The 144,179-nt window shown below is 38.4% G+C and overlaps 3 protein-coding genes, 1 non-coding gene and 2 pseudogenes across 6 annotated transcripts; 2 read left to right on the top strand and 4 right to left on the bottom strand.

Annotated features, from left to right (window-relative positions):
• Positions 1–1,322: 1,322 nt before the first annotated feature.
• On the bottom strand, positions 1,323–1,429 carry LOC123631072. Its single transcript, XR_006732949.1, has one exon. It is a non-coding gene; the product is annotated as a U6 spliceosomal RNA (small nuclear RNA).
• A 40,113-nt stretch (positions 1,430–41,542) lies between these two features.
• On the bottom strand, positions 41,543–92,751 carry EFHB (EF-hand domain family member B). Its single transcript, XM_045538138.1, has 13 exons — positions 91,875–92,751; positions 78,486–78,548; positions 77,562–77,705; positions 76,630–76,810; positions 74,188–74,298; positions 69,268–69,397; positions 65,062–65,145; positions 64,411–64,478; positions 60,967–61,121; positions 53,310–53,517; positions 49,796–50,008; positions 47,945–48,126; positions 41,543–41,882 (listed from the first exon to the last, which is right to left on the bottom strand). Exons 1-13 carry the CDS (start codon positions 92,715–92,717, stop codon positions 41,709–41,711), a joined length of 2,556 nt encoding a protein of 851 aa, XP_045394094.1. The 5' UTR covers positions 92,718–92,751; the 3' UTR covers positions 41,543–41,708.
• Positions 43,946–45,544, top strand: LOC123628407 (annotated as a pseudogene). The gene has a single exon (XR_006731630.1). The product of XR_006731630.1 is annotated as a keratin, type II cytoskeletal 8-like (transcript).
• On the bottom strand, positions 81,567–82,428 carry LOC123628418 (annotated as a pseudogene).
• A 5,216-nt stretch (positions 92,752–97,967) lies between the features above and the next one.
• RAB5A (RAB5A, member RAS oncogene family) lies at positions 97,968–127,653 on the top strand. Of its 2 annotated transcripts, XM_045538108.1 has the most exons (6): positions 97,968–98,389; positions 101,328–101,583; positions 120,949–121,100; positions 121,380–121,502; positions 122,988–123,081; positions 126,205–127,653. In XM_045538108.1, exons 2-6 carry the CDS (start codon positions 101,421–101,423, stop codon positions 126,318–126,320), a joined length of 648 nt encoding a protein of 215 aa, XP_045394064.1. In that variant the 5' UTR covers positions 97,968–98,389; positions 101,328–101,420; the 3' UTR covers positions 126,321–127,653. The 2 variants fall into 2 exon arrangements, with proteins under 2 accessions (XP_045394064.1, XP_045394057.1); XM_045538101.1 differs by lacking the exon at positions 126,205–127,653 and having other exon boundaries at positions 122,988–123,724.
• Positions 127,654–127,849: 196 nt separating this feature from the next.
• On the bottom strand, positions 127,850–140,442 carry PP2D1 (protein phosphatase 2C like domain containing 1). The gene is made up of 2 exons (XM_045559105.1): positions 139,248–140,442; positions 127,850–128,634 (listed from the first exon to the last, which is right to left on the bottom strand). The coding sequence occupies exons 1-2, from the start codon at positions 140,440–140,442 to the stop codon at positions 127,850–127,852; spliced, it is 1,980 nt and encodes a 659-aa protein (XP_045415061.1).
• Positions 140,443–144,179: the final 3,737 nt, after the last annotated feature.

Genomic DNA, 144,179 nt, shown 5'->3' with positions numbered 1-144,179 from the left:
TAAGAATATTTCCTGACTGTAGTTAGAGGGCGATGGGACCACAGGAAAATGGTGAGAGAGACACAACATCGCTGGCTTTGAAGATGGAGGGGAGGCCACAAGCAAAGGATACTAGTGACCTGTAAAAGCTGGAAAAAGGCAAGATTCTTTCCTAGAGCCTCCAGATTGAATGCATCCCTGCCAACACCTTGAGTTTTAGCTTGATGAGACCCACATCAGGCTTCTTACCAAAGGAATTGTAGGATAAGTTTGGGTTGTTTTAAGCCACTAAGTTGGTAGTAATTTGTTACAGCAGTAGCAGAAATGCAATAGGACCCATTAATGATAAAACTCTTACCAAACAAGGAAAAGAAATGAAATTTCTTAATTTCAGAATATCATAGGGATAAAAAAAAAAAAACTGCCTTTCCATACTCTGAAGTTTCAAGAATTTGAGTCTATAAAACAAACCAACAATAGACAGGTAAACAAGAAATAAGGCGTACATGTTTATAACATGTAGGCACACAGAAGTCACATAAAGTATGAAAACTCAAAGGGCCAGGTGTTTGAAGCTTAAATACTCTCTTCATTGGGGAGAGGGAAGAGGGGGGGTGTAGGTAATTTTAAAAGACGAGTAAATTATTTTTAGGGTAAATGAATGGGTCCAAAGAACAGACAATAGCCTGAGATAAAGTTATCTCCTCTCCGAGTTTGGTGACAGCTCTAGTTTTCCTTCCTACAATATGCGTCAGTTTCCACCAGTTGATGAGATATCTGGGGAAGAGATCCACAATAATTGAATATCTTTGGGGGGATCTTGGCTTTAGGTAGATAGGAAACTTCAGAGAAAGCTCTTCCCTGCATTTGCTCCTCCCCAGATGCTCTCGGTTTGAAATCCAAACTGCCACATTTTGAGGTATTGTTTTCTGAGCCCCAATGGTATCCACCAACAATTCATAACAAGCCACATATTTAATGATGAAATGTTGAAAGCTTTCATCCTTAGATTGGGAATGAGACGAGGGTGCCTACTAGAATTACTTCTAACCAACCCTGTATAGGAGTCCCCAGTCCAGACAAGGTAAGGAATAATAGCTTAGAATTAAAAACAAAGTACGAAAACCGATTTTTCATAGATGAAATAATCACGTGCACAGAAAATCCAAAATAATCTAGAGATGAATTACTAGGATTAATAAGTGAATACAAAAAACAAAAATTAAAAAAATTAAAAAATTAAAAAAAAAAGTGAATTCAAGGTAGAAAACACACAAACAATACACAAAGGGAGTTTCTAGGTTGCTAGAAATTTGTTATACTTTGTCTTTTTTTTTTTTTTTTAAAATATGGAATGCTTCACGAATTTGCGTGTCATCCTTGCGCAGGGGCCATGCTAATCTTCTCTGTATCGTTCCAATTTTAGTATATGTGCTGCCAAAGCGAGCAAAATTTGTTGTACTTTGAATTAGGTGTGGGTGCATTCATTTTGTGAAAATTCACCAAGCCATTCCATTGTGATTTTTGCAACTTTATATATGTATGTTCATACTTTAATAGAAAGATTATTGAGTTAAAAAAAAAGACATATAAGAAGCTGCCTTAAATAGTGATTTTGAGTGTGTACTTTGAATCTAGACTTCTTATCTCTGCCTCTCCTCACTATGTGACCTAATACAAGTTACTTAGCTTCTCAACACTTCCATCTGGCTAACTGTAGAACGAGGATGATAGCATCTAACTAATAGTTTGTTGGGAATATTGAGTGAACTAATGCATATAAAGTGCCATAATGAACACTCAATATATATTAACTATTGTATTCCATAGCCAAGAGATAATCCACCGACCTAAAAAATACAAATCACACTAGATGAACAGAGAAACCCGGAAGTGACTTTAAAATAAGTATAATTAAAAGTTTTCAGAGCATAAGAACAGAAATTTATTAAGAAAATGTAGATTTGTAAAAAATATATCAGTAAACTGTAAAAATCTTAAAATGATAAGTATAATCATTAAAATTAAAAATTTAGTAGACACATTAAATAGCAAGTTAATCACAGGTGAAAAAAGAATTAGTAAATTAAAATAATAAGCTGATAAAAACCCAAAATGAAACACAGAAAAATAATATATAGAAAATATGAACAAAAGTCATGGAGGCTAGATTTAGATTCTCCAAATTATATCAAATCAGAATGTCTGAGGGAGAGACTAGAGAAAATGGGAAAAGTGGCAACGGCTATTCCAATCTGCTGAGATTTTTGAAGAGCTGAAGAAAGACTTGGGTCCTTAGATTAAAAAGGGACACTGCATCCCAAGCAGTATAAATAAAAGTGAATCCACACTTAAACATTTTTTTTTTAAATGGCAGAACATCAATGGTAAAAGAAAGCCTTCCAAGCTACCAGGAAGAAAGAATATTGCCTAAAATAGCAATATAAACAGAATGACAAAGATTAATCATCAGCAGTAAACGCAGTGGCACACTGGAACAGCCTGCCGACTGTGAAATCTCCAGATATTTTGTGAACCAGTCATCACAATGTCAGGAGCTTGAAATCAGCCCTGGTGGGAGTATTTATAGCATAGAAATTGATAAATGCTATAAATCAGAGTTCTTCCCCCGGCCTTCCGGAAAACATTTACCAGCACATCACTGAATAAGTGCCAGGGATAATAAAAATCTCTAAAACTGATGAAAAATAGCTCTCAACCTAGTAGTATTCTATACCACGTCAAGCCATCATTTGGGACTGAGAGGGAAAATAAAAATATTTCCAGCCTGACTCAAACCAACTAAAATTTTTTTAGACGCAGGCCCATGCCAAAAGAAAAACTAAAATCCACTGTAGCACTATTCTCAAAGAAAGAAAGAAAGAAAGAAAGAAAGAAAGAAAGAAAGAAAGAAAGAAAGAAAGAAAGAAAGACTGAAAGCCATATATATACTTGGATAGGAAGAAAAATAAACCCAGAAGGAGTAAATAAATCAACACATTGTATTTTTAAATATAAATCATTATTAACTTCAAAAAGTATAAATAATTTAAATTTAAAAGCAATATGACTTTCTGCAACAAAAAAATTAAAAAATAAAAGCAATATGGAATCAAAATATTGACCATCAATAACATGGGAGAAAACAATAATAAGGGATGTTAGAGGATGCTTAATATGCTAAAACTTTTGTGTTAAGAAAGGGGATAAATAAATTGATTAATTTTTAAGTGTCATTATAAAAACATAGTTGAGTATGCATGAGGATGCATTGGAGGTTAACTAACACACAGCAGGACCTTAATATATATTTGTTACATCTGTCACCAAGGGAATTAAATCTTTCCTGTTTTTCATAAATTTGGAAAACTACTGCAGAAAATAATCTAGAATTGAACACATTATACTTTCTACAAGTACAAAATGACATTAAGTCTTTCTATTCATTATAGTCAAGAGAGATATGGACCCAATATTTAACATCATAGCCATCTGGAATGAAATCATGATAACATGCAATCATGATCATTTTTATTCAATTCCAAGTTGTTCTATTCTTCTGCCATGTCTATATCTCTATTATGGACTTATAGGTCCTATCATTCCTACATATCTCTCAAAGCAAAACAATTCCCAATTAACCTCATGAATCTGATTTTTTTCTTCACCAATCATATTTATTTTTTTTGTTTGTTTTCTGACACAGAGTCTCACTCTGTCTCCCAGTCTGGAGTACAGTGATGCAATCATAGCTCACTGCAGCCTCAAACTCTTGGGCTCAAGCGATCCTCCCACTTCAGCCTCCAGAGTAGCTGGGAACACAGGTGTACGCCACCATATCGAGCAAAATTTTAAATTTTTTATAGAGACAAGGGTCTCACTATGTTGCCCAGACTGGTCTTGAACTCCTGGCCTCAAGCAATCCTCCCACCTCAGCCTCCCAAAGAGCTGGGATTACAGGCGTGAGCCACAACACCTGGCCCAACCATATTTTAAGTGGTTCTGTGTGGGGTAGGAATTTTTGCCATTGCTGCTTCATTCACATTGTACCAGACTGACAACATGAGTTCCCCTGGTCTTACTCTCAATTATTCTCTCCTGGAATTGTACATTTGGTAATATAGAGATTGAAAGGGGATCTAGAGAGAGAAATAGTGAGGAGTACAGTGGGAGTGGGGGGTGCTTTCAAATGGATTTGATTAATTCCCTTGTAAGATTTTTTTAAACTCTCACACAGAAGATAAATTTGCCACAACATACATCATCGCCAACAAGGAAACACAGGGTAATAGAAGGCAGACTATATTGTCCTGCAGTTACTCTGAGTTCTGATTTCCTCTTGTGAGCTTTCTCCTCTGCTTTATGATACCTTTATTATAGAACATATTTAATATAAATAGACTCTGCGAAGTTTTCATTGAAGGCAACAGCTACTGCCTTGTCCTCACCCCCATCCAGCAGTTCCTTATGACCAGAGTGACCCAGTTTTCCTGGGACACTCCTGGCTTGTGCCTCTTATCTGACATAATTATCAATAGTACCTCCTTGCACACTCAAAAGTACCCTGGTTTAGACAATAAATCTATGGTCACCCTCCTTATGAGCACACAGTTATGCCTCTTCCAGATCAAATGTGGAGAGAAGGAGATTGATATTATTGAGTGCTTATTTTAACCAAGCACTAGGCTAGACACCATGTAAGTAACTTCAGTTACAGCTCAGCACAACCCTAGGAGGTAGGTAGTGTTTATTACCAACTAAAAATGAGGCAAGTAATGTTCACAGAGTATGAAGTGGGCCATACAGTTTATGAATGTCTAAGTAAGGATTATAATTCAGGTTTAAAGTTAAAACCAGTGCTCCTTCTTCTGCACCGCCTTCCCAATGAAAGGAAAATGAATCAGAGCATTGCCTTCTACCCCTGTGAGATCTGTTCCTTGCTCCCTACAATTTGGGTGGCCAACTGTGGGCAATTATCTGCAAAGATGACCACCCACAATTTCTGTGGCCCTGTGCCACACCTCCTACCTAGAAGTGGAGTCTTTTGCCTCTCTCTTGGATCTGGGCTGGCATAGTGACTACCTTTGACCAATGGAATATAGCAAAAGTGACACTGTGCCAAATCCAGGCCAACACCTTAAGAAGCCTGGCAACTTCCACTTTTGCTTTCTTACCACCCTGAGCCACCATATAAAGAACTCTAGGCTATCCTGATGGAAAGAGGGATCTCACAGAAAAAAAGGCCAGGTGGGCGCTGAGGCGGGAGGATCGCTTGAGGTCAAGAGTTCGAGACCAGCCTGAGCAAGAGCGAAATCCCGTCTCTACTAAAAATAGAAAGAAAGTAGCCGGACAACTAAAAATATATAGAAAAAATTAGCTGGGCATGGTGGCGCATGCCTGTAGCCCCAGCTACTCCGGAGGCTGAGGCAGGAGGATCGCTTGAGCCAGGAGTTTGAGGTTGCTGTGCACTAGGCTGATGCCATGGCACTCTACCCCAGGCAACAGAGTGAGACTGTGTCTCAAAAAAAAAAAAAAAAAAAGGCCAGGTGGAGAACTGAAGCAACCCAGAGGACAGGAAGCACCAAGACTGCAGCATGTGAGTGAGACTATCTTGGACATTACAGCCTCTCCTAGCCCTCAGATGAACAGTGCTACATGAGTGAGCTCAGCAAACAACATGTGTGGCAACGCCAGCTCTGCTGAGTCCTGCCCAGGTCTCCTGACCCAAAGAATTGTGAGCAATCAATGAGTGTTATTTGAAGGCATTGCATTTTGGAGAGATTTGTAATTCAGTGATAGATAAGTTATATACTCTCTTTCCTCACCCTCTTATCTCTATCACTCAACCACACCCCAGATCTCATCTGTCTGGATCTTTCATAAAGCCAGGGAATGTTACCCAGGTAGGAAAGACTGTCTTGGAGCCAAAGAGGGCCAGCAGGCCTGTTTCCTCCTTCTGTGGACCTGTCCCAAGCCAGCCTTGCCCCATTCCCACTTTGCTTTCCTCAGATGACATTCTAGGAATTTCCCCATTTCTGCATTATTTTATCCACACCTCTGTCTTATAATTCTAAAGCCACTACCATATCCAATTTAAATCTTTCCCCATAAATCCTAGCCCCACTATTTTTATATGGCTGTTTTTAAATATGAGGAAGATCATGTGTGTATATGTATCATTGTGTAAATACTTGCTTTTATTTATATTCTCTAGATTTCAACAAAGTCAAAATTATATTTAATTCTATATATGGTTGAGTCATACAACATATATGAATATCTAATCTCTTTATGTAAGTTTCCCAGTGCCAACTAATAATGTACCAATTTCCAACAAGAAGCCCCACTTAATTCTCTAAAAAGATTGTTTAATCCAATTTTATTCATTCTGTAGTCACAATATGAATATGCTACATTGACCTGAAGAGCTTATTCTGTGTTTTTAAGAGCCCTAAACTGTTTCCAATGGCAACCAGAGAATCAGCTTGACATCTCAGATGATAAAACCTTAGAGTTCATCCATATGACGAGCCCAGCAGAGAGCTGGGAGGTTTATGACATTTTAATCATTGATAATTTTGGTTGTGCTGATGAGAAGACTTTTTAATGTGAGGAACTTGGAGAGGGTTCCAAGAAGAGCTGCCAAGGTAATTTAAAAAGCCTTGTAAATTGGTTTGAAGAATATGCCAGGCTGTCAAAATACCCATCAGCTTATCTGACCTTCCCCTCCCCTGGCTACCCCCATCTATTCATCAGATGGTCTCAGCCTTAATTGAAATTGACAACATAATGATGACAAAATGTGCCATGGCTCAAGCAGCACATACTATTTCATAATCCTCTAGAGAATGCAACAATAAATAATGAGATAGATCACTTATACCCTGCTGATTTCCTGAAAGTGTTTTATGCAGCTTACATTAAAAATGCAGTAAGAATAATGCATAAAATTAACAAAAGGTAATAGCCAGGCTTCCTCATTTAAAAATGTGTAGGGGAGTTAGTGAAGGAGTGGAAATTATGCCAAAATAACCCTAAATGAGGAAATGTGGGATATATGGATCTAAATATACTCTTCACTGTATAGCGTAGAGGACCCATGGTAGGAGGGAGGGAAAAGCATACTCAGGGAAATACAGCGGGGGGATGAGAGAAAGCAAGCAGAGGGAGAGTACCAACACGTACTCGGTTCCAGCCTCCATAAAGTAACTGTTCTAGGGCTTTCAAGTGTCTCATTTAATCTTCACATTAATTGATCAGAAGATCAAGACTCAAAGCCTGAGTAACTGGCCCAAAGTCTCACAGCCAAAAGTGATGGAACAATGTGTCCAACCTAAAGCCATAAGTCTCTAAAGCCAATACTCTTTCTGCTCAAAAATTCTCAATCATCAAGGGATTTATTAAAGAGCGCTAAGCAATCGAATAAATTATTTTAATCATTTTATGCAAGGTAATCCTCTCACCCATAAAAGAGTGTCTGTTGGTCCATTTTCAGAAGATCAGTATTAGTATGTTGTCCCGGGAAGGCATTTGTATACAATGGTTAAGGACACAAGCTCTGCAGAGGAAAAGCAGATTTGAATCCCAGTTGCACCACTCCCTCGTTGTGTGACCTTTGGCAATTTACTGGACCTCTAGGAGCTTCAGTTTCGCCATCAGAAAAGTGAGAACAATTGTATCTAGCCCACTAGATGGTGAAAGGATGGCATAAAATAACACAATGCCAAGTGCTTAGCATAGAGTTCTGAACACAGTAGAACTTCATAAATGGAAGCTATAATAATATATTTTATTCTCATTTTCTATGTATACTTAATATGGCCATGGTTTTGCTGAAACAGTTACAGGTAAAATGACATACTATCCGATTTGCTTCAAAATATGGTAGCTTAAAAAGTGGGATGAGGTGGCCGGGCTCAGTGGCTCACGCCTGTAATCCTAGCCCTCTGGGAGGCCGAGGCAGGAGGATTGCTTGAGCTCAGGAGTTCGAGACCAGCCTGAGCACAAGCGAGACCCCACCTCTACTACAAATAGAAAGAAATTAGCCAAACAACTAAAAATAGAAAAAATTAGCCGGGCATGGTGGCACGTGCCTGTAGTCCCAGCTACCCGGGAGGCTGAGGCAGGAGGATCCCTTGAGCCCAGGAGTTTGAAGTTGCTGTGAGCTAGGCTGATGCCATGGCACTCTAGCCTGGGCAACAGAGTGAGACTCTGTCTCAAAAAAAATAAAAATAAATAAAAATAAAAAGTGGGGTGAGAAGAGGATTATGTGGGAATAGATGCAACAAGACTGACAAATGATGATTGTTGAAACTAGGTGAAGCTGGTACATAGGTTCATTAAGAAGTTCTCTCTACTTTTGTGTATATTTGAAATTTTCCACAATAAAAAGTTTTTTAAATGCTCATGGTTACAATACCCAAAGAACACATATATTGGTTGAAAAATGCCAGGACTAAAGACTGAGAATAAAACAAGACCAAATTCTATTCAGCCTGGTCTCTCCTCAGAAGGCCTCAGGGGTCTGCTGTAGGCCTGGAATGAGTACTCTCTTGAATTTACGCTGTGCATCATAAAATTTGAAAGAGGTGACCACGAACTTGTCCTTCAGAAGTTTGAAGATAAGAGTTACCAGACAATCTCTAGAACTAAAGCTAATTATTTTTCCAACACCATCACCTTGGTTTCCCTTATCCCCACTTCCATGCATTGGTGTAATCCACTGTGTTTATATTTTCAATATTACTATTCCTGCTATCAGCCCCTCTCCCCAACACACACAGCTTTCCTGTCCTTTGAACTTCCTCATGCTTCCCCAGGGATTTTAGCTGCAGTTTATACGGCTGGTCTTCTCTAAATAATCCCCTAAAGATTTCCTATTCAAGACTCTTTCTCCAAAGTCTTTTTTGGGGGCGGGAGGAGGACAAGTTCCTGCTCTGTCACCCCAGCTTGAGTGCAGTGGCACAATCATAGCTTACTATAACCTCAAACTCCTGGGCTTAAGCAATCCTTCCACCTCAGCCTCCCAAGTAGCTGAGACTACAGGCACATGTAACCATGCCTGGTTAAAGTTATTGATTTTTTTTTTTTTTTTAGAGAGACAGGATCTTGCTATGTTGCTCAAGCTGGTCACAAACTCCTGCACTCAAGTGATCCTCCTGCCTCGGCCTCCCAAAGTGCTGGGATTACAGGCGTGAACCACTGTGTCTGGCCTCTTTCCCCAAAGTCTTGAATGTCCCTTTTAGCAATTCATTTTTAAGTTAAGATAGCTTTGTTGTTATTATTAAAAGGCACATATACTTTTAAAAAGAAAAATACATTAAGTTACCTATTTGTGTAAATTAATGGAGCATAAGCTGAGCAGCATGAGATCCCAGAGTGTGGTGGCTGTGAAGAGGAGACGTGTTCAGAAAGGGGAGGTGGCACTCTAACAGAGGGCAAGGTCTGAAAAAGGGCGAGGAAATGCTTTACCAGTTGTCTCTTTAAAACCTCCCACACTTTTGGGGAATTAAAACCTGCCGTCCTTCCCAAGGCCAGTAATCAAAGGGGCAGAAAAATGTTCTTTACTGTTTGTTTTCTAGTATCTTAAACCACACGAGATGACTCAACAGAATTGTCCAGACAAGGGTCACAAGATCATCATCAGCAGAGATGAGCTTGACCAAAACCACCAATTATAGTTAAACAACAATAGCCCAAAGCCACAACACATGACATTGGTCACGTAGAAAACCAGCTGCAGAAAACCCTCTAAAAAAAAAGCACTGTTTTTCTGTTTAAAGGAAGGATGGTGGTCTTTTGAGATGCTAGTCTAAGGCCCTCCTCATTTGATGGCAAGTTAATAAACTTTTCCTTTTCCTCAAACCGCTTGTCCTCATTCTTCACTCTCACCAATTTGGCCTTGAGGACAAGCACAGCTTTTGGTAACAGCACTGAAAGGCAGAGTTTTGCCATTTTTCTCTGTTATGTTTTCCAAAGGATTGTCTCATGTCTATATCCCTTACTCCTTCTTAGCAAGACTTACCTGTCCTCTGTCACATACATGACAGTTCGCTCTGTTTTCTAAGCTAAATAATATGATCAACTTATCCTTAGTAAGATGAAAATGGCTAACACAGCATATGTCCCAATATGACTGCCTTCTAGGGAGACATTCATGGTACATAGGGGGGAAAAAAACATAGACCTTAAAATCAAAGAACCTAAGAGAAGATGGAAAACAAATGATTCTCTCTTTCACTCATAAGTGCCACACAATGTAATGCTAGAATTTTGTATGCTATTAAAAATCATCTGTGCATTTGTTTTCTGAAATTAAATTGGACTGTGAAGGCCCAACCTCTCACAAGCTAATTTTACCCCTTCATTCTACCATGTTAACTTTTCACTTTATAACCATCATGGGAATCTATTTTAACAATGGAATTTAATATACTGGTTCCCTTTAGCATTTTCTCAACAGCATGAGTGGTGATATAACCAGTATTTTAGGGCCTGTGTAGTGAGCTGCAGGTGATATAATAGTCTCATTGTTCTAATTATATCCAAATTCTGCAATTTATTCAATTATTTTCTCTAGCTCCTTGTGTAAGTTGGTTGGGGATCTTTATCTCCAGCTAAATTGTTACAAAACTTTAATTTACCTTCAGTATTGGTAATATACTTCTTTAAAAATTCCACAGCTAAATAACAACCACAAAAAAGTTTCAGCTAAACATCATCTTACTTATAGATATCAGCCACAAAAGGGTTTGCTGTATTTATTACCAACTCAACCTATGCCATCTCCTATCTCCTTTGTAGATAGATGCCATGTAAGGTCAACTCGAAGTACTTTACTAAGAACCAAGGTATTCTTCCCTCAAAATTCTACATCAAGCTGGTCATGGTGGCTCATGCCTGTAATCCCAGCACTTTGGGATGCCAAGGCAGGAGGATTGCTTGAGTTTAAGACCAGCCTGGGCAACAGAGCAAGACCCCATCTCTACAAAAATAAATTGTTAAAAAATATCAGCTAGGCATGGTGGCTCATGTCTGTAGTCCCATCTACTTGGGAAGGTGATGTGTGAGGATAACTTGAGCCCAGGAGTTTGAGGCTGCAGTGAGCTATGATCATGCCACTACACTGCAGCCCAAGCAACAAAGTGAGACCCCCATCCATTTAAAAAAATAATTCTATCTAAATTCTTTGGTCCCTTTTTTTTCCTTGCCAATAAAACTGAAATATAGGTATTTAGATCTATTCCCCTAGTCTGTGATTTCATGGCTTGCTTGTGATTGAAAACTTTCCAGAAGCCATTTGGGCCTCTGTGCATCACTCTAACAACCACACATTAACCTTAGTTAGAAATTAGACTGCAGCTTACATACCTCACACTTGTGTCTTCCTCACTACTAGTCTTTTCACAGCCACATCTTATTACTAAAGCAATTTAAAGAACTGTATATAGGGAAAAAAAAGTTTTCATATGTTATTTTTCACTTCAGCTGGATAGGGAATGCTTGCTTTGATCTCTCCTGACAAGGCTGATTGCCCCCTTGTGCTTTTTAAGTACTTACTCTATTGTTCCATTTATTAGCCTGCGGCTGCAGTTATTCACTGACCTGTCTATTGCTCCCCACAGATAGAATTTCTTTAAGGAAAGGATCATAGCTATGGGCTAAATTGTGTCCCCCAAAATTCATATGTTGAAGTCCTAAACCCCAATGTGATGGTATTTGAAGATGGAGCCTTTGGGAGGTAACTGAGGTTAGATGAGGTCATGAGGATGGGGCTCTCGTGATGGGTTTAGTGCTAGTGTAAGAGGAGACACCAGAGAGTTTGCACTTTCTCTCTCTCCCCTGATGAACAAAGAAGAGGTCTATGCTGTGAGTACACAGCTGCTAGAATTTTGATGGTTTCAGAATAGTGTCTACCCAAAAGCCAAGAGAAGAAGCCACAGAATGAAACCCACTTTGCCATTACCTTGATCTTGGACTTTCTAGCCTACAGAACCATGAGAAATAAATTTCTGTTGTTTAAGTCACCAGTCTATGGTATTTTGTTATGGCAGCCCCAAGCTGACTATGACAATCATCCCATATATGCCCCTAAATCCCTAACCATTTGACATAATGCCTGGCACACAGGAAATGCCTAAATATTTGTGTTGAATAAATGTATGGCCTATATTGCATATTGTCCAGTGAGTAAAACCATGTTTGACACAAAATATTTTTATACCATCTTTGTTATTCTTAACTTTTTAATTGCTAAATGTCTAAATATGGACTCAAATACATATTTATATTGCTCAGTGGGCCCTTTCCATCTGTCTTCTGTTCTGGGAAATTTCTTTTATTTCTTCAAGTATATGTTTCATTCCCTTTCTGATTCCACTGAAGTCTTTCTCACTGGCAGGGGGAACAAGTAAGGAAAAAGGTCTCTAAAGTTTTCTTGTTCTACCTATTCAAATAGGTAAATAAACTAAGGCCCACAGAATTCAAATGACTTGTGAAAGCTCCACTATCTTGACTAAATCTTAAAGGTTCTTTGAGAATTGGAAGAAATGGTAAGGAAACAGTGTGAGACCACAGGCCTCGGAAACACTTAAATCCTGTCTTAGAGCAGCTAATTCTTGCTACCAGAGTACTTTAGGAAAATATATTTACAGAGGACAACCAGTGATTTTTCTTAGGCTTTGGCCCCAATACCCAAAGCAGAACTATTTTGGCTTAGGCGGAAAGGTAGCCATAAGTCTAAAACCAAAGGTGTAAAAAAATAAAAAAAAAAAGATAGATGGGGCAGGGGCAATAAAATAAATAAATAAAAAATAAAAACAAAGGTGGCTAAGCTCATAGTCTCAAAATGTCTGCCCACAAGACACTTCCTAACTACAAAGGGAAAAATAGTAATTTTTCAGTGTAGAAACCTAACAGGCATAGCTTTAGCCAAAGTGATCAAAGTTAATGTCACAAAAATTAATCTGTTTGTGGCCATCCGCATTCTCTGTGTTACTCTGCAACCACCTAACTGCACTTCAAGACTCTCCCAAGCATATCCTCATTTGTGGATAGTTGATTTGATAATTGCTTTTACGTGAGAGTAGTGTCTGGGATCTCCTAAGCTGCCATCTTGCTCTTTTAAAACTATTTTTATAACATTCTTGTAAGTCTCAAATTAAAATCAAGCTACTTCCTAGAGGAAGCAAGAACAAGAGTGTCAGATTTTCTACTATGGCCCTGAGCTGCCCAGTAGAAGACCTACCCAGGTTGGAGCCTGCTTCATCTGACAATCTTGTACAAAGTGGCCCAAAAATGTATAGATCTTTATTACCGACATAAGAAATTACTTCAGGCTGGGCGCGGTGGCTCACACCTGTAATCCTAGCACTCTGGGAGGCCAAGGCGGGCAGATGGTTTGAGCTCAGGAGTTCGAGACCAGCCTGAGCAAGAGCAAGACCCCATCTCTACTTAAAAATAGAAAGAAATTATCTGGCCAACTAAAATATATATATAGAAAAAATTAGCTGGGCATGGTGGCGCATGCCTGTAGTCCCAGCTACTGGGGAGGCTGAGGCAGTAGGATCGCTTAAGCCCAGGAGTCTGAGGTTGCTATGAGCTAGGCTGACGCCAGGGCACTCTAGCCTGGGCAACAGAGTGAGACTCTGTCTCAAAAAAAAAAAAAATTTTAGGAGAAAATGTAGGAAAAACTCTTCTGGACATTGGCCTATGCAAAGAATGTGCGACTAAGACCCCCAAAGCAAATACAGCAACAATAAAAAATAAATGGGATTTAATTAAACTAAAAAGTTTCTGCATAGTAGCCAGGTGCAGTGGCTCACACCTGTAATCCTAGCACTCCTGGAAGCCAAGGCGGGCAGATCGTTTGAGCTCAGGAGTTCGAGACCAGCCTGAGCAAGAGCGAGACGCCGTCTCTACTAAAAAAATAGAAAGAAATTAGCTGGACAACTAAAAATATATAGAAAAAAAAATTAACCAGGCATGGTGGCGCATGCCTGTAGTCCCAGCTATTTTATAAAAATATTTTTTTAAAAATTAAAAAAATAAAAATAAAAAGTTTCTGCATAGCAAAAGGAATAATCAACAGAGTAGACAACCTACAGAATGGGAGAAAATATTTGCAAACTATACATCTGACAAAGGACTGATAGCCAGAATCCACACAGAACTCAAATCAGCAAGAAAAAATAAATAACCCCATCAAAAAGTGGACCAAAGACATGAACAGATTTTTTTCAAAGGAAGATAGAGAAATGGTCAACAAACTGTATGAAAAAATGCTCAACATCACTAATCATCAGGGAAATGAAAATTAAAACCACAATGAGATATCACCTTACCCCTGTCAGAATGGCCATTATTAATAAGTCAAAAAAACAATATTGTTGGTGTGGATGCAATGAAAAGGGAATGCTATACACTGTTGGTGAAAATGTAAATTAGTACAACCTCTATGGAGAACAGTATGGAGATTGCTCAAAGAACTAAAAGTAGATCTACCATTCAATCTGGCAATGCCACTACTGGGTATCTACCCAAAGGAAAAGTCATTATATCAAAAAGATACCTGCACTTGAATGTTTATCACAGCACAATTCACAATCACAAAGATATGGAGTCAATTTAAGTGCCCATCAACTAATGAGTGGATAAAGAAAATGTGGTCTATATATACCATGGAATACTAGTCAGCCATAAAAAGCAATGAAATTATGTCTTTTGCAGCAACTTGGATAGAACTGGAGACCATTATCCTAAGTATGTCAGGAATGGAAAAACAAACACTACATGTTCTCACCTATAAGTGGGAGCTAAACAATGGGTACACATGGTCATAAAGTAGTGTAGTGGACTTTGGAAACTAAGAAGTGGGGAAGGTGGGAGGGAGGTAAAGGATAAAAAATTACCTATTTAGGTACAATGTACACTATTCTGGTGAGGAGTACACTAAAAGCCCTGACTTCAGCAATATACAATTGATTCATGTAACAAAAAGCACTTGTACCTACCCCCATCTATTAAAATTTTAAAAAGACTCTTAAAAAAAGAAAAAGAAAAAAAAATAGCTAGTCCTCAGCCACTGTGGAAACTGGTAAAGCCATGCATGAATGTTAGCATGAAATAGGAGGGGGGAAAAGCATGAGCTTTGGAGTAAAGCTAACCAGGATTTCTATTTTAATCAGCCTAAATTATATTGTAGCTCTGTGGCTGAACAAATAGTTTTTCTATGAAATCTGTCATCTATAAATTTGAGATGATAAAAACTACCTGGAAGAATTGTTACACAGATCAGATATATGTATGAGAAACTAATAAGGTTGCTTAGCTCATAGTGAGCACTCCAATAAATGATTGCCCAGTTACATGAATCTTTCAACAAAATCAGTGTTCTGTAATTTAGAAAAAGACTGTAACTTTGGACTACTCTTCCACTTTTAACTGCTCATTCCAATTCTTAACTCCCACTCGAAGTCTGTTAAGGAATCTCCAGGTAATTACCTACTACTCAATGACATTTATTAAAACAACTAGAAGAATAAGGATGGATGGAAAAACCCAACACATCCGAAGTTTAGGAAATACATTAACAGATTTTCAAACGTTGACTTAAATTCACTGATAAAGTATCTTTATGTAAATACTTCAATTACGTTTACAAATTTGGATTACAGAAATAAGCATCACTAAGGACAGGTATATATAGATGTTTGAATATGCTGGGAATGTTTACGGTAGGCTGCGTAAGAAACCAGTCACCATGGCTGCCTCTAAGAAAAGAGACTGGCACAGGGATCAGGAGCAAGAAAGAGAAAAACTTTTCACTGAATTTTATACATGTGATTTTTTTAAAACCATGAATTACCTGTTCAAACACATTATTAAGTATATAATTTGAAAGAAAATAAAAATGTCTCCGTAAACATTAATGATACCATAAAGCAGGTAGGCAGGTGGAGAGCCATTGAAGAGTAGGAAGGGGGTCATTGTTTAATTCCCATGATCTTTAAGAAAAGAATTCCAGGCCGGTCGCGGTGGCTCACGCCTGTAATCCTAGCCCTCTGGGAGGCCGAGGCGGGTGGATCTCTCGAGGTCAGGAGTTCGAGACCAGCCTGAGCGAGACCCCGTCTCTACTAAAAATAGAAAGAAATTATCTGGCCAACTAAAAATATATATGGAAAAAATTAGCCGGGCATGGTGGCTCATGCCTGTAGTCCCAGCTACTCAGGAGACTGAGGCAGAAGGATTGCTTGAGCCCAGGAGTTTGAGGTTGCTGTGAGCTAGGCTGACGCCACGGCACTCTAGCCCGGGCAACAAAGTGAGACTCTGTCTCAAAAAAAAAAAAAAAAAAAAAGAAAAGAATTCCATTTCTTACATATATAAGTGCAACTACTGTTTAATCTCATCTGCTATAACATGTTGGCCAAACAAAACTTCCGGACTAGTACTCGGGATATGCTTCTACAACATCCTTTCTGCCATGGGTACACAAGATACCACCTTACAAACCAGCCACTGCAAGATACAAGAAGGGTCTGCTGTGCAAAGAGATGGGTACATTTCATTCAAATGCCGGTTTGTAAGAGGAAATACGTGAAAGCCACCATGATAATGCTACTAGAGGTGAAAACAGTAGAATAAAAATAGAAGATTGAGCACTGGAAATGGATTTCAGGAGTGGTAAAAAAAAGTTTTTGCTTTTGAGAGGCCATTAAGTGGGCAGTGGCTATCTGTGAGTTGTTCTGTCTGCAGCCTCTGTGGTCATGGCTCTTGTGAAGGTGGTGATTAAAGTCTAGATGAGATGGCTTATAAGGGTCATCACTGAGGCCATCAAGGGAGACTTTTCAAATGAACAGAAATGTCACGATTTCCAATAGAGAACTAATTCTGTGACGCCAGTGCCCTCTTCCCACCTGAGACACATCCTGTGAATCCCAGCCTCTCCAGCCTTACTGAGAAAAACTGTTGCAAAGGTCCCAGTTTCCTCTCCTCATCCCCTGTTGTTTATCAAGTGCTTGCTACAAATCATTTTGCATGGCCCTTAGTCCTACTTTAAGAATTAATCATATGCTCCAAATCTGGTATTGTAATCCAATGATCACTATTTTCTATGAATTAACATTTCAGATGAGATATATTCATAAAGAAAATTCAGGATGCAAACTGTCAAATAAATAAACAATAAAAATTGTCTAGTTACCCTGGGGAATTTGGAGCCTGAGACCTTATCCTCAGGGGTTGGCTATAATATTAATCACCCGTCACAATCTTCACTGACAAGGGAAACTTTTAAAGAGTTAAATTATAAGATACATAAAGTGTACAGATTTTAAATATACAAACTGATGATTTTTTTTACATATGTATCCACCTGCATAACCACTACGCAGGTAAATTTCTAACTTCTGTGGCCAAAGAATCCATGCTATATGATTCCATCTGAATGATGTAGAAGAACAGGCAAAATTAATAAATACAGTCATATAACCCTGACCCAGATCAAAATAGAGAACATTTTCAGCACCCTAGATAACTTCCTCTTGCCCCTTCCTACTCAATACTATCTCTCCCAGAGATACCTGTGATTCTAATAACATAGATTACTTTTTAATCTAAACATTTGTATGCCCTTAATATGCTGAAATTAAAAAAATTTAAGGCTGGGCGTAGTGGCTCACACCTATAATCCTAGAACTCTTGGAGGCGGAGGCAGGAGGATTGCTTGAGCTCAGGAGTTTGAGACCAGCCTGAGCAAGAGCGAAATCCTGTCTCTACTAAAAATAGAAAGAAATTAGCTGGACAACTAAAAATATATAGAAAAATTAGCCAGGCATGGTGGCGCATGCCTGTAGTCCCAGCTACTCAGGAGACTGAGGCAGAAGGATTGCTTGAGCCCAGGAGTTTGAGGTTGCTGTGAGCTAGGCTGATGCCACGGCACTCTAGCCCGGGCAACAGAGTGAGACTCTGTCTCAAAAAAAAAAAAAAAATTTAAAAAAAGATTACTCTTGCCTGTTATTGAAATTCATATAAATGGAATCATACACTGTAGACTCTTTGTGTCTATGAATTATCTATATTGTTGCATGCATCAGTAGTTCCCTTTATGTTATATAGAATTACACTACATGAATATGCTATACTTTGTTTATCTATTCTCCTATTGACAGACATTTATATTGTTTCAAGTTTTTAACAATTTTTTAAAAAACATCTATGACCATTCTTCTGTGCATCGTTTTGTAGTCATATGTACTAATTTTTCTCAGTTATATAGAACTGGAATGAGTGGGTCATAGGGTAGGCATTTGTTTAATTCTAGTAGATGTGACCAATGGAATGAAACCTTTTAAGAAAGTTTACAAAATTTAAAAGATGTATGAATTAGTCTTGCCTAAATGTTTAATATGAATATAATCCTGAAGAAACAATCAGATTAATCCAAATTCAGGGACACTGGCCTGGACTCTGAAAATGTGAAAAACAAAAAAGAGGGGTGTGAGATTAAGGAGCACAACAACTAAATGCACTACAATCCTTGATTTAAAGACAAAAATAGCCATAAAGTCCATATAGTTATTACTGGAGAAATTTGAATATGAACTTTATATTAGGGAATAATATCTAATTAATTTATCTAAATGACTTTATGTATGTGTGACAATTGTGTTGTGGTTATATAGGAATGTGATGCTGGGATGCTGAGGGGTGAAGTGTTATGCTATGTGAAACGGACTCGCATATATACATGTACATATGTAGAGATACACAGGGATAGACAGATGTTCAGACAAGCAGAAAGAAAGGAGAGAGCATACAAATATGGCAAAAAGTTAACTGATGATCTGGTGATACAGATTAAAAAACATAAGGTGTTTATTACAATGTTTTCTCAATTTTTCTGTAGGTTTGATATTTTTCAAAATTAAAAGTTGACGGGAAAAGAACAAAAGAATGGCAGTGTTTATTTTGATATTTGGGGAAGAAGAAGGCTGAGAAAGAATTTATAACAGTAGAAAATTTAGCAAGGAGGTTGTTAAGTATTTAGATCAAAAATACTCCACCTTCCAGGAGCTTTGCAAAGAAAAGCAATGCTGGGTCCCTTGTTTCTACTAAAGGTCCTTCTCTCTGTTCCAAGCAGGTGCTGACTCGTCAGGTGTGCAGAGCGCTCTACAAAACACTTCATCTACATTATGCCATTGGAAGCTGGCAACCAATCTACATAGGAGGCAGGACAAGCGCTATTGCATTCACCTTACAAATGAATAAGAACCTGAGAAAGGGAGGCTATGTTTGGCTCCAATATCATGGCTATTCATTCATTTTGCAGACTCGCATTTATCGTATACCAGCCATATGCTCGGTATTATAACATAAAGAGATGAATAGGATATCTGTTCAAAAATATTTATGGAGCATTTATTCATTCAATAAGTTCTTAGTAGGAATAAAAACAGTTATTATTCCTATGTGACAAGCATTGGGCTATGTGCTGGGGACACAGAAGTAAATGAGACCCTCTGAGGAAGCACAATCCTGAGAAAGACTAAAGCTTCCAAGGTGATGTGGGAAATGTCGTCATAGTGGAAATCACAAATACTCTAGTCACATGAAGGAGAAGCTCCCCTTTACCTCCCCTGCCATAGTGAAAATCACATTTTACTGGAATTACTTGTTTTAGCATGCAACTTCCCCGCTAGAGTATCTACCACTATATCCCCAGCCCCGAGCACAGCGCCAGAAACAGAGGAGGGGCAGAATAAATGTATGGAAAATAAGGGAAGGGAGGGAGGGAAGGGAGAAAAGGAGAAATAGTCCTTCCCCTGAAATCCAACCTGCCTTTTATGGTTTTAAGTTTGCATAGGTTAGGTTATATGTGATATCACCTCCTCTTCTTGCAATCCACAGCCCACTTGGTAACAACTGCCAACTGAAAATGGCCCCTATCTCAACACCTTTGGTGCTGTGTCTCCAGGGAAATAGGGTAAAGAGACACTGCATGGCCACAGGCTCAGCAAATCTCACCCACAAGGCAATAAAGCCCACAAATTCTCCTAAGGACAGAGCTTCACAAATTGCTATAGGGATATCCTTAGGATACCTCACAGAAGAACCCTGTCAGGCAGCCCCCCTAGCTGAGAGCTGGGCTTTTGTTAGTGCTTCTATGAATGGAATCGAAAAGAGTTGTATGGAGAGAATTAAGTCATCAGTGCAATGGGGTGTGTGTGTGTGTGTGCTCGCGCATGCGTGCATACGTGTATGTGCCTTCATCAATCACCTATATATTCAAAGTAGAAGTCCCAAATTTGGAGCTACTAAGTCCTACTACAGACATCTGACCTGTGCCAATTTTTAATGTTCCATAATTGTGGAGGAATGTGATCATAAAGTCGCCTCAATATTTTTCCAGCTCAGGACCCCCTTTGAGCTACCTTATGCTGCTCCATTATTAGAATCATCACTGTTCCTCTAAAGAGTATGTAATTAGAATGCACAAGTTGTCCCAGAGCTTTCTAAAGAATATATACCATAGCTTCCTTAGATACCCAAACATGTGGATATGAATTCATCAGATCAAGAGGTAAAAGCTTAGCAAAACTGTGGTAAAATCAAAACCCAGACTGAGGCTGTAATTTCCACATTCTTGCTTTCTACTTGCTGTAGATTAGAAGTTCCCAAGTTTCTCAGCTTGGCTAGAACTTGCTGTTGGCTACTCCTCAAATCTGAGTCCTCTGAAAGCAGAGTTTTCTCTTTTGTGTATTTCTACATTATGTATTCTTCAAAAAAGGAAAGGAAAATCCAGCTTCTTTCTCCCTGTTTCTCTGCTTTATTATACAACTAAGTATATTCAGATGTTTCACCAACTTCTTCAGATATCATGTAATAAATAAGGTAAGATTTATGTGTATATAAAAATCACTTAATACATAATAGATTTTCTCAAATTTTTTATTTCCAAAAGCATGGAATAAAATGAAAGCATGACGTTAGTTAATACTGTTAGTTAATTAAGTTAATTAAGAAGGACCTGACTCAATCAATGTTCTTTGCCTCTTAGGAACTAAAGATGAGAATTATTTTCTTTCAAGTAGCAAAAAAGCAAATGGATTTCCTAAAGCAGAGTTGCTGATCCAGAAATCATCTAGGATAATAATAATAGTTAATATTTGTTTAGGGTTTACTACATATGTTACTATTATCCTTTTTAACAAATGGGGAAACCATAGCGTGAGATCATTGATAATTGCCCCCAAGGTCATGACGAATGTAAAATTTGAACCCAGGTAATCAGATGCCTCCAGGGCAGGGCTGGATTTAAAAGCAGAAAATGATGACTGGTTTTCTCATTGAAATGAAAATATATTTCATTTAAATCTTGAAATAACTTATTTCTTACTAAATGTAGGTAATTGTGATATACCATAGAAGGATTTATCCCTAAGACACAGCTTCTAGCACCATTCAAATGCTGGAAAATTTGGTTATCAGTATTGATTAGTCAGAAATCATTTCCTTCACAGTTGAGACCATTTTAGATCTTCTGAAAGAAATAAACAGCCAATTCTAAAGTAAAGTCTCATTTGAATAGGGATTGTACACGTTTTCTTGCCATTTGTAGCTTTTTTTCTTGCATGCTTTACAATTTTTTATTGACCAGCACATAACAGACATTCATTAAGTATTTCATTGATTGGATGAATGAATGAATAAATCAACATAGTTGACACTCTTTCTTGGGAAACTGTTTTAGATCTATTTTGAGTGTTTTGATCTTTGGCTATATCAGTTACATTTAGTTGCCTAACAAGTTCTGAGAAACCATCGTGGCCCGGAGGAAACTAAGGAGACATGACAACTAAATGTAATGTGGTATTATGGATGGGATCCTGGGACAAAAAGATGACGTCAGGTAAAAATGAAGGGAGTTTGAATGATGTATGGACTTTAATTAATAATAATATATCAATATTCATTCATTAATTGCAACCAATGCACCTTACTAATATAAGAAGTTAATAACAGGGGAAACTGGGTGTGAGGGACTATTCACAATTTTTCTGTAAACCTAAAACTTTAATAAGTTTTCTGTTCTAAACTCATTAAGAGAAAGTGAATACTACGAAAAGAGAGAGAGAATGCATGTGCAAACAGCAAGGGTGTAAATAGTAAAAGATCTATTTAAACCAGGAGTACGAATTATTGTGAGCTCATCTACATAAAGCATAGTCTCAGAAATGCCAGAAAGTTTAAAGCCTTCAAGTGAGATCCCTAAATCAGCAGTATCATATAACCTGGAAGCTTTAGAAATTCATAATCTCGTAGGACAAATTAGGATGGAAAAAAATAACAATAATAATAAAAGAAATTCATAATCTCAGCCCCCACCCTAGATCTACTAAATCAGCATCTGCATTTTAACAAGATCTACAGGTGATTTACATGCACAGTAAAATTTAAAAGACACTAACTTAGAAGATAATCAAGTACAAATTGCCTGTTCATCTGTTGTCCTCCCCAGCTCCCACCTTCTCCCAGCAAAATTTTTCTATGTATAAATTTCCAGAATTCAGATAGACATATTTACTGCAATAGACTTGATGAATCTGCCCCTGACCAAAGATTCTAATCACAAAACTATTTCTTACAAGACAAACTATAGGCTGGATCTCTGGACAAAGACAGCATTCTTAATCTAGATTACTAGTTAACTACTCTCTAACAATTTAGAGTCTAGGTATAGGGAGTGGTTTTTTTTTAAAGATAAATGTATGAGTGTGTTGCACACCCTCTGGGGAATGGTCATGCTTGAAGGTGCAGACCCGGGGAGGTGGGTGGGGAGGGGATGGAGGTATGACTACATGATGAGTGCCAGGCGCACTGTCTGGAGAATGAGAACGGACGCGCTTGGGACTCTGACTCGGGGGGATGGGTGGGACATGGAAAATGTATATAACCTAAACTTATGTACCCCCATGATGAGCTGAAATAAAAAAAATAAAAAAATAAAAAAAAGATAAATGTATATTGATCAGTTCAAGGTATGGGTATACATGAGTTCTTTCCAAGAGAATGAAAAAGTCTCTTCCTCTGCCAGGTGAAGGTATGTTCGCCCCTATCTACAGAGTGAAAAATCAGGCAGAGTAATTACAGGTGGAATAAGAGCTATAAGCCCCAGATTACTCTCAGGAAACATTTCTTAGTCTAAACGCACTTTTTAATTAGCTCTTCCAATAGCATCGTGCTAATTGGCTAATTTGGGAATGATATGAGACCCTGTGTGCTTTAAAGAAAATCTGTTTGTTGATATATTTATTTGCAACTGAGACTATGTTATTGCTAGCAGGACAGATATTATTAAAACAGAATCACCTGCTTATTTTAACCAGGTTTTTTTTTTAATGAATACACATGAATTGGATTATCCCTAGGGTTTCAGGAGGATGTATTAACATTTTGAGTGATGGGAAATTGCCACTTAGCTGGGAAATAAATGAGCTTTAAATACATCCCATTATTTTTTACAAGGTTATTACTGTAAATGTTTTATAATAGAAGAAATGCCCTTCAAGTCTATCCTCATTGTTGGTTTATGATTGGGGTGTTAACCTCCAGCTAGCCCAGCTCTTCCCATCGAGCCACGAAGAGTTTTTATAAGTGGTTATTACATAAAATAAAATTACCCTTTATTGGCCAGCATAATGTTAATATTTTTAACAATTTCCACGGTTTGTTAGCTATGTTATAAACAAAATTATTAATTTTATTTGCCTGAGCTAGGAAATAGTGGCTTTTTAAAATTTTTATGGGTTCAGTATATTTCACTATTAACAAGACTGTCCTGAACACTATAGAAACATGATTTAGGTGAGAACACTATGACATATTTGGATATTTATTTATGTCTCACCTGAATGTTTCACATAGCTTTACTTCTTTCACTAAGAGATAACACTTTATGATGCAAACAAATCTCCCCTCTAGCTTACTATTACTACTTAAAATGTTCCTTTTCAGCTTAATCACTGCCACTAAATAATAAAAGAAGAAACTGCATGAATCATCCTGGATTTTGCAAATTGAGGCGTTAAACCGGCTCCTTCCTCCAGTTTATCATCCTCTTTTCGCCGAGGCTATTCTGCACTGTGGGCTAAGGCTCATCGCTAAGTTTGGAAATGCTAGGGTGCCCCCTACCGTTGAAAGTGGGGAAACACGTTTCTTTGCCGCTCCATTCAAAGAACAAGATTCTCTCAAAAAGGATATTTAGCCAAAGCACAGGTAAACAATGATCAGTCACATGGATAGATGGATGGATGGGTGAATGAGTGATAGAGGAAGATTGTAAACATACCCGAGGATAAATTTTAAATTTTGTAGTTAGAAGCTACTTTAATGTTCACCTGGTCTAGAGATCTATCCATGGGGGAGGGGGTATTGACTATTACATGGTCAAAAGTATATGTGTATATGCATTTTTCTAAAATGATATTGTCTGTATCTTTCATCATTATTTCAAAGGCATATATAACCTGGGACACTTTCTCTTTCTGCTACTTTGCTTGTCATCTTTTTGGTGATATCAGTGTCCATGTAGGTGATCCATCTACTTAACACCAGACTTCTCACTTCTTGAACTCCTGTCCTTCAGTGATCCTACTTCAATCATTGAGGCCTCTTTTCACATCCTAAACTTTGTGATTACCAACAACTCTCCCACTTCTAGAATCTCACTTGCTAGCATTCTACTCTATGGTCACCAACTCCTATTTTTTTCTAGTTCATTCTCCACAACGTTTTGACCCATGTGGTTACTCCAATCCATTGTCCCTGCCATTTTTTCAGTACCATCTCATTTCTGAATTTGGTCCTTACACATCTTGGTTTCCACTGCACATCACTGGAATTATTTCCCTGAATAAACTCAATTCTTTTTCCCTCTCTCCCACCATCTTATTCAGCAGGTGAAATTCCACCCCAAGCCACAGCCAAATCTCCATTTATTCCAGATCCAAAGTCTAGCAGTTGTATATGAAGAAAACTGACTGAAGAAAAACACAGAACCAAGTGATCAGTCTCATTTTAAGTTTATAATCACAAAATTCAAGAGAGCTGGCAATCCTACCATGTTTTCTAGTCAACTCACTGCCCTACTCTCTAAATCATTTCTCCTTTCTCACCTTTCCTCCAGCTCTCAACACACGCTCCCCACTCCTCACTCTCAGCTGATGCCCCTTTCCACACCTACAACTTGTTTCCTGTTGCCCTCCTATACAATGGATGGACATCCCAGGGAAACCTTTCCACTTCTACACTATGTCCAACTCCTTTCTCAACTCAAGAACTTTGCACCTGCAATTATTTCTTCATACTCCTGTATTACAACTTTATTCTCCTCAACTGTATAATTCCCATCAACACTAAATGTGCTATACTATCTCTCATGTTTTTAAAAAGTTTCATTTCTGTCCCCCTTTCTATTAATAACAAACTCCATTAAAGAGTTATCCATACTCACTTTCTTCACTACTTACCTCCTAATCTTTTATGAACCGATTTTCATGAAACTGTGACCCCACCACTGCCATCAGAAGAGCTTTTGTCAAGATTGCCAGTGACAACCAGATTGTCAGACTTCATGGTCAATTCTCAGGTTTCACCTTTATCTCCAAATAGCATTGACAGTTGATTTGTCCCTCTTTCTTAAAACATCTTCTCTTGGCTAAGTGCTCCATAAATGTCTGTTGAATGAATGACCTCAAAAATATTGAATGCAGAACTAACCCTAGATTCTCAATGTGCAAATGAAAAAATGGGGGATTTAACTTTTTCACCTAAGTTTTACACAAGTGATAGAGGGTTTAGTCAGGACTTGACATAGATGATCCAATCATTATTCTTCCAATACTCTTTGATTGATTGTATATTATTGTCACTGTTTAGTTGGTATATTTTTTCATTAGGTCCCCCAAAGACATATTGAGAAACTACTATATGCCAGGTAATAGGAATCCAGAGATTTATCCAATTTGGATTATATCCTCAGAAAAATTATACTATAAATTAAATAGAAGAGGCAAGTATATCGCTAATTATCAGATGAAATACAAAGCAATCATTGTCTTACAAAGGTACAGTGAGAACTAAGCAAGTTCACAAGAAAGACAGGTTATTTTTTTAGCTAGAGAATGACTCTGGAAAATGTGACAAAATTAGATTTTGAAATACTCCTTAAAGAATATGTAGAATTTAGATATGTAGAAGGTAGGGTAGGGAGCATGGGAAGATTTCCAGGAAAAGGATGAGCATGGTGGGTAGCAGTCACAGGAACACCGTGTAGTTCAGTTTTTCTAGAAACAAAGAATAAATCATAGAGTGGAATGAATCCAGGTCAAAAAGAAATATTAGAGGAAGAATGCGTAAGGTCTTAAAATGCTAGGCTAAGAAATGTACATTTTATCCTCTACAAAATAAGGAAACTATTGAAAGTTTTAAGATATAGTAGTGGCAAGATGGTACAGGATGGAATAGGAGAAGGGATTAGAAGTAGAAAAAATGATCCGAGAGATAGGTAAAGCACTGCCAAACAAAGAGAATGCCAGTGAATGGAGAGGTAGTGACACATTACAGAAATCCCAGAAATTGAATAGGTGCAGTGGAAGGCAGAAACAAGGAACTGGTGGCTTGAAGCTGGAGTTAGAGCTAAGCTTACTCTAGAATGAGGTGAGATCAGTTCTCCCCAAACTGATCTATAAATTTGACACAATCCCAACCAAAACCAAGCAAGATTTTCATGGAAATAAATAAGCTTGTTCTAAAATTGAAAAAAGAAAGTCAAACTAACTAGAACAAAAGAATTCTAAATAAAGAACAAAGTTAGAGGATTTGTACTAATTCGAAGACTTATTCTAAAACTATAGTAAAGCTACGGTAATCAAGACAGTGTGGTATTTTCTCTCTCTCTCTTTTTTACATAAATCTCGGATAAGGAAGAAGACAGCATGGTATTGGTAAAAGAATAAACATATAAACCAATAGAACAGAATATAAAGTCTACAAATAGACCCACAAAAGTGTAGCCAATTGATTTATGGTCTACATGCAAATGCAATTAATTCAATGTAAGAATAGTTTTTTTGAAAAAATAATGCTGAAACAATTCAACATCCATAGAAAATCTTTGAGATTTTTTAATTAGGCTAATTGCACTAGGTATGGTAGCACACACCTGTAATCCCAGCACTTTGGGAAGCCAAAGCAGGAGGATCACTTGAGGCCAGGAGTTTGAGACCAGCCTGGGCAACATGGTGAAATTAATCTCTAAGACAAATTTTTTTAATTAAAAAATAATAATAATTAGGCTAATCTTTCATAGAGAAGACACCAAAAGCATAATCCATAAGTGAAAATACTGATAAATTGGGCTTCATCAAAATTTAAAATTTCTGTTCTTTCAAAGACACTATTAAGAAAATAAAAAGACAAGCTGAAGATAAGAGAAAATATCTGCAAAACACATATCTAATAAAGAATATATATCCAGAATATATAAATTAGAATTCTCAAAATTCCATAATACGAAAACAAACAAGCCAATAAAAAAGGCAAAATAATGGAACAGAAACTTCACCAAGGAAGACATGTGCATGGCCAACAAGCCCATGAAAATATGCTCAACATCATTTGTCATTACAGAAATGCAAATTAAGAGGATGTTGGTACTTTGAGATATGCATCAGCCAACCTCCTTATTGGCTAGCAAATTAGTAAACTCCTCTTTCTTTCTCCTCAAACCACTTGTCCTTGTTCTTCCGATGTGGCCTTGGGGACAAGTGCTGAACTTCTGGTAACAGAATTTGGCATCCTTAGGTGGGCCCCATTGGCGCCCCAGTGGAATGGTTCTGCACGACTGCTGGAAGACGCAGGGAGCAGCCCCAGGTCAAACCTGTGGGTCTTCATGGGTAGGAGCAACATTTTCAGGGCGAGAGAGTGAAGGATGGCCCCAGCACCTGCTGGAGCCTGTTTTAGCTCCGGGAAAAACCCCTCTCTGTCTCCCTGAAGTAGACACAGCTCCCTGCAACCTGAACTGAGTTGAGGAGAAGAAAACAGATTCAGAAGTGTCACAACAGCCATGGCCATTTGTAAGTAAAGTTCCCCGAGACACGGAGACTCTGTTTCCTCCCATATGGGGGGTTTTCACACCTCCCGGTTGAATCTGTTTCGAGGCTGAGTGGAACTAGGGAAGATGGTTCGTATTGAGCTCATTTGCAGATCCCAGGGAACCAGGCGGGACTGGGAAATGTTGGTTCTTTTGTCTGAGAGAATTTGGTTCTCAGTTTGTCCCCTTTTGGATTGGGAGATGCTGATTCTCAATTGAGAATTTGGTTCTCTTTGGAGAAGCAGAGAAGTGGAAGGGACCCTGTGAAGTGCCTCTATCAACTCACACCTCGTTAAAATTGTCAAAAGTGAAACCCGGGGTCCATCATACCAACGTAAAGAGGTGTAGGCCCCAGTGGAAGGGCCAGCCTTTAGGCGATCTAAAGTATCAGTTTGAGGAGATCAGAAGATGGCGGAGTGGAGGTGACCTCCTGGATTTGTGCTCCCAGAGAGGAAGGCGTGGATCTCCACCTGCCACAACGCTAGAGGATTGCTTCTCCACAGGAACGGCGGTGTGAACCCACGGAGAATCACCGTGGGACACGGGGAACAGGAAAAAACAGAGGCGAGTGAGAAATCAGACCGAGATAATTTGGAGAGTGCGGGACGGAAAACAGACAGCGGAGTGCGGGACGGCCGTGCCTGCCTCACCGGCGAGTGGGGCGGGTTCAGCCCCACAGCAAAGCGGCTTGATCTCCCCACTGACCCCCACATCCACTCGGTCAGGGATCTGGCTGAAATTGGTGCAGAATCACCGCGGGAGACGTGGAGCTCCGAGGACAGGTGACATAGGCGGGAGAGAGCTTGGACTCGGGCGGGTCTCCGTGGTGCCCTATCTCTTAAAGGGACAGACGCGGACCTGCACCGAGGCGAGGGGCCGCGAGCGTGAAATATTAAAGCGGGACTTTTTTGCTTTTTTTTTCCCCCGTACGGCAGCTCTCCGGCTGGGGAGCCGCTGCGGGCCCTGGCGCCTGCCGAGCTCTGAACGCTCTCGCGTGGTCGCCATCTCGGTTCCCACAGCTAAGCGGAAAGGACCTTGGACTCTGGCAGGCCTCTGCGGTGCCAGTGCCCTATCTCTTAAAGGGACAGACGCGGACCTGCACTGAGGCGAGGGGCCGCGAGCGTGAAATATTAAAGCGGGACTTTTTTGCTTTTCTCTTCCCGTACGGCAGCTCTCTGGCTGGGGAGCCGCTGTGGGCCCTGGCGCCTGCCGAGCTCTGAACGCTTTCCCCTGGCGCCTGCGACCGACAGACGCGCGGTGGCCATCTCGGTTCCCACAGCTAAGCGGAAAGGACCTTGAACTCTGGCGGGCCTCTGCGGTGCCGGAGCCCTATCTCTTAAAGGGACAGACGCGGACCTGCACCGAGGCGAGGGGCCCCGAGCCTGAAATATTAAAGTGGGATTTTTTTTTCTTTTTTTCTTTTTATCTCTCTCTCTCTTTCTTTCTTTCTTTCTTTCTCTTTTCTTTCTTGTTTTCTCTTTCTTCTTCTTGTTATTCATATTGTTTCTCTCCTTTTTTTTTTTTTCTTTTCTTTTTTCCTTTCTTTTTCTTTTCTCCTTTCCGGTGTCCCTCCAGCCCAGGAGCTACTGTAAACTCCTGAGTGCTCCAGACCCCCAGCTGTGATTCCTATCGGACCCTGAAAATTACCCCCCAGTGCCAGTGATCTGCGGGTGGGCAGGAACAATTGTGCGGGCCAAGGTCTAATTGCTGCAGAGCCATAGGGTGCCAGGCGACTCCTCAGGAGGCTCCATCCCCTGATCCATAGACCCTCTCCAGGTCCCCTTCCCAGGTGTGAACACTGAGTGCTTCCCCAGACGCAAGAGTGTGGAGCCCGGACCTTGGGAACACTGGGACAGTGTAGACCTTTGCCCGTGGGAGCTGCAGCAGCTGGGGCACTGAGGGAGTGAGGGCACTGCCTCCTCGGCCTAGCCAGTGTCTTTCCTGCTGAAGGAGACAGAAACCACACATCCAGAGGAAGAACCAAAAAGCCAGGGGGAGGAAAAAAAAAAAAAAAGAGAGGGAGAAGAGGCTTTCTGCTTGCAAATCGTGTGAATCCTGCCTACTAACTGAAAAAACTGGTCTTAGGTCAAGCCAACCCTCTGGGGGTGGACCCATCAGAAGCAGTCCCCCAACTGAGATAGAAAAAAGAAACTCTAAACAGCACACAACAGTCTCCCCCTATAGATAAAGGAAGCAACATTCCTAGACTGTTCCATAGCCTAAGAACAGAGTACAAGACGTGCTGTTAACTAGACTAAAGCTGTGAGAAAAGATCTAACGATAGAGCCAGATGGGAAGGGCTCAGCGGAAAAATATGGGGAGCACAAAAAACCAAACGGAAACCTCGCCCCCAAAGAGAAATACCAACTCTCCTCCAATTGGCACAAGCCAGTTTCAGAATACCAATATGTTACCAGAAGAATTTCAGTCTTGGGTTATAAATAAACTGAATGATATACAAGAAAAAATTGATATCCACCGCAAAGAAACCGCAAAAAAATTCCAGGATTTGGAAGAAAAATTCACTAAAGAAATAGACGTATTGAAAAAAAACCAAACTGAACTCCTAGAAATGAGGGATTTATTCAGGGAGCTACAAAACACAGTGGAAAGTCTCAAGAACAGGGTAGATCAAATAGAAGACAGAATCTCAGAAATCGAAGATAACTCTTTCCAATTAAATAAGACAGTCACAGAGATAGAGCAAAGAAATAAGAAAAAAGACCAGAGTCTTCAAGAAATGTGGGATTATGTGAAGAAACCTAACGTGAGAGTTATAGGCATCCCTGAAGGTGAACAAGATAATAAGCAAGGGCTGGATAAACTATTTGAAGACATAATAGAAGAAAATTTCCCAGGCCTTGCTAAAACTTTAGATATACAGGTTCAAGAAGCTCAAAGAACCCCTGGTAGATTCATAGCAAATAGGAAAACACCACGCCACGTAGTCGTCAGACTGACCAAAATATCCACTAAAGAGACCCTTCTTCGAGCTGTAAGGAGAAAGAAACAAGTAACATACAAAGGGAGGCCCATTAGAATTACGCCAGATTTCTCAACTGAAACTTTACAAGCAAGAAGAAGTTGGGGCCCCATTCTCACTCTTCTGAAACAGAATAATGCCCAGCCTAGAATCTTGTACCCAGCTAAGCTAAGCTTTCTATATGAAGGAGAAATTAAGACATTCTCGGATAAACAAGGACTGAGGGAATTCACCAAGACAAGGCCACCCCTCCAAGAAGTACTCAAAAGAGAGTTACACATGGATCATCACAACAAAGACCCACGAATGTAAAACCACCCAAGAGCTAAAGATCAAATTCTAGCCACCACAATGGCTCAAGAGAGAAAACATAGCAATGAAGTTCTACCCAATAAGATAAACAGAAATCTATCCCAATTATCAGTTCTCTCACTAAATGTCAATGGCCTGAATTCCCCACTCAAGAGACATAGACTGGGCCAATGGATAAAAAAACACAAACCAAGTGTCTGCTGCCTTCAGGAAACTCACTTAACCGGCAAAGATGCATTTAGACTGAAAATAAAAGGATGGAACCTGATATTTCAAGCAAATGGTAGCCAAAAGAAAGCTGGTGTGGCAGTTTTAATTTCCAATAACTTAGTCTTCAAACCAACAAAAGTAATAAAAGACAAAGACGGTTACTACATACTGGTGAAAGGCACAATTCAACAAGAAGACATAACCATACTTAATATATATGCACCCAATCTAGGTGCACCCAGATTCATAAAGCAAATCCTACTCGATCTAAACCAAATCATAGGCAACAACACTTTAATAGTTGGAGATTTTAATACCCCACTGACAGCACAGGACAGATCCTCCAAGCAGAAAATAAGTAAAGACATAGTAGACTTAAACAGAATGCTAGAACAAATGGGCCTGACTGACATCTACAGGACATTCTACCCGAAAACCACTGAATATACATTCTTCTCATCAGCTCACGGGACATTCTCTAAGATTGACCATATCCTAGGTCATAAAGCAAGTCTTAAAAAAATTAAAAAAATAGAAATCATACCCTGCATCTTCTCAGATCACAATGGAATAAAAATAATAATGAACCTTAACAGGAACTCTCATTCCTACGCAAAGTCATGGAAGCTAAACAACCTTCTCCTGAATAACAATTTTGTAAAGGAAGAAATTAAGTCAGAAATCAAAACATTCTTTGAATTAAATGACAAAGGTGACACAACTTATCAAAATCTATGGGATGCAGCTAAAGCAGTCCTGAGAGGAAAATTCATTTCCATAAATGCCTATTTCAAAAAGACAGACAATTTACAACTAGACAACTTAATGAATAGACTCAAAGAGCTGGAGAAAGAAGAACAGACTGACCCCAAACCCAGCAGAAGGCGAGAAATTATTAAGATCAAATCAGAATTAAATGAAAAAGACAACAAAAATACTATAAGGGAAATTAATAAAACAAAAAGTTGGTTCTTTGAAAAGATAAATAAAATAGACACACCACTGGCTAGACTAACCAAGAGCAGAAAAGAAAAATCTTTAATAACTTCCATCAGGAACATGAAAGGAGAAATCACAACCGAAGCCACAGAGATACGTGACATTATCTATGAATATTACAAAAATCTTTATGCACACAAATTGGAGAATGAGGAGGAAATGGACAAATTTTTAGAATCACACAGCCTTCCCAAGCTCAATCAGGAAGAAATAGAATTCCTGAATAGACCAATATCAACAACTGAAATTGAAACAGCAATAAAAAACCTTCCCAAAAAGAAAAGCCCTGGTCCAGATGGGTTCACACCTGAATTTTACCATACATACAAAGATGAACTGGTGCCCATCCTACATAAACTATTCTTCAATATTGAGAAGGATGGAATTCTCCCCAACACATTCTACCACGCCAATATAACATTAATACCAAAACCAGGAAAGGATGCAACAAAAAAAGAAAACTACAGACCAATTTCTCTCATGAACGTAGACGCAAAAATTCTCAATAAAATCCTAGCAAATCGTATCCAAGTGCTGATTAAAAAAATAATTCATCATGACCAAGTAGGCTTCATCCCAGAGATGCAGGGGTGGTTTAACATACGAAAATCTATAAATGTAATTAACCACGTAAATAGAAGCAAAAATAAAGACCATATGATCCTCTCAATAGATGCAGAAAAAGCATTTGACAAAATTCAACACCCTTTTATGATAAAAACACTTAACAACATAGGCATAAATGGGACCTACCTAAAAATAATACAAGCCATATATGACAAACCCACAGCCAACATCATACTGAATGGGGAAAAACTGAAAGCATTCCCACTCAGAACTGGAACCAGACAAGGCTGCCCACTGTCCCCATTACTTTTCAACATAGTATTGGAAGTCCTTGCGAGAGCTATCAGACAAGAGAGCAGAATCAAAGGTGTCCAAATAGGGACAGAAGAGATCAAACTCTCACTCTTTGCTGATGACATGATGCTGTATCTGGAAAACCCCAAGGACTCAACCAAGAGACTCCTGGAATTAATTAACGAATTCAGTAATGTCTCAGGTTACAAAGTCAATACACACAAATCAGAGGCATTCATATATGCCAATACCATTCAATCGGAGAACCAAATTAAGGACTCAATACCTTTCAAAATAGCAACAAAGAAAATAAAATATCTAGGAATATATTTAACTAAAGAGGTAAAGGACCTCTATAAAGAGAACTATGAAACGCTAAGGAAGGAAATTGCCGAACACGTAAATAAGTGGAAATCCATACCATGCTCATGGATTGGAAGAATTAACATCGTTAAAATGTCTATACTACCCAAAGTAATCTATAGATTCAATGCAATTCCTATTAAAATACCAACATCATTTTTCACAGATTTAGAAAAAATAATTATACACTTTGTATGGAATCAGAGAAGACCCCGTATAGCAAAAGCAATCTTAAGCAATAAAAACAAAATGGGAGGTATTGATTTGCCAGACTTCAAACTATACTACAAAGCTGTGGTTCTTAAAACTGCTTGGTATTGGCACAAGGGCAGGGACACAGACCAGTGGAACAGAACAGAAAACCCAAATATAAAATCATCCTCATATAACTATCTAATCTTTGACAAAATAGACAAAAACATACTCTGGGGACAAGAGTCCCTATTCAATAAATGGTGCTGGGAAAACTGGATAGCCACATGTAGAAGACTGAAACAGGACCCACAGATTTCACCTCTCACAAAAATTAAATCACGGTGGATAACAGATTTAAACCTTAAATGGGAAACAATTAGAATTCTAGAAGAAAATGTAGGAAAGACTCTTACAGACATTGGTCTAGGCAAAGAATTTATGAAGAAAACCCCTAAGGCAATCGCAGCAACAACAAAAATAAACGACTGGGACCTGATTAAATTAAAAAGCTTCTGCACAGCCAAAGAAATAGTCATGAAAATAAACAGACAGCCTACAGAATGGGAAAAAATTTTCGCATACTACACATCAGATAAAAGACTGATAACAAGAATCTATTTAGAACTCAGGAAAATCAGCAGGAAAAAATCAAACAATCCTATCAAAAAATGGGCAAAGGACATGAATAGAAATTTTTCAAAAGAAGACATAAGAATGGCCAAAAAACATATCAAAAAATGCTCAACATCCCTAATCATCAGGGAAATGCAAATCAAAACCACAATGAGATACCACTTAACTCCGGTGAGAATGGCCTTTATCAAAAAATCCCAAAACAACACATGTTGGCGTGGATGCGGAGAGACAGGAACACTCATACACTGCTGGTGGGAATGCAAACTAGTGCAACCCCTATGGAAAGCAATATGGAGATACCTTAAACAGATTCAAGTAGACCTACCATTTGATCCAGCAATCCCATTATTGGGCATATACCCAGAAGAACAAAAGTCATTCTTTAACAAAAACACCTGTACCCGAATGTTTATAGCAGCACAATTTACAATCACAAGGATGTGGAAACAACCCAAGTGCCCATCAATCCACGAATGGATTAGTAAACTGTGGTATATGTATACCATGGAGTACTACTCAGCTATAAGAAATAACAATGATACGACATCTCTTTGGTTCTCCTGGAGAGAGCTGGAACCCATTATACTAAGTGAAGTATCCAAAGAATGGAAAAACAAGCATCACATGTACTCACCAGAAAACTGGTTTCCCTGATCATCACCTAAATGTACATCAGGGAAGGATACCAATTGGATATCAGACTGGGATGGGGGGTGGGGGGAGGGGATGGGTGTATGCCTACATGATGAGTGCGTTGCACACCCTCTGGGGAATGGTCATGCTTGAAGGTGCAGACCCGGGGAGGTGGGGGGGGGAGGGGATGGAGGTATGACTACATGATGAGTGCCAGGTGCACTGTCGGGAGAATGAGAACGGACGCGCTTGGGACTCTGACTCGGGGGGATGGGTGGGACATGGAAAATGTATATAACCTAAACTTATGTACCCCCATGATGAGCTGAAATAAAAAAAATATATATATAAAAAAACAAAACAAAAAAAAAAAAAAAATAAATAAATGTATATTGTGTTGTATGTATATTTTATATTCATAATAAAAGCAAACAAACTCTAAAAAAAAAAAATAAAAAAAAAATAAAGTATCAGTTTGAGAAAAAGAAAAAAATGAAAATGTTGATATTTAAAAAAAAAAAAAGAAATGCAAATTAAAACCACAATGTGCTATTATTGCATACCTATTAGAATAGCTAAAAACATTTTTTAATTGACAATATGTGACAATATCACATGCTAGAAAGGCAAATAAAATTTCAGAGATAGCAACCTTGACATGATTAAACAGGTAAACGTTGCCAAAAGAAAATACCATATGCTGGCAAGGATGCACTGGAATATTCAGGAATTGGTGGTGAAAATGCAAAGTGACTATATCATTTTGGAAAACAGTCTTTCAGGTTCTCATAAAGTTAACACACACTTACCATTTAGCCCATCAATCCTACCCATAAGTATTTTCTCAAGAGAAAGGAAAACTTATGTTCACACAAAACCTATACATGAGAGTTTATAGCAGCTTTATTCAGAATTTCTCAAAACTGGAAACAACCCAAATGTCTTTAGTTGGTAAAAGGATAAACAAATTGTAGTATATCTATACAGTGGAATACTACTCAGCAATAAAAAGAATGTACTACTAACCTATGCAATAGGATGGATAGATTTCAAAAGCATTGTACTAAGTGAAAGAAGCCAGTCTCAAAAGGCTACACACTCCATGATTCAATTTACATGACATTTTTAAAAAGACAAAACTATAGAGACAGAAAACAGATCACTGGTTATGAGGGGCTGGAATGGGCAAGGAGAGATGTTTACTGTAAAAGAGCATAAGAGAATTTTGAGGAGTGATGGAACAGTTCTGTATTTTGTTTGTGCTGGCAGTTATACTATCTACATGCATTTGTCTATACTCATAGAATTGCATGCTAAAAAAAGTGCATTTTACTGCGTATAGATACCTCAATAACCCTATTTAAATAGATACTACTTATCACAATACATAAAAACAACAAATACCTAAGAATAAATCTAATGCAAGATGTACAATATCTCAACAGGAAAACTAAAAAGCATTGCTAAGATACAGAAAAGCTAAATAAATGTGTGGATGTGCCATAGTTATGTTTGGAAGTCAAAACATTGTAAAATATGTCAACTCCCCCAAATTGATCTTTAGATTCAATGCAATCACAATAAAAGTCGCAGCAGATTTGTGTGCATGTTTAAAAAGAAAAAATAAAATACGGAGTTGTATGTAAAGCCTAGAGCAAGTGATAGAAATGCCATGATAGCAGTAAGCCAATGGGAACTGTCACATCTACCAAAGTCAACAAGGGACATCCAGCTAAGGAAACTAAAATTCATAGGGATGAAGGAAAAACCAAAAGGCGTTCAATATAGTGATGGTAATAATAGACGAAGAACACAGTGGCATGTACTTAACAAGTGGATGAAGTGAGCTAAGACTTGAACTAGGTCCTTTGAGTAATATTTACTGAGCTAAAACTGTGCTAGGTGCTTACATATCCATTATATCCATAACCACCCAAATAAACTTACAAATAGATAAGACAGCCATTGTCATCTCCAGTTCATAAATAAAAAAGCCACAGCTTTGTAAGGTTAGATGTCTTTCCACGGTCATAAATCCAGTGAATTACAGATTTATTACTCATATCTAATGTTCCCAGTTTGCTCCTCAGGAGGGGTCTGATTGGTGAACCAAAATTACTAAGCATTACAACACTTTGCAGTTAGACTAAGGAAAGTACAAGGGGTGGCGACTGTGTCATGCGAGGAACTATGATTCTTGCAAATGGAAATCAAGAAACCAGCGCTACATATCTGATGCAACACAATTTGGGAAAGAGATATCGTTGTAGCAAATAGAAACAATTACATGATAATTTAGATATCACTGAAGCATGAAACTTGATTAAAATTACAGTACAGGCCGGGCGCAGTGGCTCACGCCTATAATCTTAGCACTCTGGGAGGCCGAGGTGGGCGGATCGTTTCAGGTCAGGAGTTCAAGACCAGCCTGAGCAAGAGTGAGACCCCGTCTCTACTAAAAAATAGAAAGGAATTAACCAGACAACTAAAAACATACAGAAAAAATTAGCCAGGCATGGTGGCACATGCCTGTAGTCCCAGCTACTGGGGAGGCTGAGGCAGAAAGATTGCTTGAGCCCAGGAGTTCGAGGTTGCTGTGAGCTAGGCTGATCCCACGACACTCTAGCCCAGGCAACAGAGTGAGACTCTGTCTCAAAAAAAAAAAAAATTACAGTACTGTTCTTCATACTTTATTAATACAGCCAAAGATAAGAAATGTAAAGCACAGGGTGTTGATATTCTACATGAAAAGACAATTCCTGGCACCACTTACCTTACAGCAACCTGAGCACCATGCTCAGCCACACAACTGTTTTATTTCAGTAGTCTGTGTGGTGCGATGCAGCTGGTTTCACAGTGAGACCACTGGGTTTTTGCTGCACCCTGGTCAAGGATGACTGCAGCTCACGCTAGCTGGGTTCACAAGTTAAAGGCTGTTTCTTCAGTGACAGGACTGTGCATGAAAATGACACCAAGTAAACAGCAGAGATGCTGGCCTTAACTAAAGATAAACTGGAAAGTTTCCAATTGCTCATACATTAGGAAATACAACCTTTATAAAATCCCAAGAGGGCCTTGGTGAAGTTCTCAGCAATAACAGCCAGCAGGCCTATAAGAGGCAGAGGAGGCCTCCAGGTGCTGCCTGCTACAACTTAACTGTAAATTTCAGTTAGAACACTAGGTGTACTCTGTGGGTGGCAGTGACCTCAGCTAATAGCACGTAGCCAAGACCAGGTAAGAGGCAGCTGGTGCAAAAATCTGATTCTAGACAAGAGAGTCTTTCCATGTACATAAACTTCTAGACATTAGGAAGTGAAACTTTCAAATGGTAAGTCAATTCAGATACCCTTATGCTACAGAGTAGTGAGGTTCAAACTTTTAAACAGGGTTTGCCCAGATAGGCACCATTAGGTCCATTGCCCCAAAGCTATCCTGTATTCAGGGCAGGGAGCAAAACATCAATCAGCTTAACTCGGATTCATGTGGCTCAAGGATCATCCCCATCCGGTGTTTCATTTTAATTCTAGCTGGTTTAATTCACAGGAGAAAGGAAATTTCGCAGGAGGTAGGTTTCTAAATCCTAAGTAATTCCAAAGCAAGAAGCAATGGAAACAGCCCCTGGGCACATGATTGAAGCGTATAAGAGAACATTGACAATAGGCTGCTAGGTAGCACCTGCACTCAATGTTGAATACTCTGGGTAAGAAAGACAGATACTTCATAATAAAAAGTGACCGGGCTGCTGTCACAAATTTCTAAACATTGCAAGAAGGAAATAACATCTCAAATGCCACTCTCCAAAAAGAGGAGACAGGCTGGGCATGGTGGCTCACACCTGTAATCCTAGCACCCTGGGTGGCCGAGGCAGGAGGATCGCTTGTGGTCAGGAGTTCAAGACCAGCTTGAGCAAGAGCGAGACCCCATCTCTACAAAAAATAAAACAATTAACTGAGCATAGTAGTGGCGTGTGTCTCTAGTCCCAGCTAGCTACTCAGGAGGCTGAGGCAAGAGGATCATGAGCCCAGGAGTTTGAGGTTGCAGTGTGCTATGATGATGCCACTGCACTCTAGCCTGGGCAACAGAGCAAGACTATATCTCAAAATAAAAAATAAAAAAAAGAGGAGACAGTATACATAAAGTGGATTTTTAGTCCAGATATAGTAAATGCATAGTGCCAAGAATAATCTCATTTCTCTCAAATTAAAGTCCATAGGTCATGAATTCTAGCTAACTCACACATACCGAGGTCATGAATTCTAGCTAACTCACACATACCGACAAGTAGGCTGGTGAGGCTCGAATCAAGATTTTCTCCACCACCTTACTCAGATACCATAAAGTCTCTTCCATGGCTTTGATGACATATACATATTGGGTTCCAGAAACAATTTCCACTGGAATAATTGTTCTCAGAGCTGAAGATTGGCTTATTTCCTAAATTTGGTGGGTGTTGTAAAATCTTGTGTGTCTTGTTATATCTTTGACCTAAAATTGAGGTTCATCAAAGGCCTAGAGTTAAGGGAATATGACTTTGAGAGCCAGGACGGAATAGTGGTCTTCCCGATGAGAGGTAGTCCAGGATGCAGGAGCTAAAGGAATCACACCTCAGAACTCCTTGATGGAAAACCATGCAGAAACACAAAAGGAAGAGAGAATTTCTTTGGATGTTTTAACTCACTAAGCATTAGAATTTGATTTCAGTCTTAAATTCGTTTGAATTTTATCTTCAGATTTTAACTGGCAAAGACATTTAACATTTGAACATTAATTTCTCCCTGTGAATTTGATACTAGAAAGTTTATTCAAATTTAGAACATGTGTATATTGGCATTTTATTACTGGAGTATATTAATGCTATTATTTATTCTCATTGTATTAATAGAATTCTTTGTACACTATGTTGGACAACATGATTGAGTGTAAGCTGGAATGAGAGAATAAAAAGTTAACTTTCCAATTTGTAAACAGAGTTACCTTGAAGTTAAAAATGTATAATTCTGACCCATTTTATAGCCTACTAGGGACAAAATCTAAACAGCCTACCAAGTAATACAAGGAGGATACACAAAGGAGCCTAAGTTGCTACTGGGGGAGTAGATTTTTTAAAATGGGTCAGGACCATCCTGAAAGATGTCTCATCTCCTCCCTCAAGGACAGTGGCCATATGCCTGCTTGACCACAGGCTAATTACTTAAGCCAAGAGCATTAAGAGAACATCAATTTGAAGAACATTTGAAAAGGAGTGCTTATTCCCCAATCCTTATGTTGTTGTTGTTTTTAATATATGGAAAGAGCTCCACTAGATGTATTCCTCATTTGTTCTTTTACACAATTATTTTTTTTTCTTTTTTAGAGATAGGGTCTTGTTCTGTCATCCAGGCTGGAGCGCAGTTACACAATCATAGTTCATGGCAGTCTCGAACTCCTGGGCTCAAGCAATCCCCTTGCCTCAGCCTCCCAAGTAGCTGGGACTACAGGCGCGTACCACCACATTCAGCTAATTTTTCTTATTTACTTATTTATTTTTTAGAGACAGGGTCTTACTATGTTGCCCAGGCTGGTCTCACATTCCTGGGCTCAAATGATTCTCCTGCCTCTGCCTCCCAAGTGCTGGGATTATAAGTGTAAGCCACCTCACCTGGACTATATAATTAATTTTTAAAAGATAAGTAATTTTTTTGTGTGATGACTTGAGATATAGAAAAAAAAGATAAGTAACATTTTAATGAAAAAGGAAGAAATAAGTCAGGATCCACTTTTTCTGATCCAGCTTTCAGTCCACTGCCTAAATATGAATCCTTTTAATATTTGGGTATTGCTACATTTTTGATCACCTGTGATAGAAATTGCAGTTCAAATTGGCTTAACCAACAAAGAAAGTAAATAAAATGTTGAAAGCAAAATTTTATGAACTTGGCATCACAGACCAGACATTGAATTTCATGGCTGGGCACTTTGACTCACATCTGTAATCCCAGCTCTTTGGGAAGCTGAAGGGAGAAGATCTCAGGAGAGGCGATCTTTTTTGAGACCAGCCTGGGCAACATCTCAAAAATAAAATAAAAAAAGAATTTCAGACAACCAACTAAAATGCATGGAATTCTTCTTAGTCCTACCAACATTCTAATATCATTCTGAACTATGCCTTTGGTGAGGCTGAAGGCTGACTCTTCAAGCACGTCTCCAGACTTTGAGTGCTTTGCAGAAAACAATAAAATAAATTTTAAAATTCAAAATCTAATTTATTAGCAATACATACAGACATGTGAGTCCTACCACTGTGATTGCTGAATTCTAACATAATATCCAAAACCAGAATGGATTGAACATTTTAGATAAACACAGATTTAATAATTCTTTTGTTTAAATGAATGAACTCCAAAAATATCACATAGGTGTTTTACACTTGATCCGATCTGCATGCTGTAGCTCATCTAGAACATTTCTGATGTTCTCAACACAAACTTCTCCTCTGTGATGTTTTTTTGATGCAAGATTCCATACATTTTCAAACTCTTCATGAGAAAGCTTGACACCAATATTACGTAATATCTCTGCAATCTAGAAAAAAGCATTTTAAGTCAGACCAAGACTTATATGTTTTAGAATTTGTATTTAAAAATATTTTGTAACATCTAAGACTATGTATATTTATCCCCAAAAATATGTGCGTATGTGTGTGCTTATGTATGTATTAATATAATGCGAAAATATTAAAATTTTAGTACTTTCAGCTCATGAATCGTGAATACCCTCATATGAGGGTATTTAACTATACTAGCCAATATATAAACTTGCTTTCAATTCTATCTGATCCTTTTTTAAAAACCAGCAGCAAAATTCAAGTAAAAAGAGTAAAAAATTAAAAACAGAAGACTTGTTAGATCTGAGTTCCATCTTGGTCATTTATTATCATTATGATCTTGTGTGTGCCATATAAGCCCCTTGAATATTAATTTTCTCTTCTTTAAAATAGGAACCTTTGGCTGGGCACGGTGGCTCACGCCTGTAATCCTAACACTCTGGGAGGCCGAGGCGGGTGGATCGCTCAAGGTCAGGAGTTCGAGACCAGCCTGAGCAAGAGCGAGACCCCCGTCTCTACTAAAAAAAAATAGAAAGAAATTATCTGGCCAACTAAAATATATATATAGAAAAAAAAATTAGCCGGGCATGGTGGCACATGTCTGTAGTCCCAGCTACTCGGGAGGCTGAGGAAGTAGGATCTCTCAAGCCCAGGAGTTTGAGGTTGCTGTGAGCTAGGCTGATGTCACAGCACTCACTCTAGCCCGGGCAACAGAGCGAAACTGTCTCAAAAAAAAAAAAAAAAAATAGGAACATTTATAAAATGCATCTAATGGGACTGCTGTAAACTTTAACTATGGTCATGGATGTGCAAATGCTGGAGAGATAATCATATCCATTGAGGGAGTACACTAAAGCTGAGCACATTGAAAACCAAGAAACTTTGACTACTAATAATCTCTCTGTAGTGATAATTATTAAAACAGATGAAGGGAGAGGAAAAACATGTTTCTTATGTCTCAGGAAAAAATATAAGAAAGGAAAGTAAGCACTAGTAGTGTGAAGAAAAGATAGAATGAGTAGAGGGAATAAAAGACATGAAAATAAAATTTTAAAAAGAAACTAAATTTAAAAGAAGAAAGAAACTGAATTTAAAAGTAGCGGCCTTCTCTATGAAGCATACAGGGGGAAAAAGAAAGAGAGACATGAAAGGTTAGACAGTGAATAGGAAAACCAAAGAAATAGAATAGTTGCAGAATGCATTTATTAAACAGAATCTCAGCAAAAATTAAAAGATACCCTAGAAATGATGTGCCCTTGTGGGAAATTAGCAGTATAATCAAATACTGTTCAAATACAAATCAAATTCTGAAACTCAGAAGAGCAGAGTTGCTAGCAACTGCAGCTATAAGGCAAAAAGACCTCAATACCTCAGCGGTGGGTAAAGAAAACCCCTGCAGAACAGCCAATGCAACCTTACACAATAAGAACAAATCTGGAGGCACCACTCTACCAGGCTTCAAGCTATACTATAAGGCTATAGTAACCAAAACAGTTTCATACTGGCACAAAACCAGAGACATAGACCTATGGATCAGAACAGAGAACCCAGATGTGAAACCATCCTCATATTATCATCTGATTTTTGACAAAGCAGGCAAAAACATACACTGGAGAAAAGAATCCCTATTCAATAAATGGTGCTGGGAAAATTGGATAGCCACATGTAGAAGATTGAAATAGGATCCATATCTCTCACTATTCACAAACATTAATTCACAATGGATAACAGATCTAAACCTAAGGCATGAAACTATAAGAATTCCAAAAGAAAATGTTGGAAAACCTCTTCTAAATATTGGCCTAGGCAAAGAATTTATGAAGAAGACCCCGAAAGCAATCATAGCAACAACAAAAATAAATACATGGGACCTGATCAAATGAAAAGGCTTCTGCACAGCCAAGGGCACAATCAATAGAGCAAACAGACAACCTACAGAATGGAAGAAAATATTTGCATACTATACATTCGATAAATGGCTGATAAGCTGAATCTACAGAGTACTCAAGCAAATCAGCAAGAAAAAAAATCATAAAAAAAAAAAAAATAAACACCTAGAAGCAGCTTCTCGCTCCTTCTCGAGTCTCTGTCTGGTCCGGCCCGCCTGCCTCCACTCCAGCCTCCATCATGTCCATGAGGGTGACCCAGAAGTCCTACAAGGTGTCCACCTCTGGCCCCCGGGGGGCCTTCAGCAGCCGCTCGTACACCAGCGGGCCCAGTGCCCGCATCAGCTCCTCGAGCTTCTCCCGGGTGGGCAGCGGCAGCAGCTTCCGGAGTGGCCTGGGCGTGGGTCTGGGCGGGGGCTATGCCGGGGCCGGTGGTATGGGGGGCATCACAGCCGAAACGGTGAACCAGAGCCTGCTGAGCCCCCTCAACCTGGAGGTGGACCCCAACATCCAGGCTGTGCGCAACCAGGAGAAGGAGGAGATCAAAACCCTCAACAACAAGTTTGCCTCCTTCATTGACAAGGTGCGATTCCTGGAGCAGCAGAACAAGATGCTGGAGACCAAGTGGAGCCTCCTGCAGCAGCAGAAAACGGCTCGGAGCAACATGGACGGCATATCTGAAAACTACATCAGCAACCTTCGGAGACAGCTGGACACACTGGGCCAGGAGAAGCTGAAGCTGGAGGCGGAGCTCGGCAACATGCAGGGGCTGGTGGAGGACTTCAAGAATAAGTATGAGGATGAGATCAATAAGCGTACAGATGTGGAGAATGAATTTGTCCTCATCAAGAAGGATGTGGATGAAGCTTACATGAACAAGGTGGAGCTGGAGTCTCGCCTGGAAGGGCTGACTGATGAGATCAACTTCCTTAGGCAGCTGCATGAAGAGGAGATCCGTGAGTTGCAGTCCCAGATCTCAGACACATCTGTGGTCCTGTCCATGGACAACAGCCGCTCCCTGGACATGGACAGCATCATCGCTGAGGTCCGCGCCCAGTACGAGGAGATTGCCAACCGCAGCCGGGCTGAGGCTGAGAGCATGTACCAGACCAAGTATGAGGAGCTGGAGGTTCTGGCTGGGAAGCATGGGGATGACCTGGCGTCGCACGAAGACAGAGATCTCTGACATGAACCGGAACATCAGCCGGCTCCAGGCTGAGATCGAAGGTCTCAAAGGCCAGAGGGCTTCCCTGGAGGCTGCCATTTTGGATGCTGAGCAGCGTGGGAAACAGGCCATTGAGGATGCCAAGGCCAAGGTGGACGAGCTGGAGGCTGCCCTGCTTCGAGCCAAGCAGGACATGGCGCTGCAGCTGCGCGAGTACCAGGAGCTGATGAACGTCAAGCTGGCCCTGGACATCGAGATCGCCACCTACCGCAAGCTGCTGGAGGGCGAGGAGAGCCGGCTGGAGTCTGGGATGCAGAACATGAGCATCCACACGAAGACCATCAGCGGCTACTCAGGTGGGCTGAGCTCGGCCTACGGGGGGCCTCACAAGCCCTGGCTTCAGCTATGGCCTGAGCTCCTTCCAGCCCGGCTTTGGCTCTGGTGGGAGCTCCGGCTCCTTCAGCCGCACTGGCTCCTCCAAGACTGTGGTTGTGAAGAAGATCGAGACCCGCGATGGGAAGCTGGTGTCCGAGTCCTCTGATGTCCTGCCCAAGTGAGCGGCCACTGAGGCCCCTCCAGCCTACCTCCTTGGGTGGCTGCCTCAGAGCCTGTGGGGGTAGGCAACTGTGCCAGGGAGCACAGGGAGCAAGAGACCCACGTGAGGCTCAGCCCCAGCCCTCAGCCCACCCTTGGGGGGAGTTTACTGCCCAGGGTACTCCCTCTTACCCATGCCCCCAACTAAAAACCAATTGAATTGCCTTTTCCAAAATAAAGCCTCAGCTAGCTCTGCCAAAAAAATAAAAAATAAAAAAATAAAAAAATTAAAAAAAAAGAAAAAATCAAACAATCCCATTAAAAAGTAGGCAAAAGACATGAACAGGAACTTTCAAAATAGACTAATGGCCAAGAAACATATGAGGAAATGTTCAATTATCAGGGAAATGCAAATCAAAACCACAATGAGATATCATTTTCTCCAGTGAAAATGGCTCTTATCAGAAAGTCCCAAAACAACAGATGCTGTTGCGGGTGCAGAGAGAAAAGAACTCTTTACGCTGTTGGTGGGACTGCAAACTAGTAAAACCTCTATGGAGAGTGGTATGGAAGTACCTCCAAGAACTAAAAGTAGACCTACCATTTGATCCAGCAATCCCACTACTAGGTATTTACCCAAAGGAAGAAAAGACATTTTATCAAAAAGACACTTGCATTCGAATGTTTACAGCAGCACAATTCACAACTGCAAAAATGTGGAAACAATCCAAGTGCCCTCCAATATATGAGTGGATTAATAAAATGTGGTATATGTATACCATGGAGTACCCCTCAGCCACAAGAAAAGGTGATCTAGTATCTTTTGTAACAACCTGGATGGACCTGGAGACCATTCTTTTAAGTGAATTATCACAAGACTGGAAAAACAAACACCACATGTACCCAATACTAAATTGGAACTAATTGATCAACACTCATGTGCACATATGGAAGCAAAACTCAATGGAAATCAAGCAAGAGGGAGGGGGGAGGAGGAGGATATGGGTAAATTCACACCTAACGGGCACAAGGCACACTATTTGTGTGAAGGGCACACCTATAACTCTGACTCAAACCGTACAAAAGCAAATTATGTAACCAAAACATGTACCCCCATAATATTCCTGAAATAAAAAAATAAATAAATAAAATTTTTTAAAAGCCCCTACAGAGTAAACTCAGAAAGTAGCCTAATTTAGTCTAACTGAGCACCCCAGACCTTCTTCCCTGCTTCCTTTTCCCCTCTCTGGAGCCATTCCTCCACTAGATCATCATTCTAGCAGTAGTGTTAACATTATTACTCCAACCAGGCCTTTGAGTTCTTACTTTTTATCTGTAATTGTAAGGAAAAGGATGACTTTCTAATTAAAAGAATTTTTAGGCATCGTGAAACAAGCAGGAGATTTTTGTTTCTTTTTGCAACCGTGCAGTCCTATTTCATAGGCCCTTTAGAGTGATTGAAGGAAGAGAAAACATAGTCTGGGAGTTATCTCTTCTCTGATCTCTGGGAAGGATACTGGGTTTCCCCTTTGAGACCAGTAAGCAGGCATCATCCTCTGAGTTTCCCCTTCCTTTCTCCCCTGCCTCAATGGAAATAAATTGTTGAAATGAATCTGTCATTAATTCACTTAGTATTTAGTAAGTTTTCAATCCATCAACCCTTCATCTGAAGTGTCAGAGGGCACCATAGCTCTCTTCCTACCATTCCTAACTCTGGTTATGAAAGTTCTGAAGAAGTAGGTGCTCCTGAGTTACACCCTGCTTTGCTTAGCACAGATATAGACAGGCTGGTCTGACAGAGCACAGTTATTGGTCCTTGGCCCTCAGCACCCAGTGGCTATTCTGACCTACCTGGTTATACCTACTCTATAACCCACCTAGGAATAGGATCATCTGGGATGTGGGGATCATGTTTTCTTAGTCAAAAAAAAATATATATATATATACATATACATATATACATATATATACTCACATATGGTGTAGCAACAGCACAGAATACTTTAAATCAATGCTTGTCGCAGATAATCTGAGACATATAAGAGCAGTACACAAGAAGGGTGGCAGAGTGATCCTCCTCATGCTTATTCTTTGGTTCTGGAGACCCAAGGCCATAAGATACTTACACAAGGAAGGAAGGGATTAATCCTTGTTCCATTTCTCAACTAAGAATAGTATTGAATGCTTTAGAAGAATATTTTTCAATACATGGTCCATAGTGAATATATAACATGAATGAAATTCTTTCTGTCACAGAGTAAATTCAACTTTAGGAATTTTATAAGAATGTCACAACCAAGTTAAACACTATTAATCAAGAATTCTATATTTGGGGATTCTGTAGACACTGTAATATAAAAAAGCTCAAGTTTTGAAAAGTCATAGCAGTCATTGATAAGCAAACATTTCCATCTTTGTATATTTACACAAGGTTTTATGAAATAATATGCTGTACCTCTTCTTTTGATCTGGTCTTGAAGAAGTCTCTTTCAAACACTCCTCTCTGGGCAAAGATGGTAGGATGTAGTAATGAATAAGCATTGCCCTCTTCACCATAGTTAGTTCTATCACTGACGCGACGAATTCGGGGGGCAGGAATATCAGATCGAATGGTTGGAACACCATAGATGGGGTAACCTAGGTAAGTTGACGATGGAGGAAAACAAATATTCTAAAACTAAGCTGTATAATACAGTAACCACCTGCCCCATGCAGCTACTGAGCACTTGTAATGTGGAGCGTCTGAATTGCAATGTAATCTGAATGTAAAATTCAAAGATTTTAGTACAAAAAAAGTGAAATATTTAATAATTTGTACATTGGTTAGTTATTTAAATGAGAATATTTTGGATATATACTATAAAATTTAATTTCACCTGTTTCTTTTTTAATGTGACCTTTTTTGTGTATTAGAAAATTTTTAAATGCACAGGTGATTTCAATTATATTTCTATTGCACAGCTAATAGGAGTAGCAAGATTTCATTACACTATACTGTATAGCATATTTATAAAATCCAGTTTAGAAAAAAATATGTAAATCTCTAATCATGTCCTTAGTCCAAGGAAGTGCTCTTGACTAACATAAAATAGTCTTTATAAATAACTAATATTTATCATGCTCAATATTGACATATGGGTGTTATGGGTTGAATTGTATCCTCTCAAAATTCATATGTTGAAGTCCTAACCCTCAGTACCTCAAAGTGTGACCTTATTGGGAAAATGAGGCCATTTCAGATGTAATTAATTACATTGAGGGTATACTGGAGTAGGGTGGGCCCCTAATCTGATATGGCTAGAGTCCTATAAAAAGGAGAAATTTGGACACAGACGAGTATACATGCATGCCATGTGAAGATAAAGGCAGAGATCAGTCTCTCGTGCCTATAATCCCAGCACTTTGGGAGGCCAAGGCAGGAGGCTCATTTAAGGCCAGGAGTTCAACACCAGCCAGGGTAAGATATTTGGTAACCCAGTCTCCATAAAAATAAAAATTAAAAACATGGTGATGCATGCACTTAGGAGGCTGAGGCAGGAGCATCCCTTGAGCCCAGGAGTTCGAGGCTGCAGTAAGCTATGATTGTGCTACATTCTCCAACCTGAGTGACAGAGTGAGATCCTATCTCTAAAAAGTTAGTTAATTAATTAATTAAAAAGCCCAAGATCAGGGTGATATAACAGAAGCCAAGTAGTGCCAAAGACTGTCAGCAAATCATCAGAATCTAGGGGAGAAGCGTGGGCAGATTCTCCTTCATAATCTGTAGGAGGAATCAACCCTGCTGACCACTTGATCTCAGACTCCCAAGCCTCCAGAACTATGAGACAATAAAATTCTGTTACAACACCCAGTTGGTGATACTTTATTACAGCAACCCTGGAAAACTAATACATGGGGAATGAATATGTAGAGAAATGTTTTGTAAAAGCTCTTTAAATATTTGAAAGAAGATATGTGTGGAGCTAAGAATCACATGGCTTAAAAGTCTCCTAATATTTGGTGAAGTCTGAATTACTACAATGTATAACATTCAATGTTCTGATCTATAATTGTTTCTATTTCATTAACATACAAAGAATCATTTTACTTGGATCATCATTAGCAATTGTTCAGTTCAGCCAACATTTGTATGTAACCTCCAACCCCAGGTGCTTAGAATACAGAATTACAGGAAAGGTACAAGGTTTTGGAGAAACTTAGAGTCTAACGGAGAGAGGCAGGAGACAATGCAAAGACAGACCAAGGACACTTCACTTTCAGGTTTGCTGATCCTTTGAAAACTCAATAAATAATGTGACATACTCACAAATAGAGGGAATGGCTCCCACAACTGCATTGATCTCAGAAGAAGTTGTCTTATAATCATCAGAAACTTTATCACTTGGTCTCAGAAGTGTCCGGACAGTCTTTTCTGAGCTCCCTGGTTCTTTTAAGACAATATCTTCAGGTTTTATCAAGAGAGTTGGTTCAGATTCTTCAATATTAGCCTCAGCCGGGTTTGCACAATCAGGTTTTCTACCTTTAAGAAAGAAGGGAAAGAAAGAAAGTACAGGAAGACATTACTAGTTGGTGCTTGCCGCTCTGCAACAAGATGATTTCTCCCATTTAGTCTCTTCTTGCTAGTAGAAACTGAGCTGGTGCAAACCCTCCAGGGATGCCAACACCCAACCGTGAAATGGCAAGTTCAGACCCATGTTATATACCAGGTAATCTGAACACGGCCTAATGTTTCTTTTTGCCACTCCACTCACTTTAGAATAAAGCTTTCAAATTTGAGAGACCAAATATAATCATAGAAACCATTCTTTACTTTCCTTTTTTTTTAAATTAGAGCTTATTTTCATATTTAACTTGAACTAAACAGTGGATTCTAGCGCTGCCCTAGGGAGAGATAGGAAAAGTTTGGAGTTGAAAATTCCACACATACTTGATGGGGGGTGAGGGGGGAGCATGTATTGCAACATCCAGAGAGGTGATGAGAACCCACTGTGAGCTCAGGAACTGATTATATAACGAGCCCCTAAAAGTCAGTGTCTAAAAGAAAACCCTGAGGTAGTAAATGAAATTGTGAGACTCTGCCCTTTTTTGTAGATGTGCTTTGCAGAGTCAATTCCGAAATGCAGAAGTAAATTCCTGAGATAGCTTTTTCAAAGATCCGGTTACTCCACAGATACCACTAGAGGGTGCTGTGGTGTTTCACTCTTCAGAAGACCTCCAAAGGTTCTGGGGAAGCCCAAGCACGGGTTGCAAACGCACGCGGCACACCAGTTTGAGAGAAGGGTGGGAACTGTGCCACCCCAGAAAAGACCTGCCTCTCCAACGTGCCCAGCCCCTTCCGCTCTCAGCTCCTGCCAATCGCTGCCATGAAGGTGCTCAAGCCCAGACTCCCAGATCCCCTAATCCCACCCTGCCCCAAAGTAGAAATCTGGACAAAGTTTAAAAAACAGTTTCTCAGAAAACTGAAAGGATATGTTTACCCCCTTTCCTCCCAAAGTCAACAGTAGGACAGAATTTGATGTAAGAAAGTTCCTGACAGGAAAAAGAAAAGAAAAGAAAGTTAGTTCCTGGCGAACTGGCAAAAACATTCCAGGGCCCCTTCTAGACCTACTGGCCACTAACTTGCAGTTTCTACCCTAAAATCTTAGAAGATAAAAAATCCTCAAGAACTCCATTGAAAAGGGCTGATGAAGTCAGGATCCAAAACCAAGAAACAATTTGAAGAACTATCTGGTTTTAAAATAAGCTGCTGGAGTTGTGCCAAAAAAGAAAAATCTCTATCATCCATCTTTCTTTCTGAGAAGGTTGGGGTAGAGTTGTTTTCTATAAAAAGCTTCATTAGGTAGAGAAGATTCTAATGCTTTCCTAGTGGGCAAAATAGAACAGCTGTCCCAGACCTGCTGGGTAAGGCTCACATCATCAGTAAAAATCAAAATGTGGTTTTGACCTTCTAGAAAGGCATGACCCAGAAATAAAAGTGGAAACAGTAGTATCTTTGCTTTTTAGAGGTGAGACATTCCAAGAGGAAATAAAAAATGTAAACAATCATTTTAAAAAGTTGATCCTCTAATAATCAAGATAAAGAAAGTAAAGCAAATGACATATCATTATATACCAACTAAATTAGCAAGAATGTTTGAAAAAGCACTCAATGGTAGAAAGGTTGGAGTAAAACCTCACAGCATTGGCTGATAAAATTGCAAATTGGTACAATCATTTAGAAAAGAAAATGAACATAGAGTTACTTCTGGGACAATATCAACATTGCTAAGAAATGAGATATAATTAGAAACAGAAAGCTTTTTGAGAGATGGTAATCATTACACCATTACTCGTATTACCTTAAAAATATCTGGAACAACCTAAATTTGAAAGAGTGAAGAAATGGTTTAGTAACTGATAATATATCAGCATGAGAGAACTGAAAATGTAGTTCACAGGAACCACAAAAATATCTCTTCATTCCTTAGAAATTTGAAAGCCAAATTTTAAAAAGCCAAATAAAAATATGTTCACTGTTATTATAAATGTTTAAAATATAGACATACACATATGTGTATATATATATATATATATATATATACATGTGGTAAATAATATAGGAAGATAATATGTAGACAAAAAGATTTGAGTCAAAAGTTAAGATTATGATGTTTTTCCTTTCTGTACAATTTTTTTTTTTTTGAGACAGGGTCTTGCCCTGTCACCCTGGGTAGAGTGCAGTGGCATTAGCCTCGCCCACAACAACCTCAAACTCTTGGGCACAAGTGATCCTCCTGCCTCAGCATCCTGAGTAGCTGGGACTACAGGCATGTGCCACCATGCCGGCTAATTTTTCTATTTTTAATAGAGATGGGCTATCACTTGGTTGCCTAGGCTGGTCTCGAACTCCTGACCTCAAGTAATCCTCCCATCCTGGACTCCAAAATTGCTTGGATTACAGAGGTTAGCCACTGTGCTGGGCCTCCTTTTTGTACAAAATTTTTAAAATCAAATTTTCTTATGTCAAATTCTATTTTACTATTGACTATTCCTGGGGTAGGGAGCTAATTAGTCACATAATGGTTTTCAAACAGGTTTCTGAGGAAATGTCTTTCATATTTTCAGTTTCTATGAAAATATTTTTTGCTTTTAATTTTTTTAATGGATAATGCATGGTTCCAAACTCAAAACATACAAAAACACAGATTAAAAAGTAAGTCTCATTGCCACCCTGGCTCTCAGCCACCCAGTTGCTTCTCTCTGGAAATAGTAATATTATCAGATTCTTTCCTATCTTTCCACAGATAGTCTATGCATAAACAATCAAATAAATAATTATATATGTATGTGCATTTTTTCTTTTTTATATACTATTAAAGTGTACAAGAGTTGAGCGATTCCATAAAGATGAAAATATAAAAGTCCATTTAAGAATTCAGCAAACCCAGGCCATGCACAGTGGCTCACGCCTGTAATCCTAGCACTCTGGGAGGCTGAGATGGGAGGATCGCTTGAGCTCAGGAGTTCAATACCAGCCTGAGTGAGAGTGAGACCCTGTCTCTACTAAAAATAGAAAAATTAACCAGCATGGTGGCACATGCCTGTAGTCCCAGCTACTTGGGAAGCTGAGGCAGGAGGATCACTTATGCTCAGGAGTTTGAGGTTGTTGTGAGCTAGGCTGATGCCACTGCATTCTACCCAGGGTGACAGAGCAAGACCCTGTCTCAAGGAAAAAAAAAAAAAGAAGAAAATTGAACCTCCCTCTTCACTCCCCCCTTTAAAAAAACTTAAAAAATAAAATAAAATAAAAAGAATTCACCAAGCCTTCAAAAATTAAATACCTTTAATAATGACTCTTTCTTCATACTCTTTAAGAAGCATTTTGTCTTTCCAGTTAAGAAAATTTGCAAATTCTACAAAGTTAATCAGGCCATCATTATCCACATCACAATAGTCAAATAGTTGGTCCAGGAGCTTCTCATTTAAATGCAAGTTGGCCTGCTCACAAGCTTCCCGCAGCTCGGCTTTATCTATCATCCCATCTCCCTTCTGTTAGACATGAGACAAAAAAAGATGAAATGAACATTGTGTTTAAGAGCAGAGTAGGCAACATCTATTATTTAGATTAAGAAAAAAGAAATAGCTCCATCACACAAATGCAAAGAATGTGTCTCAATTTTCACATAAAAGAAGTCAAATATCAAGTGAGATTGATCCTCATTGTGTCAACCTGATACATACACAGTAATTTCAAACACCGGTTGGAGCAGGGCGTGGCTCAGAATCTCTGTTCACTGTATGTTAATCATTTTATTTAAACCATGCTGTTTACCCTATGGTAGAGCAGCTACACCCATGATGTGGGCTTGACATTTAATTTGACCAACGTTGTGTACTTTTGAAAGCTCTCTACAATTTTCCACACTTATAAAGTCTTTTTAACAGCTTCTGTGTTTCAACTGGGCAATAAGTGGTCCTTCACCTCATCGCCTGTTAGTGACAATAAATGGAGGAGGTAGTTGCACAAGTACAGGGATGTGGATTCAGAGACAGTTGCTTGGTTTTGATAACACACCTGAGAGCAAGAGAGACATGCTACAACTCTGATGGTCAGCCCCGACTGTGACAAGTAGCACTAAGATTCATCCTGATACCGGAGGAGGGGAAAAGTCTCATCTTCTTTCAAACAACAGGTAAAGACAGAAATACCTACACGGAGTATGAACAGAGGGGAATTTATAAGGGAGCAGAAACTTCGGCTGATTCACTTGAGCGGGCAGAGCACCTATTGCTAGTTAAGAATGAAGTGCAACAGCTGGAACATCTTCCCACTCAACCCCTCTTGCAGTCTATCAAGCCAACCTTATCCGTTCAGAGATGATAGTAAAGGTCTGAGTTTGACTGTTTGTTTTTACAGTGGATCCTGGCTGCTACAAGGAAAGTTTTAAGAAAAACTCCCAAGAGAAATCATAAATGAGTCATTGAGTAGTACTTAGGCTCTTTCTGTCCAGGATTAGACTTACAATGCTGTTGGAAGTGATCCCCTGGAGAATGAGAAACCGACCCAGTGAATTCTAGATAAATTCTTGCAGTCAGACCTGCAGCTCTGGAAAATTTCCCTCACTCCTATGTTCAAACAGAATGAGAAATTAAAACATACAATCTTGACAGCAGAGCTGCAAATGGCTTCTGAAAAGCAGCTATTATGGTGTTACTGAGCTGTTATTGAAACTGAACACTAGACCCATGGAGGCCTTGTGACTCTCCAGCTTGATAACCACAGTGAGGTGAACCAACTTGGACTCAACGACTAACAAAGTAAAAAGGAACAAACAAGGCTCATTTGTGCAATGGAAATGGTATATTCAAGAATGCAGCTAACCTGGCCCCAGGAACATCTCAGCTTTACATGAAAAGGGGTAGCTATCCTTTAGAGAAAAGTTTCATTCAACATTTTGCCACCGGAAGCAAAGACACTGGCTCAAGAGGACCCTCAATTCACGGAGGCCCCCCTAAATGCCTGGGCCTGGCTCTCTGACAGTCTGGCTGAGCTGAAACCCAGTAGTCTTCACTAGGCTACTGGGACTGTCAAACTCAGTGTGAGATGTGAAACACCAAAAATGGATGTAGTCACTCTGCTCGGTGGGCACAACTAAAGGCCATTCACATGGCTGTGGCCAATACTCCTCTTGATAAACCTGTTATATTTTTACAGACTCTAGCCAATGGCCTACCTGTTTGGTTTGCCACTTGGAAAACTACCGACAAGCAGATTAAAGACACCCCGTTTTGGGACTGCAAACTATGGAAACAAATTATGGTTGCTGATTGAACCATCTGGGTAATTCATGTAGATACAATACAGGTCCATTCTCTGATGGGCATGATTGGAATCAAGCTGCTGATAGAGGCTGAACCATCCAGATTGTCACCATTGCCACCTGGACCATCCCTATGCCAGACACGGCAACACACCCACCACTACACACAGGGCACAAAGGAAAGGACTCCATGCTCCTAAGGTAGAAGCTTTAGGATTTGGCATTGGCCCCACTGCATGCCAAACTCGTGACCTCTGCCAAAATTGGACACACTTGTCTCATAGTGAGGGGGACATGTCACACACATAGGGATTTCCCTCATGCTCCGGAGAGACTGACTACATTGAACCTTTGACCCCCTCTCAGAGCTATTGGTGGTGCCTCACCAATGTCGACACCTTTCAAGTTATGGAATTGCTGTTCTAGTCCAATCATCTGGCTCCAATCACAACAGTAGGGTCCATGAAATTAATTTGAGTTGTGTTTGCTTTCTGGACCATTTTTAATCTGACAGTGGTGCACCTTATAGCACAAAAGCTACTCAACAATGAGCTGTTAGTCGAGGTATTCAATGAACTTTTCTCACTCCCTACCATTCATTGCTATATGGTATTATTGAGCATTGAAATGGCCTTCTCAAAAATCGTGTACTTTCCATACCAGCTCCTGGTCCACACACCTTAGAAAAGCAGTTTGGTCATCCAGTGCAGCTGCCCTCTGAAAAGAATTATCCCATCTCAGCTGCTTCCTGGATAATAATTAGAATAAAAGGGGCAGGGGTTATAGAAACCTATTTTGAAAATTCAGGGCCAAGCACAGTCGTTCATGCCTGTAATCCCAGCACTTTGGGAGGCTGAGGTGAGAGGATCACTTGAGCCCAGGAGTTCAAGACCAGGCTGGACAATATAGTGAGACTGTATCACTACAAAAAAAATAAAAATAAAAAAAATTAGCTGGGCACAGTACAGTAGTGCACACCTATAGTCCTAGCTACTTGGAAGGCTAAGGCAGGAGGATCATTTGAGCCTGAGAGTTTGAGGCCACAGTGAGCTATGATTGTGCCACTGCCCTCCAGCCTGGGCAACAGAGCAAGACACTGTCTTGGAGGGAAGGAAGGAAGGAAAGAAAGAAGGGAGGAAGGGAGGAAGGGAGGAAGGAAATTCAGCAGCCATGACCATTCCCAGAAATAATGCATCTTTTTTCCCCCTAACAGCAACCCAGGCCAGCACAGTTTGTCCACCCTCATGGTAGCAACTAGGCACAAAAAAGATTCTAGGGGATTCAAACTTAATTCTATTTCAGCCACCCAATTCTCTTATTGGGTTGACATGGTCCTAGATCATAAGGTTAATAACCACTTGGTTGAGTACACTGCTCACCAAGTCCTCCTGTAGTAGCCAAAGTGGGGAATAAACAGGTCTCTGGAACTTTTTTTAAGAATTCCTTTGTTCTTCTTACACCTGACCTTTCAGACAAAAGGTGTAGGTGAAAATAGGAGAGGACTAGGAAAATGGTGAAGTTATAGCTTCTGGAATAGGACACACTGACTTTGTGGCAATGGAGGAAGAGCAGCAAACGAGCTCTTGGGGAGAGAACATCTTAGTCCTGGGAGGTTCAGGGGAGTGAGGGACATTACGATAGTTTGTCTTTCAGTTTGTCGCTGGAGACTGCATCAGGAAGGAAAATACCATGGTGTAGCTCTCCCAAACTGTTGGAGGCACCTTAAGTTTAACTGACTGCCTGGCAGTTCTGACCACCGTTTGAAAGCCATTCTCTTCAACTTTTCAGAGAGATCTATTAGAAACAGCGGAGAATGACCCTGTTATTGCACCTCCCACACTGAACACCTTTGGATGTCTTTCCCACCTTCATTTTCTGTCATTCCATGAGGTGAGCAAATACTATCGGCTGGTGATGTGGACAAACAGGATGGACTGACAGCTTTCATGCAGCCCCTCCAAAAACAAAGACTAAGATATAATTATTGAACTTAACTGAGAACCCTAAGACCCGTGAGCAAAATTTATTTTAGGAAACTATTCTAGTTTTAAATTTACAATATTTACAGATTGGCAACAAATGTGCTCCTTAAGCAAGCACAAATTACTGAGTTCTACACATGCTTAATTAGATAATTAATTAAAGGAGAAAATCATCAGCTGACTTGCATTGCTAACAACATCTGTCATGAATTACATAGTCTATGATAGCGAAGAGCCAAAATCCCTGCTTGCAGCTCTGAGTTTCTCATAGCACTTGGCCTTCACTCTACCCTGGGGTTTGCTGTGTATGTTTAACAACTGGCTCTTTGGGCAGTGTGGGGGGAGGAAGCCCTGATTTGTAGCAGTTGCTACTTTCCATGGTGTAAATACTGTCATCATGGACAATTTCTGGCTACCATTGTGCTGTAAAATGACTTGCAAGCTCCCTGAAAACTCAACAGTAGGCTCTCTCCAGCCAGCTCTCACACACCACTGCTACTGTAATTTATGTATAACTCCCCCTGTAGATTTTAAGTTCTCTAAGAGGAAGGTCTACACATTATCTGGAATAATGGTTGATATAATATGAGTCTTTAATAAACAATAGAATTAATTTTATAAGCCAAGAAGATTCATTAGGAAATCATTCATTTCGGAAATTTGCTTTGTTTTGTTTTGTTCTTCCATTAAATTAAATCTGGGCATTCAATAATGTAAGATTCAAATAATCAAAAATTATCGTACAGCTGTACTAGACCCACATCTTATTATCCTCTCAGAAAAAAGCTCCTTAAGGACACTGAGCACTACATTGTGCATATTAAAAATTAACCATTTAAAAGGTATATCAGCCTTAAATAATTCTCAGTAGTTTCCTCCCTGTTTAATTTAATTTTATCATAAGGAATGTGCCTGGTGGTTTACTTAAGCAATCAAAAGCTATTAAGATGATCATCTCCCCTACAATTACATTTAAAATGAAGAATTTTTAAAAGCAGAGCACTATGTATTAGATTATTAAGTATGAAATGTCCAATTTCAGCCAGGCTCAATGGCTCATGCTTGTAATCCTAGCACTCTGGGAGGCTGAGAGGGGAGGATCGCTTGAGCTCAGCAGTTTGAGACCAGCCTGAGAAAGAGACACCCCCCACCCCCAGCCCCCAACCCTCCCCCACCCCCCGTCTCTACCAAAAAGAAAGGAAAAAAAAAAAAAAACAGCTGTGCATTGTGCCGCATGCCTATGTTCCCAGCTCCCTGGGAGGCTGAGGTAGAAGGATCACTTGAGCCCAGGAGTTGGAGGTTGCAGTGAGCTACAATGACGCCACTACACTCTACCCAGGCAACAGAGTGAGACTTTGTCTCAACAAAAACAAGCAAGACAACTGAACACCCCTCCTCATAACCCTCCACCCCTTCATTTAAAAAAAAAAAAAAAAGAAGAAATGTCCAATTTCCTTAAGTACTAGGTTTGACAGTTGATATCTTTAATTTGTTTTATGTTTACTGTGAAGGTACATCCTCAGTCTTTCAAATGCACGTTGTGGCTTGTGATTGATTATCTTTCAAATTTTTTTTAGAGCGATTTTTGTGAAACCATGGATAAGTTAAAAATTTGAGCTATTTTCGAATATGAGTTCCATCATGGAAACAGTGCAGCACAGACAGCTCGAAATACAAAGTGTTTGGGAAGGATGTGGCTAATGAACACATGGTATGTCAATGGTTTGAGAAATTCCATTCTGATGATTTTAATCTTGAAAATGAGCTACGTGAGCAACCTGAGACCAAGGTGGATAATGAGCTGAAAGCTGTAGTGGAAGCGAATCCACCTCCACCTACATATGAATTAGCAGCAAGGTTTGCCATTACTGTTCCAACAATATTGGACCATTTGAAACAAATCAGCAGACTAAAGAAGCTGGATAGATGGGTTCTGTATGAATTAAACTAGCATCGGATTTAAGAGAAATCATCTCAATCTTGTCTTTCTTTGCTGTCACTACATAGAGGTGAACTATATTTACACTGTATTGTTATGTGTGATGAAAAATGTATTCTTTTTGACAGTCTCAACTGTTGGGCACAATGGTTGGATAAAGATGAACTGCCGAAACATAGTCCAAAACCGAATATTCATCAACAAAACCTAATGGTGTCTGTTTGGTAGTCCACTCCAGCCTCATGAAAACTGGACAATCGATTACAGCAGCTGTCTACTGCAACCAACTGGATGAAATAATGAGGATGCTTGCAATTAAGCAGCCGAGATTGGCCAATAAGGACAGGCCAATTCTCTTTCAAGACAATGCTCAGGTGGGGCAAGGTGGCTCATGCCTATAATCCTAGCACTCTAGGAGGCCAAGGCAGGAGGATCGCTTGAGGTCAGGAGTTTAAGACCAGTCCGAGCAACAGCCAGACCCTGTCTCTACTAAAGATAGGAAAAAACAGCCAGGCATGGTGGTGTATGCCTGTAGTCCCAGCTACTTGGGAGGCTGAGGCGGGAGGATCACTTGAGCCCAGGACTTTGAGGTTGCAGTGAGCTATGATGATGCCACTGCACTCTAGCCCAAGCAACAGAGCAAGAGCCTGTCTCAAAAAAAAAGAGGGGAGGGGGAGAGGGCACACAAAATGTATGCTATAAGATCATGTTCACACTCTAGATGTGTTTTGTTGAATTGACTCGAGTTTCCTGGCAACCAACGCAAAAAAGGTATGCACAATCAATACAAAATTCATGCTTTCCATGAGATAAAAACAAACCAGATACTTAGATGCAGTACAGTTATTTCCTTCAGTTAGACTGAGTTTCTAGTAAACAGGGTGTGTGTAACAAAAATAAAAGCCTCATGGGTATACTAACAAAAAAATATGCCCTGTTTCAATGGCAGTTTCTTATACTGCTCCTTGGCGTAAGCTAAAGGCTGTGTAGCCTGGTAAAAGCAATTCTGTGATGGCCTCAAATGATGTAAGGAATTATGTAGCTGGAGATTGATCTGACTTTTTCAAAGGATAAAATTTAGAGAAGCTTGAAAATTGAATGATCTTATACTTTTAAAACTGAAACCACACCCTGCTCCCCAGGGGAATGATATTTTAAGCTTAACTTGGAGCTAGAATGAAGGTACTATGGGTACATATTCAGATTTAGGCATAGATTGTTGTTGAGTCTTCCCCTGCCCCCACCCCCTTGCTTCCAGCACACTGCAGTTTAATAATCCATGGCAGTGGCTCTCAAACTTGAATGTGCATCAGAATCATCTGGAGTGCTTGTTAGAATTGCTGGGCTCCATCCCAGAGTTCCTAATTCAGTATATCTCAGGGCGGGCCTTGGAACGTGCATTTCTAACAAGTTCCCAAGAGATGTTGTTGATGGTTGTAGAAGAACACATTTTCACAACCACTAATCTACACCAGGGGTTAGGAAACTGTTTCTATTAAGGGCTATCTATTTTAGGTTTTGCAGGCCATATAGTCTCTGTTGCTACCATTTAACTCTGCATCTGTAGTACAGAAGCAGCCATAGACAATACTTAAAACAATACAAGCATGGTTGTGTTCCAGCAAAGTTTTACTTACAAAACAAGTGATGGGCCAGATTTGGCCCACAAGCCATAGTTTGCTGACCCCTGATCTACACCAGCCTGCTGGGATATGTAAGCCCACACATTAGCAAAAAGGTCTTTTCTACTACTGACCTTGTCATAGTGCCCAAAGGCTGCCAACAAAGTGTCAAAGTTTTCGTAATTAACTTTCTTCAAGTGATGTCGAACTGCGGCGATCAGGGCTCGCTGTCTATCCTTGCCTCGAAGATATTCACCCGGACGTCTATTATGGATGAGATCACTGACTCCTATTGAAGAGAGAAAAAAGTCTTTTATTTGAATTTAAAGTCTGTCCATGTTATTTCTATCTTTTAAAAAAAAAGAGATCTAGCAACCTCTGTGAATGAGAAAAAACTCACATTTAACTCTGACACTATTATGCACCATGCCAGAAAATCCTTGTGTATAAAAAAGTACATAAAGTATACTAATTAATAAAAGTTAATTTTTCTGTTTTATGTTACTTCTCTGTTCAAGAATAAAAAATCTAAAAAAAAAGAAAATGAATTTCCTGTGGACATCACCAGCCTTACCCAGCTATCAAGTCTTTTCCTAAGACAGTGAAGCCCTTGCTTGACTACCTCTTGGGTGACATTTGTCTACAATGCTGAGCATCTGAAAGCTGGGGCTGATTCCAGGCAGGCGCCACTCATTGTGCCTCAGTGTTGATTGAACCTCTGAGAGAGACTTGTAAAAATTAAGCTCAAATTCCCTACTCCCTTCTAATATGAGTTTCCAGTTGGCCTTCAGTCTGCACCTAGTTCTCATTTCTCAGCTCTGCTTCCCTCTGTACCACCACTGGCACTGCAGGCCTGCCTCCATCCACAGATCCATGAACTTAGAGTCCACAAACCCAACTAGAGTGGACCATGCTGCTTCAGATGCAGTGACTTGCTGGATGCCACTGAGGAGACCTTTTTCCTCTGTGCATTTTCCTCTGGCCTACATACCTCCTCTTCCTGCCAGGACTCTCAGCTTTCTTGGAGAAAGGTCATGCTAGCAGTTGACTGTGATACCTTGGATGGATTAATTTAAATTGCAACATTGGTTGCAGTTCAAAGCAACTAATATTTACACCTACTCTGAGTAAGGCATGATACGAGGCTCTGTCAAGGGTCCCTTCATAGGCACTCATAGCAACTGTAAGTTGCTTATTTATTATAAAATCAGGAGCTAATCATGCACACGCTAGTAAAAATCTTGTTTCTAAAGACAGACCCTGAGTATGGGTGAGAAGCCCACAACTACTGCTGGTTTCAGGGACAGGGCAAGTACCTCAGACCAAGGCCATCAAATGGGGTCAGCTACTATCAGACCATCCTAAAGTGTACAGGACACAAGACAGGCTCTAGGAGTGGAATTCAAAACTGCTAGAGATGATTTCTGACAAATAAACATGACCACTCTTTTTCTCCTTCCTCAGATATAAACCCTTTGTGTGGCTATTTTTTGTAATGAAGGTCTTCTTTATTCTATGAGATGGCTCTTGGATGAGTATTTTTTATCTTTAGAGGCCTCTCTTCTCCATTAACATCCAAAAATAATCACTTGACTTGTTTTTTTTCAACTCTATATGGTTTTCTCACCACAACTCCACCAGGTTTAACTGCGTGGTAGGTGAAACCTATGTCGGCACCTTCTTCTGGCCTGGCCTGAGAGAATATTTATGAAGCTGATATAAAATCACTTGCAAATACCCAAGAGCCATTTCGAAAGAGCTGAAATCAGAAGTATAAATTCTGGTCTTAAGAGAGACCCATGACTTAGCTACCACACCATGGCAGTCAGAAAAATGGAGTGGGCTCCACAACTGTACTCTACCTGCAACCAACTCCCATGATGCATCACTGCCCACCTGCCCTGGATTCTCCTTCACTTTGTCTCTGCCCTGGTACATTCTGGGAGCTGGGCACTGACCTTGCACTCTTCCTGGAGCCATCTGTATTCAGTAACTCCAGCCCCTAGGGATGATGTGTTCCTTGTGCCACTGCCTTTATTTTCCTATGTAAGGGTAGGAAAGAAATCAAGGCCCAGTATGTCCCTGGGAAGCAGGCAAACCCTAAAGCTTCCGACAGAATAGATGCCAGTAGTTGACATGGCATCTATAAAAGGCCAGAACTCAGAGTAGAGTTAATCCGGGTCCATCCATGAATTCCAAAAATAGTTCAGAGAGGACTTATTCCCCTTTCACAGCTACACCATACAGCACCAAGGCTTACACTTATATAGTTTTAAAAATGTTAATGTCAGTGTCCTTTCTTTTCATTTTATACGACTATTCACTTATCATTCAACATATAAAGATAATGTCACTCAATCATCAAGAAATTTGTCAATGTTTCTAAATTGTCAAAATGATAAACTGTGCATTGAATTCATCAATTCATGCTATAAATATTGGTGACAGATGTATCATGTGCTAAACAACAGACAGCAAGGCAGAGCCCCCACCAACATGAAGCTCACCCTAAAATAGGCACAACTGACCATGATTACTTATTTGCTTTTCAGGATAATTGATGAGTTTCCTAATCATCCCTTACCCCATCCAAAAGACATTAAGAGCCTCTAAGATAGACAGGCATCCACTAAACATTCAGTTCATCTAAAAACAGAACCAAAATATAATCTCCTAATGTAGTGATTAATGATGTTCCAAAACACCATCTTGCATAAGCTAAATAAATATTTATTTTAATTGTCAGTGAATGGAATTTCTCTAAAATATTTTTAATAGTGGTTCTTAAACTTCAGGGTCCCTAAGAACCTAATGAATCAATATCTGGGCACGGGTCTCAGGAAACTACATACTTATTAATAATAAACTCCCTGGATGATATTAACACAGGTAGCCTGCAGCCCAGGTGTTGAAAAGCACTGATACACAGTCTAATCCTGATAAACTATAGCACATTTTTTGCTTTTGGACATCTGCTGTTTAGATTGCCTAGAAATAAAGATGAAATTCTATTAAGTTTCTTTTATCACTTAATGGATTGATTGATTGGCTGGCTGGGGGGGAAAGAGTAAGTCTTATTAATAATTATGTGGTTGTAGAATACAGTGCTTTTCAAATATGAATGTGCTTATAATTCATCTGGGAATATTAATAAAATGCAATATCTGATTCAATAGGTCTGGGGTGAGGGCTGAGAGTCTCCCAGAGAAAGCTGGTTGCAGACTGCAGCCCACACTTTGAGTAGCAAGAGCCCAGGACGATATTTGAATTCATTTAAAAAGCTGCCTAAATTCACTTTGGTTTGTTTAATAAGGGCCATATTTATGTCTTAAATAAAATTCATAGCCTTAAACTACACTTCAGGTATTGGTTACAAGGGCTTTGAACTGTACCTATTTCAAATATAATTTGAAAAAAATTTTTCTTTCTATGCTACATATTTTTCTCAGTAATGTTAATGCAACATATTAAGCTTTTAAAATTAGAAGCATTGAAAGGAGCTGGTGGAAGCTGCATAACTTTGTGGGGATTTTGTTGGTTGTTTTTTTGTTTTTTAAGGAGAAAATTTGTATATTTACCATACTCCTCAGGACGGAGATAAGCTCCAAATGTGTGGTCTGGGGAAACATTCATTGTTTCTGCAATGCTATCAAAGAAAACAAATCCTTTAGTTAAAATACCCACCAAATGGCATCCCTGGAATTTAAAATATGTTTGCCATATGTTCTTAGTGACCTATATTTTTTCTTATAGCCAAACTATGAAAATCAAACAAAAGTTCTCCAACAGATCTTTTGTATGATCTTCGACTTGCATTAACAATGGCTGAATGCTTTCACTGCCTTTCAGTAGCAGAGATTCACAAAGGAAAAATAGAACACATTCAAAGCAAAATTACTGAAGTATAAATAAAGAGCAAGAGAGAGAGAGACTGGGAAGACAGAGAAAAATGTAAGCCCAGTAAGTTAAATTTTTGATATCCCCAAAATAAAATTTCATGCAAAATTCTCCCTCTCTTTTCTCCAAATGCCCTCTCCATTTTGGAGAAGTCACCATCTTCCTGCAACCCCAAGTTCTATAGACACTAACAGAGTTCCTCTGATTAACAACAAAAGAATGCTTTTCTCATTTAATAGAATCTAATAGAACACAAACCAACAGTTATCACAAGAGTACTTTTTTAATTTGATGCAAAGATGCTATCAATTTAAAGGTAATCATTGACTTACGGATCTAAAACTCTTCCAAGTTTATGTTGAAACTTTTCTTTGAAATCATCATCTCTCTTAGACACAACCTTAGCCCCTCTTTTCCTGCAAAGTTAGAAAATTGTCAGGTATCTCTATTACCTAAAGTATTTTGGGCTGCCAGATATACATGTGGTAAGGAATACTATAGTATCATTGAGAATTCAGAGAACAAATCTGTTTCAGAAGAAATCCTATGCTAAAAAGAAAGGTTTATGTGTTCATTTTTCTATCATTTATATAATAAAAATAAATTTTGATTAACGAATAAGGTAAGCAAACAAAAATATTTTTAGTAAATAAAAACAATGTATTAATATCCCTATTATAACTCCTAAAATTGCTAATAGAAAATTAAGCATCAAATAAATAAATAACCAAAGGATATAAACCAATAACTCACATCTAGTAAGCAAATATTTGGAGAAATTACCATACTCTCTAGTAATAAACTATAAAAATAAAGGAATAATAAAGTGCCACTTCTAACCTAGTAAGAAAGCAAATGTTAACATATATATAGAAAGAGAGAGAATGTGTAAATTGGCAAAAAGGTAAAACACTTGTAGATTGCTGGTACAAATTCAATCCTTTTGGAAATAATTGGACGATATGAATCAAAAAGCACAAAAATGTCTATGCCTTTTCATACACATCTGGAAACCAATAATAAGGAGATAATCCACGTAACAATTAAAAATGTGAAAAAGTTATATATATATATAAAGGTTTGTAGCCTCATTGAGTATAATGAAAATAAGAAAAGAATCAAAATATTCCATCATGAGGGTGATTAAATTATGTCACATTAACAAGGATACACTCTGCATGCATTTTCAATGTTGGTTATGAAGAGTACACTGCAGTATATAATTGGTTTATGTTAGGTGAAAAAGCAGGATATAAAATGCGATTGTACTGTGGTGAAAACTACGTAAAAATCTACATAGGAAACCACACTAGAAAGAAAAATGTTAAAATGATAATAGTGGTTGAATTAAAGTGGCAGGATTACGAGTGATTTTATTTTGCCAATTTTCTGTAATATAATTTTGTTACTTGTACTGTTGTGATTAATTCAATAAAATTTCTTTTGAGAACTAAAATTACAACACTACTATTTAATGACATTAAAATTAATAAATTCTCTATTGTTTTCACTAAGACTAAAAACAATGAACGTTAAATTTTTAAATTCCATTTGCTCTTAAAAGTATTTCCTGTGCTATTGAGCTACTAAGCAGCTGAAAAAATTTCTGGAGAAGAGTGACACTCTGTGGAGAAACAAAAGAAGAAATATAAGTAATTCATCTCTTATGTTTTCATTTCCTTCCCATTTGTTAGAAAGGGATAATAAAAGAGCATGGGTAAAGTCAGGATAAATCAATGGCAGTTTAAGGGCCATAACTTGAACAAACGGAGTTGACAATCTAAAAATCAGCTCCAAGGGGCATAATTAGGAACATGCAGGGATGGTAAGAATAAGGTTGTAACACACAGATCCGACTCTTTTTGGTCTACAAGTGCCTGGATTATGCTTCTGGTAGAGACAGGAAGTATCTGTGAGTCACCATATACGTCGGAAAATCAGGAACTGCAACGTCATTACACAACCTCACAGCATTCACTAACCAATTCAGACAAAGCTCTGTGTGTGCCAGTGAGTTCATTCTTTTATGCACACACACATGCACTCACACACACACCTCACACACACACGTCTATCATCTGATGGCTCAAACTGATCATTCAAACCAAAGGTCATAAACAGAATGTCAATAGACATAGTTTTACAGAGGAAAACTTAAAAGTTGAGAGTACACTAAATTTACATTAAATAGCGCATAGAAAATTAGATGCCTTTATAAGGTAAACAAACCTGCTTGACTCCAAGTTTATAACAGAAATCACACAGAAGAATGAAGTAGTGAGTTCTTTTTTAAAATCTGACAAACCAAAGGAATAAAGAATCCCTCTACTACTTTAGCAATAATATTCCAATGAATTTTCAAAGTACAGAAAGTATGATCCAATAAAACACTGATCTATAAACGATGTTTCCTTGGAGGTAGATAATTTAAAGGGAAACATGAGGCTGGGCGTAGTGGCTCATGCTTGTAATCCTAGCACTCTGGGAGGCCGAGGTGGGCGGATTGTTTCAGCTCAGGAGTTCGAGACCAGCCTGAACAAGAGCGAGACCCCATCTCTACTAAAAATAGAAATAAATTATATGGACAGCTAAAAATATATATAGAAAAAATTAGCCAGGCATGGTGGCGCATGCCTGTAGTCCCAGCTACTCAGGAGGCTGAGGCAGGAGGATTGCTTGAGCCCAGAAGTTTGAGGTTGCTGTGAGCTAGGCTGACGCCACGGCACTCTAGCCCAGGCAACGGAGTAAGACTGCCTCAAAAAAAAAAAAGAATCAAGTGCCTATAAACCTGCCTATAAACCTGGCATAGTGGTTAAGGGCAACCCCTGGAGCCACACTGCCTGGGTTTCATTCCTAGCCCCGTATTTCTGAGCTGCATGATCTTAGGCAAATGATTTAACCATTTTGTACCTCAGGTTTTTCATCTGTAAAATGGTAAGGATAAAAAGCATAGTCTACTACTTCATGAAGTTCTTGGTAGACTAAATTAATAATATATAAAGTGCTTTGTCACTATTGTTATTAGGGGACAAAATAGGCAAAAGAGTGAGACAGGTTGGATATCTGTGGGAATGTAAACTTTGAGTGCACAGTGAAGCCGATGGAAACCCAGAGGGCCAGTGGCTCCTTTAAAAAGGGTAGAGAGGCCAAGTGCGGTGGCTCATGCTATAATCCCAACATTTTGGTAGGCTGGGGCGGGAGGCTCACTTGAGGCCAGGAGTTCCAGGCTGCAGTGAGCTATGACTCTGTCTCTAAGGAAAAAAATAATAAAGGATAGAGGGCACAACAAACCTACCCCTACCATTGACATACAGGAATGCAGGCCCAGTGTAGTAGTTTCATGAGTTTGCTATAACAAACTACCACAAACTGGTGGCTTAAAACAACAGAAATGTATTCGCTCACATTCTGGAGACCAGTGTCTGAAATGAAGGTATCAGCAAGGCCACATTCCCTCCAAAGGCTCTAGGGAGGATCCATTCCTTGCCCTTTTTTTCCCCCTCCTAGAGACAGGGTCTTGCTATGTTGCCCAGGTTGCCCTCAAATTCCTGGGCTCAAGCAGTCCTGCTTCCTCAGCCTCCCAAGTAGCTAAGAATACAGGTGCACACCACCTAGCCCAGACCATTCCTTTTTTCTTTCAATGTCTGGTGGCTGTTGGCATTGCTTGGTGTTCCTTGGTTTACAGGTACATCATACCAATCTCTGCCTCCATGTCCACATATCCTTCTCTTCTTTGTGCCTTTTCTTCTTTTGACTCAAATCTCCTTCTGCCCTTCTAAGGATATTTATCACTGGATTTAGGACCCAACCAGATATCCAGAATAATCTCTTCATCTCAAAATCCTTAACTTAATTACATCTACAAAGACCCTTATTCCACATGAGGTAACATTCAAAGGTCTGGAATTAGGACATGGACAATCTTTTTTAGGGAGTTTTGGGGGACACCACTATTTACAATCTTCTGATGTTTTAAGCATTACAGGAAATCTAGGTTTTTACGAGCAATCTCCCAATGTTTAAGTGTTGGCTCAGATATATAACACAAGAAATGAAAAACTAAGGACCCCATTTTAATTTTCTAGGAAAGTAGTTACATATGGAATAAAAACATAAAAAGGTTACAATTAGCAAAAGTTGAGTTAGATGCTCATGTGCCCAAATAACTATTAAACAAAGCTGAATAATAAATGACAGGTCAATTATAACCATCTTGGTAGAGGTTTGAAAGCCTGTTATGTTTAAGAAACATATATAGAGTTGATCCCATACATTTAAAACATCAATACATGTCTTTATATTTGCTTGTAACTTTAGAATGATAACAGTAAAAAACAGTATTATGATTATCTCTGGAGTAACTGGACAGACTAGGTTTCAGAAGTGGAAGATATTTCATTGTATATTTTTCTATTAATTTTATATTTGAACTATATCAATGTATCACCTCTTCAAAAAATAAATTTAAAAAATAAACTTTAAGTCCAAATGTCAAATATCTGAACACTTGTTCCTGGACACAGTACAATTAAACTTACATTTGTAGTTCATGAAGCCAATATAAAGTTTTTGCCATGGTTCTTCCATCATTAAAATGTGGTGTTGGGACTCCATATAAGTTAAACTTATGGAAACTTGATGGGTTATAGTTTCTATTCTTTGCTTCTCCTGTTGGGGGGTAGAAAAGGAAAACTTCTGACTTAAGTAACACAAATAACCTTATCTTTCAAAAAGCACATTATGTTCTCATTGACATTGAAAATGAAAGTGGGACAGAAAATGAAATTGTAGCAGTGCAGGAATTGCACAGATTTGGCTACAGATGACAGAAGCATTCCCCTATGTGAGTTGGGAGACTAGTGGGGTGCTACATACAAGAGTTCCTTCTGTCAGTATTAGGAAAGCTATATGTAAGAATCCCAAAGGCTCCACTAAAAAAAATGTTAGAACTAATAAATGAATTCAGTAAATTTGTAGGACACAAAATCAGCATACAAAAATACATGGCATTTTTATACAAAAATAGTGACCTAGCCAAAAAAGAAGTCAAGAAAATAATCTCATTTACAATAAAATCCAAAAGAAAATACTTAAGAATAAATTTAACCAAGGAGATGACCGATCTGCACACTGAAAACTATAAAACACTGATGAAAGAAATTGAAGAGAACAAAAATAATTGGAAAGATATTACATGGTCATGGATTGAAAGAATTAATATTCTTACAATGTCCATACTACCCAAAGAAACATAGATTCATCACAATCCCTATCAAAATCCCAATGGCATTCTTCACAATCCTAAACAATCCTAAAATTCATATGGAACCACAAAAGACTCTGAATAGCCAAAGCAATTCTGAGAAAGAAAAACAAAGTTGGAGGCATCACACGTCCTGATTTAAAATTATATTAAAAAGTTATAGTAATCAAAACAGTATGGTACTGGCATAAAAATAGACGCAGTAAAAAAACAAACAAAAGGCAACAAAAAAATTTTTAAAAAACAGACACATAGATCAGTGGAACAGTATAGAGAGTCCAGAAATAAATCCAAACATATACAATCAATTAATTTTCGACAAGGGCACCAAGAAGACACAATGGGGAAATAATGATCTCTTCAATAAATGGTGCTAGAGAAATTTGAATAAAATTAGACCCTTATCTTACACCATATACAAAAATTAACTCAAAATAGATAAAAGACCTAAACTTAAGACCTGAAACCATAAAACTTCTGTAAGAAAACACAGGGGAAAGGCTCTTTAACATTGGCCTTGGCAATGATTTCTTGGCTATCATGCCACAAGCTCAGGCTTCAAAAGCAAAAATAAATAAATGGGACTACATCAAACTAAAAAGCTACTGAACAGCAAAGGAGACCATCAACACAATGAAAAAGCAATCTACAGATTGGAGAAAAATATTTCCAAACTATGTATTTGATAGCAGATTAATATTCAAAAACAAGTCATACAACTTTACAGCAAGAAAACATATAACTCAATTTAAAAATGGGCAAAGGTCCTTAATATTTGGGGAGTAACAGCCTGATCAAGAGTGAGACCCGTCTCTACTAAAAATAGAAAGAAATTATATGGACAACTAAAAATATATATATATAAAATTAGCCAGGCATGGTGGCGCATGCCTGTAGTCCCAGCTACTCGGGAGGCTAAGGCAGTAGGATCACTTGAGCTCAGGAATTTGAGGTTGCTGTGACGTAGGCTGACGCCACGGCACTCTAGCACGGGCAACAGAGTGAGACTCTGTCTCAAAAAAAATATTTGGGGAGTAAAAAGGGAAATGATGTGGGAGAAAGATACTAACAATGAAAAATGCAGGCCCCACCGCTGTAACAAAAGTCAGGCGAGGTCTAGCAATGCTTTGGACCCCAGCAGTACTTTCCACTATGTTAAGATTTGAGAGGCTGGCTTTTTGTAATTGTTCTCACTAATATTCCATGATACTATCAGAGCATTACAACCTTCATATTTCATTGTAATTATTTACCTCATATTAGAAACACTCAAAGGGTGATTGAGGGCTGAGAACCCAACAGAGGGATCCTTTTATTTAAGATCAAATATTGTGCTTTTTTCTTTTCAAGTCTTGATGTGGTATTAGTGTTCTATTTCTAGATAAGAAAGCAGGACTGAAACTAGAGAACAACTGAGAGGGTAAAAAAATGACAGAGGGCCGGGTGCGGTGGCTCATGCCTGTAATCCTAGCACTCTGGGAGGGTGAGGTGGGTGGATCGCTCGAGGTCAGGAGTTCGAGATCAGCCTGAGCAAGAGTGAGACCCCATCTCTACTAAAAAATAGAAAGAAATTATCTGGCCAACTAAAAATATATATAGAAAACATTAGCCGGGCATGGTGGTGCATGCCTGTAGTCCCAGCTACTCGAGAGGCTGAGGCAGTAAGATCGCCTAAGCCCAGGAGTTTGAGGTTGCTGTGACCTAGGCTGACACCACGGCACTCACTCTAGCCCAGGCAACAGAGCAAGACTTTGTCTCCAAAAAAAAAAAAAATGATGGAGAAAAGATATTCAGCCTCACTAGTAACCCACATAATGGAAACAAAAACAGTAATGAGAAATTGTAATTGTCTCTTGGTTAAGCAAAAATAAAGATCAGCTAAGCCCACTATTGGGAAGGGTGTGGGGAAATAGAAATTCTTATACACTGGGTGTGAAGACAAATTGGGGCAGTTATTTGAGCTGACAGTTCGGCTCTAAGAGTGAAATTTTCAAATGCTCAGAAGTCTAGGAATGTAACCTAAGGCAAGAACAGATCACATTTATGAAACTACATAAACGATATATATTTGTAATAGTGAAAAATACAGTATAGACACTGACATGAAAATATATTCCAAAAAAGTATATATGATGTGAAACAAAACACACACATACACTCATATATATATATAAATGTGCAAAGAAAAGCATCTATGAAAGTATCATCTGTAGAGGACTGGGAATTGTGGGAGTTTTTTTGTATATTACACACTTTCTATATAGCTTACATTTTATAAAAGATGTACCCATCACTTTAGTAATGATTAAAATTAATTTTATTTTAAAGATGTTATAGATCTACATTTATTGTTAGTGAATGGTGCCATTGATATATTATTTTAAGTAAAAAAAACTAAAATGTGTATAGCAAGTTCCCCTAAAGCATGGAGAATATTATCCTATTTATTTAAGGATTGATGGCTCGATGGCTCAATAAATGGAATTAGAAAAAAATGTTTAATTTTTCAACCACTGTTATCTCTGGCTAATGGGATTTCTAGGTTACATTTACTTTTTCTTCATTTTTTAATGATATTTAAATTCCCTACAATTATTATGTATTTTTATAATAAAAAATAAACATAATTTCCCTATAAGAAAAAATAAAGGCAATATTAAAAAGATTAGATTTTATTATTTTTCAAGAGGCTAATGAAACTTCCATAAAACCCAGCAAATTTTCATCTCAGGAAGGAAGGGAAAAAAACAGCAAATGAAGGTAATTTCAGTCATGTCATGGTGCATTAGAGCTCTTCTAAACATAAAAAAAACTAATTTTCCTCAGGCTGCTAAATGCTTATAAGGTATCTCATTATAGGTGGTCTATATGGTATATACATTCATTAACATAGTTCTTTTTAAAACAATTAAAAGGCATTGGATGCTAAACTTTTTCAAAACACAAATAAAATATTTTCAGAAGACAAGGAAGGAGGGAGCAAACAAGAAAGGAAAGAAGGAAGGGAGGGAGGGATGGAGGAAGGGCTGGGGAGGTCTAGGAAAGTAGAAGGGGTAAAGATATGGAGACAAGTCAAGGTTGTGGGAAGGAATGTGGTGTTGGAGTGGGGAGAAACAGGGACGGTCTGAATGGGAGGGTAAAGACAATCTCGGGTCTGGGAACACATTAGGGAGTGTAGGGAACCCGCAGAGATTGGCTATGAAAGAAAAGAATGGCAGACCAAACAGTGAAGCAATGGGAGTAGGAGACAAGCCTCAGCTATGAACAGAAGAGTGGGAGGAAGAGCACACAAAGGGAGTATGCTGTTAGAGAACAGTGGAGGAGAAAAAGTAAAGAAATAAGAAAGAAGGAGCAAGAAAGAGGGGCTGTTGCACTGCAGTGAAGGGCAGCTCTTGCTTCTAGCTAATGAAGACTGAGTTCATGAATCACGCACAGTCCATGGGCTTTCTCAGACCATTTATCAGAGTCTAATTCTCAATCCTTGATTATATCAAGATTCTACTTAGCATTAGCATATTGGCAATTAGTTGTAATTTTCAGCACTGTAAACATCTAATGCCTTTTAGTTGTACTATAGAATAATTCTAGTAATATGCTACTAGTAGACAAGCTCACTTAATAATAATAATAGCTAACTGTTATGAACATTTACTATGTTCTAGGCACTACACTAGGCATTTGTATGCACTCGATCTTCACAATATTACTATACCCATTTAAGAGATAAGAATGGATAACGATCAGATAAGTAAATTGCCCAAGTTCTAAAAGATAGTAAATGGATGAGGTAGGATTGGAACCTGATCTATCAGATTCAAAAATGTGTGCACTTGACCGTCACCCAGTATTCTTCATACAAAACTAAGCATTTAAAATAAGCCTGACATTTGAATATGAACAGTAATTTCAAACCTAAAATCACTAAAGCAAAACAAGACGATGTTAACATTTCACCTTTCTTAGCTGCTTTTTCGTTTTAATGATACATGTTTCTATATTTTACATACAAAATGCATCAGTATACATGTTCCCAGCTATCAGGGTTTATGATGCTATGAATAACAATAAATTAGGATGTACTGATCACCTATTACATGCCAGGCATTTAACTATATGCACATTATCTAATTTATTCCTCCTCACAAATCTGTGAGTCCCATATCCTCAGGCCCATTTTGCATTGGAGGACACTTACCCACATAATAATCATTGTGAGAAACAACATACAAATCATGTCCTTCCTTTCCTTCTTTAAATACTTCTTCATAGGGTTTTGGTGGATTCACCACATCTTTGGCAGAGAATTCTGAAGCAAGAATTAATAAAATCAGTTTTAAGATATTTTTTTCATCTATTTACAATGTATTCATATTGACTAGAACAAATGACAAATGAAGTATGCTGATTGCATAAGCTATATAGATCTGGGAGATCACAAAGCCAACACAAAAGAAGATTTATCAAGAAAGACAAAACGTAGTCTCGGTGTTACTGTGCTAGGGAATGTCACTTGACCTGGCTCACGCCTCAGAACTCTGAAGAACATTAGAACTCTGTATGTGTTAAGTATTTAGTCTTCAGGAGCCATGTTCCAAGCCCAGTTAAATTCCTGATCCTAAGAATTTCTGTACAATTTTTATTTTAGTTTGTGCCAGACTTCTCAAGATGATCTAAGCAAATCTGAATCACAAATTTGAAACCCTGATGCCCTATGGGGCAGCCATGGTGCAAATTTTGGCAAGTGTAGACTGAACCACACACCTTGAGTCTGTTTAAATCTGAATCTCCATTCTCAGTGTAGCCAGAGGTAACAGGGAAATCACTGGAATCAGGAAGAAGAATTTCCTGATTGGTCCTAAACCTAGATAAGATGTTTATTTAACAGATACTTTCCCATGACTGGTAGGCGCCAGTTTTGTGTACAGTGAATAACTTTGATTTTAATTGTGTGACGTGATAATGTCTAAATGTAACTCCATTTACAATTTCACTCTTCCCTTTCAACCTAACAACATAGATTAAGGTATTTCTTTTCTTTTGGTCTTTCTGCCAAGAATTGAGGTCTATAAACTAATAGTTTTTACACCAGAAGGTAATCCCACTCAAAATAATCCTGCAAAGCAGTACTTCTTTTTGATATATGAACCATTACACCTATGAATACACTTACATATGTTTTGAAAATTGCTTCTTTTACATACTTAAATGAGGTATATCTAGAGAATACGTTCCACATTAAATAAACTAATCCTAGGAAGTAGTTATAATTACTGTAATACCATATCTACTAACAGTTCATAAATAGAATTTTTTAGTCCTACTTAAAAAAAGAAAAAGATATTTTATCTGTTTTAAAATTTTTCAGCAGGGCATGGTGGCTCGTGCCTGTAGTCCCAACTACTTGGGAGACTGAGGCAGGAGGATGGCTTGAGCTCAGGAGTTTGCAGTTGCAGAGAGCTATGATGACACCACTGTACTATAGCCTAGGGAATAGAACAAGACCCTATCTTCAAACAAAACAAAACAGCAGGAGTTAAAAAAAATACATTTTTCATGGTACAAGTTTTAACTTTAGATCTGATGCAATAAGGTACAACTGCAGATTTTGAATTCCAAAGCATAATTTATCTCCAGAGTAGATGTCACTACCTTAAAGAAAATAATCTAATGGGCCTTTTGGTGAATGATGATAAGGTTCCTGGAGTAGAGCCTTAATTGACACAGAAAGACAATGAGAAAACTGAATTTCTCTGCAGGATAAAGAAAAATGAAATTTGAGATCTCCTAAGACCCCTGGAGGAAGGCGTAAGAGACTGAGGAGAAATGCTCAAAAGGTGTAAGGAAAGGCATCCAACACCATGGCAGGAAGCTGGGCCTACGAAAGAAAGAATGGCCTGTGACCAATTCCAAGATAAGTTGTTATTTGTTGAAAGATGTCCCCTGCTTCCTCTCAAAATCAGAGTGGAGACCAACTATACACTTTGCCCCGTGTTCGGTTAATACACAAGTGTATCTCATGGATCTGCATGAATGGAGCGTGGTGTACAGTATTTACCAAACTGATTTGTGTCATGAAACTCTGTTTCATAAAGAGTTAAGAGTCACGAAAACATCAGATGCATTGGTAGAAATAAAACACACAGATTAATGTACAGGGAGAAGGGATTAGGGCCCTCACAGCTGGTCCCAAAGCCAACTTTTCTGAGTCTCTGTCCTGTCTTTATACCTTGTCTACTCTGCTCACTGTTTCTCATTCTAATACCTGAATTCATCGTGCCTTGGCACACATAATCTCTAAGGATTTTTGGTTTTTTTGTTTTTGTTTTTTGAGACAAGGTCTCACTCTATAACCCAGGCTGGAGTACAATGGCCTTATCATAGCTCACTGCAACCTCAAAATCCTGGCCTCAAGTGATTCTCCTGCTTCAGCCTCCCAAAGTGCTAGGATTACAGGCATGAGCCACCATGCCTGGCTGGATTTTGGTTCTGAGGTTAACTTTCTTGCTATAATCTAATCTTTCATTCTTGAATCATCATTTATACCATCACCAAACACAACACCAAAGTAATATTTAATCCTATTTTCCAAGAAGACTTAGTGTACCACCCTCTCCCCACCCCTTATGTTTTTAACTACCTCTGATGACTGCTGTCCCAAATGTCGTATTGATTATATCCATTCCTTTAGGTAATCCTGGTGCTTGATCATGAGATTTTCCTAATGGTGCTCGTTGATTGCTAAAATATATAGATTCTTTTTTATCTTTAATTTTCTGTTGAAATGTGGTAATAGGCTGTGGGTTTATCAATGTTTTTGCCTAAAGAAATCATACAATGCACAGATGCATCAACAAAAAAAAGTGTGAATCTGAAAACTGAAAACCTAATCAATAACTGGGGAAAGGAGACTATATGATTGTGGAAAACCATTGCATTATCATCATTGGCTTTGCTTACCTTCAAATGAACTGTTGGAATTGGGATTATGAAGTTTAAACACGCCTAAACAAGAACTTTCAAAGGAGTTAAAAGGTTTCAATGGTACTAAAAGGTTTATGAGAGGAGCTCCCAGGTTACCTGACTCAAATATTCAAGAAAAGTGAAAATGACAAGCACAAGAACCAAGTAATTTCCAAAAGTTCTCTCCAGATGTATAGATTAGGTCTTCTGAATCTAGACTATCCACTCATTCTGACCCCATCAGGCGGAGTATTTCAGTACTCTCTAAGTGCCTATAGGCAAGAGTCACCAAGACTGTCCTTAGTGTCTAACAAAGTGTGACAGCATTTCTCTTTATTGTGAGGAAATGGAATGCAACTCAGCTTTTATCATCTGAAGGGAGAATAGTTTGTGGCTTAAACCATTAATTTCTTCACACTCTCTTGGCTGCTGCCGCTTGGATTTTTTTACTACTCAAGATTAGCGCTTTTAAAGGACAGATTGAGGAAAGGCTGGTAAAAATACAAGTGGGAAGGATATTGGAACTGACGCATTTCATTAATACCTCATTTGTGTATTCTCATCTTGGTAAATTAATAACAGACAGGCAAAAAAAAGAAAAGAAGTTACCGATAATGAAATCTTAGATCTTATTCCGTGTGTCAAATAACGTGCGACTTGGGGATCATTTGCTCTGCCATAAAATACTCTTTCTGCTCCAGCAGGTGGATATCTGAAGCCGAAATACTTTTTTGCCTCGGGAGGAGTAATTAGCTACAAAGAGTGAGGCAAGAAAACAGAATTATTAAGTATAGTTTTTAAAATATTAACAGGACTGGTCTATACCAATCAATGAACACCCTTAATTTTATGTGTGTAGTAAATGCATGGGGAACTACTATCCCCAAATAATGAAAATTCCCCTAAAATTTATTTGTTTATTAATGGAAGTAAACAACATATTTTAAATGTTATATTTAGAAAACAACCAGGAAATATCCAGGTTAGAAAGCATACTATTATTCCTGTTGAAATAAATTGAATCCCTTATAGTTTTGTTTGTTTTTGAGACAGAGTCTCCGCTCCTTGGTCGTGGCTAGAGTGCCGTGGCATCAACCTAGCTCACAGCAACCTCAGACTCCTGGGTTCAAGCAATCTTCCTGCCTCAGCCTCCCTAGTAGCTAGGACTACAGGCATGCACCACCACACCCGGCTAATTTTTTCTGTTTTTAGTAGAGAAGAGGTCCCACTCTTGCTCAGGCTGGTCTCCAATGCCTGAGCTCAAGCTATCCTCCCGCCCTGGTCTCCCAGAATGCTAGGATTACAGGTGTGAGCCACCGTGCCGAGTTGCCCTTGTAGTTTTTGTAGCGCTATAAATTACAAGCCTGGAATTTTCACTTCCTTAGACAAAATCAATAGAAATCCTCAAAATACAGTAAAAAATCCAAATTGGCCAACTGACCGCTTTCATAATGAATGTTAAAAGTTGTCTATATCTTGATGTTCATATGCAAGGTAAACATAGAAACATAAAGGCATATTGAACGTGCTTACCCTGGGAAGTTTTTCAGTCAAGCATGTTGCAACTCTGTAACCAACTGGAATAACTTTCCCTGCCTAAGGGGGGAAAAACACAAAAAACAAAAAACAATAGTTAATCACTCTCAGGGTAGAAGAGGAACATTTTGAAGAATGACATTTATTTCAAACTTGTCATATGCTTCTGATACTACAAAGTTACTTTCAACTACTTAATACGAGAAAAAAGGAAGAACAAATGGTAAATCTCAATCAATCTTCATATATAACATAAACAGTAAATATTAAATATACATATAATTGTAAGCATACTTTTTTATAGTACTAGCAATGTTAGTGATTATTCCAGTTGTAGGACCTCTGTGACATGTTGAGGAATTCAATTTTCAGAAACAATCTTGTCATAGTTCACAGGTTAATTATTTACTGTCCTATATCAACAGTGAAATGGAAGTATGGCCACATTCAAGCTAAGATCAAGAGACAGTGTTCAGTATGTCTGAATGTGTGCAGGTGTACTTGTATGTGGGTGTATTTCCACCAACACATTAACTTTTGCATGTGCAGGCATCTCAATACTGGCCCAGACCCTTCAGTGAATGGCCCAAATCTCACTTGGCCCCGTCCACTTGATTCTAACTTGGGTCTTATCTTTCCTTCCTTTGCCCAAGGCAAAGATTAGAATTGTTCATTCCCAGAAATGCAACTCTTATCTATTTCTTCCTTTATCTATTTCAGGACAGCTGATAGTTACTTTTGCAATGTGTAAGTTTCTTTTTAAAAAACTAAGAGAAAGAACCTTCCCATAGTGTTCTGGGTCTCTGGAGAGAGAAAGAAAAAGGGGGTGGAAAGCAGAGAAACTGAGAGTGGAATAGATGGACGAATGTGTAGATGTGGGTTGGCAAGGAATGAATAGATTAGATAAATGGAAGGACGAATGAATGAACATACAAACAAACAAAAGGATCTATATGAGTAGGTGAAAGGTTTGTTATGTTAAGTATTGAGTATAGAATTCTTCTTAGGGAGAGCGCCATCAGGGTTTAAGATAGTATCTTGATGACCTCTGTGGGTATAAAAGAGGAAGCCCTCAGACATGACCAGGCAGAGAACTGAATTGTTTTGCAAAAAATGGAAGAAAATATGAACTTCTGATAGGGTAGCCTAAGAAGGAAGGATTCAGGATATCTCAGATAAATTGAGAAGGTGAGGGGAGGCCAAGGTCTAGTAACAGGGTGACAGGCCAGGGGGCCTGGGGTGGGAAATTGGCCAGTGAGAAACAGCCTAGATGTAATGTCAGATTGAGAGTAAATTCTACTCACATAATTACCTTATGTGAGAACTTTGTGTGTAAAAGGAATAACTTGGGCTAAAGCAGGGCAGAGAAGAGAGGGCAGGGATACAGTGAGATTTTTTTTTTAATTTGGCTAGAAATTATAAGAAATCTCAATGATACCAGGAAATGTTGTCTCTCTCACTATACTTGGGATAGCAACTCAAGTCATTTTTTAAAATATTCTGAAAGGGATCAGAATATGCCACCCCAAAATATACCACTTTGGCATAAGGATTATTTTGAGCTGAAGGCAACTGAGAATCAACAGGTGCTGGAAGAGTTTTCTGGCTTCCCCTTATTGTGCTTAAAAGTAGAGAATAAATTTCCTTTTGTGAAAGTGACTCTAGCCACCAAAAACCAGGAAGAGAAAAGCAACTCTTATCATCTGAGAGGGAAAGTTGACCTAGATGAGTTTGCGTAAACAGACCTTACCAAAACATTCATATCTCTTATCTTTTTTTTTCCCCCAACGGAGTCTTGCTCTGTTGCTTGGGCTGGAGTGTAGTGGCATCATCATAGCTCACTGCAACTTCAAACTCCCGGGCTCAAGCAATCCTCCTGCCTTAACCTCCCAAGTAGCTGGGATTACAGGTTCACACCACCATGCCCAGCTAATGTTTTCTATTTTTAGTAGAGATGGGGTCTTGCTTTTGACTCAGGCTGGTCTTGAACTGACCTCAAGCGATCTTCCCACCTTGGCCTCCCAGAGAGCTAGGATTACAGGCATAAGACACCGCACCTGGCCTAAATTAGCCCTTCTCTTCCATTAGTTTCCTTATATATTTCCTATTCACTTCCCCACAATTTATCATCCCTTGAATCTCAAACCCTCTTTCCTTTGTTAAAGGGGTATATAAGTCCCTGAGGTTAATCACTTAAGTGGGTTTGAGTTTCACTTATTTTCTGTAAACTCCTGAGCATGTAAATATTAATAAAAATGTGTCTTTTCTTCTGTTAATCTGTTTTTTGTTAGTTTAATTCACAGGCCCCCAATAATTGAACAAAAGTGGGTAGAGGAAATGTGTTCTCTCCCTAACAATTCAATGGAAAGGTAACTTCATAAGGCTGAAGAACTTGGGGATACCAAGGCAGATACCATCTGGGTGATAGATGGTTAAATAGATACAAGAAAGGATAGATTGACTGATGGATTGATAAATCCATGGCCTGACAGATAATTTTTATTTGTTACTGGCTAGCTTCCCTTCTGTGTTTGCCAATAAATATCCTATATCTCCATCATGGCAAATATTCTACTAGACAGCAATGTCTTGGTATTCAACATAGAGATGCCCCAATGAAAAGCAGTTTGATTGCAAATCAGGAGTTGTGATTAGGTTTCTATGCTGTCGTGTTTTTATTGGAGACACATGCACAGAAGCCATTTATGTCTGTTTTCTGTCTATAGTGTCTTAATAATATGTTTGAAAATCTCCCTCCCTCTTAACCCAGTCATGGGTCTCTCTGATTGTATCTTCCAGTTCTCTATGGGATTTTTATTTAGATTATCATATTTAAGTTCTGAAAAGTTCTTTCTTCTTCTCTGATTGTTCTTTTAAAAGGTCCAATCTTGTTGTACAGATGCAACATCTTATTATGTCTCAGGTAATCTCTTTTGTTTGTTTACATTTTCCTGTTCCCTCTGTGTATGTTTGTGTATATGTTTTCCTTTTTTATTTATTTTTTTTCAGAAACTGATGTTCATCAGATTTCTGCTCAACTTTATTTCCATCTTGTTTAAGAGCCTGTGGAAGAACAGCTTAAGACCACTCAGTGGTTGTTCCTACTCATTCAGTGGCCTGAGCAGTGGAAGATGCAGACAAGTCTTCTGTGGCAGGCTGAGCGCTCCAGTCTTCCATAGAGAACTGTTGAAGAGGCATAGAAGGCACCTGCGCGCCTTCAGACCAGTCGGCAATTTTAGGCCAGGTAAGCAGTAAACTCAGGAGCTGGAGCAGTCTATTGATTCTGAAATTCCTCCTTGGTGACAGCCTTTTCAGCAGCTGCCTGCTCTTTCTTTTCACTCTCATCAGGATCTCTACAGAAGTCGAGATCAGGCATGACCTCCCACAGGTGTTTATGGGAGATGGTTCCATGCATGCACCAGGCCAGCATCCACGTCAGACCCACTGAGGGAGCTCCCTTGTTGTTGCATGAAATGGTAATGTCCACATAAGGCAGAGGAGAATCTGTGTTGCACAGAGGAATTTTAGGCAGGTTAACATAAGACACCTCTGTGAGAGGCTGGAGGTCAGTTCTGGGATCAGTAACCACCAGAAGATGCGGCTCCTGAAAGGCTGCCTGGCTCTGGTTAGTGAAGGTTCCAGGAGTGCAGTGACCAGCTCCAGTGTCAAAGGCAAACTTCAGCACAGTTTACCAACCAGTGTTCCCAGAGGATATGACACTGACATCAGCAAGGTTTTCAATGGCAACAGTGGCATGAGCTGCCAGGAGAGGCTTCTCCCAGGTCCTCTTCAGATCTAAGATGTAGGTGCCATCACTTTTCCTTTTGTAGGTGTACTGTTCCATTTGGAAGTCAATGTTGGTGCCACCTAAGTAGATTCCTGCTGTAAGAAATTTGAAAATATACTCCTTCATTTGCAGGACATCAAGGGCTCCAGACATTATGAAAGCTTACCCTTTGGGGTTTTTTTTGCTTTTTTTTTTTTTTTTGAGACAGAATCTCACTCTGTTGCCCAGGCTAGAGTGCTGTGACATCAGCCTAGCTCACAGCAACCTCAAACTCCTGGGCTCAAGCAATCCTCCTGCCTCAGCCTCCCGAGTAACTGGGACTACAGGCATGCGCCACCATGCCCGGCTAATTTTTTCTACATATTTTTAGTTGTCTATATAATTTCTTTCTATTTTTAGTAGAGACGGGGTCTCACTCTTGCTCAGGTTGGTCTCGAACTCCTGAGCTCAAACGATCCACCCGCCTCGGCCTCCCAGTGTGCTAGGATTACAGGCGTGAGCCACCGCACCTGGCCTGCTTACCCCTTGGTATCATGGAAAGCTGTGCATATAATTTCTGTTAGATTGTTGTGCCCTTCCCTTTCAAATTGGAGTCTAATCATTAATATTAAAACATTAGACACTACAAAGGTAATTAGTATGTTGTGTGTTGCTGTGTGTGTTGTGTGTGTTGCAAGGCTTGTTTATTCTTTGGCTTTGCTATAGCCTGATCAGGTGATGAGGCAGCGTTTGTTTTGGGAGGGTCCCCAATATCATTTTTTTTTACCTTTAGGCTGTTCAGACTTCCAGAGAATGGTAATAACAGCTGACACTTATAAAGCACACAGCATGTGCTAGACATTGTTCCAAGCATTTTATATGCATTAACTCATTTAATACTCATAATGATCTCCATGAGGTCAATACCGATATCATCACCATCTCCACTGTGAGCAAAGGGAGACATAAAGAGGTTGAGGAACAGGTTGACATAGCTTATTTATTGGCAGATATTTGAATCCAAGTAGTCTGGCTTCCAAATCTCTATTCTTATTTATGATGTTCAACTGCCTCTCTAAGAATTGCCTGTTGTCTAGAGGGCTGGCTTGACTCCTGGCTGCTGGCCCTCCAAGGGCCTCGTGAGAGAGGAAGCTAGGGGAACTGCCTTACAGAAAGTATACTTTTACTTATTAATGTCCCTATTTTCAGCCTGAAACTGCACCTCTGCTTGACCTTGGGCTTGATAACTCTAAAAACCTCTTTGGGAAAATAAATCCACAGTTTTGGTGAAAGGAGTTGGAAGCTGGTGCTGAAAAATAGGAAAGAGAACTGGATATTCAACTGCCCTGAACTTTCAACCAATCCTATTTTCCAACCCAAGCTTTACCACACCTTCTAAGTGCTGAGCTTCTTAGGAATTATTCCAGGCAAACGGGATCATTTTGGGTGGGAATCACCATCTGATTTCCCTCAAATTTTATTTTTTTCCTCCTCTGCTAAACCAGTTGCCATATCTCTATCTTCCTATTTTCTCCCTTCCCCTTCCCCTTCCCTCCCTTCCCCTCCCTTCTCCTCCCTTCCTCTTCGTCCCCTCCCCTCCCCTCCCTTCCCCTTCCCTTTCTTTCCATTCCCTTCCTTTCCTTTCCCTCCCCTTCCCTTCCCTTCCCTTCTCCTCCCTTTCTTTCTTTCACAGGATCTCTGTCACCCAGGCTGGGGTGCAGTGGTATGATCATAGCTCACTGTATCCTTGAATTCCTGGGCTCAAGCAATCCTCCTGCCTCAGCCTCCTGAGTAGCTAGGACCACAGGTGTGCACCACCATGCACAGCTAATTTTTCTATTTTTTTGTAGAGATGGGGTCTCATTGTGCTGTCCAGGCTGGTCTCAAACTCCTGGCCTCAAGCGATCTTCCTGCCTCAGCCTCCCAAAGTGCGGGGATTACAGGTGTGAGCCACTATGCCCGGCCTATCCTCCTATTTTCTGAAATTTCTTGAAATTTATTAATGGATGTTGTCTCCTATTTTTTTCTCATGGTTTGTCATCTTTAAAACAATCTACTACAGGCCTCAAAAATCAGGAAATTAGTATTGATACAATACTAGCATCTAATGTAAGGACTCCATTCAAATTCCACAGTTGTCCAATAATGACCTTTATTGCAAAAGCAGCAAATCCAAGATTGCACTGTGACGGGGTCCTCTAAGAAGCAGACATCATGATATGATCAGACATGTAAGAGATTTATTAAGAAAAATACCTGTGAAGGATAAAGGAGGAGTAGTCAGGGAAAACTTTAAGACCGTGGTAAGTTCTCCTATAAAAGGAGAGAAGGAAGGAAGTATTAAAAAGGAAGAGTTTCTGACTAAAACACAGCTCTGAGAAAATCTCAGTCAGGCTAATGTGTGGTCTCTGAGACTAAGGTTCCCATTACAGGAATCCCATGTTGGGGAAAAAAAAATCTAGTTCTAGTATCCCTATAGTGCTCAGTCACTGGGAGTGTGAAGTGGTGAACTTTGCAGTAGATCCATGAGGTCAGCAGGTGGAGGCTGTCAATCAGCTGTGTTCCCCACAGCAGGTCCTTCTGAAGGGAGATCTGAGCCAAGCACTTCCATGGCTGCCACACATACATACCATTTAATTATCATGTCTCTTTTAACTCCTTCAGTCTGGAATAGTTCCTAATCTTCCTTGTCCTTCATGACCTTGATATTTTTTCAAGAGTATAGGCCAATTATTTTGTAAAATATCCTTGCATTTGACTAATATTTTCTTTTGATTAGATTCATGTTATACATTTCTGGCAGGGATATCACAAAAACAGTGTTGTGTTCTATCAGGGAGCATCCACTGTAGATGTCCGCTAAGTTTCTCCATTATAAAGCTATTTTTCCTTTATAATTAATAGTTATTCTATGTAAATAATTAATAAATATTCTATGTAAATATCCAGTTTATCACCAAAATTTCACCTAATGTTTTAATATCTACTGATGATTCTTGCCTAAATCATTATTATTATAATGGCTACCAAATGGTGACTTTCTAATTCCAATCTTCTTTCTACATTTATTAATTGACATTATACTGCAAGGAAGTTTTCTTTTCTCACTATTTATTCATTGATGTATTTCTATAAGTATGGGCTCAGGGGTTTCTATTTTATTCAATTGTAATTTTATTCAATGTTCAACGTATACCAGACTGGGCTGGTGGGAGCCCCTTCAAACTTGTTTTTTAAGCTTGTTTCTTGTTTGCATCATTCTTTGAGAGTTTTCTCCTCACTTTTTGGCTTACAAAGGTGTTCTAAGTTCACATTGTACATGTCTGTGCCAATCCTAGAGTCAGGCATTTCTCCAAGGAGCACTGATTCCTTTTAATAAGGAATGGTATTTAATATTTAGAAATCAAAATATAGCTTTTGGTGTGCTCATTGCTGCTAGAGAAACATCACTTCTCGGTCCTCTTAGAGGATAGAGTGAGAAAATGTGTGTCTGTATACACACCCCACACACTTGCACCTATTTTACTTCTATAATATGCTGTCTAGTTAAATGTGTGTAGAGTCCATGGACATAGATATAGATAAAGATATGCCATGAATTTCCACCAATACCTCTAATTACAATCCAACACAACAGGATTCATTCTATCTTTCTCCTTTTCATATTTATAACCCTTATCTCCATCAGTGAAAAACTTAGCACTATTGTCCCAAATATATTTACTTATCTATTCAGGCCCTTTGTTTATAACCCAACTTCCAGTTGCACCACCCACTTCTTTGCTCAGCTACCTCCCTGCTCAGTCCCTAATAACACCACTGACACCTTATTTGGCTACCTCCTCACTCAGTCTCCCAGCATTACAGCTCTCAGTGATCAAGTAGCTCTTTCACTTCTCATTCATCTGATTCCCAAGACTGAAGTCAATTCAGGTAGGTTGATACAAGACCATTTTCACTTGCTGAAAATTCACAGACCCATAATGATCATACCACCTTCCAAATTCAATGAGGGTTAGCATAATGGTCCCATCTCTCCCTCTGGTCCTTGGGCAATATCACTCTGTTGTACTCATAGAGAACCTCAATTCTGACTACCTCAGAGAGAATTAGGAGTGACCGTACCCTTTCCTTTCTCCTCAGAAGACTCTGAACCCATTATGCAAATGAAACCAACCACTTCCCAGAATTCTGCAGAGATTAGCTTTGTGAATTGATACAAAATAAATTTTTGTACCTGGAATTTTTCTCCAATACTAGGACCTGCATAACTACAAGATTCATAAATAAGGTGGCCCCTTTTCCTTTACCTATTCCCAAATAGCTATCAGATTCTAGTAGTATAGAACAGGGAAAAAATAAGGCACCACTTTGTGTGACATGTACCATATTATAAAATAATTTGTCTATTGGTCTTAAGTCTTTAGACTCTAATCTCTTTGAATGCAGGGACTGTGTAATTTTTCATTTATTTAGCTCCATTGTCATCGTAGACACTATAATTTTTTTAACCTTCCTTTGAAGCTTTCCTTCCTTCTTCCTCTTTCTACTCCAGGGCTCAATATAATTTACCAATGCAGTTTGCATGGGTCAGTTTTTTTGTCTTAATAACCCCAGGGTTTCTACCATAGTCAGTGCATTGATGGAAATCAAAGGACAGTCTCAGGATGTCTTAGGGAAATGACCATTATAGAGATTTTGATCTCTGACAGAGTGTTTCCAAGAGGCAAGTACCCTTTCAAAGGGCTACCAGGCTTCTACACAGAGAGAACCTGTTTTTACCAGAATCTTTTTGGTTTTTGAAGGACACCCAGAAAAATCTCTCTTTGGGCCACCATTTCTTGGAACTTCTTTCTTGCTGCACTGGTTCCATACCCATGGTTGTTTTATTAAAAGAACTTGCCTAATGGGTCTCATAAATCCATCAGAGTAAATCTGCACTTGCAACTCAACACCAACTCTGGACAGCAACTTCAAACCACAGGATGAGTGTCCCTACAATGTGATGTGTCTACTTTCCCTTCCCAACAACAGAAAGGCCTCTCATTGAGATGAGTTTTCTCAGTTCCCTGAATGTATCCTGGTGCAAAACGATTGTCCTCAGGGATTGATCTTTACAGGCTATTCACAATAGGATTTCCATGCAAAATCTCATCACAGTCAAGCTTGACACTGTGTTTTAACCTCACCCAAATGCACTTTCTTCCTACTCTGAGACTGGATGAACTTGAGGACATCAAATATTTTACCATCCCATCTCTTGGCCAGAGATGAGTTAACAACAGAGGGAATGAGTTAGCCTTTCCCTTTCAGCTGTGTGAGTTTTACCAGGCCTACAAGAAGTTGATAATACACATAATATATAAACAAAGCATAAAGACAATTGAAAAGATGGAAGGCTTCTCAATTTTTTTTACATACTAGCTAATGCTAAAACTAATACCGAACTCAGAGAAAGATAAAATAAAAAGAAAAACTACTTTGGGAATGATAGTGGATCATTGAAAAGAAAAAAAAAACCAGTTATTTTTTCAAAATAAAATAAATAAATAAATAAATAAGAAAAACTGTCTAAACTTACATAGAATAATAGATGCAAAATTCCTAGTAAAATACTGGCAAATCAAATCCAGGAATATATTCTAAAAAGTAATATATCACAACCAAGTAGAGCTTAGCCCAAAAATATGAAGATGGTTTACCCTTAGAAAATTTACCATTTTATTTCAGAAAAAAACATTTCAGCAAATAGAGTGAAAGTTTTTCATAATTCAAGTTTATTACTCATTTTAAACATTCTTAGCAAACTAAGAATGGATAGAAGTGTTCTTAACTTTTTTTTCTAATAAACTTATTGCATGCTAAAAAGTGTTCTTAATTTGATATATCAGAAATCTTCCACAAAAATCATACTCAATAGTAAAACATTAGACTCATTTCCATTAAAATCAGAAAAGAGACCTTATTTTCCATATTATATTTTTGATCATAGCCAATGCAGTGGGATAGGAAATAAAGATGAGAGGTACTTACACTAAAGAGAGAAAGACAACAGTGTCAATAGGATTGTCTACCTAGAAAATCTAAAGGAAATAATAATACTAAGCAATTATGACTAAAAAATTCAGCAAGGTGACCAGATACGAGGACAAAAAAACAATAAAAACAAACATATGGAGCAATTTCCAATCTTATTTTAAATCAAATAAATGTGAATTAATGCCTAACAAATCATTATCATTTTTTATTTTTTTCTTTATATTCACTCCAGCCCAGGTTCTGATCCAAGATTATGATTTTTAAAAATTTATTGGTACAATCTTTTAGGAAGAGATTTGGCAATGGTAACTGGAAAAAGATCCATACCTTTGGCTTCTGCTATACTCTATCCTAAAGAAATATTCCAATACATATAAAAACATACATGAATAAAAATTAGACAAATTATTTTTTTATAGAAAATTCTGGAAAAAATCTAAGTTCCCAATAACAGAGGGAATGAGTTAATTTAAGAATCATATATTGTTTAAAGAAGTATTTTTATCATTATGAGGGCTTCATGAAGTCTGTAATAACAGTGAAATGCTTATTAAAAAATACATGAAAATCAAGATAATTTTTATGCTTAATATAATAACAAATGTGTAAAAATGAATTTGGAGAAAAGTGTCACAGGAAGTGTAGTGTAATCAAGAACTCAGACTCTCCAGTAGTAATATATGACTTCAAATCCTACTACTTTCTAGCTGTATGATTTTGGCCAAATCGTCAAATTTGCTTCAGCTCCCTTACCTGTAAAATAGGATTTCATAATTATAGATGCCCCATAGAGCTCTTATGAGAACAATTGAATTAATACCTGCAAAGGTCTATGAATAATGTTGTTAATGTAGTGAGTGTTAATTAATGTGAATGCAGTAAAGTGCTAATAGGCATTGTATTAGGATGATGAGACTGTGGGTGCTTTCAACCGTTTTCTAAATTTTCTATAATGTTATTATTCTTTTTTTATAATGAAACTAAATATTTTAACATTTAAAAAACTATTTTAAAAGGAAGCCTTGTTTCTAATCAAGTCTAATCCCTCGTCTTGCCTATCATCCTAATACCATTCCCGCCTGTTTATCTAGGATCTGGTTCCACCCATTTTCTCCTTTGTGTTATCTCAAACTCCTCTACTGGTTCACTAAATAAGTAATAAGATTCCTCAATGCAATCTTTACTCCCTTCTCTTCACTGTCACATTTCTTAAGGAAAAAAAATTTCACAGTAGCTTTCTCCAATTCTAATATCCCATTCGCTCTTCAGTATACTGTAATCTGAATTCTCCTTCCACTGTGTCATTCTAACGATGTTGGTGATTTCCTTAATGTCCAAAGTTAACTAATCTTCATTCTATTTTCCCTATTAGAGATGCTTTAACACTGCTGGTCACTCTCTCCTTGACACTCTCTTCCTTGTCCAGTCACATATAGAAAGGAGGGTGTGAGACATGGAGGGAAAATGTTTTAGAGTTGCCTGTGTTGAAAACCGAAAGCTGGTGTTTGCATGTGTGTGAGATCAGATCAGAAGCCATAAAGTGCAGAAACAATTCAGAAATGAGAAGCAGGTGTGGCCAAGTATAAAGACAGTGTCTGGAGAAATCCAATGAGGGAACCAGAAAGCAAAGTGGGACAAAGACAAAGAACACCCTGAGTCTTAAGGGGAACAAAAGTCTGCAAACCCAGACAAAATTCTGCAGAAGCCCTGTGACCTCTTCAGTTGAATTTTATTCTTAAATCTCAATGTGTGGAATCTTTTATTCCCAGAATGTCTTAAGGATGCTTCCTTTATGTTTTTCAATATCACCCTCTCAGATTACTTCTTTCATCTCTGACTGTTCTTTCTCCCATTTAGCCATCCAACCTTCCTTCTATTTATCAAACATATATTTACTGTGGCACATAACCACCATATGCAAGGTATTGTGATATGCCATGAAGGCAAACAATAAGCAAGATGTAGTCCTTGATCTCAAGAACTTACCTTATTGACCTCTTTTGCACTGACCATCTCATAAATGTTAGTGTTTCCCAAGGCTCTTGCCTAGACTTTTCACGGCTTCAACTGTCTCATATTACCAGTTGTCTCCTGGCTTCTTCACCTGATATCTCAAACTTGAGATAGCCAACACTGGATATTCTTTAGCCACCAAACCTAAAGAGATCATTATCAACGTAGAAACTCCTAAGTTATCCATTCCAACTTCCTATTTGTCATTCAATATCTCCCCCTTCCAGTCCATCATTACTACTGATATCAGAATTACCTTTCCAAAAGGCAAATTTTATTTATTTCTACCCTTATTAAGATCCACCATTGATCCTGTATCCATGTGTTTTACAACTGGATTTTGGACCTTTAAATTTTTCCTACATATTTTTTCTTCATCTTCATCTCTCAACATTCTACTGGCTAAACCGAATTGGTTACAACTTCCAAAAACAAGAAGCTTTGGTCATACTCTGTGCCAGTCTTTGCCCAAAATGCTCTAACCTCATTCTTCCATCTGACAAATACTGACACTTCTCAATGTTAGCTCAAATATTATGTCCTCTGTTAAACCTTTCCCATGTCCTCCAAACAGAGTTGTACAATCTTTCCACTGAGCTCTACATTGATTTTTTTTCTTTTTTTTTTCACACATACTCACTCACTCACTTCCTTATGAGCTCTGCACTTAGAGAATACTTCTATGAAGGAAGAATCACATTTGTTTTCTATTCATTTACATATCTATATAATATTCCTTTAGTAGGGACCATGTACTTTTTATTTTATATTGCCCTATATCCAGCACAACAGGCACCACAGACTTTGCTGAAAGAATGAATAACTCACAGAATAAATAATGAATGGAAAAAGACAGCATTTCCTTTTCCATTTATAGCATGAATATTAGGACACATGTATCTCCATGTATGTAAACATGTGAGAGGGTTGAGAAAATGAAGATTGGAGAACAAAATTAAGGTTAAAAGAAGAAAGAGACAAAACCCAAGAGGAACCACTGGTGTGCAAACAAAACAAATCTGACATCTAGGAAGCGATGCAAAGAATCAGAAATGAAAGGAACATCTGGGAAGTGTCCACAGGAGCAAGGGATATCAGACTCCCAATGAAATATTTTTTTTTTTTTTTTAGACAGAGTCTCACTCTGTTGCCCAGGTTATAGTGCCGTGGTGTCAGCCTAGCTCACAGTAACCTCAAACTCCTGGGCTCAAGCAATCCTTCTGCCTCAGTCTCCCAAGCAGCTGGGACTACAGGCATGTGCCACCATGCCCAGCTAATTTTTTCTACATATATTTTTAGTTGTCCATATAATTTCTTTCTATTTTTAGTAGAGACAGGGTTTCGCTCTTGCTCAGGCTGGTCTTGAACTGCTGAGCTCAAACGATCCACCTGCCTCGGCCTTCCAGAGCGCTAGTATTACAGGCATGAGCCATCGCGCCCGGCCCCAATGAAATCTTTATGATTGGTCTCCACAAACCCAAAAAAGTCTCATCACTTTATCATTTCAATAAAGACATGACTATACATAGTTCAGTTCCTAGGAAAGTACTAGGAAAAAAAAAACTTACAGTTGGCCAGCAAGGTGTCCGATCAAAAAATTTCCCAGAGTATATGGGTCTGATGCGATCTGGAGGTTCCACTCCTGGTTCAATGTTTCCAGTTTCCTTTTTCTCTTCAGGATGTTGGGCAAACTGGCACTGGGGAGGTTCTATTACCAAGCCCTTCTGGGGCTCTGTATTCTTAGTTTCATCTGGCTCCTCTGTTTGGGGTAGCCCAATGTCCACCTCCACAGGAGGTTTCATCTCTGTGCTTGGTTTCATCACAACACAGGTAGACTCTTTTTCTAGTTCTTGTCTTGGTTCCATATCCAAAGCATGCTGCTTTTCCACTGATGCCTCTATCCCTTCAGGGCCACTAGCCATGGGACCTCTCCTGGTCCCTACATCCTGTGGACTTCCACACACCACGCCCAAGGGAGGCTGTATTATCCTTCCATGGTTACACCCTGCCAGAAGACACTCATTTCCTGACCCCATTCTTCCTGGCAATATATCCAGATAAGGTTTTGTTCCCTGTGAGATTGAGACCCTGTTGACGCCGAAATTACCCCTCTCCCTGCGGGTCCTAGAAATGTTCTGTCTTTCTAATCGCATTTCAAGTTCCTTCCTCAATGAAGATTTTGTTTCTGGTGATGCCCTCGTTTCCTCATATTTATTACTAACCACAGGCCTCTCCCCCCATGGGGAATCTTCTTTTCCTAATCCCACTCGGAGCCCCAATTCTATTGGAGATCGTGTTCCCATGAAGGCCCTCCTGTCTCCTAAATCATCCTTTCGTTCCTGGGTGAGTGCGACCTCCATGCTCAGGGGAGATTTCCCCCCAGACACCTTCAGTCCTCCAAGGGCACTCATCTCTACGGGGAAAGCTGTACCTGGCTCGAGGGAAGTTTCCAATCCCCTGGGCAGCACTTTGGGGGACCCCACTCTGACGGAAGAACACATTCCCACTCGGACTGCTTGCCCACTTCTTCCTGCCTGCCTCTTAACACTTAGCAGAGCTGACAGAGGAAAAGGAGATGGAGTCTGTTTACCCGGTTACCTAGGAAACAGGGGCGGGGCTTGTCGCGCAATTCCCCCTTGGGCAAATCGTTGCCCATCTCGCTCTCTCTCTCTCTCTTTCTCTCTCTCTGCCCCCCCTTCTCTCTCTCCCATCCTCCCTCCCCGTCCCCTGCCCCTCTTCTCTTTCTTTACTAGATTTGGAGGGCAAGAAAACTTGAGTGATGTGGCCTTAGGCATTAGAGCAAATGTTTACCAACTTCTCATTCTTTGGTTTCCCAAGCAACGCAGTCCTTTTAGGATGGTTTCAACCATTGGCTTCTTCCTGGCCACTGGCCTTCTAATTTTACGGTGATGCACTAATAAACTTTCTGGTGGTGACTACTTTTTTTAGGTCCTTCCTTGCCCAAGTACCTCTGCTCTGCATGTAGTTACTTTAGCGCTAAAAAACTACTTTAAATTCTGGAGAGTTATTATGTTTAACAGCTGTGGTATAGAAACATCCTAAAAGTCCTTGAGAACACACACTTTCATAACTAGACTTTAAATTGCACTTAAAGTGAATATATTAAAGTTTGAGATACGTCACACAATAATGCATATTGCCTGGCATGGTGCCCGTGCACCTATAGTCCCAGCTACTCTGAAGGCAGAGGCAGGAGGAGGGCTTGAGCCCAGGGGTTCAAGGATGCAGTGAAGTATGATTGTACCACTGCACTCCAGCCTAGGCAAAAGAGCAAGACCATGTCTTAAAAAAAAAAGAAAAAAGAAAGGAAGAAAAGAAAATATTGTGGCAAACTCAAACTTTATTGTTTTTAAGTAGTAGATCTTCTTTAAATTGGGTTTACATATGACAGATTTTAATGAAAGTATATTTGGTGAATATTTGTCAGGTTCTACACATATAGGGATATAAAACACCTAGCTTAGAATTTGAATGGAATTTACAGCTTCCAGTCTACAAGAACTCTATGAAAATCTCTTAAAATCAAATTTTTAAAAAAGTGAATAGGGGATACCACTTCACATTTGTAAAAACTGTTTATTATAACTTTCTAAACGGTTAATATAAATATTCTCCACCTCTTAAGTTCTTTAAATGACTTGATAGTGTGGAAACCAAAATCAAGGTATGTTGGTATAAGGGCTCATTCAATTCATTCATTCTACAAATATTATTGAGTCCCTCCCTACTTTGTGTCAGTGGTGGGAATGCAATGGAATATGTTGGCTCCCTATATTCAGTGGAAAATATTTGAGAAAAAAATAAATAAAAAATAATACAAATTTTAAAACAATACAGTGTAACAACAATTTACTAGCATTTACATTGTATTTCGTGTTGTGAATAATCTAAAGAAGACAAAGTAAAAGGGATAGGTTATATGCAAATACTATGCCATTTTATATGAGACTTGAGTATCTGAAGATTTTGGTATCCATGGTGGAGGGTGGAGGTGTGGTGGGGGGTGGCAGTTTGGGTCCTGGAGTCCAATCCCCAACAGATGGGATGACTGTATAGTCATAGAACTTATATTCTAGTCCTAGTGAAGATAGATAACCATTAAGCGAAATAAGAAATAAAATCATTTCGGATAGTGGTAAGTGTTATGAAGAAAACAGAACACTTTGATGTATAAGAAAGAAGTTTAGAATTGGTGGGCTTAGAAGTCCCTCAGCTAGGTAACATTCAAGCTGAGGCCTGAATGATATCCTCCAAAGACACAAGCTTTTCAAACTTGACTAGCTCAAGTTTCTACAGACTTTTTCTCTTATTTTTTTTTTTTTTCTTTTTTTTTGGAGACAGAGTCTCACTCTGTTGCCTGGGCTAGAGTGCCATGGCATCAGCCTAGCTCACAGCAACCTCAAACTCCTGGGCTCAAGTGATCCGCCTGCCTCAGGCTCCCAAGTAGCTGGGACTACAGTCGTGTGCCACCACACCTGGCTAATTTTTTCTATTTTTAGTAGAGAATGGGTTTCGCTCTTGCTCAGGCTGGTCTCAAACTCCTGAGATCAAGCGATCCTCCCTCCTCGGCCTCCCAGAGTGTAGGATTACTGGTGTGAACCACCGCGCCCAGCCTCTACAGACTTTTTCTCACTGCCTTGCCACTATGCCTTAGATTAGAATTACCACTGGTTTGTCTCCAGAAAAAAATTTGAATTGTCTCCAGATCATCCCAGTTAAAAGTAAATGTAACCATTCATTACTATCTACACAAAAATTCACTCTTCAACTACACAAGGTAGGAAAGATTTCCTGGAAGAGAAGGAAGATTTTATGGGATGCTGTGAGTAGTGGAGAGGGGCCAGGTGCTGGGAATTTGTAATTGGGTGTTTGGAGATTTGAGGGCAATATAAGCAATAAGGACAGCATTTAAGTCTTTATGACTTTATTTATTCATTTTGTACCTTCCTAAACAAATTCTATCATGTAGTAGGATCCCACATTTGACACTAAAATATATACAATTATCAGTCCTCCTCAGTTATCTGGGGTTACGAAAAAGAAAACGGGCATATTGTGACTGGCAATACTACAGCAAAGCTTTACTGTGGCATTTCAATTTGTCTAAAATTACTACTGGATCTTTAGATGGTGCCAGCCACTAAGGCAGCACTCTCCCAGGAAAACATTATGACTAAACTATAAAATATTGTGATATGTATTCATGAAGAAGGTGAATTAAAAGGCAAAATCAGTAGACAGAAATAAATGAGGAAGCAATATACTAGAATGATGAAATGAGGTGTTACTGGCAATTTATAAATTTCAGCATCTCATGTTTTATTAATAGTTTTGAGTTCTTAAGTCAATTGTTCACCATTCTAAACATAATTAAGTTCACAAATATTTTGAGAGTCTCTATTACAGCAATCAAAGTTCTTCTGTGAAGAACTGAAATGGTTATTCATTTGTGGAATGAAACTGAAAGTAACAACAACAAGAGAAAATGAAATGATTGATGATGGTCCTAACCCTCAAAAACTTTATAATTCTAAGAGGAATGAAAAGCTGAGAAGAAAAGCTCAGAAGAAAAAGCTGAGAAGAAACTACAAAATAAGGCAGATTTTAAGAGACCCATTATAGAGAGCAAAGCAAAGTATTGTGAAACTACAGAAAAAAATTTAAATCTAGTAGAAGTATCCACAGATGTTGTCCTGAGGAATTAGCATCCTGGCCAAGGTGGGACCAGCAGTTTTGGGCAGTAATGGTATTCCATGTCAAGAAAACAAAGTGACCAAAGATACCAAGATGGTAACACAAAGTAGACACCTGTGGTTAAAGAACAAAGCAAGAGTTTGAGGACATGGAGACTATAGAAATAGAATGAAAGAAACATGAGCTGGGACTAGAGTTGAAGAACTTGAGACTCTACTTAGCAAGTAATGAAATACCATTGAATATTTTTGAGTAGGACAATGGCTGGCTAAAAGGTGAAGAATGTATTGAGAGGGCAGAAGTATATATTAATTCCAGTTTGTATGAATACTACCATGGACCAGGTATTGGGATTAGACCTCAAATTTGGGGATTAGAGAACTTGGTGATAAAATGAACAATGGTTTATGAGGAAAAGAGGGAAGTGTTCAAGATGATTCTGAAATTCCAAGTATGGCTGACTGGGAGGCTGCTAACGCCAGTCACTAAGCAGAAGCAGGTTTGGAGTGGACTCGGTTTGGTTTTGGACAGGCTGTTGACATGACAAAACTGATGTCATATATTCTATTTCCTGATTCCTCCTGGGATTGTTCAAGAGCTATTACCATGACTAATATTTCATACTGGAACAACCCCTTGAGGATAAATTGCCACAGATACCATTTACATATGACACATTTGCTCCTCTGGCAATTGCAGAGTTGATCTGAAAGATTGGCTGCTCAAAGGTTCAAATCATCTTCGTTGTACAATGTTGACTGAGCACCCACAGGATACCTCAGCCGGTATGCTGCAAAGACAATATTCATGCCCTCACAATAGGGTTATAAATTATAAACTGCAAACTGAAAGGTAGCCCTTATTCTGAGAGAAAATCAATTTAACATTTTTCTACCAAATTACTAAAAGAATTTGGGGGGGGTAGTAGTTGTTTCACATGTCTCGTCAGAGACTGTCTATAGCGTGGGATTCAACCCACGAAGTAGGTCTGTTGTGGGGGGTAATGAACGTCTTCGGTTGTCCTTTCACCGTAATTATGTTTGAGAGCTCACGTTCTGGAGCCAGCCTGCAGGTTAGAATCCAGCTTCATCACTAAACAGGCAGTGATCTTTGACAAGTTACTCAATCTTTTGTGCCTGAAATTCTTTACCTGTAAAGCAGGCACACCTCATGCATTAATTCCACGGCCATTACTTAAGACTCCTGCCTGCCAGACGCTGTGCTAGACACAGGTTTTCAGGGGTAAGGACCACTATGGAAAGTTAATATCCCAATGTAGGGAAACTGACAATAAACAAGTTAGTTTCAAAATGAAAGACTCGTAGTTTAAGAATTCAGTGAGTTAATTCCTGTGAAGCGTTTGGTACAGTCCCTTGAGAAGGGAAATTCGGAATAAAAGCTAGGTATTATTTTAGGACGTGCCTTTCCCTACCAAAACCAGGTAAACTCTCAATAAAAGCAAGTTATTAAAGTTAGCCGCCTAAGACAGCTTTTGCCTCCTTGGTGCGAAGGCGACCCACGCCCTTTACCCACCCAGCGATTCCCAGGCGCACGTTAGAGGGAGTGTCTCTTACTAGACGAGTGGACTGGGGTGTTGAGGGGCAAGGTAAGGGGATTATGAGCTAACATTCACAGAGGGAACCTCGCCGCCTGAGAGGGGCTGGGCACAACAAAAACACGTTCTTTCGGTCTTGCCCCAAGGTAGTTTTCCCCGCCCCCGGGCACCAAGCGCCCGGCGACCCCGCCCAGACAACAATGGTGCTCGCAGGGGCGGGGCCGCGCGCGCCGAGGGGGGGGGGGAGGGCGGTGGCCAGAGCCGACCCCCGCCGCTCGCGGGGTCACGTGACACCCGCATCGCCCCGCCCCGCGAGGCCGCCAGGGCCGGGAGGGCTTTGGGAGGGGGCGGGGGAGCAGATGGAGCGGGCGGACTGGCGACGACGGGAAGTGACGAAGGGGCGTAATTCGCTGCGTGCGGCGACGTGGCGGCGGGGTCGGCGCCGGGCAGCGGAAGTGGCTCCGGCGCTGGGACTTGAGTGTTTGTGTTTTGGTTAGCGAAGGCGCCGGCGGCCGGCCTGAGGGGAGGAGGCAGAGGAGGGAGGAGGAGGAAGAATTAGTCGGAACTCGAGCGCGGGCGGCGGCGGAGGAGGAGATAGGAAAGAAGAAGGCGGAGCGGCGGGAGGCGGAGACGGATCCCGACAGGGGCGGCACCGAGGCACGAGTCCCGCACAGTCCAGCGTGAGGGGAGCGGCGCGAGGAGGAGACACCGCCGCTGCCACCGACACAGACTCACTCCAGTCTTTCGGGCCCCCACGCTGGGCCTTGCTGCCAGGAAGCTTCTGCCCCACGGCTCAGCTTGCTTCGGTCGCAGGTAACCAAACCGCTCCTCCCCCTGAGCAGTGCGGGCCTGGACCCCAGGTTATCCGCGGTCCCCAACCTGTCCGCGGCCCTGAGTCCCCCGCCCCTTATCCCTCGCGCGCGCCGGTGTTCTGGACCAGAGAGCCATCGAGCCCAGCTTCTTGTCCTGCCAGCCCCGGTGACTCATCCCCCAAAGGGCCACTGGAGACCGGGATTTGGGGACTAACTGAGGGAGCGACGGGTGTCACCCTCTTCCCTTCTCAAGATGGCGCCGTGGAAAGAGTACTGGAGGCCGTGGTTCCGCCCGGCCCTTGCCCTGGTCCTGACGGTCTTGGGGGTCTCAGTCAAAGCCAGCTGGGTTGGGGGAGGAGGAGGGACAGGCCTGGGGACCCGGCGTATACTGCTTATTGAGGAGATGCGGAATTGGCTAACAGCTACTCAGGTGCTCTCCGAGGAGGAGCCCGGGCCTACTGCAGGTGTGAATTCGAGGAGCTCCGCCTACCCTCAACTTACAAAGACTGGAAGGGGTGGGAGGCTCGTCAAAACAGGCTGTCTAGAAACTTTGTCTCATCTGTAGAAGGTAGCGAACTGCAGCTTTAAAGAAATTCAAGATAACAGGACAGCTGAACTTCCTCAGTGGGTAGAGACCGTGAAACCTGCTGTGGTGTTCTCGTGCCTGGAAGCTGATTACCTCTCAGACTTTTAAACTTTTAAGCTCTGAACGCCATAGTTCACATGTATGATTTTTGTGTTTGCTTAAGTGGAATCAAAATGTTAAATTAGTTGTCTTTCACATAACTAATAAGGAAGAAACGTGCACACCTCTGGAAATAATCACATCTGCTAATAAACTTCATTCTTAATGTAAAATAGAGGTAATATGAACTAATAGGGTTGTAAGCAAAGTAAGGGGAGCAGTGCTTGGCATAAAATAAGTGCCCGGTAAATTTTTTGATCAAAGAGCCCTTAGAAGGACTTCAACTATAGAATACAAGTTATTTTCAAAAGAGTGAAAATGTATATTATGTAAAATTCTTTTGCATAACAAAAGTTTCAGTAAGTAGTAAATACAAATGAATGCACATAGTTTTTAACCTTAATGTTATGCTTACTGTATATTTAAAATTTAGTTATTTCCTGTTTGAGATCCTTAGAGTAACTATGATTCAATAGCTTTAAATCATAAAAGGCAAAGCTAAATCAGAATCTTGTTTGGTTTTTTTAAATGATAATCTGATGTTTTCCCTGAAATTTTGGAAGTACTGTAGAAATTCAGAGCATATTGTCCTTGATAAGTAATTTGCTGTTTTGTAGATGAAAGACATTTAGTGTTTTAGTTGATACTGTGTGTGTAATAATCTGAAGATGTGTTAGTACATTTTCAGTCTGTATGATGATCTGTTAATACTTAATCTTCATCTCATCAAAGGGCCACTTTAATTGCCAATTTCAATCCCGACTGTGGGGGGGGCACTATATTAGAGATTATTTACATAAATTGTCTCATTTAATTATCACAGCAGCTATGCAAGTTAGATACTATGGAAATAATTCTCACAACAGCTATACAAGTTAGATATTATGGAAATAGAGACTTGGAAATTATTTGGAAGCAGCTGACACATCATATCAATTCATCAGTAAATATTTCAGTATGTATTGGTAAAAGATAAGGTCTAAAAAGATGGTGTTTAAATAAGGCAAAGAGTGATTTTATTGCCTTGAGAACGAAGCTCTCATGGATATGTTTATTAATGAGTTCATTATCAAGAATATTTCTTATATAAACTGAAATTCTATGGGGAAGGCGTATTTCCTATATGAGATAGCTAAATTAAATAGAGCAGAGTTTTTAGGGAGGGAATCATCAGGTTTAATGTATCAACATATAATCAGATTTTGATTAAAGATGGAAGTAAACTTAGGATTGATTTTTGAATAGATTGAAAAAGGGTTCTTCAAATATTCTCTAACTCCTTTGAAACTAAAAATTAGCATTATTAGAAAATAAGATAAGACAGTGAAGCTGCCATTCAGGCTAGTTTTTTCCAAATGTGTTGTTAAATAGAAAACAGTGGCATTCGTATTGTTAGCCCAAAAATTACCAGAAAGTTACAATTAGTGTAAATTACACTATAAGTAAATAAGTCACTAATAATCCCACCACATAGAGAACAACTGTTAGCATTTCTGTGTGGTGTACTTAAGCAGATGAGGAAACAGTTTTAAATCTTTCAGCCACTAGGCACACAAACCTGGGAGCCTTAAAATATTTGTTGCTGCATAATTAACCATAAGTTAAATGAAACACGTGCCATTTAACAGAGGTTTCAAATAATAACAAATTCTAGGATCTGTTCTAAGAGCTTACTAACTTAATTTTCTTCAAAACAATTTTAACCCAGGTAGTTGGGCTCCAGAACCTGAACTCTTGAGTCACCTCTTAGGTTGTCTGGGTTTGAAACTCAGTTCTGTGTCACCTCTGTCACAGTAACTATGTGATTTCAACCAAGTTACTTAATCTCTCTATGCCTGTTTCCTCATTTATAAGGATTGTAAATGATATCTAACTTTGTATGATTGTTGAGTGGTTAAGTACTTAAAGCACTACCTGATGCAAAGTTGAGGTTTTAATAAAGGTTAGCTTTAAAAAAATAATAATAAAGGCAACTGAAGTATTGGGGGGGAAAACCCTGAAAATTGCAGAGTGATTTTAGGCTCCAATCTTATCCCTTTAAATTATTTCTTTTAAAAGGTAGTAAAATAAACTCAGTGCTGTTGAGTGTCTAGCAGAGCTTATAGTTATCGTATAATATGTTATAGGCAAAATTTAAAGTGATTAATGTTAGATATGCTTTGTTTTACTGATTTGTATGTTTCATTTGTATTTGTCTTTTTTTTTTTCCTCCACGAGAAGGCCTATAAATATACCCATATTTGTTTCTTTACAGGTTTCTTTACCTCCAGAAAGAAAAAAATTGACCCCTTGCATCCTGGAAGATCATTTAAGAATCTGAAATTAGGGACTACTTTCAAATTTGGACATGGCTAATCGAGGTGCAACAAGACCCAACGGGCCAAATACTGGAAATAAAATATGCCAGTTCAAACTAGTACTTCTGGGAGAGTCTGCTGTTGGTAAATCAAGCCTAGTGCTTCGTTTTGTGAAAGGCCAATTTCATGAATTTCAAGAAAGTACCATTGGGGGTGAGATTTTCTTTTTTCCCTGCTTCATTTAATTGAATCATACATTGACAAAAAATATTTCGTGTTCTAATTGTGTGATTATGAATAACTAAATATATCGTGGAGTAAAGAAAAGAGCTTTTCAGCAGACCTCAAGTTTTAAAACCTATCTTTATTCTTTTTAGAGTGACATGTTTTTACATTTTGATTTCCTGGTTAATCACCAGTATGGTTGTATTGTAGCCAAAGTACAGATAGAAACCTGAGTAAAATCAGTGTCTCAATTAGTAAAGTTTGATCTAGTATCTGTTTCTTGATAAGGACTAGAAACTTCTTCAAATTAATTCAGTATGTGCTTGTGCTCAATTATGTTTTCTTTAGGATGAGTAGTAAAAGAGTTAACCTTAAATTCTAATACTGTATGACAACTATTTGTAAATCAATTTATACCAATTTATAAAATTAGTTAAATTTAATTAAATGCTACTAGAATATACATCTAAGAATGCTCCTAGGGTAAGGGAAGAGAAAAAGTGAATGATTAATGGAAAGGGACATGATAGGAAAATGAGACCTGGAGAAAAAGATGAAAGAGATAGAATAAGCACTGCCTGAGGTGGTTGCGGTAGGACAGAGATGAGGGGAATATAAGATGCAGAACGAAAAGGAGACAACTAGCAATACAGTGTTGTTGAAAGAAGACTGGCCAAGGTAGAAGGATCGATCCAGCCTAGAGGTTCAAGTCCAGAGTCCAGCCTGGGCAACACAACCAGACCCTGTCTCTTTAAAAACACACCACAGATACATATACAGCAGAGGAGCAAAACAGCCTCTTTTGGGCCTTGGTTTCATCTGTGAAATTATGCTATTAAATTAGATGTCAGAGAAACCACGTGGCTTTAAGATGCACAATATTTTGTAAGTGGTCTATAGAGCAGTACTGTGTTTTCTAAGGTATTCATGAATGTATTTTAACCCCATACTTTTAAAAAGTCAAACTCTTAAAATACATAAGACCATAGATACACACTGGCAAGTGGCAACTTCTTAGAATCCATCTTTCAGAAGCAAAACTTCGTATATTGTGCGTTTAATGGGTGTTCTTAAGCAAATACACTTGAGATTTTATTGATAATCTCAGACCCTTCTAGTAAGATAAATTTAAAAACTCTACTACTTCCTTTTCCTACATGTAGGAAATATACTAGGAAAGTGCTATTTTCACTCCAATAGTTTAAGCAGTATAATGGTGATTGTCAGCCTTGATATACCTTTGTATATCATGTTACAGTGTTTGAGTGTTTTATGTTTTTTATAATGACTGAGCATCAGAAAGCAGTCCATATCATGGAACTTTTGAGTTGGAAATCTTGTCATCTAAAAAGATTTTAATGCACAAACATCCTTTGTGATTTCTTTAGTATATTGGTTTAATAATGAAATACTACCTCTCTCAAGAAGGTTTAGCCTCCTCGAGAAGCAATTTGGGCCAAAGCTAACTGGGCTGTCTAGTAGGAAGAGTTTTAAAGGCTGCTAGGTTGTGTCCACCCACTTTAAACCATGTGACTGTCAATGGCAACACTTCCCAAAGTATATATGTATTCTGGGTTACCTACCTGCGCCAGATAGGTTTGGGACTTGCTATCTACTACCCTCCCTCTCCTTTGCAGTACATATTAAAATAATAAAACAAATACCGAAGTACAGAACTTAATTCCTGGTGGCCGGATGTGGTGGCTCATGCCTGTAATCCTAGCACTTTGGGAGGTGGGAGAATTGCTTGAGGACAGGAATTCAAGATCAGCCTGGGCAACATAGCAAGACCCCTTCTCTACAAAAAATAATTTAAAAATTAGCCAGGCCCGGTGGCACACACCTGTAGTTCCAGCTACTGGAAAGGATCAATTGAGGCTGGGAGGTTCAAGGCTGCAGTGTACTATGTTAGTGCCAGTGCACTCCAGCGTGGGCAACAGAGGAGATCCTGTCTCAGTTAAAAAACAAACAAACAAACCCAGCTTAATTCCGGCAAAGCTTTGCAAGAGCCTAAGACTAGAATTTTTATTTTATTTTGGATAATCCACTTCTAAGTTTTTTTTTATGACATCTCAAGAAGAATGTTTAAAAGAAAAATTTAATCCCCTATCAGTGATCATTAAATATACATATCTCAGATCATAAATATACATATCTCATAAATAAACAGTACCATTATGATTACACTGTTCTTTTATGCTCTTTAATAAGACCCCTTCACCCTTAAGAATTATAATAAGCCGGGCTCAGAGCTTATGCCTGTAATCCTAGCACTTTGAGAGGACGAGATGGGAGGATCACTTGAGGCTAGGAATTCAAGACCAGCCTGAGCAAGAGTGAGACCCAGTCGCTACAAAAACTAGAAAAATTAGCCAGGTGTGGTGGCGCATACCTATAGGCCCAGCTACTCGGGAGACTGAGGCAGGAGAATCACTTGAGCCCAGGAGTTTGAGGAAGAACTATGGTAGACTTAAGCACTTAAGGATTTCAAGGTTTGAGCTATTTAATGATCAGCCTCAAAGGTCCATAATGTGTAGGTAATATGTATTTTTGTTTTAGCTCATGTTTGGTAGAAGTTATCTAGCTAATGAACCTGACCAAATCTTTTGCATTTCAGTGGTTTATTTACGTGACTGTTTTTATCTAGTAACATGAGTTACCATTCTGAAAAGCTCACTTAAAGTTTTCATACCTATTTGATTGTGTTCTAAGGTGGAAATCATATATCACACTCTTGAATTTGTGGATTCTATATTCGTCAGGAATATCAAGACGACTTCTGTAGTTTGTGTGGTTCCTTCTAAAAATAACTTAAGACTCCTTGTTGCCTCACCATACCTCATATCTCTTGACTCCATAGCACTCTTGATGAGGTTAGATGCAACAGCCTTAGCAATTTGGAGAGTTCTAGCTTGTTTCATAGGGACTTAAAGTTTGCGTGACATTTATGTTCTTATGGTTTGTCTAAAATTAGCCCAGAGGTTAGCAAGGAGCATTGGGCTCAGAGGGTTGTCTTCTTTACTTGCTACTCCAGGCTCAGCAGCTCTTTAGTAAATACTTGTTGGGTGATAGGGCTGCCCATCTTTCACTGAACACCTTGAATACCTGGAAAAACTTTAAAGATTTCTCATGAATTTCTCTTGTCAAAAAACAATATTTATTTTTAAGAAGACATTTATGTGATATTTATAATTGAATGACTCCTAAGTATAGGTTAGAATATATAGTGAAATAGCATGTAGTCAGACAACCCTTTTTTTCTCTTCAGAGAGATGCTTATACCGCAGTTTTAATTTTGTGTGCGCTAATCAAAAAAGAAAAGTCTTACAGACTGTAAAGTTTAGGTGATAGAACTGTACATGAAAATATAAACAACATTACTCTTGCTGGCGCTGTGATTTTTGAGCTTTAGTTTAGAGCATTGGTTCTCAAAGATTGTTCCCTGTTCCAGAAGAATCTGCATCCTGGGAATTTGTTAACATGCAGATTCTCATTTGAACGAATATATGGGGTGAGGCCAACAATTTAGGTTTTAAAAGTCCTGCAGATGGTTCTGATGCATGCTAAAATTTGAGAACCACTGTTTTATGTATCCTGAGTGGTCAGTTTTATGTTTATACTACAGTTGGTTCTCCCACAAATTGAATAATTGCTTTTCTTTTTTTTTAACTGGTTTTTTAAAAATATTTTTCATGCAGCTACTCTAGTTTGATTACAAGTAGTGTGTACTGCTCACATCACGTATCATCTGTATCTCTTTATATGAGAACCCTTTCCTACTACTAATCTGTTAGTCTTCTGGCTAGGCATCTCTAAGACAGCATGGCCCCATTTTTTGTCCCATCAAAAATACTCTGCTTTTTCTCTCCTTAGGGAGTATCATTAGTTTTCAGTCATCTATACCAATGTTGCTCTCCTTTATTGCCACAAATAATCAAGGACTGATAATACACAAAATTAATTTAAAAAATTAGGTGCCTTCTTTTTAAGGTATTATCAGCAATTATTAACCATAAGGTGAGTACTGCTTCTGCTTCTACAGTTAACATCCATTTAATTAGTTGGTGCAACTAACCAATTGTTTTTCTTTTAAAACATGTAATAAGGAAAAAAATTATTGTTATAATTAAGAAAAACAAGGCTTATTCCAAAGTTATTATTAGCAGAGTATTTTACCTTAACAATTTATGGTCAGGTCTTCCTCAAGAACAAAGCCTTGTTGTTAAAAGAACAGATTGTGTATCCAAATTGATTTTTTTTTTTTTTTTTTGAGACAGTTTCGCTGTGTTGGCCTTGTTAAGAGTGCAAGGGCATCATCATAGCTCACTGAAACCTCAAACTCCTGGGCTCAAGTGATCCTCCTGCCTCAGCCTCTCGAGTAGCTGGGACTACAGGCTTTTGCCACTGTGCCTGGCTAACTTTTCTATTTTTAGTAGAGATGGTATCTTGCTCTTGCTCTGGCTGGTCTCCAACTCCTGAGCTCAAGTGATCCTCCCACCTCGGCCTCCCAGAATGCTAGGATTACAGGCATGAGCCATCTCACCCAGCTTGTATCCACATTGATTTTAAATTCTAGCTCCATCACACACCAGCTGCTTGATCTTAGGCAGGTGACACTCAAATTTATTTTACTCTTATTTGAAATGGAAGTAACAGTACCTAACTTGAAAGGTTTTTGGTGAGGACTAAATTAAATAATGCCTATAAGTTCCTTACCACAATGCCTGGCACAGAGGAAAATGTTTACTCAGTCTTACCTATTACGACAACAGCCACCACCATTACTTTTTGCCGAGTCATCTTTATCACTCTCTATTTGTGTTGTATTGTTATGACAGCATTATTTTGGAATGATGACTATTATACCTAGTGCATAGCATTTAATTTGGGACTTAGAAAATCTGAGGCCAGGCTCAGTGGCTCACGCCTGTTATCCACTCTGGGAGGCCAAGGCAGGAGGATCACTTGAGCCTAGGAGTTTGAGGTTGCAATGAGCTGTGATGATGCCACTGCACTCTACCCAAGACAACATAAGAAAAAAATATGTTTGTGAGGCAATGGGTAACTAATTAGCTTGATATACTCAAAACACATTGTATATCAAATACATACATATTTGTTGATAATGCCTTAAGCTGGGGTGGGGAGAAATAACATTGCTTCCTAAATAAAAGCCAACTAGAATATTTTCGTCTGAATAACTCATGTGTTCCTAGTAGAAGGCTTTCTACTATTGCCCTTCACTTAGCCTTCAGAGCAACTTGTTTGTGTAATTGTGATCTGTTCATTTATTTAATGTGCCTTTATCCTTTTGCATCTGCACATTGTTAAAAGTATTTTAGAGAAAGGACAAAAGACCCAGAGACCAAACCACCAGCATATATGCTTTTTGATTCATGAGAAAAATGTTTTTTGAACTATTCGTTGTACTTTCTGATACACTGATAGTTAAAATTTGTAGAAATTAATAATTTGGTTTCAAGTGAAAAAATACTTGATACTATTTTCCACCTTGAAAGTACATATTCAGAGTTTGACAGGTTATGTGGTTCAGAAGTTGGTAGAAGGCCGGGCGTGGTGGCCCACGCCTGTAATCCTAGCACTCTGGGAGGCCGAGGCGGGAGGATCGCTCGAGGTCAGGAGTTCAAGACCAGCCTGAGCAAGAGCAAGACCCCGTCTCTACTAAAAATAGAAAGAAATTAACCAAACAACTGAAAATAGAAAAAATTAGCCAGGCATGGTGGCTCATGCCTGTAGTCGCAGCTACTCGGGAGGCTGAGGCAGAAGGATTGCTTAAGCCCTGGAGTTTGAGGTTGCTGTGAGCTAGGCTGACGCCACAGCACTCTAGCCCAGGCAACAGAGTGACACTCTGTCTCAAAAAAAATCGGTAGAGATTTGATATTTTGTATCAGTTTTTACCACTTACAACCTTAAAAAATGACCTTTGTGTAGTCTTAATATCAGTTATTCTCCAATGTCTTTTTCTTTCTTTCTTTCCTTTTCTGTGTCTTTTTGTTTGTTTTGTTTTTTGGCTTTTTTTTTTTTTTTTTTTTTTTTTTTTAGATAGAGTCTCACTTTTTTACCCTGGATAGGGTGCCATAGCATTAGCCTAGCTCCCACCAACCTCAAACTCCTGGCCTCAAGCGATCTTCCTGTCTCAGCCTCCCGAGTAGCTGGGACCACAGACGCATGCCACCATGGCCGGCTATCTTAGTTTAAAATGTTACCATATGTGGCTACTTAAACATTCCTGTGAGTTGAAAGTCATTATGCTTGGTTCTAATCCTTACCCTTTTTTAAGCACTTACGTGAACCTCGGTTTCACATTTACAAAATGTGAGTATTGAACTAGGTAAGGATCCTTGTAGAGCAGATGTCGTTGTAAAGTGTGTACTCTCCTCCTCGATTTAACCATTTTTTCCTTTTAAAATTTATTTCAAGATTTAAAGTAGTTATGGGCATCAGTTTTTGCCCTGCCTTGCTTAATTTGTCAGTGCCCGCTGTAGCTGTTGAAGTGTTCAGAGTTGTTTGGTAGAATGATTTTGCCAGAGAGCTCTAACTTACTGAATTGCCTATATTGAATCACTAATTTGCTGCATTTATTCTATTATGTATGTGGGAAATAATATTGTCTAAAATTGTTTATCTCAACATGTTTGCTGAGCTGTTAACACTGTGTGAAGTACTAGAAATCAAAGATGACCTCTTGGTTTAGTGTGAGAGACAGATTGCGTAAACTCTACAACATAATCTAAAGTATTTAAAGTAAAGGTTTGTAAAACTGGTATTACATACCACTTTTTAAATTAAGCCTAAATCTGCAACTTACCATCTTGTCGTTTATTGAAGATATATATATATATATATATATATGTATCTCCCCAAAAGAGGATATACATAAAAAAGAAAGTGTATTCTCAGTAACACTCTGAAGAAATCTGTAAATTTGCATAAGCTTTGGTGCATGGACTTTGTGCGATCTATCCTGGATGCATTTGGTCCATTTTTGCTAGCTTTCTGGTTCTCTGTATGGGGTGGGAAGTTTTTTTTTTAATTTGCTTTTAATATGGAATAAATAAGATTTCTACTTGATAAAAACATGGAAATTTTGAGAAACTGTTTCTTTACCTTTTTTATGTCTTATGCCTTAATAATCTGATGTCACATGTACATAATCCGGTTTATGAAGAACATTGAGTTAAATTATGATATGATATCACCATTTGGAGTTATATTGAGAGCGTTTTCAGTAAGCCTCTTTGTGGAGGAGAATGGGGATATGTAAGAGCAAGAAAAACAGCAGGAGTAATTCCAGAGGTTTTCATTTTGTTGTTTTAAATTGTTGGCCACCTTGTTATAAATGTAAACTCTAGTTACCTAATTACTAAATTCCTCAAAATGAAGGTTAGTGTTATTGAAGTCACATATTGGACTTTGAAAATAAGAAATAATACTTAGTGCTTTACAAATGTTGCAAAACAATATTTGAAGTATCCCTGAACAGCATTCATTCTCTTTTCAAGGTAATATAGGTGATGAAAGGGTAGAAAAGCAGGATGAGGAACCAGTCACTGAAGATTTCTTGGCCTCATTTTTCTATAGTTGAGGATGATAGCAGATACTCTTTGGACTCCAAAGAAGAAGATAATCTGATATGTGACTCTAGTCACTGCATAATTATCAGACACCTTTGGCTTTTCTCAGTTAAAAAAAATTGTTCTGGGCTGGGTGAGGTGGCTCACGCCTATAATCCTAGCCCTCTGGGAGGCTAAGGTGGGAGGATTGCTTGAGCTCAGGAGTTCAAGACCATCCTGAGCAAGAGTGAAACCCCATCTCTACCAACAAGAAAAAAATGAGCCAGGCGTTGTGGCGTACAGCTGTAGTCACAGCTACTCGGGAGGCTGAGGTAGAAGGATCGCTTGAGTCCAGGAGTTGGAGGTTGCAGTGAGCTACAGTGACACCACTTAGAGCAACAGAGTGAGACTCTGTCTCAACAATCACCACCAAAAAAACAAGGAAACTGAAGAACCCTCCTCACAACCCCCTCTTCATATTCCAAAAAAGGAAAAAAATTGTTCTATATCTTTGCATAAAACTAGAGGCAGTAGAATATATTCCACTTATTTACTATCAGTTCTGTTTGCGGTGTAACATGAATTCTTTATCCTATTGCATTCATAAGTAATTTGTAAGTTTTAGAAAAATGTGAATTCTAGGAAATACAAGATAATTTTAAGATAGGATACTTAAAATGGTTACATGTTATGTGAGATATTCTTAGAACTTAAATTAGCATTTTCACAAGTCTCATCTATACCTTATCAAGGCTATATGTGGAAGTACTAATTTTATATATGATGAAACAGGCAGTAAAGCTTAAGGAGTTTGCGTGAGGTTTTGCAACTAGATGGTAGCTGGCATTAAAGATAGATCTTTCTAAAGTGCTATTTATGTTCTGGAATCGAGTGTGTGTGTTTTCTTGCAAGAAATTATAAAACTAGAAAATCTGATTCAAAGTTAGTTTCTATGGGCTGAGTCTGTAAAAAATCTTAGGGTACACATGACAAGCATTCTGTTTTGTAATGTATAGTATTTGACAAATATGGGCCCTTTTATATATCAAACTGAAAATACTGTGAAACTATTTTGGAAAAAAATTAAAAGAATATTAGATAAAAATTTAAATTGTTCATATTACTGAATTAGTACCATTATTTTCATTTTTTTGCCATCCTCATGCATCACACCTTTTAATTTCATTAATTTGTTCATGTGAGTCAAAAATTCAAAAGATTTAAAAAAGGTTTATTGTGAAAAGTCTCCCTCTCATATTCTAGTCTACTCAGTTCTTTTCTCCAAAGACTTTGTCACTTTGTTGTATATGCTTGCAAAGTTGCTATTACACTCAAACCTATATATTCTTCTGTCTTCCTTTTTACAAAATTTGAAACATACCAGATTGACTGTAAAATACTTTGTATTTTTTTACTTTAATACTATCCTAGTTATCTATTGCCAAGAAACAAATGACTTCAAAACTTAGGGACTTAAAATCATTTGATCATCTCATGGTTCTGCTTAGTAGGTAGTTGTCACTCAGATCTCTTGTGCTTTTGCAGTTAGTTCCCGGGCTGGAATCATCTTAACATACCTGGTGGTTGGTGCTGGCTCTTTGTTGGGACCTCAGCTGGGGCTGTCAGCTAGAACATCAACATTGGGCCTTGACACCTGGCCTGGGTTTTTCCTCACAGCTGGCTGGGTTCAAGAATGAGTGTCCCAGAAGTACCAGATGGAAGCTGGATGGCCTTTTATGACATAGCCCCAAAAGTCACATAGATAGTGTCAGTTCTGTTCTAGTCACAGGGTCGTACAGGTTCAAGGGAAGAGTGTCAGTATCACATTGTAAGAAGAATGTGGTATGGGAAATCTTGTTGCAGCCCCCTTGGAAAATACAATCTGCCACAAGATCCATCCATATCAAAAGAGCTTCCTCATTTTTCTTGGTTGTAACAACATTCCCTTGCATGGATCATATTAATATATATTTAATCAGTCCTCTAGTTTTAAATGTGTACATTGTTTTGTATCTTTGGCTATTACAGTGCTACAGTGAATAACAGGGTAAAGGGTATTGCCATTTCTCACATATTCCAAGTATGTTTGCAGTATAAATACCCCGAAGTGGATTGTTGTGTCAGAGATTGTATTCTGATAAATTTTCCAAATTACCGTCTAACTAGCAATGCTCAAAATGCCTGTTACCTTACTTTACCAACTCAAAGTGTTATACTTTTTAGATCTTTGCTATCCCTGTAGGTGAAACTGCATTTTTACCAATAATTGAGGTCAGAAATCTTTTCATAATTTTAGAGCCAACTGTGCTTAGTTTTTTTGTTAGCTGTATATAACTTCATATCTTTATATAGATTCCTTTATAATAGTCATACAGTTGTATCCCATTTTACTTGTTAATATTAATGATAATATTTCTCATATCTGTATTACATTCTTGTTTTAATATCTGTTACTCTCACCTTTTTATTATTTTTATTTATTTTGTTTATTTATTTTGAGACAGGGTCTTGGTCTGTTGCCCTGGCTAGAGTGCAGTGGCATCATCATAGCTCACTGCAACCTCAAACTCCTGGCCTCAAGCAGTCCTCCTGCCTCGGCCTCCCAAAGTGCTAGGATTACAGGTGTGAGCCACCTCGCCCGGTCTTTTTATTATTTTTTAGCCATTCTCTTATCATTGGACATTTAATGTTTGCAGTTTTGTTTGCCGTTTTAGGTAATCGTCTCATAGGGGATATCCTCTTGGAATTTTTTTCTCCCCTGGATTTATGTAAGATCGATTTCCAGAGGTGGGTACTAAACCAAAAGGAATTTTATCTAGTGATTATGAGATCAAAGGAATTCCAGTCTGCATCAATTTTTTTTCTCCCTAAGTGATACTCCAAATTTCTTTGGGAGTTGCTTGGCATAAATATTAATAATTAGGTTCTGGGTTTACAGGTTTTTTTGTAAATGTTAATCTGGGTTTTAAAGTTTTCCTTATATCTTCGTCCTCTAAACTCTTTTCCTATGTTGTAAAAGTCTCAGATATTAGAAATTTTAAACTCACATAGTAAATAGGCTCATTTCTAAGCAGGAAAGAATCACTTTGAAGGCCAGTAATGTTTTAAAGGTCTGGAAGATACACTTCAGGTCTGGGAAGCATTATGTGCTAGGTTCTTGAACTAGGAGAAAGATGTATCACCAAGAAGAAGGGGGAAGGAGTTCTCCTTTGCAAATAGCCTGGGCTCTGTCCCTGCACATTTTAGGATTTTGATGAGTACTGTTGAACTGTTTAGTAAAGTATCTGTTGTCTGTAGATAGTGTTTTTTCATAGACAATTTTTATATATATCCCTTAAAGCTGTGGTTCCCAACCCCCAGGCCGCTGACCAGTAGTGGTCCGTGCCTGTTGGGAACCGGGCCACACGTGCACAATAGGAGGTGAGCAGCGATGAGGGAGTGAAGCTTCATCTGTACTTACAGCCGCTCCCCATTGCTTGCATCACCACCTGAGCTCCGCCTCCTGCATTATGGTGAGTTGTATAATTATTTCATTATATATTACAATGTAATAATAATAGAAATAAAATGCACAATAAATGTAATGCTCTTGAATCATCCCAAAATCATCCCCCACCCTCCCATCCGTGGAAAAATTCTCTTCCATGAAACCGGTCCCTGGTGCCACAAAGGTTGGGGACCGCTGCCCTAAAGCTAAATTCATTAGCTTTTTCTCTGTTGGTATTTGGGAGCCTTTGTCTAATACTAGTTAGTAACTTGTAACAACCTCTTCTCTTTCTCTCATTTCTTTTCCTTTCCTCTTTGTAATAGGTGCCTTCATTCTGCTTCCTAGTTTAGTTCTGATACATTCCTGTTATATAAATCCAGCCTACTAAGCAGAGACTTTATTAAGATTATGCCCTTTGGTGAAGTAACCATAGGCTGTTAGCCCTGAAGGTTCAAATACTGGTTTTATCAGTTCATTCTAGGGTGATCGTGTTTCGGGCACTTACTTAGTACTAACCAAACTCCTAAGACTAATTTTGAAACAAAGTGCCAGTGTGCTAGTATGATAATGTTCAGCTTATGTTCTGGTTAGTGAAGTCACTTAGATTTGGGTGTCCCTTAAGAGTAGCTGTCAAGCTGTGATGGTAAAAAGCATTGTCTTCCCTTGCTCTTGGATTATTTCTGAAAAATTTATATGAATTAGGCTTTTAAAAATAATATCCTTTCCCCTAGACAATGTTGTAGCAATACTAGTTAATTTTTATTCTTTACCTCATTTTTCTTCCTGCAGACTCTTCCCTGTGTATAGTTTTCAAAATCATAATTCATTTGGCAACTATTAACTTTAGATGTTGCTCGTTGATTTTTTTTAATTACGGTAAAATAACACAAAATTTATCATTGTAAGTGTACAGTTCAGTGGTATTAAGTACTTTGACATTGTTGTCCGTCCAGAACTTTTTAATCTTCTATAAGTGAAACTCTATCCATTAAACAATAACTACACCAACACCCCGGCTGCCGCTGGTAACCATTATTCTATTTTCTTTCTCTGAATTTGACTACTCTGGGTATCTCATATAAGTAGAATCATATAGTATTTGTACTTTTGTGACTAACTTATTTCATTTAGCATAGTGTCTTCAAAGTTCATCCATATTGTAGCATGTGTCAGAATTTCCTTTTTAAGGCTGTATGATATTCCATTGTATGTATATGCTACATTTTGTTCATGTCTTCCTTCCTCCATCATTGGATGCTTGGGTTGCTTCCATCTTTTAGCTATTGTGAATAATGCTGCTCTAAACATTGGTGTACAAATATTATTCATTGCCCTGCTTTTGCTTCTTTTGGGCATATACCCAGAAATGGGATTGCAGGATCATGTGGTAATTCTCTTTAATGTTTTTGAGGAATTTCCATACAATTTTCCACAGCAGCTGCACGGCAGTTCAATTTCTCCACATCCTCACCAACACTTACTTTCTCTTGTTTTGTTAATAGCTATTCTGATGGCAGTAAAGTAGTAACTCATGGTTTTGATTTGCATTTTGCTAATGATTAGTGATATTATGCATCTTTTCATGTGCTTCTTGGCCATTTGTATATATTCTTTGAAGAAATGTCTATTCAATCCTTTGTACGTTTTCTAATCAGGTTTTATTATTGTTGCTGAGTTGCAAGAGTTCCTTATATTGTAGATAACAACCCCTTACCAGATGCTCATTGAGTTTTAAGAATGAATCCTAGATACATTAGTGTCTATAGATCACCTTTTAAGATGCATTTACATTTGGGAAGATTGCTATCTTACACATTATCTACATAGCAATTTTTTTTTACCTTGTTGCCAGGATTTCGGAATTTTTGCTATTTGTGTTTAGTCACAGTGTGTGTGCTTTACTGTCTGCCCTACTCTATTTTTATCCCATTTCTTCTCTTCCTCCATACGTTAATTGAAATGTAACTATTCCTTGACTATATACATGATCATCTCTCCTGCCATTATCCACTGAGTGCTTTCTCTGTGCACACACACAGTTTTATGGGAAATAAAAATGGTCTTGGTTTTTATTTCACCTGTTGTTGGCTCTAGACCATCCATATATTCTTTTGTATGTGCAATTTTATCATCTGACGTTAGTGCTCATCTGAGAAAATCTGTTATGTTAGATGACTGCTGTTAGTACTCATTTTCACAGAAAACCAATTTCAATTTTTGCTATTAACTTTGGTACCTGGTTCTTGATGCTGTTTGACCAGTTCCTGCCATTCAGATCCACTGAACTCATTCATTGAAGTCCTGGGCTCTAAAAGCCTTTGCTTCCCCTACACATCACTTCCACACAATCTCTAACTTGAATTCTGTGATCACAAGCCCTTGGTTTACTTCTGAGATCTTGAACAAGGCCCTTCCCTTCTTTCCATTCGGTTTTAGTTTCTTGTTGTCTATGCTTTTCTATTCATGTTTTTTTGCATACATGTACCTTATTCCTACCAGGAATTTTTTTGGTCATAGGTCATTTTATAGCCAGTTTTAATTTAATTCCTACTTAATACTTAAGTAATTACTAGTATTTTTCATTTATACACTTAGGTTGTTTTTAATTGTTAAATATTTTTATTTATCTTTTATTTTATTTATTTATTTATTTATTATTTTGTTTTATTTATTTATTTATTTTGAGACGGAGTCTCACTCTGTTGCCCAGGCTAGAGTGACGTGGCGTCTGCCTAGCTCAGAGCAACCTCAAACTCCTGGGCTCAAGCGATCTTACTGCCTCAGCCTCCCAAGTAGCTGGGACTCCAGGCATACACCACCATGCTTGGCTAATTTTTTCTCTGTATATGTTTTTTAGCTGCCCAAATCGTTTCTTTCTATTTTTAGTAGAGACGAGGTCTCGATTTTGCTCAGGCTGGTCTCGAACTCCTGACCTCGAGCTATCCTCCGCCTCGGCCTCCCAGAGTGCTAGGATTACAGACATGAGCCACTGCGCCCTGCCTGTTAAATATTTTTAAATTCTTGTTCTCCCTACTCTCCTGCCCCCACACCATCTTTTAGAGATTTTTGTGAGATTATTGGGTTAAGTATCAGCATTTTCTTTTTTTTTTTTAATTTCAGCGTATTACAGGGGTACAAATATCCAGGTCACATATATTGCCCTTGCCCCACCCAAGTCAGAGCCCCAAGCGTGTCCATCCCCCAGACGGTGCATATCGCACCCATTACATGTGTATATACCCATCTCCTCCTCCCCTCTCCCATCTAAGTCTCAGCATTTTCATGCTTTTCCTTGTTGCGAAAATTCTTTACAGAAGAGTTGTATGGTATCACTGGCAGTGCATGTGTTTTTGCCTTGTCCTCTTTTTATTTTTTTCATTTTGCTAATTTAGGAGATAATTATTTTTGCAAGGTAGATGATTTTGTTGATTACTAGTAATGTTGACCACTTTTCTATTTTATTCCTTTTGTGAATTGTCTTTACACATTTATCGTTGAAACTTCTAATGTTTTTAAGATTTATGAGCTTTCCACATATCAAAAATATTAATCCCCTGGCATTCACTGTAGAAATTTTTCTGTTTGCCCCTCTGTTGTGTATGTATGACATGTTTTGCAAACCTAAAGTCTAAAATTTTTGTGTGATCATATCAAACCTGTAATCTTCCATAGGATTTTTTGTCAGTTCTAGTAAAGTAACTCTTTCCTATCAAATTTAATAAAAATTTGGGGGAGTGGTATTGGTTCTTCAGTTTTTCTATTTTTTTCCTCCTTCTGTTTAATTTATGTAGAATCATTTTAGTTGTAGGAGGGGTTAACTTTGTTTTTTAATTGTTAATCTTTGGTTTAATGCCATCAGTTCGGATATTCTTTACCTTGCCCATTGTACTTCAGTGTCTTCTCATTATTATTTGTTAGGGTCTTACATATTATAGGGCTTATTTGCAGATTTAACATTTAAAAGTTTCAGGTATTCTCAATTGACCCCAAGGTCTATGATAAAGTAATTTTTAGTTTTGCTGAGGCTGAAATGTTGCTTGCTGCCAGGCGTGCAAACAGGAGCTGTTCCTGTAGCTCAAAGAGAGAGCCTATCAGACAGGCCAGCGCACCCGCATCTCAACGCAGCTTTGTTTTTCTCTACTTGTCGTCGCGTACGCAGTAACTCTCGAAGTGGTAAAAGCTGTTTCTTTGTGAAATGTGGGCCCGAAAAGAAAACCAACTGCTAGTGCTGGTGATGGAAGTGAAGAGAAAATGAAGAGGTCTAAGAAAGTGATGGTTCTTAGCCAGAAAATAAACGTTTTGGATAAATTAAAGTGGTTTTGCAGATTCAGGTAAGTTTGTGGTTGGTTAATGTTGCTACAGTATTGATGTAGTAGTTTATATTTTCAGTGGCAGAATTTATATAATTTTATAAATGATTAGTAATTTATTTTTAGGAGGACTGAGGATTTGAAGATGTCACTTAAATGTCAGTTTATACTGCACCAAATTTTATGGAGGAAGTTAAAAGTAAAAACTTGAGATCTTTGGGAAGCCATGAAAGTCTCCGGGTATATTGTGTATATCAAGAGTTTATTATAATTATGGTCTTTCCTATTCTAGTAATATTTCTTTCTTTTCTTTTCTTTTTTTTAGTTTAAATAGGGTCTTGCTCTTGCCTAGGCTGGGGTGCAGTGGCTCAATCATAGCTCACTGCAACCTTGAACTCCTGGGCTTAAGCAGTCCTTGTGCCTCAGCCTCTCAGGTATCTGGGAATATAGGTGCACACCACTATGCCTGGCTAAGTTTTTGTTTGTTTGTTTTTGACTTTTTGCTTGTCTCAGATTCCTGGCCTCAAGCGGCCCTTCCACCTCCCAAAGTGCTGGGATTACAGGGGTGAGCCACTTGGCCCGGCCCTCTAATAATATTTCTGTCCTTGTGGCACTGTAACACTTTTCATTGTTTTTGATATATTATAAAACTAATTTCCCCATGCCTCTAATATTGGTCTTTTTCTCCTCCCTCAAATTATGCATTATCGTATGACATCAATAATAATACAGTGTTACCAAGTTAGAAATATCTTGATATGGTATTTTTGAGACCATGTTATAACTTGAGTAGAGGCCTTTTGGTCTATTTTTTCACATTTGGGAACTTTCTCTTTCTATTCAGATGTTATCTAAAATAGCCCCTAAATGTTTCTACTTAGCTTTTATGGACTGGATTCTTTTGGTAAATGTTTTTGAACATCTATATGAACTGGGATTTATATTACATGCTAGGTATAAAGAAGAGTTAATACAGGCTGAGCATTCCTAATCCAAAATCTGAAGTGCTCCAAAATCCAAAACTTTGAGTACCAACATGATGCCACAAGTGGAAAATGCCACACCTGACATACTTGCTTTCTGATGATTCAGTGTACACAAACTTTGTTTCATGCACAAAATTATTTAAAAATGTCATATAAAATTAGCTCAGGCTATGTATGTAAGATGTATTTGAAACATGAATGAATTTCATGTCTATGCTTGGGTCCCTTCCCCATAATATCTCATTATGTATATGGAAACATTCCAAAACCTGAAATTCAAAACACTTCTGGTTCCAAGAATTTTGGGTAAGGGGTACTCAACCTGTAGTCATTTCTCAAGGAACTCCCAGTCAAGAAGCAGGAAAATACATATAAACCAGTGGTTATAAAAAGTGTGAAACATGTTATTACACGGGGAACTCTAGGAGTACAGATGTAGGAGATACTAACTAGAGTGGCATGAAGGAGGATTTGTAAGCAGAGTTGAGGAATGAATTGTTTATGGTCTTCGTTAATGTGATTGGGATCCATTCCCTTTCCAGCATATTTTTACCTGGTCGTTCCCAGTATAGTGTAAGGCTGCTGACATAGGTCAGTTCCAGCCAAATTAAAGGACTCATTATTACTTGTTTTATTTTAGCGCATGCCTTTGAGTTTTCATGACAGTCTAGCCTCCTTCAAATAATGTCAATTTCCAATAATTTCTTATTATAATAAGGATATATGAAACAGTGTTAAATACTCTTGTTCTTAGATTTAGAGAGAATGCCTAAGAGCTTTGCTGTTAAGCATAATGCTGATTTCAGGAGTAAAGATGGGACACTTGCTAAATTTTAAGGAAGAATCCTATGTGCTTACTAGGAATGAATAGTTACTCAAATGGTTTTTTGTACTTTATTTAAATAGAAATGATTTTATTAGGCTATTAGTGTAATAGTATATTTTTGAAAGAATCTGCTTGGTCATAGGCTATTGTTCTTTGAATGTGTATGTGGGAATTTCTTTGCCTGTATTTTATTTGGCATTTTTGTACATACATTCATAAGAAAGATAGGTGGCTTTTTGTGACATCTTTAACTGGTTTGAAAATCAGGTCATGTTTCTGTTAAGGCAGCATCACTAATACAGTCAACCCTCCATATCCAGGGGTTCCACATCTGTGGGTGCAACCAACTGTGGGTCAAAAATATTCTGGAAAGAAAAATCCACATAGTTCCAAAAAGAAAGACTTGAATTTGTCTCGTGCCAAGTACTATGCTGACTCCACATGAAGTGATGTGTAAGCATTGTATTAGGGATTATAAGTAATTTAAAGATGATTTAAAATATGGGGGGGGACTGGATATGCATAGGTGATGTGCGAATAGTTCGCTATTTAAATGCGGTGTTTGAGCATCCTCGGATTTTGGTATGGCAGAGCGTCCTGGAACCAGTCCCCCATGGATACTGAGAGGTGACTATATTTATTTCTCTTTACCTAGAGTTGATTTATGGAAGTATAAATGTTTTTATATTATTGTACTTTGTGATCATAGTATGTTTAAAAGAGAAAACAAAAGTGTATGCAAATTTTAATTCCATTTTTTTTGTAAGTTTGCATCAAACTATATTTGAGAAAAGGCTTATTTTTATGACCCATTTTCCTTTTTACTGATAAAGGAATAAACTCCCTTAGAGGCTTAATTTTAGGTGTTTAAAATTTTTTTGATCCTATAGGAGAACTTTTCATAACAGTGAAAAAGTGACAGTGCTTTCTGAATATCCTTTACCACAAATACAGGATTTTAGAAAATGGATAGTTCTGCTAATTGTTTTTGCTAAAGAAATTTGAACTGAATTAGAATATATGTAAAATATGGCTGTCTACCTGTGAGAATTCACAGAATTGTTAATTGGAATCTAGATCAAAATAAAGGTATGTCCAGTTATAATGTTAGCAAGACTCAGAAGAGTTCCGTTGCTAGTACTAAAGTCACTAATCAGTTAACCTAAAATAGCATGAAAAATAAATGTTATCTAATATAAAAGATATATCTGATTAGACTTGGCTTATTTAGCACATTTGATATTAATTGGTAAATCTCTCATGAAAGATCGAGATCACTAGATAAACTGCTACAATTCAGAGAAATAGACCATAATTCTTTTGCATGATATGACAGTTTTAGAAAATTTTGTAATTTGAGTCCGTATCAACTTGGAAAATGGGTTTGAATATCACACCTTCAAGTGAAAGTAAAAGGGAAGAGCGTGCCAGTTTACAATAGATAAATTTGTGATAGAACAGCAGCAGGTTTCTAAGTACCAAAGTTAGAGAGGAATTGCAAGATATAGTGACCGTCGGCCAGCATACTGCTAAAAGTGGCTGTGTGTGGGCTTTTTTAATTTTAACAATAAGATATCGTTTTATAATGGTACTTTCTTAATGTTAAAATTAGAATCAGAGAAAAGCACAGATGAAAAAGTACAGACACAAATAATTCTTATGGCAAGGAATGAAAGGGGTAGAAGGTGAATAATGAATCCATTCAACAAATCTAGGTTAAGGTAAGAATGATTACCGAATAAAGTATCATAATGTTTTAAAAGATAATATAACAAATATCAATTTGGTTGTAATGGTCTAGGACTAAATCACCATAGTGTGGCAATAAAAACAAGGAGAATTAAACAGGACATGGTGTTGACAATGTAAATGGTAGTTACAAGTATAACCTGTGATTTTTCTGCAAAGGTCTTACATAGCTTTGAAACAGATTTTTCAAGTATTTAAAGCCATTAATAACTGTGGGTATGCAATGTATCAGGTTTCCGGTTGTTTTTCTTTTTTCTTTTTTTTTTTTGTGTTACTATTTTTAATTAATGCATAATTATTGTACATATTGATGGGGTACAGTGTGGTATTTTGATAAATGTACACAACCAGGTGTTTTCTATATTTATGAAAACATTTGAAGGAAAATGACAAACTTATTCCAGGCATTTTCTTCTTTCAGCTGCTTTTCTAACCCAAACTGTGTGTCTTGATGACACTACAGTAAAATTTGAAATATGGGATACAGCTGGTCAAGAACGATACCATAGCCTAGCACCAATGTACTACAGAGGAGCACAAGCAGCCATAGTTGTATATGATATCACAAATGAGGTAAGTACAAATGCATTTTTGTTATTCAGAATTTTGATTAGAGAAAAAATTTAAAAAAATATTTTTGGTAGCCAGTCTTGACCTTTCTGCTGAAGCTTTTGTGAGTTAGAAAATCTGATTTTAAAAAAATAAAATGAAAGTGTCTTAAGTAATACAATAGTCCTAAGAATTTCTTTCCCACAGAGCTACATTGGACAGTCTTTTAAAGCCTTGTATCACAAAGATGCTTCTTAGCCATTTTTTGAGCATATGCCAAATAGCTATTTCTTTGTTTAACAGGAGTCCTTTGCAAGAGCAAAAAATTGGGTTAAAGAACTTCAGAGGCAAGCAAGTCCTAACATTGTAATAGCTTTATCAGGAAACAAGGCTGACCTAGCAAATAAAAGAGCTGTAGATTTCCAGGTATGTTGAATTTAACTTGCCCTTAAAGGCACATATTTTGTAAATCTTTTTATTGTGTCAACACTGAATTAATTATAATTTTAAAGCCATGCAAATAATAGAAAATGCAGATTTTTAAAATAAATGTCAAGTATTACATGTAATGGTTCCTCCAATAAACTTTAATTTTTAAATATCTTTCTATTATTATAATGTGTAAATTGATTCAAAGGTTTTGAAGACCTAAACAGTTACAAAAGAAGTTCACAGTACAAAAATATATAAAGCAAAAAATGATTGCCCCCTGCCCTAATCCTCCACCTGACATGTACTTCGACTAGTGTCTTTCCTAACCTTTTTCTACTCATTTACAAATATATATCAACACACATGCATGCCCACATGTATACATACATACACACTCGTGATTATTCTTAAAAGGGCATTCAAAAATAAAGACGTGAAAAATCCAATTTGTGTCTGTATGTCATCTATAATAACTAATTCAGAATTTTCCCTGGTGCAAAAAAGAGCAAGTGTGATCATTTTAAAACAAAGGAAATCTTTTAATCTTTTAAAACTGCACCTGATCTCTTGCTCTTTGGCTTCTCTATCAGAGAAGTTTGGTTGTGGCCATAATGTATATGATAATATCAGTGATGAAATAATTTTGTTTTATGGTGGTGGCAATAGAAGGAATGCAGGAGGAAGTACATGCACTGAGAGAAAGGAAACTAGTGTTTCTTGTACCATTAGGTATTAAGCTAAGCACACTGGACAAGTAGTTTCATTTAATTCTTGTAAAAACTATGTGAGGTGTAGTATCATCTGTTACTTTTTCCAAGATAGTTATCTCCCCCGCATAGAGTGGTAGTGCAAATATAGTCAAAAGGGGCCCTGTCACATATCAGTTCAAAGGGACCTCAGTTATTTCTTTGTCAAATGGGAAAGATACTTGATTGCTCCTCACAACAGCTGTGAGGAACAAAGGTAATAATATATGTAAACTGTAAAGGCATGACAAAAATGTAGGGCAGTAATGTAATTTTCAAAGGAATGATTCATGAGATTCAAAATTGTAATGGTGCTATAGAAGTCATTCACAGTTAAATATGAGGGTGTCATTTAGTGGTTGAAGTCAGTGTTAGATATTTGGTTTCCTTTAGTCTTCATTGCAGATAATAAGCTTAAGTAAAAATTGCCATTGAGATCTAAGATAGTTTTATATTTAGAATAGGATAATTTCCCCCTCCTGGAACTCATTATTTGAAAGCAGATTTAATGTAAAAGCAGATGAATCAGAGTGGGATAGTGTAAGAAGTTAAGGCAAAAAAGAAAATATTCCATTATAAAATTATCTTACACTGCGTTCTTACCTTTGTAGTAGCTTATTATATATAATCAAGTTGGAGTAGTAATAAGTAAGCCTTCATTTTTCTATAACAAAACTAAAGCAGGTATAGTATATGTCTAAGGAATATGTGTCATTTTTTGTTCTGTGAACAGGAAGCACAGTCCTATGCAGATGATAACAGTTTATTATTCATGGAGACATCTGCCAAAACATCAATGAATGTGAACGAAATATTCATGGCAATAGGTAAGATTAATATCTTTTTTCAAGTGATAAATATAGGAAAAACAAGTATGGAGCATATTTGGTTTGATGGTCTCTTTAAAAGAAAATGTATTTTTTTTTTATTATTATACTACTTTTCTAGGTCCCTTGTACCAAGCAATACTTTGCTAATAATACTGTTAAATTTGAAAGATTATTACCTATTAAGTTGTAATACTATCTGTTTAGGTAAGTTTATTCCTAGTGAGTTAAGCCTGGGCTTTGACTTGACAGTTCAAGTAGAAAGGTTTTCCAAAGATTTCACTGAAAATTTTGGATAAATGTATATTGTATACTTTTTATTAAAAGGGAGATCAATAATATTTATGCAACATTCAGGCATAATAAGATTTCTTTCTTGCTAATCAATACCTATTTCCTTTGCCCTGAACAGAGCACTGTTTTTGGTTTTTTCAAGTTCTTTTTAAGTCAGATCACTAATAATTATAACTGAGAGAAGTACATGATACATAAGTATACAGAATGGCAAATCCTTTTAATGTGAACATTGTAAGGGAGAAGATTTCAGAGCACTGAGGCATGGGGAGGAAGAGGGGAAGCAAAACAACATCCATCCCATATATTACCTCAGATGGTCATTTGATCTTACACAGTGCTCTTACCTTTGCTGTAAGTTACTTTTAATTGATGGTGATTGCTATTTCACAGTTTTTGATTATAGGTAATGAAGTTGGAGTAGTAATAAGCCTCTTTTTTCCTTTAACAAAAATAAAGGTATTTCTTTGACCCTAATCATCTTCCAGTGGTTTTAAGGTACAGGTTCTACCTACAGGATCTACTTTGGTGGCTCTCATAGTTTACTGCCGCTACAGTTTTCATGTGCCCAGCACTCTTCTCATTCTATATCATCTTTTATTATACAGCACTGATACTTAACTGGGATGTCCACAATCCTAACCCCAAATAATAAATACTCTTAAATTGAACTTATACAAATTAACCAATAGCTGAATAATAGGCTAAAGAAAACCCAGTAAAAACTGCAAGTACTCTTTTATTATTTTTCATTAGGTGACAGAGCTTAATAATGGTTCATTTGAAGTGGAAAAAACTTGTCTACTTGTGTAAAATGTTTTCTTGAAAAACCCAGGCTTTTAGTTTGCTGAGGAAATAATAACACAGTTGTGAAGGATTATGTGACAATATGCTCTTTTTACAAATGGTACAGATTATACCCAGAATCGCATCTGGAAAGTTAATAACAGGAAGCAAGGAGGTAATAGGTTCCTCAAATCAACCTGGAATTTAAACATTTCTTATGGTATTAAGGCGTCACCACTTGGGCTTTAATTTGTACCTTTTATTCATATGTGTGAATAAGGTCATTTTTCCAGTCAGAAAGTAACCTACATATTAGTTTTTAGTTTTTTTCCTGAAATCAGAATGTTTCCCTTCTTGAAAGTAGGAGTATAAATGGAATTGTGGTTTTTCTATTTCCTTCACAAGATTAGTAACTTAAATCACACGGGGCACTCATAACAATTCAGCAACTAAAAAGTTCCTCATTCTGATTTAATTCCTTCAGCCTCCTAATCTCACTCAGATCTAAATACAGGAAACCCTTAGAGAAGTATGCTAAAGGGAGAAATAGTCACTCAATTCAGAACCTGAATTGTTGTTAATTATCATACAGTTTATAATGCTAGCCTATTTTGTGTCCCAGGTACCAGTGTTCAGCACTTACAGGGCTTTGCTTGTAAATACATCTGACTGGAGATTTACCATCGTATTACCATTTATTCTACCATCCCTAAAGCCAGTCCTAGAGAAGTGGCTTTCTTTCCAAACTTCAGTGTTCCTGGCTCCCAGACTCATTGCCCAACCTAGCATCTAGGATTCTAAAGATGGTTAATGCTGATGTGGAGTGGAATGTCTAGAAAAAATAAAGGATAAAGGATGCACGCTGCAACTAGGCATTCAGATTTCGAAGTAGAACACTGTCAACTTCTGAGTAACCTGAGTCAAGGGTATGGTGAAATTAAAGTCTTAACCGTAGTAGTCCATCCCCAGGGTTGTTAGAGACCGGCGTGTCCAGCCACTCTTACAGTCAGTACTCTAAGACATATTTACTATTACTACTGCTCCCTTCAAAAAAAATGTATTTGGTACATCAAAGATCTCAGGTATGCATTAAAAAAAACTGTAGTCGATCTCCAATTTATGATGGTTTGACTTATGTTTTCAATGTTACGATGGCACGAAAGTCATGTGCATTCAGTATGCTATTCAACTTTCATGAGATTATGTCTGGACGAACCCATTGTAAATGGAAAAGATATCATGAGTCAAAATGCACGTTCAACTTAGAATGGGTTTATTGGGATGTAGCCCCATTGTAAGTCGAGGAGCGTCTGTACATCTAACAGGTAAATTTTAATTAGTGGGACGCACACTCCAGAGAACAGCCATTAGTCTATAGAGCTTTCGGGCCAAAGACATAACTGCCGGTTGAGGGGCTGTGTCTGAATCTGACAAGCCATACTCATCTGATTCAAATTGGGAAACAGTTTTTTGAAGATAGGCGCTGCAGGAACAATTCCATTTGTATTAGAGACATCTTCTGGTGAATCAGATTAGGGTTCTTTATCAGCCCATAAAAGGAGAAAATGTGAGTGTTTGAAGGTTGAAGGCTGTGCAGGCCAGGAAGGAAATAGGAGATGTGATCTGTCATAATTTTGGGTGATATTTAGGTTGCACAGTAGAGGACAAGTTTTGTTGGGGTGATGATATTTTTGTCCTGACTTGTTCCAAAAAGTGTCTGTGGCAAATAAAGTACATTGTGGTATTACTAAGTGAATCTGTGTAAAGAATTATGTATAGCTCAAGTCAAATTGAAGTTTTGTCTGTCTACAAGAGGTCTCCATCTACGCCTCGCCAACACAACTCTCAAAGAAATTAAACTCCCTTAAGACAGCAACCAATGTTTTGGTATTTAATAGATTCTCAGTGAACCTTTGAAAGAATGAATATATGGTCATGTGATATTTTGGAGGTAACCTAACTGGAAAGAAAGATTATAAATAAGCAGATGAAAGTAATTTTAGTATATTCTAATTCTGTTTATTTTGATAATTTATCTCTCAGCTAAAAAGTTGCCAAAGAATGAACCACAGAATCCGGGAGCAAATTCTGCCAGAGGAAGAGGAGTAGACCTTACTGAACCCACACAACCAACCAGGAGTCAGTGTTGTAGTAACTAAATCTCCAGTTTGAACTAGCTGGAATATTCTTCTGCTTCCTAAATGTTAATAACAGTGGAATTGGAGCATTTAACCAGCCCAGTATGACTTCCAAAAAGAAGAGACTTACGATAGAGTCGAGTTTCTAATACAGAATTATTTTAAGTGTTTTGAACTTAATTTTTAATAACATGCATGTGTCCCTCTGACTAATGTTTCAGCAATAGAAAGGGAAAATGAGAACTATATGTACACTTGTTTCATTGGAAGGTTGGGGGAATCATTCCTCATCACTAGGAATATAGACAAATGGTTAACCATCCAGTTTCTCCACACTAGTACAGTAGTCAACTATGAAAAAGATTTGCAACTTATTAATCTGGGATTTTCAAAAATTCATTTTTTAGAAAGAGATTCTAAAGACATTTATGCTTAGCTACAGTATTCAGGCAAGTCATAATTTCTCATGGTATCTTATATTTAAAGTGTACATTCCACATTTTAATAAATTTAGTGATAGGAAAACAGTCCCACATCTCCAGGGGGAAAAAAATGAACATTAGTGGCACCTAAAATAATAGCCAGTCCTGCTGTTTTTTAAATGGGGTAAAAAAGTCAAATGTAACCCCACCTTGTTTTAGGAATGTGAAAACTGATAAATGCATCTTAATGGATAGTGTTCCCTTCACACGTGTGAGCTCTTCAACAAAAATGAAACAAACCAGGTGTCTGTGATTTCTATTTAATCACTGCTGGCCATTACATAGGTTTTGTTGTTTGGGGGCAGGGAGGGGGCTTTTGTTCCCTTTTGACATAATATAGTCAATGCACTAACAATTATGTATACTCAAACTTGATTATTTTAAATTTGATCTTCAGCTGTACTGTAAATAGGGTACTCCATTGTAGTCTCCATATATGTATTACTTTACTGTAATATTTAAGAGTTGCTTAAAAGTATACAAAATGTACAGTTACTAAAACAGCTAATTCTTTCTTTCTTTCCCCCCTTTGAACGGAAGGGGATTCAGTTCTTAACATGGTTAGAACCATAATAAACAATGTACCCGTAATTTGTAACATAAGTATTGCAATATGTTAGTAACAATCTTGCAGCCTTGTTTTCCAAAGTTCATTTTATTTTGATTGGTTCAGTATATTGCACTAATTATTTTAGGTATTTTCATTATATGAAATCGACCATGTGTCAGAGATGATTTAATCTATTTAAGTGTTGGACTGCTAGGAGAACTTGTACATTTATGATAATGCAGAATTAGTAAGGAAAACGGTTCACCAGTGTTTAGTTTTATATTGAGGTGCTCAGGTTGGAATAAAGTGGTATAAAAAGCAAGTATTGTTTTTTTTCCCTCTTTTTTGGCATAAAACAGTAAACATACATAAATGGCATAATAACTGCTAATAACTGCTTTTATATTTTCTTTACTATGTTCTAAAAAATTATTTGGATGGTATGATGAATTATCCTAATAATCTGGCCTATTGAAGAATTGTCTTTATGGTGCCCTGGATAATTGGAACTTTATTTTTTACATCAGAAACTGATATTCACTTCCATTGAGAAGTATTACCATAACTGTAATGTTGTCTCTGGAGCCAGCCTCTAAAGCAGCATTTACAAGTTCATGGCTAACATACTCAGCTGCACCTTCATAGAAACTCTCGGTGCCTGATTTTTTCTCACTTTTTGGCACCCCATTTATGCTGTGTGGTTTGTAAGTTTCTTTCTCACTGCAAGGTTCATGATGAGTCGTTTCTGGTGGAACTCTTTCTATATTTTCAGGATTATAAATGAAATTGTTAGAATATTTTGAATTGGACAAATTTTCCTTTGAATTTGCAGTTGACAGACATTCTTCAGATTCAGGGTTATACTGAAACAATACATGAATATCACTTTCTGATTCAGTGATGTTTGTTTCACTGTTTGCTGGTGAGGATTTGTTTCGTATGATAGAATTGTATATTTGTTTATACACCTGAAACATTGTCATTGCCAGTGCAGTGACTTCCTTTGTATCCAGAACTTCCCAAACGCCATTAGTGGCTAAAATGAGGAATTGACATAAGTCGTCTATAGGGACAGAAATAGTTTGAGGTGCTGGGATTACGAATTTTTTCAGTTTGAGATTTCCATGAAATCCAAGTCCTCGTGTGGTTTTTATCTGCCCTTCTAGGAGCCCATATGGTTCATGTGAACTGATCACTGCTCCATTCTGAAGTACTCTTCTTCTTTCATTTATGTTTCGTGTAGTATGTTCTTTGGTTAGGCAAAAACCTTTCCCATTTCTGCATAAAACTGCCTGCACATTACCTGAAAGATTATTTTTTAAAAAAAATTTTATCATAGAAATAACCACTTGTATCAAAATCTACTGTTAACTTTAATAACTTTAATCCTGTGTTTCAATGCTAAACAAAAAGCAGGCCATGAAAAAATATTTTAAAAATATGTGTAATATTGTTATCACTACTGGATAGTTTACAGTAATTTAGATTTCAAACTGAGAAGAATTTATCCCTCATTGTTAAGCAACTTTTAGTGTTTAAAATTACTGCATTTAGTATTAAAACCACAAATAATGAAAAGTGACTTCTAAATTTTGTATCAAACAGCATCAGAAAATATTACTTATATTGGAGAGTCAAGACTTGAACTTTTTTTATAGCCAACATATATAGTCAATATAGCAGATTTTTAAAATGTTTTTAAATACATGCTTTTTCAATTAGAAACAATTATAAAGCATAGGATTTGACAGTTTTATAACTGGTAAAAGTTAAAACCTGAACATACTTAGCTCATGAGTAATGAAAAAATTAGAATGCCACCGTTAATGTTAGTCTTACTAGGTTCCTGTAATGTGTGGTTAAAAAAAAAAATTAAGTCAATTAGTCCTGTGAATGAAAAATATGTGTTATTCATGTGTTAAATGGATAATAGGCAGCCAACGTTAAATTAAACCCTTTGGTTGGAAACTGAAATTTTAAAAATTGGTTGTAGTTTATTCATGGTTCAGATGAACCTTTGATGTGTGCTTCATTGAAATATTTTTCTTTTTTTTTTGAGATGGTATCTCGCTCTGTAGCCTAGGTGGAAGTACAGTGACGTGACATAATCATAGTTTACTGCGGCCTCAGACTCCTGGGCTCAAGTGATCCTCCTGCCTCAGCCTCCCAAATAGCTGGAGGGGACTACAAGCGCACCTGGCTTCATTGAAATCTTAAAATCTAAACATGCCCTAAACAGACTGGAGGATAGTTGTTTGCTAAAACTGTCTTTGGTTTGTTAGGAAAAATTTAATTTCCCAAAGTTGTTAGGAACATAATTACCTATTTACCATAGGCAGTAGTTTTTCTTGATATCAAATCATTTATGATTTATAAAACGTTAGGTAAATTGTTTTGAGATGGGGTTAGTGATGTTTGAATATTATCTCTGAGAATTAAAATTCCTGGAATTGTATGCCCAGTTTACTTTAGGTAGAATATTCTGGTTTTGGCCAGGTGTGGTGGCTCATGCCTATCATCCATAGTGCTCCGGGAGACCGAGGTAGGAGGATTCCTTGAGGTCAGGAGTTTGAGACCAGCTTCGGCAAGAGTGAAACTCCATCCCTACTAAAAATGGGAAAAAAAATAAGCCAGATGTGGTGGCACATGCCTGTATTCCCAGCTACTTGGAAGGCTGAGGCAGGAGGATCACTTGAATCCAGGAGTTTGAAGTTGCTGTGAGCTAGGCTGTTGCCACAGCACTCTATGCAGGGCAACACAGTGAGACTCTGTCTCAAAAAAAAAAGATTCTGATTTTAAACATGATGCTATACCTAGGATCAGAATTTTGTTCCTGGGGTTCAATTCTAGGCCTTCAATTTTTTTAGGTGAGGGAATTTGGGCTTAGAAGGCTGAGGTCCATGCAACTAGTATAGTTTGAAAGCCTAAGTTGTTAAAGCATTAGTGTCAGGTGTAGACAGAGACTATTAGCTCATTTACATAATGGGAATTATTAATGGCTGAGCTACTGGATTGGAACTAAAAGATGATGTATGTGAAACTTGAGAACTGTATAAATGGTAGTTCTAAAAACTACACAACCCCCCATTTAAAGAAATATATTCCATTTATTAATGTTTTGTATTAACTTGTCATTACTGCTGGTCATTCTTAACATTCTGAAGAAGCTAAATCAGTAAAATCTTTTAATGGACTGTAAATTATTGCTGTATCTGCAGAGTGGCATGGAATAGTATTTAGCATGTCAACTGAGTAAAACTAATTGTTCTGTTAGGAGGACATAACAGTTTACTAGCTCTTAAAGTAGGCAAATTTTTATGTGTGCAAGTATATACATATGGATAGTGTGGTGCTAGCTCTGAAAACACAGTGGACATAATTGAACTCAGAATAGTGAAATCCATTGATTTCCTAAATGTTTGCATGTAGGAAGCCAAAACCCATTCAGCAAAAAGAAAAAGCATTTGTTCCTTTCTATGTAATTTGAAAAGAATTTAAAAGAAATATGAACTTAGGCCAGGCACAGTAGCTCACATCTGTAATCCTGGCACTCTGGGAGGCCGAGGCGGGAGGATCGCTCGAGGTCAGGAGTTCGAGACTAGCCTGAGCAAGAGCAAGACCCCGTCTTTGCAAAAAAAAATAGAACTTATCTGGATAACTGAAAATATATAGAAAAATTAGCCAGGCATGGTGGGGCATGCCTGTAGTCCCAGCTACTCGGGAGGCTAAGGCAGGAGGATCGCTTGCGCCCAGGAGTTTGAGGTTGCTGTGAGCTAAGCTGACACCACGGCACTCTAGCCAGGGCAAACGATCGAGACTCTGCCTCCAAAAAAAAAAATATGAACTTAAAGTGGAAGGGTGGTAATGGGTATTTTGATTTTAGTTGCTTCTGCAGAGAGCTTGATAAATGTAACCTTATGCACTATTTGCCGTTTTTACCCCTGTGCTAGAGTAGGAACTGCCATTTTGGCTCATTTTGTGAACATCTCTTAGGTTCAACACAAAATTTCCTAGGAGAGTCATTAAACTCTGGTTGCAGATGTTGCTCTGACAGTGGCTTGCTGTCAGACTTAAAGCAAGTTACTTAATCAACAGTATATCCATCCTATTAAAGAGAAATACTGCCTTCTGAATGGTTCACATCCTTATATGAATGGTGTATGAAGGAAAGAAAAAGTAAAGGAGAGGTAGCTAGTGTTTCTCAACTATTCATGCATGTAACCCAGAAAATAGAAGGTAAATAAGATTCAGGCCTGGAAGAGTACTAATGGAACAGAGATTTTAGAAAATCAGGTGTGCAGAGTCAATAGTCTTGATTACCTGAACATGGAGTGGCATGCTGTCAGCTACAAATGAGGTTGTTGAAGTCATGCATTAAGCTGAAAGCTTGAATAGCATGATGAACAAAAGGCCCCCATGAAGATGGGAAATTGGAGGAACATTTTAAAAAATCAGTGTTATGTCCATGTAGTCTGAAGAGTGGTAGAGAGAGGAGCAAGTCTGACAGTTTAAAAGAGAGGACAGTTTGGCTTTAAAGAAAAGTTTCTGTAACATCTATTTGGAAGAAATGAGAACAGCTAACCAAGCAGTGAACTATGTGATGAAGACCATTACATAAAAATTTTAATCTGAGCATAAGTGAATTCAATTCCTAGACACAAAGGTAACAACTTCTAGTAGTTGGAGAGATTGTGCTCTTCAGAAAATATTATCAGAATGAAAATGGAACAGGATTACTTGAAGAGCAACAAGTTCAGGGATAGTAATCTTGAGGACTAAAAAGCTGCTTTGGCGTGATGCTTAAACCTTTTAAAGTGGCGTAGTCCATTTCTTATGCGGAGGACAATGATACAATTTTCTCCCGCAATTACTGGTCATCTCCAACTTTTGTGAGAAGGAAGAATCCAGTAAACTTGAAAGTGAGTTCTAGAATCCCAAGCAGGGAATTCTAGAGCTGAGTGGGCAAGATCAAGATTTTTCTCAGATAAAATCAGAAAGCTTAGTGTTGATTAGAACAGGGAATTTTTAAGAATGAGGGAAGAGGAAGAGAAGTTTTATGTGTTGGTAAGAAAAAACATACCTAGGATGGACAAGATTGGCATGATGTAATAGAGGGTTTGGGGTAGAAGAACAGCTTGGGAGAGTGGAAAGACAGACTTAAGAGTCTGACAGACTTTAATCCCAACATTTTGTCTGTGTGACTTTCATTATGTTACTTTATTTCCCTAAGTAACAGTTTTTCACCTGCAGTGTTACTTGTTAAGGTTATTGTGAGACTTCAAGAAGGTAACATAGTAGGCAGACACTTAGAAAAGTTATTTAGTGTTCCAAGAAAGGGAGAGCAGGCAGAGAGAGGCAACTAAGAGAAACTGAAGAGAAACATTTCAGACCCATTTATAATGGAATTATAAAATCTTTATGCAGTAGAATTACAAGAGAGTAGGTAACGGTAACTTGGATCTTGTGAAAAGAGGAAATAGTCGGGAAGAGAAAAGGAGCAGTCACAAAGGATCATAAGTAAATGTAAACATGCATTTAAATAAGGTTAGGGAAACAGCCTATGTCCAATTTTTATTCAGGGCTGTAATTTAGGCAAAAGAGGCTGAATTTGTTTAATCATAAGCATGGATAGCAGCTTTGTGCCTCTTTCAGCTAATGATTAGCATAAGAGAGCCTCACTAATATGGAACTAGTTTTCATTGGATGTTTGAAAGATTATTTTGTTTATTTTGTAAGATGTGTAATCATGAAACTCATGGTCATGGTACATTGCTCACCATTGTACACCTAATGCCTAACAGTATTTTACACATGGTTCTCAACTGTTTGCGAAATATTTTTTAAATGTGTTCTCAGAATCAGGTTGATAACACATGTAAGTTCCACCACCACCACCAGAAAAAGGGAGAAGGGGGAAGGGAGGTATATAAAAAGGTCAGTGTTATTTTAAATATATGGTTTCTTTCCTGCATAAAATGAGGGAGATTCTGGAGTTGAATTAGGTTTTAGGGAAAAGGAGTAGGGATGTAAATAAATTTAAAAGCAACTTATTAAACCAGTGTGAATGAACAGAAATTTTTCAAATCTATAGAAACAATCACATCTAGACAGGAAAATGAAACAATTAAATGAAGTCTGTAAATACTGCAGCAGTAATAAATGAAAGAAGACAACACAGGAATGAAGACACTAAAAACAGTAGAGGCCGGGCATGGTGGCTCACGCCTGCAATCCTAGCACTCTGGGAGGCTGAGGTGGGAGGATCGTTTGAGCTCAGGAGTTTGAGACCAGCCTGAGCAAGAGCAAGACCCCGTCTCTACTAAAAAAAATAGAAAGAAATTAGCTGGACAACTAAAAATACACAGAAAAAATCAGCTGGACATGGTGGCGCATGTCTGTGGTCCCAGCTACTTGGGAGGCTGAAGCAGAAGGATTGCTCGAGCCCAGGAGTTTGAGGTTGCTGTGAGCTAGGCTGACACCATGGCACTCTAGCCAGGGAGACAGAGCAGGACTCTGCCTCAAAAAAAAAAAAAAAAAAAGCTCATATTGTTCATTTGAAGTAACCAGACTTCAAGTCTTTTAGACTTGAGTCTTGTCTCACTTACTGGTTGTGTAAGCTTATATTATGCTTTGATGAGCCTCACTCATATATTAAAAATGTGATTATCCTTATAGGTTGTGAGGATTAGATGAAAGGAGTGACTTGGTGAACTTGAGAAGAGAAGGAAGGGGGCTTAAGGTGGCCATTAATTAAAAATTTGTGAATAATAGAGAAGTGGTGGGTAAAGTTGTGCCTGGTCTCTCCATCTAGTGTGAGTTCACAGACAGAAAGCTAGGACACTAGTAAATAAACATAGTTTATGGAGCCTTATTTAAAGAAATTATTAAGAAAAATGTATAATCTAGACAAAGATCTTGGAATAGCAGATAAACTAAAACATTCATATTTAAAAACTAACCGCAATGGAGGAGTCTGGGGCCTTGGATTGACTCTCCCACTGAGAACAAGTAAATACCCTAGGTAATATACCAGAAAGTACAAAATTCTAAAGTAAAAAGAGCAATGACTGAATCCAGGTATACCAAGAGCAAAAGCCATCTTTTACCTGAGAGCGTGTATTGAGCTGCATATACAAAACATTGAATTTTTGCAGGGTTTTTGGACAGGAGACAAAACCTAGAGCTTGTCCACGGTGGGGAAACTAATTGGCTCTCCTCAGCAAAGATGGGACCCCAAAGGACCATGGCCTCACTGAAACAGTGAACCATTACTCACATGGCAGAAAAAATGGACTATTACAAATTCTGATGCTGAACTATCAAGATAAACATGATCCATTGGAAGAAAGGGGAAAAAAAGGAAGCCACACAACTTGGAACCACCAACCTTCATGTATTTGTAGTCGGAAAACTTCAAATGGATCATCATGTTCATCTTGATAGTGTCAACAGGCAGACACCAGTCAGGAGCAAATTCAGTACTCTAGACGCCAAACCCTCAAGTAATACCCTAAAACATCAATCTATGGAATTTCTTACCCTTTTGGTCAAGATACAGTAACAGTGAGTAGATTTCCACTTTCATCTGTGTTCAAAAGACAGCCGAGAGTCCAGGGTTTACCTCGGACAGAATACTAGAGAGAAAAGAACTGCGCAGAGAATCCCAGAGATCTCCAGAGGGTCTTCTTCAAGTGTTCAGAAGGGTCCTGATCAGTGTCTGTGTGAGGAAAATCCGCAACACTGGGGCAAGATTTGAAAAGGATTAGAGGGACTATCACCCAGCAATGGGAACAATTCCTGTCCCAACCAGCCAGTCTGAAAAAATACATAATTCATGAATCATTGGGTAGTTTACTTAGGAAGATCTTGCCTCAGTAGAGAGGAATAATTAGACTAAATTGTGCCCTGCTCAGGACCTGCCTGGCAAATTATTAATATAAAAGCAAGATCTGAAAGAATCAAACTGTTATCTGGGTAATTTTATCCCAGAACAAAGCTCAAGACAGTATGTCCAAAAACATACCTTTATGTCCTAACCCTCAGAATCTGAATATAACTTTATTTGGAAAAATGGTCTTTGCAGTTGTAATTAAGGATCTTAAAATGAGATCATCCTGGATTATCCAAGTGGGCAGTAAATCTGATTAGAAATGTCCATATAAGAGACACACAGAGTAGAGAGACATGGGGAGAATAGAAAAAAAGCCATTTGAAGATTGAGGCAGAGGCCGAGCACAGTGGCTCGTGGCTATAATCTCAGTGCTTTGGGAAGCTGAGGCAAGAAGATTGCTTGAGCCCAAGAGTTTGAGACCAGTCAGCCTAGACAACATAGCAAGACCCATCTCTACAAAAAGAAAAAAAAAAAAAAAATTTTTTTTTTTTAATTATCTGAGTGTGTTAGTGTATGCCTATAGTCCTAGGTACTCAGTAGTCTCACATGAGCCCAGGAGAATCACTTGAACCCAGGAGTTCAAGGTTACAATGAGCTATGATTGGACCACTGAACTCCAACCTGGGCAACAGAGTGAGACCCTGTCTCTAAAAAAATTTTTTTAAAGATCAAGAGAGAGATTGGAATTATGCAGCCACAGGCAAGGGAATGCCTGGAGCCACCATAAATTAGAAGCGGCAAGAAAGGATTTTCCCCTAGGGACTTCAGAAGAAGCATGGCCCTGCTAACACGTTAACTTCAGGCTTCTGGCCTCCAGAACCATGAGAGAGTAACTTTCTGTTGTTTTAAGCCACCAAGTTTCTGGTAATTTGTAATAGCAGCCTTAGAAAACTAGTGCACCAGGCATGCAAATAAGCAGGAAAATACTACCCATGATAAGTGAAAAGTCAATGAATTAAAACCAACCCCAAAATGATACAGATGTCAAATTAATAGGTGAGAACATAAAAAGTTATAACTGCATTCTATGTGTTCAAAAATTAAGTGGGGACAAGATGGCACTGAAGGCGAAGAAGGAAGCTCCTGCCCCTCCCAAAGGCAAAGCCAAAGCAAAGGCCAAGAAGGCAGCGCTAAAAGGCGTCCACTGCCACAAAAAAAAAATAAGATCTGTGTATCACCCACCTTCTGGCAGCCAAAGACACTGCGCTCTGGAAGAGCGCCCCCAGGAGAAACAAGCTTGATCACTATGCCATCATCAAGTTCCCCTTGACCACTGAGTCTGCCATGAAGAAGATAGAAGACAACAACACACTTGTGTTCAGTGTGGATGTCAAAGCCAATAAGCAGGCGGGGTGCGGTGGCTCACGCCTGTAATCCTAGCACTCTGGGAGGCCGAGGCGGGTGGATTGTTTGAGCTCAGGAGTTCGAGACCAGCCTGAACAAGAGCGAGACCCCCATCTCTACTAAAAATAGAAAGAAATGATTTGGACAACTGAAAATATGTAGAAAAAAATTAGCCAGGCATGGTAGCGCATTTCTGTAGTCCCAGCTACTCAGGAGGCTGAGGCAGGAGGATGGCTTGAGCCCAGGACTTTGAGGTTGCTGTGACCTAGGGTGACACCACGGCACTCTAGCCCAGGCAACAGAGTGAGACTCTGTCTCAAAAAAAAAAATGTATGCAGGGAGCAAGAAACCAGGAAAATGACCAAAAGATTTAACAACAACCAACAAAAGAACCAAATGCAACAAATTTAAAAAATCTTAAAAGTTTAGGAAAATAAAATGACTTAAACATATGAAGAGAAAATTAGTGAACTGGAAAAGTGATATGAAGCAATGGTCTAAAAGGCAGCACAAACATGGAAAAATAAAAGAGAATTTAACTTAGAGTAAGAAGGTCTAAGATAAGCCTTACCACAACACTAGAATGAAAAGAAAGAATGGGCAGAGGCAAAATTTGACAAAATAGTGGCAGACACCAATTCACAAACTCAAGAAGCCAAAATAATCCCAAATGGGGTTTTTAAAAAATGTACTTGTAGACACATCATAGGGAAATTGTGCAACATTAAAGACAAAGATATTTTAAAAGCAACAAAAAAGAAAAAAAAATGATTACCTTCAAAGGGTCTGCTTTTTATCAGCAACGATAGAAGCCAAAAGAGAGTGGAAAGATATCTTCAAAATGCCGAGAAAAAAATAGCTGCCATACTAAAATTTTTACCAAACAAAAATGTCGTTTGAGAAAATTTCACACAAAGTCTGAGTTTGTCACCAACAAACCATCATTAACAAAAACTCTACAGGATGTCTTCCCGGCAGAAGAGAAAATATTCCACGAGAGAAGAAAGAATACAAGTAACAGTAAACATGTGAATAAAGATAAACAAATATAAAATGTATAAACCAATAATAATGTCTTGTGAAATTGCTTAAGTGGAATTAAAATATGCAACAATACAATACAAGTTAAGAAAGTGAATGGAATTAGTGTTCTTTGTTCTTTTTTTTTTTTTTTCCTGATTCAACCTGAAGGAAGGAATTAGAGTGTTCTAAGAGGCCAGGTGCAGTGGTTCATGCCTATAATCCCAGTGCTCTGGGAGGCTGAGGCAGGAGATTAGACCTGGAGATCAGAACCAAACAAACAGGAGGGAGTCTAGACATTAATGATAATGGCCACTTACTGAATAATGAATATCTCATCATTTGTCATTTAACTTTACAGGGACCCTGAGATCTAATGGCATTTTCCATGGGGATTGCAATTCCAACAATATAGATCAGTACCAAATTGACCTGAAATCCAAAATGAATATGTCCATGAAGGATTTGTAGCCTCAGCACAGAGTATGAGAAAAATGACAATGACTCTGAGGTAATTGATATTGCACTTAGCTTCTTGGTATTGCTTAGTCTGGAGTCCTCCTTATTTTGGGCTGATAATCAAAGCTGGATCAGAAACAAGCTGACTTTCAGGGACCTTAATGTTGAAATGGTCTTTGTGATTATCTGGCTCTTGCAATATCATCTCTGCCACAATGTCCCACTCACTGAGGCCCAGCCTCCTCAGGCTCTGGAAGCAATCTTCTTAAAAGGTAGCATTATATAGCAGGACTGATTACCAGCTTCAATTCCTATTACCTCTGAGACCTTGAACAAATTATCTCACATTTCCAAGCTTCCATTTCTCATATGAAACATTGAGTTAACAATACTTAGTTAACATTAGATATCAGAGTTCTTATAAGAGTAAATGAGGAAATTACTCTGTGTTCAATATTCAATAAGTGGACACTATCATGAATAATAATTCTATACATGAAAGGGGTAGTAGAACCCTAGAAAAGCATCATGGAACTCAGGTTAACTTTGCTAAAACAATTTTATCTCTGGGCTTTCCATTTTGGCAAGCTCCTAAGCCAAGACTTCAAGCACTTAAAGTCAGAAGAATTGCTTCTTAAAATAAAGTTAAAAGAATACAACCATCTTTTTGGAGAAGGGAATACATGCCCATAAAACTGAGGCATGAACTGTCATTCTCTCTGAGATGAAACTGATGCTACTTGGCTAGTGAGCATGAGAAAGACCTATTGCAAATGTATTAGTTATCAGAACAACTGACCAGTTTCAACAATTATATTAACAATAATCAAACAACTTTCCATTCTTTTGAAAAAAGGAAGTGTGCAAAACATTTTTCATTTTGTTCAAATCTAAGCATATGTAGTATATTTGCTTTTTATCTTTATAAGCAACTCTATTGCTATCCGTCTTGGAAAATTTAATGTTTTTGTCACATTATTTCATATCTGTGTCTCCTTGAAAAATAAATATGATTATTATTGTGCCTGCAATCTGCAATTAAACTGTGGTTATTTGTTGTTTCTTAAATTGGTCAATGTGATTGCTAGGCACTATTAAGTCACTAAATATTAGGATACGAAAAAATTCTGGAAGCCTGAGAGGTTTTGCTGCCAGTAATCAAAAATGTAAAGGTGTTATTTGGTGCTATTCAATATACATACCAGTGTTTGCAACATGTAATATTCCAGAAATTATTTCTGGCATCTTCTGAAAAGGATAGCTCTCTGCCAATCTATCATAGTTATTAGTTTTCCTCCAATTCTTATGAGGGTAAGGACTTTTAATGCTGCCTTCTAATACACAAGTAACTGCAGAGCAGCCACTCCATCGAACCCTGGACACTTCTTTCCTTCCGAGACGTAAAAGCCTATCCATTCTCCAAAATGCTTTTGCAAAGGCCTTGTGTATGTCCTCATACTCACTCCTCATTGCTCTTGTCTTTTTGTTTGTGGAAGAAAAGAGGTCTTCTATTGCTATGTATTCTTCTCTAAACACAGTATGAAAGGAATTGATTATTTGTTTCTCTTCAAGTGTCATTTGGTAGGAAGGATCAAATTTGGAAAGTTGGTGGAGAAGTAAAACTGGGAGTTCCATTGATGTCAACTCGGCTGCTGAGGCACCATGATGTCCATCAAACAAACCAAAAAAACACACATTGGGTCTGTTGCCAAAATTATTCACTACAGTGAATTTATCACTCATGTCAGCTTTCCATGTAGAATTCCTGTCTTCACAAATGGATACTCCTTTAATTAACAGATGACCGATTTTTTGAGAATATATGGAACTCCTGTCAATGTTATGAAAAATCTTATAGTATGCTGGTATTTCTTTCTTCCAGATCAGCTCAAAGGCATTATTGATGCTCTGTAGGATTTTTTCATTGAATGTAAAGGATGACAATAGTTTAGAAATTATATACTGTCTCTGAACAGCAAGTATTAAGGGCTGTGGTTTCTTTCCAGCCATCCACTGGAAACCCAATGTGGCTAGAGCTACATGTTCCTTTTTATGGAGAAAAATATCAGTTACATTAATTTCATTCTTGCATATGGAACAGGGTAATGTGATCCTTTGCTCTAAGACCTGTTGCTCCTCAGGGTTTCCAGCACTTTTCAATGGTCTTATCTTTTTCTTTCTAACATGCTTTCTTCTGAATGAAACTGGAATTTCCTCATCTGAATCAAACGTTGATTTTTTCCTACTCCATTCTCTTGATTTCCAAAACACTCTGCAAACAGGATGAGAGATATTTACATGCCAGGAATGATGCAATGAAAACCTCTTCAAGAAGGCTTGTATCATTTCAGTTTGCTTTGGCTCCTCACAGTCTAGAATAGGCCTAGAATTGAACATTCTGATTCACCTTTCCATGATTTCCCAAAAAACACATAATAAGTACTCAATAAATTGACCTGTGTCTACCTGAAAGAAATTAGGCAAAATCTCCACAAAATCAGCTAGACATCTAAACAACTACTCAGAGAAATTAGCAAAATATTATGTCCCAGGCATGTGAAAGTATATGTTTGAGACCTAGGATTTTGATTTCTAACATGAACGTACAGTCATGTGTTGCATAACAAAGTTTCAGTTAATGTCAGACCACATATATGACAGTGATCCCATAAGATTATAATGGAGCTTAAAAATTCCTATTGCCTAGTGATGTTGCTGTCTTAATGTCATAGTCAACACGTTACTCGTGTTTGTGGTGATGCTGGTGTAAACAAACCTGTGCTGCCAGTCATATAAAAGCATAGCACATACAGTTATGTATATAATACTTGATAATAAATGACTGTTAATAGTTTATGTCTTCTCTCTTTTTTTTTTTTTTTTTTTTTTTTTGAGACAGAGTCTCACTCTGTTGCCTGGACTAGAGTGCCATGGCATCAGCCTAGCTCACAGCAACCTCAGACTCCTGGGTTCAAGCAATCCTTCTGCCTCAGCCTCCCGAGCAGTTGGGACTACAGGCGTGCCCCACCATGCCCAGCTAATTTTTCTATATATATTTTTATCTGTCCATATAATTTCTTTCTATTTTTAGTAGAGACAGGGTCTTGTTCTTGCTCAGGCTGGTCTCAAACTCCCGACCTCAAACGATCCTCCCACCTCGGCCTCCCAGAGTGCTAGGATTACAGGCTTGAGCCACTGCACCTGGCCAGTTTATGTCTTTACTATACTTTTTATCAGTATTTTAGAGTGTACTCCTTCTACTTATTTACAAACAAACAAACAACCAAAAGCTAACTGAAAAAGAGCCTGAGAGAGATCCTTCAGGAGGTATTCCAGGATAAGGCATTGTTATCACAGGAGATGGCAGCTCCATACATATTATTGCCCCTAAAGACCATCCAGTGGGACAAGATGTGGAGGTGGAAGACAGTTATATTGATAATCCTGACTCTGTGTAGGCCTAGGCAACTGTGTGTGTTTGTGTCTTACTTTTTAACAAAAAAGGTTAAACAGAAAAAAATTAAAAATTTTAAAATAGAAAAAAGCTTATCAAATAAGGATATGAAGAAAGAAAATATTTTTGTATAGCTGCACATTGTGTTTGTGTTTTAAGCTAAGTATTATTACAAAAGACACAAAAAGCTAAAAAAAAAAGTTTTAAAGTAAAAGTTACAGTAAGCTAAGGTTAATTTAATATTGAAGAAACAAACCTTTTAAAATTTAGTGTAATATAAATATAAAGTGTTTATAAAGTCCACAGTGGTGTACACTAATGTCTTAGGCCTCCACACTCACTCACCACTCACTCACTGACTCACCCAGAGCAACTTCCAGTCCTGCAAGCTCCATTCATGGTAAGCACCCAATACAGGCGTACCATTTTGTATATTTTTTATACCATATTTTTACTGTACCTTTTTAAATGTGTCAATGTTTATGTACACGAATACTTACCATTGTGTTACAATCGCCTACAGTATTCAGTACAGTAACATGCTGTGCAGGTCTGTAGCCCAGGAATAATAGGCTCTACAATAAAGCCTAGGTGTGTAGTACGCTATACCATGTAGGTTTGCGTAGGTACATTCCCGTGTTTGCATAACAAAATAGCCTAACAACACATCTCTCAGAATGTATCCCCATCGTTGCAGCATGGCTATAATTACTTTTGCACTCCATTTTGTCTGGTTTAAAACACTTTTGTCCTAATTAAAGGGTTCACAAGAAAATGAATGGGCCATGCCATAATGAAGCAGAACAATGAAAAGAACTGATAGTACGGGCAGAATTTTTTAAGACTGCAATGAGTACAAAAACTACATCTTTTCTTTCCTGTCCCCAGGTGTGTGCCGAGGACAGAAAGGAAAAGATATGGAGTTGGATGAGACATCTCTGGAGAACAGGCACCCTTTTCTATACCCCTTCCTATCAGAGGCATCTAGCACAGTATTCAGCACGTGGGGCCATTTTTAACTCATTTTATGCATGATTTCTGGAGCATGAGATCTTTTCAAGGGCCTGTGAAACATTAGAGACCTGAAAAGAAATGCTTTAGTTATAAAATATTTTAAAACCTGAAAAATATTAAAGTTAGTAACTTTAAATGTTTATGAAATGTGACATTTTGAAAACTATTCAACTTCAGCTCAGTTCATATATAAATTGTATTTGATATGGGTACCTTTTAATGTGTTAGCTGTAATGACTGGGTGAGGGCTACAGTAAGAATACCTGGAGCCTATAAATACCTAAAACATCTCAGGTATATAATAAACACCCAAGAATGTTGGTGATTGTTGAGATAAGAAATGAGCTCATTTAGTCATAATGACAATATGACAATAATAATGAAAATATCTTTGGCTGGGCTCATTGGCTCATGCCTGTAATCTTAGCACTTTGGGAGGCTGAGGCAGGAGGATTCCTTGAGGCCAGGAGTTTGAGGCTGCTGTGAGCTAGGCTGACATCATGGCACTCTAGCCCGGGCAACAGAGTGAGACTGCCTCTACAAAAAAAATAAATAAATAAAATAAAATAAAATAAAATAAAATGGCATAGTATTTGCATATAACCTATGCACTTCCTCCCATATACCTTAAATAATCTCTTGATTATTTACAATACATAATATAATTGTAAATGCTATGTAAATAGTTCTTATAGTGTATTTTTAAAATCTGTATTGTTTTTAGTTATCATATCATATTTTTTGCTGTTTGGGGGGGTTTGAATATTTTGTATTCAAATTTGGTTGAATCCATGGATACAGAACTCAAGGATAAGGAGGCCCAACTCTGCTGTGAAAAATGTAGACTTTGGATTTTTAAAAAAACTATCTTCACTTACTAACTGTATAAGCTTAGTCAAATCATTTAATCTCTCTGAGCATCTGCTTTCTTATCTTTAAAGTGCACAGGGTTGCTTTTAGCATCAAATGAGATAAATGGTGATGCAGTTGGCACATTGGGGACACTCAAAAAATGTCTGCTCTTTCCACCCTAAGTGAAAAGGACACTAAGAAAGATACAAAATGAAAACATATTACGTAAAGGCATGAAATTGCAATGCTTAGAGGTAAGTGTGTTTTACGTGAAACCAATTTAAGAAAAAAATTAGGAGATCAATGGGAGCAAATTGTTTTAACAACAGAACCCAAATCTGAATACTTCAGAATTGCATAATGCATACTTATTAGTATGTTGTAGTTAAGTTGTTTACCTTATTGCTTAATTACAGCTATGTTACACAGTTTAATAAATAATAAACTGGACAAATAAAATACAGCACAATTTTGGAAAATTTATGTAAATTAAAAATGCATGGGCCGGGCATGGTGGCCCACGCCTGTAATCGTAGCACTCTGGGAGGCCAAGGTGAGAGGATCACTTGAGGTCAGGAGTTCAAGACCAGCCTGAGCAAGAGCAAGATCCCATCTCTACTAAAAATAGAAAAAAATTATCTGGACAACTAAAAATATATAAAAAAAATTAGCCGGGCATGGTGGCACATGCCTGTAGTCCCAGCTACTCAAGAGGCTGAGGCAGGAGGATCACTTGAGCCCAGGAGTTTGAGGTTGCAGTGAACTATGATGACACCACTACACTCTAGCCTGGGCAACAGAGCAAGTCTCTGTC

This window comes from Lemur catta, chromosome 1 (genome assembly GCF_020740605.2).
Source record: "Lemur catta isolate mLemCat1 chromosome 1, mLemCat1.pri, whole genome shotgun sequence".
Classification (NCBI taxonomy): Eukaryota; Metazoa; Chordata; class Mammalia; order Primates; family Lemuridae; genus Lemur; species Lemur catta.
This window is presented reverse-complemented; position numbering and strand designations above follow the sequence as displayed.

What these genes read in the sequence shown, in the direction of transcription:
- PP2D1 (XM_045559105.1), bottom strand. Translation starts at nt 140,442, where the DNA reads ATGTTCAATTCTAGGCCTATTCTAGACTGTGAGGAGCCAAAGCAAACT. An exon ending in ATTACATGTTGCAAACACTG is followed by an intron (nt 128,635 to 139,247) that starts GTATGTATATTG and finishes ATAATCTTTCAG; the next exon opens with GTAATGTGCAGGCAGTTTTA.
- EFHB (XM_045538138.1), bottom strand. Translation starts at nt 92,717, where the DNA reads ATGAGTGCCCTTGGAGGACTGAAGGTGTCTGGGGGGAAATCTCCCCTG. An exon ending in GGACACCTTGCTGGCCAACT is followed by an intron (nt 78,549 to 91,874) that starts GTAAGTTTTTTT and finishes TTCCCCCCTTAG; the next exon opens with GCAGGGAAAGTTATTCCAGT. An exon ending in GATCTAAGATTTCATTATCG is followed by an intron (nt 76,811 to 77,561) that starts GTAACTTCTTTT and finishes TGATTTCTTTAG; the next exon opens with GCAAAAACATTGATAAACCC.
- RAB5A (XM_045538101.1), top strand. Translation starts at nt 101,421, where the DNA reads ATGGCTAATCGAGGTGCAACAAGACCCAACGGGCCAAATACTGGAAAT. An exon ending in TATATGATATCACAAATGAG is followed by an intron (nt 121,101 to 121,379) that starts GTAAGTACAAAT and finishes TTTGTTTAACAG; the next exon opens with GAGTCCTTTGCAAGAGCAAA. An exon ending in AAAGAGCTGTAGATTTCCAG is followed by an intron (nt 121,503 to 122,987) that starts GTATGTTGAATT and finishes TTCTGTGAACAG; the next exon opens with GAAGCACAGTCCTATGCAGA.